Here is a 144,179-nt window from a genome sequence, read left to right as displayed (position 1 = left end):
AGAAATACATAGCGGAAGGGCTTTTAGGCACCAAATTACGCATCTAAGGACCCGCCTGAGGCCCCTTTGTTGAGTCCAGAGGGCAGATCCCACGAAAGCTCAAGGACTTTAGGCATTTAATTACGGCCAGATGAGCAAACAGGGGCCGGCCTTAGGGCCCTTGGTGGGTTCCAGGGGGTAGAGCCCTCGGGAGCTCGTGGAAAAATACTGCCATTTTAGCAATACTTGTAAATCACTGGTATCAAATAAAAAATAACCCATGTTTAAATTGTATGGGGGGGGGGGGTTACTGCCTCCCCCCCCCCCATCAGTACGCCAGTGAAAGAGGCGGAGGTGACGGTAGGGACTTCCCCCATAAAGCTGTATGATAAGTCTTATATGTAAACCCTCACAGGTTTTTGAAGTTTTGTTGCGTTACAAAATTACATTCTTTAGCAAAACTACAGCATAAAAACAAGCAATATACTTTTTTCACGCTTCACTTTTACTTTGCCGATATCTAGTGTGCAGTCCGAAGGGTTGTAAATATTTACTAGGTAAATTTTAGTAAGTACTGAGCAGGAAGGAACTTCTTAAAAGAGCAAGCTGAATATTCATTTTTAGAACACTGATCTATTTCTACAACTTTTAATCTTGTTAACATACAGTGTAAACTGTACATACGTGATACCAACAAAATACATATTTTCTACAATATTTACTTGCCCCTGACTCGCACATTTCGCTTTCAATTGCAGAACGCTCTAGCTGTGTCCAAGAGAATAAATTCTCGGAATGTGGGGCATCTCGCAAAAGACATGGGGAAAAAATGTGTCGTGTGAAAAGCCAGGGAAGGACACAGACACAAAGGCCCGAATTCACAAAGGCCCAAATTCACAAAGGAGGTTTGTAGACAAACATATGTTTATGTGCGTCATAATTATATGACGCGTTTCAGACAAAGGTTTGTCTAAACCTTGGTCTGAAACGCATCGAAACGCGTCATATGAAGCACATAAACCTAGATTTGTCGACAAACCTCCTTTATAAATTCGGGCCAAAACCTCCATGGGTGCGATGTGACCTGTGTGGACGTTGGCTCCACCTATTTTGTGTTTTGCTCAAAAAACTATCCACAAAAAAGGACTATGTATGCCCCTTTTGTGAAGCGACCTATCAATATTAATGTTCAAATATCAGTCCCTTTTTGGATTGCCTTCCTCCCGTCCTCCCCCCCCCCTACATGTGTGCACAATATATATTGATGTGTCAACCTTACGAAAGTGGTGTTTTCATAATGATTATTGACCTCCTTTAAATTTATATTTATATGGAAGACTTAAGAAGACAACTGTTTACAGTCCAACTAAGGGTGTAGAGCATGCCGTGTAGACTAAAATGTGCAATGTTGTTCAATTTCTGAATTCTTTGTTTAAAAAACTTGCTTGCTGTCAATAGTGTATACATTTTTTTTATACATTTCAAACGTCTAGTACGGTTAAAAATAGCACGTAATCATTTCATTATTTGACACGTACTTCACATTGATTTATCTTATCGATAAGCGAAACGATTTGCTTTAGTATCGTATAACAAATAACAGTAATGACAAGTATGGTTTTCCTGAAAATTGCATTATACAATGTATATTCATCGTTATGGAAAATGTTGTATAATATACAACAATGGGCATTAACATTTCCCAGACCAATGATTTAATTACGTTTAATATTGAAGCTGTTGCCCTTTGTATATACATGAACTTGAAATAATAAGTAGCCTTGAAAGTGTCGCAATAAATCATGTGTGAGTGAGCTTGAAGTTTAATGGTGTAGGTTTGTTTGATACTGTATAGCCTTTACTCTGTTTTTAAAGAGATATATCTCCAATCAAATCAAATCAAACTGAGTGATGTTATCTTACAACTAAACAATATCAATCTTCTGTTCTCCTAAATAAGCCTGGGAAACTTGAAAATTGCATTACAATGTGAATTCATTGTCAGTGAAAATGTAATACAATACACAACAATGGGCAAATAACTGTTTCCAGACCAATGATTTAAAAAGAAGAACTTACATTTTATATTGAAACTGTTGCCGTTGTATATACATCAGGCGCGGATCCAGGATTTCTTAGGGGGGGGGGGGGGGGCAAAATTTGAAATTATGCGAGCCAAATATTGGTTCGTAATTGTGACCAGCAGTGACGTAATTGGGGGTGGGTGGGTGCAGGGAGGGGCGAGTTTCCCCTCCATCCGCGAAACGCGGAAGCTTTGACATTTCAATAAATTATTAGAGAAAGAAGACGATTTGTTGTGTCGTTATCCCCTTTTTTTCTTTTCTTCCTCTTTTTTCCTTCCCTGTATCTCCTCTTTTCCTTTTTTCTTTCCCTTTCCTTCCTTCTCTTTTATTTTTTGATTGGGGGGGGGGGGGCAACAGCCTGGGAGGCAAGTCCTTTTGCCCCCCCCCCCCGATCTACTTCTTCCCTCTTTTCTTTTCTTCTTCCTCTTCTTTTTTTTCCTTTCTCTCCTCTTTCCCTTTCCCTTCTTTCCTTCTCTCTCCTTTTTTTTCGGGGGGGGGGGGGCAAGGCCCGCTTGCCCCCCCCCCCCTGGATCCGTGCCTGCTTTGAGCCATAATGCATGGCCGTCCAGAGGATATTTTTATGTTGGGGACCGGGGTAAAATACAATAAATTATTGAACATTTATTGCATTTTCTGTGTTTTTTAAATTTTAGATTATTATAGATTTCTATAGAATTTGTATAAAAAAGTGGCTCACTTTTCTATAAAATCTCTATAAAACATTTCTATAGAATTACGTATAGAAATTCTATAGATTTTTTTTAAATATAATTCTATAGAACTTTTTTTGTAAGGGACTGCAGGGCGAGCATTGTGACTAACTTTAAAGCACCCCCCCCCCCCCATTACGCAGATTTTAGGTCTACGAACTGATTGAACAATTTGCTAAGGATTTCCTTATGCCCGTGTCACACTGTTCCGAAGTTGACATAAGATGGACACACGATGAAGGAAATTTGAACTTCGCACGAAGATATCCCCGACCTTGGTCAACAGCCAACCAACTTGTCAATCAAAGCTATGCGCAGTGGGTTTTTATAAACATGGCTATACTTCGGCCCTACCAGAGATGCTATCGGAAGTACGCCCTCTACTGTTTTTCAGAATCCCTAGGTTCATTGTTCTGCATTTTCATCCGACCGGACTGCGATTTTTTTTCCCAAGCAGGTTTACCTATGAGGGTAAAATCTTGCCTCCTGATTGGTTCAGAGGTATACGCATCATGAATATTTATGACTGAGCTGCAAAGATAATAGTAGTATTCCGCGCGTGACACAAGTCGAAGCTGCTCATAGCTTTGGCTCATATAGCATGCAGCCTATATGCTAGCTAGCTGTGTACGTACGTACGCACACTGCATGCATGCGCGCAGCGCAGTTATTGGTTTAAAGTTGTAACTTTTACATGAGCAATTATGGCGGCGTCTACAACTCTCTGCAATTTTGGTCGCTCTGAAGAAGAGAATACCGATTAAGTACCACAATATTATAGTGAAATTGTAAATCGGCCTATCCCATACGCGAATTTAGTCTATGATGCAGCAGTTTGGTTAGAAAGTGTTTAGATCTAGGCCTATCTTAGGTCTACTTAGCCTAGGTCTAGACCTAGATAAGTAAGTACTTGATTGTCTAGTTAATTGCTGTGTGTATGTATGAATGAGACAGTAACGTTACACGGTCACCTCAGCTTGTCACTGTTTTCGTTATTAATATATTAGGCCTAACTTTCAGCATATGTTCATAATGGAAAAGGGAACAGATGATTAAACTTGAGGGTTATGATGAGATCAAACCACAGAAGTCATACTCGTAAAATGCATGAAATCACCCGCTCTAACTTAGTCTAATAATGGATCTAGACTATAAAGTTATGATACCTCATCAAAGGCTCAATTATGGCTTGGTGCCAGTGATCTGATTAAATTTTGGGATGTGGAAAACTATACAAACCAAACATGCACCAGAACAACCAGGAATGTTCAAACACATAGACACCCCCCCCCCCCCCCCCCCCATTAAAAAAAAAATCCTCTCACACCACAGCTCACATACATTTTGTACACCCTAAATGGCCAGCGAAACTGAAGTCCACGCGCATGTGTAATACATATACTAGGCATTTGCAGCTCAGCCACAGTGCTGCTGTGAGCTCAGCTCATGATTATTCATGATGCGTATACCTCTAAACCAACCAGGAGACAGGATTTAACCCGTACAGGTAACTGTTTGGGAAAGAAAAAAAATCGCAGGCCGGGCTACTCCTTTCGTATAAAATACAATTTTGTCACACCAGTGATTCATTAAAGACACTGACAGGCTCGTACCAGAAAGCTCATGCTCCGTATAATTATATGGGCTGATTTGCCAACACAATAAGGATATAGATTTGGGGGTTTTCAGCGATTGAATAGCATCAATTCTAATCACGGTCACGGTGAACAAGGTTGGACAAGTACTATAAAGGTGAGAATTAAAGGTTTTCAGATTTTTTTTTTAAATAGTTAAACAACTTGTGAAAGAGTATGTATCAGAGGTAATGCCCATTTTTGGTGCATACTGCCTTTATAAAGTTAATTTGTTCATTGTTCGATTATATATGTAATCTATTATTATAATTATATATATATATATTAACACAGCCACGATACACAAATTCTTCTTGTAAGGAGGTTCATTATTTGTTGTGTTTTTGCATATTTTCGAATTTAATACTTTCCTTTAATGTCTACTTTTGCAAAGGAAACCCGCGGATTTTACCATTCTTTACTAGAATAATAACTGAAGTCATAAAGTTTTTTCATTCATTGCGAAGATTAATTCCTCCTCTGGTGTGATGTGACGTAATTTGAGAATTTACGTCGGCCTTATGCCATAAGGGCCATTAAAGGTTTGGCCTCTCTAACAATCAAAAGTTTGGGGTCATTTTTTGTTGATTTTTTTGGATAAATATGTTAAGTTATTAACTTTTACATGAAATGTGTTAAATTTGTTTTTAAATATTCAGAAGTTTTCATGCTATGTGCAAAAAACATGTTAGAGGCGTTTGGGCATATGACTTAAGTGTAGCGTATTTATGCCAGAAGGGCCTTAACCTGCCGCTATCGTACGAGCGCGTAGTGAGCGCCCTTCTGGCATAAATAAATTTTCTTGTTTCGCGACCCCTTTGGTTTGCCAGAAAGCCACTGCTACGGCTACTGGATCACGAAAATTAATAAAACTGATTAACAAAAATGTTAGAAAAAGTATTTTTGATATTTGAATATTTATATTAATATAATGCAGCTTTCGGTGAAGTAATTTTTTAGAGACCATACATTTACTGATTTAGGACACCTTTTTCGTTGTTTATTTTCATTACAGTCTCTTACGTTGACATCTGCGTATTTCATGAGTCGGTCGCATTTCATGCATCCACGTTTGACTTGGATCTTACACAGAATTCATGAGCTAAATTCATGATATATACTTTAAGTAATTATTCTAAGTACATTGTGTCTATTGTAGACTAATCGTGTTTTTAATTGTGTTTCTATTGATATTGATTGCATTAAATAGAAATAACGAAATAATCTGTCATTGATAAAAAAAAAATATATATAAAACAATAAAATTGCCGTGTACTGTAGGTTAAAGCCCTTTTGGCGTAAGGAAAAAGATGGATACGCGTTTAGGGCCTTTTGAAACTCGCAATTATTTTCTAAAATAAATAGAATTTCAACAAGTGAAGCACATCATTTTAAAGAGAATGTTGAAATCGACCAGGTGATGTTTACTCAATAACCCCCAGGCCCTTTTGGCATGAGGCCGACGCAAAAGGCGGCCTCCATGATTGTGCGACTCTTGGCATTTTATCGGGTTTTTAGTCAATTTTTCTACTTTATTCTCATTATGTAGTCCACTCCTTTAAAACCATTAAGCTTGCATAATAATGACATGAATTACTGCACTTAGTTATTAATAAGACGAACAATGAACTCGACAAGTCTCGATCATTATGACGTAATCAGCGTGCAGTGCATATTCATATATGCACTCGCAAACATGAATTATGCATGCATCATAATAAACAAAAATAATATGATACAGCGAAAGAAAAAAAGAGGAAATAAGATATATAGGAAGAGAGAGAAAGAAAGAGGGGGATATATAGAGAGAAAGAGAGACAGAGACAGAGAAAGAGAGAGAGAGAAAAATATCATTGCACTTGAAAGAAAGCATAGCGAGATGCTGGGAGAACAAGAGAAAAGGAACAGACAGTTGAAGACATAGGGCGAGGAGATTAAGGGAGAGGGGAAAGGGTAGAGAGAGAGAGAGAGAGAGGAAATTAATTTGAATTCAATTCACCTCCATTTAATTCAATTCAAATTCTAATTCGATTCAATTCAAAAGACTTTATTTCCACTAAAAAACGAACAAAATACATGTGATATAGTACAGACAGTTAAAAATATACAAATCATGAGCATTACATGTTAATTTAAACAAACTGTGAAATAAAAAAGGAAAAAAGGGGCACTGGAGAAAGCTTGTTTTAGCTTGTTGATTCAGGCGTCCAAATGAATAAAATAATTACACAGATATAATAACATAACATAACATAATAACAGAGTATTGCGCATGGTTTCATCTACCCCTCCCTCCTCACTACCCCCACCCCCTTTTCTCTCTCTCTCTTATGGTAATTTACAATATTATATTTTATTTAAAAATAGGTATTGAAATAAAACAAATTAAAGGGATAATAGATATATTTTAAGATTTTGCTTGAAGGAGTTCAAGTAAACATATTGTGTGACAGAAGATGGAAAAGAGTTCCATACTGTGGGCCCCGTATATCTTATCGATTGTTGCATGTACTGTTTATCAATAATATTCTGTAACTTTAGACTAATTCGAGCATTATATTCATGAATTTTAGAGTCAGTTAGGAACATAGTGGCAAGAGATGACAGTGTATTATCTTTGATACATTTGAAAAGAAACACAACATTTTGATATTTATCTAAGCTATAAATATTGAGGGCATCTAATTGTCTAAAAAAGGGTTTAGACTGGCAAAATAATTAGAGTTTGTATAATATCGTAGAGACGTAGACAACGCTTCTGAAGGTAAGGTAAGGGTTTGAACTTAGAAGAACTTGTATTTTCCTACACGATGTTTCCATATGTCAAATATGAAAGAATGAGTGAATTATAAATCATAAACAATACATTTTCTGGTAAATAATACTTCCGCTTTGACAATAACATGTAGTTTTACCAATATTTGCAGATATCAAGGCAATATGGGATTTCAATGACAGTTTTTCATCTATGAGAATACCTTGCTATAAATTATTGAATATTTCAGACTTTTTCAATAATTGTTTGATCAATATATAATGGTGGAACTTGATTTGTTAATTCTCATTTGTTACACTGAGCTGTTCTAAAAAGTATACATTTGGTTTTGTCTAAATTAAGCGATAGTTTATTTGCCTTTAACCACAGAGATACATTTTTCATGTGTTCATTAAACTGGCCTATCAGTGAGTATAAATTAGTATGGCTTAAGAACAAAGAAGTGTCATCAGCAAACTGTACACATATATAAAAGGAAAAAGGGGGCCCTAAATTTGACCCTTGTGGAATTCCAGATTTAATTAGTCATCTGGTAGAACTGTATCCAAAATCAGTAAATTGGTACCTTTGTGAAAAATAACTCTCAATCCAATTTAACGCAATACCTCTAACACCATAATTAACTAATTTCTTAAAGAGAATGGAAAAATCAACGGTATCAAACGCCTTACTCAGGTCCATAACGACACCAAATATAAACTGTTTTGAATTCAAGGCATTAACAATGATATCGTGAACAGAAACTAAAGCATGGTCAGTAGAAAAATGGGTTCAAGATCCAATTTGATTATAATAAATAAATAATAATAGTGGGTTCTTGTATAGCGCTCATGTTAGTCATGTAATATCATGTAATATAATGTGTTTAGATACACATTTGTATGTTCCATCATAGCCTATTCTCTCCTTGATTTTTGAGAAGCATGACAAAAGAAGTACAGGACGATAATTACCAATAGTGTGCTTATCCCCCTTTTTAAAGATAGGGATAGTGTTGGATACTTTTAGTTGTGAAGGTACTATTCCCATTTAAGGAAAGAGAGAAGGAGAGAGAGAGAGAAAGAGAGGAAGAGGGAAAGAGAGAGAGAGAAAAAGAGAGGGAGAGGGAAAGAGAGAGACAAAAGACGCAGATTAATTTCATTTTGTGTAGGTTTACGTATAATTAATTTTTTCAACGTGTCAACGTTTGCTTTTTTTTTTCGGCAGACTCGCCCTTGGACAATTTTCCTCATCATGAAGATGATTCTGCAACAGGTGTAACCTCCTAATTGTTTTTAAATACAAATATTCTAAAAAGGCCTTGACAACAAATGAAAATAAGAATATAAACAAACAGCCTTATGAATTCTTTTTGACGTTATGTGCCGAGGTAGTGAGGGTGTGTGTGTGTGGGGGGGGGGGGAAGGGATACACTTATTATCTTATATTATTTGTTTAAGTACCATCTTTAGCCACGTTTTATGATCCAATGGAATCTGAATGAACGTAGAATAAAGAATAGAAAGGAATAACAAATATATCCCTAGTCAGCAAAGCACAAAAGCAAATAAAAACCAAATTTTCCGCAGCCCTCGAAATTATGGGCCAACAGGGTTCACATTTTCCGCAGTTACCGGGTGACGAAATAACAACTGGTCCCTATCGGCTCGTCTATACACGAAACCGAGAATTATCGATGTTTTAAAATAACTTAATCATAAATATAATTGATAATTGACACATGTGGCTGATCGTTAACGAAATGGAGTTAAGTCTTTGGTCAACTGTTTGTTGCTACGGCAGGCAGCCAGTGAAAACGAATATGTTTAATCAAATTATGGAAATTCAAGCAATGCTTTAAACAAACAGAACTTTGTTATTCCTGACTCATTTTTCCTGATTGAGGTGTCATTATGAAATGGCAGAAACTGAAATGTCTAGAAATGTGATTTTCTCTTTGAGATTCAGATACCGCCCGCCAAATGACTTGTTGGTACCCTCTCTTCAAATTGTTTTTAATCACTCATGCGAGAAATATGAGGAGGATCTAAGCTTTACAAATAAGTGTCATTTATTAATTATAATTGTGATTAAGTTATGATAAATCATCGATAATTCTCGGTTTCGTTTTTTCTCGGACGCACTACTACATAATATATATATATATATATATATATATATATATATAGGCCTATATAGCTGAAACATGAGCCGTACGTCTAAGTAATGCAAAGTCACTGTGAATATGCGTACTCTACGTAACATGATGTCAACAAGTCGATAAATAGTTTTTAGGTCGACAGCTTTCGATTTTCACTACTTTAGATTTCGCATTTTCAGAGACCTTCTACTCCTCTGACAGGTAGTAAAATCCCATATAATTGATGTTATTGTCGTCTATGGCTCATTAGTTTTCCATTCATATACAATTCATCTATTTCATTTTCTAATGGGATAAGGAGCCAACTGAATAATAACGGCACAATTTGGAAGCAATAATCATTCAGGCTTATCACAACGGACATGTAATTATAATGAGGGCTTCTATTTTATAAACTCCCTTTTACACGACGCATGGTTTTGTCTCATTACGTACAGGACCGTTCTACAGGTTGCCACCACATTATGAAATGTATGTATATATATATATATATATATATACGTACCATCTGGAACCTGTTATCGTTTGTGTTAAATATTCTAAAATTAATTTAGTAGTTGGATCAGAAGTTGATGTTTAACAAAAAGTGTCGCAGATCACTGAGTATAACATGTTATGTACATGCCACCCCCCCCCCTTCTCCCCCACGTTAAGCAGTGAATATTTCTAAAAATACCCCGGCCTCCCCACAAGCTTAATACTTTATATATGAATTCCTTATATATGAATGGCTTTCCCACACAATAGTTCTTCGTATAATGAAATAATAATGGTTTTAATAGTTACAAAGCGTCATATTTCTGACGACTCTAATAATGTGAGCTACATTGATAGACAGTTTCGTGAATGATAACACATCAAAAGGAATATGTAGTAATCGATTGATGTTAGAAGTTAGCGGTGTCGTGGTAAAGTGGATACGTCACTCGACTGTAAATCACATCGTTCGTGGTTCGGGTCCTACTGCGGCACTAATGTCCTTTAGTAGATAATGTTTCTACATTTGCCAGCCTCCACCTAGGTGAATTAAATGGGTACCCGTAGGAAGAAATTACTTGAATGCTTTAGCGCCTGTGGATGAATACCAGTAATACTTCAGAAATTCATAACTTTTCCTATTTTCCTCGATCCATTTCTCTCTCTCTCTCTCTCCCTCTCCCTCCCTTCTCCTCCACTCTCCCACCCCCTCTCCCCCCCCCCTCTCTCTCTCTATCTCTCTCCATGTCTCTTTCTCTCTCTCTCTCTCCCTCCCGCTCCTTGTCTTTCCTTCTCTATTCACCCTGTTTCACTGTAATTTATTGCCTTCATCTGTAGACGTCAATTCTGCTCAAATGGATGTATAAATATAGATTTATAAGGCGCATATTGCTATGTTGGGCAAGCACACATCTAATAATGTGCAAATGTGTCCTGCGTGGCCAATCAACAAAAGTATTTTGCGTTCCTGAAAAAAACGAAACCAAAAATCAAAAGGTTATTGCAACAAATTATGAGCTGTGTTAATAAGATGTTATGCTTTTCATAAAGTAGCAGTAACATGCTTTTATATGATACATTGATCACATTAATCCATAAACGCTTTACTTACCAACATTGTAAGCAATAGACCACGTCAACATCCATTTGTGCCAGATTTTAGATCATACATGAACATGACCTAAAGGAAACAGATTGTTTTGTGCAAAATGAATGCCATCATCATAAAGTAAATGAACAAATTTATCGATGATGAGGGTATTAAAGAAGAATTTTTTTGTGTGAATTGTTATGAACAGTGATTGTCGTTATGGTCTTTATGGTCGTTATTCTCCCACTTAAAAGCATTTTCAAGCGCTTTCAGTTGAGGGAAGTTCTAAATTAGTTTTATCTGTCAAATGCCGTTGGAATTTAACCTTTTCATATTTTTGGCCTGCAAATAGAACATAGTATCTTTAATAGACGTGATAGAGTAATGTGTTTAGTGTAATAATAATATGCCAGTCTCTTCTCACCCCAGACACCTTGTAAATTACATAGATTACACCATTTTCTGTTCATGTAGGATCTGTGGAATTGCCTCTGGTGGAAGAAGGGTGCCCTCAAGCATGGGAGCTATACTAAAGCTAGTTGCAGCCATCGCTGTGGTAGTGATTGGTGCTCAAACAGTCAGAGTATCAGGTAAGATCACCATCCCGATCTTTTATGATTGCGGTCTCCTGCACTTTTCCAACAGAATAGTTCGGATAATACTTTTAATTTATGATAATATGTTATGGAAATAATAAGTTTCGTTATTATATGTACATATATTATGTAAAAAAAAACATTTTGACATGAAGAAATTATTGTTTGTTTATGTTGTATTATACCTTACATTTATATGTTCTTTGTAATTCAGTTATATTGTATTTGGAAAAAATGCAGAAAAAAAAAAATATATATATATATATATACGGAGATATAAATATATTCTTCTTTTTTGGGGGGTCGGGAAAAGAGGGATTTATTGTATGAAGCTCAGTAGCTTTAAATGAATGGTCAATGCGAGTGAGCGAAGTGAGAAAGCTTTTGCTCCGGGAATGTAGAGGCAAAAGCTCTCATCAAAGCATTTATTGTTATAGCGTCTTTTTCAAAATGGTTGCAACGGGCCTTCCAACGGGCTTGTTAGGTCCTGCAAAGGGACACTCCTTCGGCTCTGTCTATCAGAGGCGGCGATCCCGGGGGACGGGGGGGGGGGGGAACACATCCCTCCCTTATTTTTTTTTAGGGGGGATCATCTCTCCCCCCCCCCCCCTCCCCGGAAAGTGTGAAAAAGTAGAGACAAAAAGGAGTAAAGCGAATACTGTCTAAACGCTGCAACAAACTTTTAGGCTCTGGAGTGCCCAAGAGCGCAGCGTTTAGGCTAATACAAATATAAAAATCTTCTAGCTCCCTCGCATAATATCCTTGAAAGTGTACAAGTAAATATTGTAGAAAAGCGAGGTGTGAAACAAATATATTGCTTGTTTTTATACCATAGTTTGGCTAAGGCATGTAATTTGTTAATACAACAAAACTTCAAAAACCTGTGAGGGGGTAGTCACTTCTGTCACCTTCACCACTCTCGTTCACTATGCTTCCTCACACTGGCCATCTTAAGCGTGCAGCAGATAGGCGATTGAGATAGCAATATAACGTTTAAAAACGGCCAAATTTGTTGACGGGGGGAGGGGGCTTTAATAGTAGACGCATTTTACATTTAAAAGAATGGCATTTCTTCAGAACGAAGAAATGATTCCTTAAGTTCTTCGATAACATCACTCAGTCCGATTTGATCCGAGAAATATCTCATTAATGAATCAGTGTCAAAGCTAAGTTAGTCTCAAACAAACCTACACCATTAAAATTGTTCAAATGAGAGAAAATGGGGCTAAGGTAATGACTTCAATGATAGATGTACAATTAAAGATAATCTTGGAGTTTCAAAAACAGACCCTTATTAATGATACAAATTGGGAAAAATGATCTGATCGATTTTTTAAAATCTCCCAACTCTATTATTCCAATTTAATTACATATAAGGTGAAAGAAAATTGTCACAAAGCAATACATTTGCTCTATATACCATTCCAGACATTTAAGTGTTGAAAGATTTTTAAAAGCCTGTTATAGCCTGTCTTATTTTCTTGGAAAATGGTTGGAAAATTCAAAAATGGTGTGGAGAATTTTCTGTTAGAGGGTGTCGCACAGTGAATTTTTCTTGTTTTGTTTGCATGTTAGAGAGTTAGTACATTAGAAGGAATATAATAAGTAACATTTCATACAAAACTTACGCAGTTTTTTCATCAACCTTCATCAATGTTACCGAGTCACTTTAAGCCAGATTGATATTGTTAATTTGTTCGATAACATCATTCAGTTTGATTTGATTGGAGATATATCTCATTTAACAGTGTAAAGGATATATAGTCTCAAACAAACTTACACCATTAAACTTCAAGCTCATTAACACATGATATATTGCGACACTTTCAAGGCTACTTATTATGTCAAGTATATACAAGCGGCAACAGCTTCAATATAAAACGTCAGTTTTTCTCACTTAAATCATTGGTCTGGAAACAATTATTTGCCCATTGTTGTATATTATACAAAATTTTTCATGACGATGAATATACATTGTAATGCAATTTTCAGAAAAAGCATACTTGTCATTTGTTATATTTGGTATATGATACTAAAGCAAATCGTTACGCCTATCGATAGGATAATGTGAAGTACGTGTCAAATAATAAATCATTACGTGCTATTATTAACCGGACTAGACAGTTTAAAATGTATATAACATGTATACTATTGCCAGCAAGTAAGATTTTCAACAAAGAATTCAGAACGCCAAGGGTGGAATAGAACTGTTTCATTCCAAACCCTGGTGTTAAATAACACCAGCTGGTGTTGTCCGATATAGATACCGGGAAAGTGTTACAATTTACACCCATGGTGTTGAATTTAACACCCTCGTTTTTGCAGTGTAATATCATTGTATTTATTGCATTATTGTAGTTGTAAATTGACCCCTTCAGTTAGCCTATGATGCACATTAGTTCCTATAAGTTCCAACATTTGGTAGAAAACGACACGTTGAGTTATAATAATGTAGTTCTATGTGTTAAGACTTTAATACCCCTTTGCAACCTCCTATAGGGTGGACTAGCTTTGATAGAAGGTGTATGGGGGCCCTACGAGGAACATATGGAAACGTTGTATCATCCGCTCAATCTGATTTGCGTGCATAGAACAAATAAGCGTTTTTCCATGAAAAAGTGAAGTTTTCTAAAATGTGCGTTTCTTTCCAGCATTGGGGCGCCCGGAAGTCACTCGGGTAACATTTCGTAAAGTATAATATAAAAAGACCATATGCAAATTTGTTGTACTTTTGTCGGAAAAATTACATTTATCCGGCACAATGTCGTCTCTTTTTGCGTTGGAGAAGAGCAAATAGCGAGTTTCAATCACACTTTGGCCGCTCTCGCAAGCTCTCACTCGTTTCACTGTGGTCAAGAGACTTTGGGGCAAGCGGTTAATGAAAATATTAATCGGTAGCTTTTTTTTGGTATCAAACTTGTTTTGATTGATTGTATAATTTTGTCGGAATAAAGGAAACAAAAAGGCTCGACCAATAACTTATCAGCGGCTGAATTGACCTTTTGACCTTGAATTCCCTGATGCAAGCGCACTAATGACGTCATCTTCGCTAAATCGGTGTCTTTTATCGTAAAATGCGACACTTTCACAATGTTTATACATCTTTTTTTAATTATTAGTAAGATATAACATATTTTTTTCTGATATCATTGAAGCTTTTGGTTTTTTTTAATGAGTAATTTTAAAATAAGAGCCAATTTACTGTTTTATTTTACTGGATCGTACCATTAAAGTCGCAGGGTAGAAAGATGCATTTTCCAACCGTGCCAAAATTAATTTACGTTCCGACATGCTGTTAAATGGGTTCGTGTTGTTAAGAATCCATTGCTTTCTGCTCCAACAAACGTCCACATGCGGAGTCGTTTATCAACTAAATTATTCAAATTTATGGATGCTTCCTAGCTTCCCAGGTGTTTGTGTTGGTGTTGTAGCATTTCATTCACCTGTTATCATTCTTTGTACTCCAATTGCCAGAACGCAAAATGCAACAAGTAAGTCAATAAAAGAGTATGTTCTGCACAATATAAACAAAGTGTGTCCCTATTGTACAATGTAATGTGTCCCCTCATTTTGTAATAGTTAATTTACCTATTCACATAATGGAACTACCTGCCCGATGAAGCCAGTGGCCTGTGACCCCTGAGCACTGAACACCGTGTGGGAGTCAGTTCGTGGTCAAATTCTTTTATGAGACAAATACAAGCAAACGTTTCCATATGGGTCGCCGTGGAACCGCTATACGGCATGGGTATGGCGGGTCTAATCGCTACAGCAAACCTAGAAATGAAAACAATTATAACTCCGCGTTATAATCTCACGGCGACCCTTGCGGCCTGTAAAGATAGGGAAACGCCCTCTGCGGCCGCTTTTGGGGGCGTACGGCCGCCGTATCCTAGCCGTAAAGCAAATGCGACCTAGGCATAGATAATGACGTATATCCACCTACGTACCTCTCCCTCTCTCTGTATTGTTTACCCGTTCTCTTTTACCATCACAGATACTCTGTATGTAACCATGAAATAATACATTTCAGGGGTGGATCTAGCTTATTGCCAGGGGGGGGGGGGGGGGGTTGACCCAGATCCAAGATTTTCCAAAAATTGCGCTGTTTTACTGTTTTACTTTTCTTTTCTTTTTTCTTCTTCTTTTTGCTCCCATTCCCCCACCCCTTTTTTTTTCTTTACTTGGCCGCCCAAGGGTGTGGGGTAGGGGGGGGGGGAGGGAGGGAGGCAAACCGCCGAAACCCCACCCTAGTTCCGTCCCTACATTTATTAAACTAATTTTTGTTAATTAGACAGAATATGAACTCAGTGTACATGTATATGTAAATGAGAATCCAGTAAGAGGATTTCATTATATTGTTTGTAAGTGTACTAGTGCTATATAATTAGTGCAGCCTAAGACCAAAGAGATACTAGATTACTTACTAGTTCTGTGAAGATTGTAAGGAGTTGGAAATATAAAGTTGCTGGAAAAGTTTTCAAGCTCAGTAATTTTCCTGAAAAAGGAAGTTTGGGATTGAAGTGATGCAGATGACTATTGGAAAATACATGAATAGTTTCGGAAGTGTTATGAGTGTTACGACGGTAAATGAGCATTTGGGAACAATGCTGGAAACCAATTTTAGGCGTTGCTCCTTCTGTCTATTGGAATTTATTGGTTGTTCATCAAGAGTATTTTTTTTAAATGTACATTTGTCTATCTATAATTGTTTATTTATTTATTTAAATATTTTTCATTAGCATCTACTTCTATACTTATAAATTCATTTAAGGATGTACTTATCTATCAACGTATTTATCAATTTATTCATTCTTTAACTCACTTTCATTGCAGCATTACATGACAGATGTCCTCATGTGACCGTATCATGTCGTTTAATCACTCTGGAGAGCGGTGAGACTGTACAGTTCATCCCGAAACTCGTGCAACCCGATCAAAAGTGGTCAAAATCCGACCTCCCAGCAGGCTACCTGATTCCTGATGATGTCCGGCGTTATTATTGCACAGAACCAGGTAGTATTTTCATGCAAAATTTCCGAAATAAGGCGGCACAAAAAAGCGGGGGGGGGGGGGTGGGGAGCAGGGAGGCCTCGTTTTTCCGAAGGTTCATAACTGCAAAGTTTCGTACTTCCGAAAAATGAACTTCTCTATATCAGGGGTTCATAATCACAATGGTTGAAAGAGGGTTTATGATTTCGAACATTTGCTGCAATATTCCAGAGGTTCGTTTAATATCCGAATGTTCATAATCTCAAAGGTGTAAAAGGGTTCATTATTCTGAAAATTAAGAAGCCTCGGTATTCGGAAGGTTCATAATTCCGATAAACGATGCACTGTTGTACCTCATTTTCGGAATTACGGATCCTATTTCATTTTCGAATATATGAACTATCGGAATTTCTTTTTGTTATGACACCGATCAGAACTTGTGGATTGCCCTACGGGTTCGTTTTTTCGTGCCATGCCATTTTCAAAAGCTTCTTCTGATCAATTTTTTCAATTTTTTTTTCAACTTTTAAAAATGTATGTTTCACACGATACCTGATGAACAGGAGAGGCATATCAACTCAAACTTAAACTTTCAAATGGACAGTTGACTTGGTAGCCTATATTTGTACTATGAATTCGTTTTATTGAAGAAAACTGAATTAAACATTGTTTCGAACTTACGTTAAATAGTTTATTGAAGGGGCCTTTTGACACCTAAACGCTAGTTGTGTACAGGAAAAAAGGACATTGATTAAGCCTGCCTTAAACCCCACCCCAACGAAAAAAATCTAGTACAGGATGAATAACCACATATAACAAAATTAACTAAATTTAACTAGATTTGAACAAGCCACCATTGATATATCGTTTGAACAACCGGGTAAAAACTTAAATAAGTAAAGGAAAGAATAAATAATAAATAATGATACGTACGGAAATAAATGTCGACCCTAATTGAAATCACGCCCACATTAAGTTCATTCAAATTTTTTGTTGGAGCACATATCATGTCGCATATAAATACAAAACCGCCGACCGAACAACCTGCTTTAATATTTTGAAACTTATGACTAATGCGCACGTAAAAGGCGGTGAATCCATTTCAGTGTGATATAATGATGTATAAATTTAATTTACTGAAGTGTATTTGCTACTTGCACGTCTCTGCGGCGGTAGCTGTTCTACGGGGGGGGGGGAGGGGGGATTCTTGAGGGCTCAATGATGACGTAAAGATAATATTTGTTAACCATATCCATCAGTTCATATGATACCGAAATCAGCATGGAAGGATCACGCATTAATGAGCAGGTAGCTTAATTTGCAATTAGTTAGGAACATATGCCATTTTTGTTTTAGGAAATGAAATAGGCAGTTGAACAAATGCACTTTTGCTATATACGCAATACAACAATTGTGCCTGCTCGGTCCCAGTGTGATTCTTCCTTTAAGAGCATGTGGAAGAGGTGTATTTCCATTTATAATTAATTCCATTAAAAGCCAAATGGACCGAAATGTAGCAGGAAGTCACTTATTTTGGACAATTGGGTTTCGGACACTTTTACTTCAGACTGTCTAAAATCGTTAATGAGTGATTTTGGTTCTGATGTCATATAAACGAAGAGGAAATGAGCTTCCAGTGAAGTACAAGCTATTGAAAAATTACTTGGAATTCTTTAGTAGTCTTCTTTAAAAAAAAAATGCAATTGGATGGGACACGAACCCTCGTGTCCACTGTTACTACCAATATACGTCACTGTTTTGTACATGTATGTATGTATATAATGTATTAGACCTTGGGTTATTCACTTTTCTCATCCAAGTTTTTCCCCCTGTGTTATTTCTGTCACCAGCCTGCCGCTCTAACCCTTGTTTTAATGGAGGCAATTGCGAGGAGACGGACACAGGATTTACTTGTCTCTGCTTAGATGGCTACCGTGGTGAAAGATGTGCAGAAAGTAAGTGAGACAAAGGGAGGTGCATGTTGTTGTTTTATGTATGGGGGTAGGCCGGGAGACCCTTGTACAGCCAGGAAATCTTGATGAGAGCGAGCATGGTAAGGTAAAAGGGGTAGCATGGTAAGATAAAAGGGGTATCATGGTTTTTGTCTCGCCTGCGTAGCAAAAAGCGAGACAAAGACGTTGCTTTTCCAGTGACGGCGACGGCGCGTCAACATCAAACTTAACCTGAATGTTTAATATAGTTTTGAAAGTATAAGTTCTTTTTCAATAAAGGATTAAGAAGTATCCCCATTCATGTGAGGAAATTTCAGGTCACTAAGTGAAGGTCAAAGTTCATTTCCGGTCTGCAAACTTAGACATTGTTGCAGCATCAACATCAAGATTTCGAATATTTAGCATAATTTCTAAAGTATAAATTCCTATTCCATGAAACTGAAACATAAGGGCTATCAAGTATCAACAATCATTTATTTAGTCTTTTAGGTGACAAAGTCAAGGTCAAGTGTCATTTCAGGTCTGCAAACTTAGATTTGTTGTGGCATCAACACCAAGATTTTGAATTTTTAGCATACTAATTTCAAAAGTATTTGTTCAAATTCTAAGAAACATGTACCCAAGGGTTATCAAGTATCTCAAATCAGATGAAACTTGGTCACGAGGTCAAGTTTAAAGGTAATTTGAGGTCAATAGACTTGAATTATGTTTATTCACAACTAAATATGAGAATTGATAAATCAATTTTTGTTCATATTTCATGAAAGTTTTTAATCTTGGTACAAATAATAGTAAACAATTCTTCTGATGATTCTTAGTCGATATTCACTTCAAAATGCTGAGAGTATTCAGAGGATTTCATATTTTGGGGCTTTTTAATTGGCCATCCTGCCTATAAATAATGTTCAAACCTCAATTTGTCACCATATCGAAATGCGTAATGCAGGCGAGACTGCCGAGAGCGTTTCCCTTGTTTGTTGTTAAGGTCTTCATGGAAGGTTTGAGGAGTGTCGGTGAAAAAGAGGCATACGCATAGTTTTTTTGTGAGGGGGTGGGTGCAAACCCTTGTTGAATCCTTGTCTATATACACATGGAGGTTCATGTACTCATGAGCAGGCACGTAGCCACGGGGGGGGGGGGGCACGGTTTTTTAGACCCCTTTTTTTTTTACCTCGATCGATTACATGTATGTGCCCCCCCCCCCCCAAACATCGAACTCTGGCTACGTGCCTGCTCTTGAGGAGAGCGATACAGGATTTACCTGCCTCTGTTTTGTAGGCAATCATGATATACATTGGGGAAAAGTATTGGCTAAGTATACAAAATACGGTCAAACCAGTTTATAATTAAAAGTGGCCACTTCTCTAAAAACATCACCTGTCTACAGTCGCCATGTAAATATGATGTAAATATGACACGGTCAATTTAGCGCCCTACGCAAAACCAATTTGTATATCCAGGTTTGATGGGAGTGCTGAGAAAGTTACATATTTAATACATTTTACCTCTCCGTAAAGTCTTGTTTAAAACTTGTTTTACCGAGTAACTAAATGAGTTCAATTTTCTTTCTTTTTCCCCTCAACATATCTTTCTCATATTGATTGTAAACTCTATAGATGTACCCATCTCCTCGTTAAAGCTTCTTGGTGAAAAGATAAATGAAGGAACACTTTCTTTAGCGTCCCACTCCAGTCCTAACACGTACGTGCTGGTACATCAAGATCTTTGGAACAGGAACTTATCCCAATTGGCATGCCAGTATCTAGGGTTTGAAGGTAAGACATTATCAATATCATCTTTTAATAATGGCCTTTCATTTTTTTCTATTATCAGCTATTCTTTAAAGACCGTCAATACTACTGGGCTAGAAGGGATTAGACCACCCAGCCAGGTCACTGACAGGTGGCTATCTCATCAACTCAGCTCTCAAATAACATAAGAAAAAGAGGATCATTGGGGACCAACAGGCACCGATTGGGGAAGTTTTCTAAATAGAGGGAGCAAGTAGCTACAAGTAGGACAGTGGGGATTTAAATAGCTGATTTCATTTTTCGTTGCAAGTTTGTCCAGGCTTTGCAAAGTATGTGAGCCATTGCCTTCCCCTGGTTCTCTTTTCAGCAATCTTCCCTGATAATATATAAATATTTTTCTCTACATGTTTCCTTTCTGTATGATCATGTTACCAACAAATTGCATTTTCCTCTTTCTTATTGTGTTGATGAATCTTGGTTTTCTAAACACTTCTTCATTTGTTATTTTTTTCATCATGTTATATTCATAATCTTACTTTAGAACCGGGCCTCTGTGGCCCTTGATTTTTTCTCTCAAGCTTTTTGATTATTGTAATCATTTCAATTCTTTCATTTATCTCATGAATACCTTTCGAATCTGATGCTACAATGTACCCAATGTATTTGCAATGTGGACTTGCTTTATTGTTTACATTTATTTTTGATAATACACCCTGTTTTCTTGTTTTGAAATATAATTTTTTAGATAATTTATTTTAAGTTATTATTGATGAATTTACTATTTTTTCTTCAAACACTGGTATTATGATCAGTAGTATATATATATATTCTGGTCGAGTTGGAGATTTTAATTCCATTTTATAGTTGAAATTTTTCCCTCTTCAACCTGAATCCTTCTCTTATCCTTTCCCGTTCTCGAAACGCTTGTTTCGGAAGCCTGTCCAATATGGTGTATGTCTTCACAAAGCAGTTCTTGTGGTACCCGATAAAGTAAATATTGGTGTTGTGGTTTGCATTTATTTTCTTCAAAATAATATTGTGACTACTCTGGTATCCTACTTTTTAATTTAACTTTATTGAAAAAGGAGTATTTGCGACGTTGAGCGGTCCACTGTACGAGTCCTTGTCCGTCGATGCTCCAGCTGAAGCCGAATCAGTGATCTGCCCTCCTAATGCCACAAACATCACAGACTGCTGGTTCAATGAGACTAGAGTGGGACGGATAAACGAGAGTGAAATTATTTCCATTGTGTGTTGCCCCGGTGAGTTATAGTAATAATGATTTTTTTTAAATACTATAATAATGGTAATATAAGATCAATTTAGGGTCAATTTCGTAATTCATTTTATGTTCATTCAATTTTGCGAATTCTGTCATCGCAGCTGTTATTTTTCGTTGAAATTCATTTTTTAGCTTTTAAATTTATAAAACGATCATTCAAAAACATTTTATTTTCATTCGAATTAAAACGTGTTTCTTTTTCGTAACATTTTCATTCAATTTAAAGCGAGACGATTCGCCATTACGTAACAGCGTCTTCCGTACGTGAATTCAAATTCGTTTCTTTGCATACAATTTCACACGTTTTGCAGACGAATTAAACATATAAATCTTACCCAATATGATCATTATACAGTTATTGACTGGCAGGGGGTGTAATATAACATTATTTTGACCGCTGAAGGGAGTTATATTTCCCAAGTGGTTATATTTTCCCGAGGGGAAATATAACTCTCTTCAGGTCCAAAGAATGTTATATACCCCCTGCCAGTCAATAACTGTTATATTAGATAGCTTTATTTATTTATTTTTTTTGTGGGGGGGGGGGGGGGGGGGGGGGGGGGTTCCATATTTTTTTTTGCCCGAATATTTTTTTCTTTTTTTTCGGGGACAATCAAAATTACGGAAAAATAATCTGTCGAGATAGTTCAAAAAAGAAAAAATCTTACACAAAAATTAAATTATAAAAAATTTGGGGGGAAAAAAAAAATCGAAAAAAAACTCTTACCCCAAAAAGCACATTTTGGGAAGAAAAAAAAATACCCCCAAAAACATTTTTTCGGGAAAAAAAAATGTGGAAAAAATAATTTCAAGGGAACAAAAAATTTTCATGAAAAAAATATTGAAAAAAAAAATTTTTTTTGCCCGAATATTTTTTCTTTTTTTTCGGGGACAATCAAAATTATGGAAAAATAATCTGTCGAGATAGTTCAAGAAAGAAAAAATCTGACAACACAAATAAAATTATAAAAAAATTTGGGGGAAAAAAAATCGAAAAAAAATTCTTACCCTAAAAAAGCATATTTTGGGAAGAAAAACAAAACAAAACAAAAAATACCCAAAAAAGCATTTTTCGGGAAAAAAATATATGCAAAAAATAATTTCAAGGGAACAAACAAATTTCATGAAAAAAATATTGAAAAAATAAAATGACCCTCGGTAATGGTGTAATTTGTGTAATTGGTGACAGTCCTCAAGAGGGCGACATGCATTGATTAAAAATATATTCATTTCACCAGCCGGTAAAATATAACCAACCAGGAAAATATAACAATTTGGATCCTCGCAATTTATATCACGTGACGAGCTCTGGGCCAATCACATCTTGGTATCTGTCTAAGCTATCTAGTATAATTATATAGAACCCCGAAAGCTTAGTTCCATGCTAAATCCATTTCAAATTGTATGGGTTAGTAAGCAACAAACATGTTATTTGTCCCCACTATGGGTGTATACCCATTAAATCATCACTATTTAGCAACTCAACGATCATGTGTTCAGTAGATACAACCTAGCCACATCAATATAGAATTAGCATGGGACTAAAGCAAGAGTGTCTTTTTATTAATATGCAATGAATCAAATTTATATAAGTGCATGCAAAGTGTTTTTACAGACTACGAGAATGATTGAAGATAATACAAATGTCATGTTAATGAAACCTACATTATTCAAAAACTGAGCAAAAAAGCTTCTCAAAGACCCCCAACGAAACTAAACTCAATCTACTTTTTGAAATTGAATACCTTTTTTCAAACATGCTTGCTCATTCACGAATTTGAATGACCACCGAGGTACCGTAGCCGGCATTAGACAAATTTGAATGCTCTTTGCACGAAATATACGCTCTTAGTGAACATTTGAATGACCCAATTTAAAAACTGATTGCACGGATAGTAAATTTGAATGACGGATTTTGAATTTGAAGGCTGATTTGACGCTGCGAGTGCGATTTGCGCGAATTCTAATGCTGGAAATATGAACTTCAATGAAAATAGTGTGAAATTGGCCGTGAAAACCTTATTATTTCTGAATTGCAAGTTTGCAACCAAAACTGATGTAATACAGTGTAATTCGATACGAATTTTCAAAAGGAGACTTAAAAGCTTTCTTCTGAATAGTTACTAGGCCATTGTATTCCCCAATCAAATATAATTTGTAGTGTGACTTTATGCAACTTGATTTTTTCTTTGTATAAACATGTATGTATTTATCAATGTTTTGCGTTTAAAAGGGATTTTTTTTTTGTATTACTGAATCAGTTATTGTCATTGTGTTTTTTTCCTCATAAAACAATAATTTATAATAATTATTTTTACAGGGGGCTTATTCACTACAAGCTCTGCTTTCTAGTCGGCCCTCCTTCCCTTTCAATATCATGTTTATTTTGTTAATGTATTGTATTGTGCAAATTGATCTATATGTATATAAATGTGTGAATATGTTAAAGTGTATACCATCATTGTAAATATGAACGATTGAAAGAGGAAAAATAAATGAATTGAATTAAATAAATGAATTGAATTGAAACTTGAGGTTGGATTTGAAATACAAATAGAATTACAAACATATAGATAACAATGTTGAAAATAATGTTCGCAAAGTTAAAGAAACTGTAGAATCTTTTGCATAAGCATATGAAAGGAAATAGAGTAAAATTTCCTGAAATATTATTCAACATTCCTTGACTGGGCATGTGTGGGCACTAATCTGACATATAACATCATAAAGAACTGTACATCAACAAATGCACTTTTTATTTTCGTGAGCCGGAACAAATCGGAAAAGTATCAAATTGCAGATTTTCACTAATTTAAACTGCTATTATACAATATAAGCAAATTATTTTGACGCAGTTAGGCTTTTCTATTTATATTTTATCATCTGTTCGATTTTCCCCATGTTAGTTCAAATAAAAAGTGAGATATAAACGATATTTCGTTGTGAACAAGAACATTACTCAAGCTTTCCAATGATATTGGTGCCTTCGAACCTCGGACATCAAAGGTGACAGCACCCATCTAGATTTTATTGTGCAGCCTTAGAAAACGGCAGCTGCTTATAATAATTTGTTGTCAGTTGGGACTCCATCTCTTAAAACACCTTGGTTATACTAGCTGCGCCAGTAGTCCCGAGGTGCACGCTGCCGCCCCATTATCTGCTATTAAAGCTAGAGGCAATCGCGCAAGGACCGAAACATGAAGAAGTTTTTCGTTGTAAAAAGCGTGAATCCTCTGAAATCTGGTCATTCCAAAAGATCAGCAAATAATAAACCTCGACCAGTAAATATACCGAAAACTAAATTTGTAAAAGGAAACATGTTGGCAAGGAGGCGAATGTATGGGTACCGATTCAATGGAAATTTTAATTTAAAAAGAGCCCCCATCAGTACTAAAAGAGCTCACGGGGGCCCTTTTTGGGGCAGAGCCCCCGTGAAAAAGAAAATTGATATGAGCCCTGCTTATAAATTTTAAGGAGATGTTAGGGAATACTACAAAAACCACACCTACGAAATGTCAACGACGACGGTAAATTCTTGTTACGATATCATAATCTTGTTGCATTTTTTATGACTTGCTATGGGTATGAAATATAATTTTTACTGTCGTGTTTTTTTTTGCACTTCTAGGCCTCTGTCGTTTTACTCTGTAATATGCTTTTATTATTTCTTGACTTTATTTCCTATAGTGAACCCGTGTAATATATCTGGTCAACCACTCGGCCTTGAAAGTGGTGATCTTCCCGATTCTGCTTTATCTACATCATCCTGCTACTTGGAGTCCTATTGCAGCCGTTTTGGCCGCCTGAACTCTGAGGCAGCCTGGATCCCAGAATCTTCCGACAAATCCCCATGGATGCAGGTCCAGTTTGAGTCAAGTTATATCGTAACGGCCATAATGACTCAGGGTATAAATGAGTCTGATCAGTGGGTGAAGTCATACACCCTTTCGTCTAGTTTTGACGACATGACTTGGACTAAGTATTTGAAGGTATACTCTAGAGAAGTTGAGGTAATTGGCAAACTGCGGTTCTTCAATTACATTTTTAAAAAAACAATTAATTAGTGGTCTTTGTATTCAGAGATAAATTTTACCTCGTTGAAACTTCATTAAACTATGGAAATTTGTTGATATTATACAGCTTTGTTATGCCATGGCTAAGAAAAAATCCACAAAAAAAAGTATTTACTACTTAAGAATAAAACTGATTCGATCGTCTTAAAGAAGTTAAATTTAATATAACGATGTTTTCAATAACAAGGTCCCACTGTTATTTTTATATTTAATATTATTATCACTTATTTTTTTAGGCAATAAAGAAAAGACAAATTAAATCAGAAAACAGGAACTCCCATTTCTCATTTAGGCATAATAGGCAGAAGAAAAGCCAAAATAGCGATATACATATATAAGCCTGCGCATATTAAAACAACAGCGGATCATTATCAACCCAATAAGGATTTTCAAAAAAAGAATAAAGATCCTCGAAAATGACACCTTAATTGAGCAAGCCATGTTGATAGGGAGGTTTCGACCACCCCCGAGCGATGGAACTCTGGTCACTCTTCTTCTTTTTACACAATACTGTTCAGGATACTGAGATATGGAGTTGAAAAAATGAGAAAAAAAGAAGAAGAATACAAAATGGCCATGTTATTCGTAATTGGCCCTTCTTGACAACAACGTTTGTAGTCAGCATCGTATTAATTCACAGGCCGCCGTATAGGTTATAGGGATAGTTGAGTTATGTTGCAGAGGGCGCTACACTAAATAATTTTGTTGTGAGATAATGAAAAACTGAGTGTCAAATTTGAAAGAACAAACAGTTTAAATGACAGAATCATCTTTGTTTGATCAAAATCGGTTTAGAGACGGCTAAAATATCCATCAACCAATAAATCAAATCAAATCAAACAAATTACGATTTCTAATACTTGTGTACCACCATAAATATTACATAATTTGAACCAGCCGTTGAAAGCCGTCGCAAAACCAAAATAGCGCCTTTTACGTTGTATTTCAGCCAATACCGATGTTGGCTTTTTTGTTTGCTTTTTCGTGTTGGTTATACGCACGACGAGCCGGCCCGTGTATTGTCATTATTAGTTAATGAATTAATTAACGGTCACCGTATTTCTTTGAAAGTGGAGCTGAATTAGTATTGGCTAAATTTCACACATTTTGGGATCTAAAATTACCTTCATAGCAATTGTAGGTCCTGAAAGGGCACTAGACATGTCATAGATAAGAATAAGAGCAATAACCATGCACTTTGAAGGCACTTGCGATCTGAAAAAACAGAACTCAACTATCCCTTTAATGAACTAACGATTAGCTTCATTACGAATTAGTTTTCTTTGCAATATTACTTAACGTCATTTTCATTAACTATATAGATATTTCCGGGAAATTATGACCGTGGTTATGTGACTCACATGCTTGCTAGGCCGGTAGTTGGACACTCTTTCCGGATCCATCCGAAGACTAAGTACGTTCGCATTACTTTGAGGATGGAACTATATGGGTATGGACCTCTAACCGATGCCGTAGGTAAGTGCAGAGTAGGACTGTTACTTAAAGAGTGTTGGCTCAGTCAGTAGAGCGTCAGTAGAGCGTCTGCCTCACAACCGGGAGGTCGTGGTTTCGATCCCCCGCCGCGTCATACCAAAAGACGTTAAAAGATGGGAGTTGTTGCTACCATGTTTGGCGTTCAACAATGAGGGATAGAGCAACGTCGATCTGGCGCTGCTCAGTGGCTGCCAGCCTCACGATCAATTGGGCAAAAAGAATTTCCGTTTCGGTTTAATAAAAATTTGGAGTGGACTATTGGGCTATTATTATTATTATTATACATATCAATACCATACATACCAATTATAGATTGGTAGGTGCTGAAATAAATGAACACACGATTCATAATAATAATAATAGCTCGTTCTTATATAGCGCTTTTCAGGACCCAATATTATTACCCCGGTCATCGGATTCAGGCTTACCCGCACACAATGTATGCACATTCTCCACTCCCTGTGGAGCATCCCAGCTAGATCAATGTCTTGCCAAAGGACATTAGTGACGCGGTGGTACTTGAACCGCAGACCTTGTGATTGTCCTAGGAGGTAATTTTCTGGGGGGTAATAATCCTCTGGGTGTGATAGTCCTTGGGGGGTAGTTGTCCTCGGGGGGGGGGGGACATTTCCTGAGGGTTGATTTTCCAGGGAGGTAATTATCCTAGAACCGACTCAAAGGCCTAAAGCCATACATCCTGTTAACCCTTTAGGCCTATATGAACTTGTCATTTTATTTCTATTCAAGTACTGCTGACATTTAGAATGGATATGCCTAAAACAAAAAAAAGCATGTGGAAGATGTATGTTGTACTGTGCATATTGCATGTATTGTATACATTATAATAGGGTTTATTGTGAATATCTGTGAGCATGGAAACTTTCAATCCTTATTGCTTCTAAACAAAAAATATTATATCTCTGAAACTTTTATATGTTTTAGTGAACATGTCAGAGATTACATTTCATGAAAAATGTTGTCAAAGTTACGTGATCCACAAGGTCAATTTAAAGGTCAAATCTGAGGTCAAGAGGTCAAAGTACCCCAACATGTACGAATCTTCAAAATGGCGGTAGATTTGGAATCCTTATTGAATACCCTTTCCAACAATACACATTTTGTGAAGATTTACTCATTAGGTCCCGAGATACAAGGGTTCAAAGGTAGGCCCGCCACCCCTTTTTTTGAAAAAATCTCAAAATTTGATGGGCCGTATCTCCAAAACCCCTCACCCGATTGACCTAAAATTTGGGATTTGGTGCTGTGAGATCACAATCAAAAAGTTCACTAAGTTTCATCAAAATCAAAAATGGTCGGGTTAAAACCATTGGGTGATTTGACATGGAATGACCCCCTTGCCTTGCGAGTATTAGTAGGTATTATGTTCTTATAAAAGACCAGTTGGAGAGCTTTGATTGAACTAATAAGTTGTATAGCTTTATTGAGTCTCTATGTCAGTCAGACATCTTTGTAGGCATCTCCTGTACAAGTACTCATTGTTTCATAACATGACCTAGCATGAGTCATGGGTTGCAGGTCATTCTATATTTAGTTATACATGCTAGTATGTATTTGCAGACTCTGTTAAACTACATGTAGCTATCACTACACCTCCCTTCTTTAAAAGAGGTTTACATATATATATATAAAACTTCTTAAACTGTACAGAGTGACAGGGTGGACTACCTGTACACTCCCGACTGTACTAGGGCATTATTCTGTCCCTTAAAGCTGGAGTACTGTCGCTTTCAAAATATATATAACTTATTACGCGACAGTCCATATCTTTCAAGGTTGCGATTCGCGAAACTGGAATTCTCCGTTGAGGTTGAGTGATATCTGTTGATTTCTGTAATCAAAGTGACTGATTAAATCCGGTTATATTTTTAAACTATAACATGCAAATATATATATCATGCTCATGCAATCCTGCAGTTATGTTTTAAAGTCCAAGTTGAACTCTGTAACTATAAACTATTTACAAAACGCGAAAGTCTTTCTCTGTAGTTCGCTTTCATTTATTTACAAGTTCAAGCGATCTGGCGGTTTAATAACTCGTCCGCTTCTGGTTCTGGTTGATGACGTAGTTGAGCTTTCTTCAGATGCTGGTTGCTCTGTAGCTTCTGCAGTGTCATCTAGCTCGAAGTCATCCTGTGTTGGTAGTGGAATAGACTCGGCTTGTTGTTGACGTGGGACTGGCCTGAGGTGACGTCTGTTTCTGCGACGTATCTCTCCTGTTTCTGTCTCGATCTGGTATGATCTGTTTCGATCCTGGACAGACCTGACAATACCACGTTTCGACCAGGTGTTGGTTTTCATGTCTTGGAGTATCACATGATCTCCAGGCTTTAGCTTTGACAAGTCTCGAGCATGTTTGTCGAATCGCTCTTTTTGCTTCACCTTATGATCCTCCTTTCTTCCCCTCACTGATCGAGTATTGACCTGTTGGTTGACAAGTAAACTGTCAAGCATGGGGAGATTCGATCGAAGTCGACGATTGTAGAGGAGTTCTGCCGGAGACTTTCCGCATGCTAGTGGTGAACTGCGATAGACTTGTAGAGCTCTGTGGATATCCTGTCCACTGTGCTGTGACTTCAATATGAGTTTTTTCACAATCTTCACAGCATTCTCTGCGAGGCCATTTGATTGCGGATAATATGGACTCGATGTAGTATGGTGAAAATCCCATTCTTTTGCAAAGCTCTGGAACTCTTGGCTTGCAAATTGAGGACCATTATCCGACATCAGCTCACATGGCGTTCCATGGCGGGCAAATACTGCTTTCATGTGGTTGATCACGGCCTTGCTACTAGTAGAAGTCATAGTACATACTTCAATGAACTGTGAATAGTAGTCGACGATGACCATGTACTCTCTATTGTTCAGCGTGAACAAATCAACAGCAACTTTTTCCCACGGGCGGTTCGGCACGTCATGAGGATGTAGACTTTCAGCTTGCTGTTTTGGTCTGTACATTAGGCATGAAGTACAACTTTGGACCATTTCAGTGATTTCTGTGTTGATTCTGGGCCAATAGATGACTTCTCTAGCACGTTTCTTACACTTCTCGATGCCTAAGTGTCCTTCATGGATTTTGTTTAGCATGAACCTTCTCATAGTAGTGGGAACCACTATTTTGCTGCCTTTGAAGATGATGCCATCTGCTTCAGAGAGTTCACTCCTGATGTTCCAGTATTCCCTGACTCTAACTGGACATTGCTGCTTCGTTTCCGGCCAACCATCTCTGATGATGCCTAGCAGCTCTTGCAGTTGATCATCTTTCTTTGTCTCTTCGAAAATCTGATTTCGTTTGTTCGATGTAACTGGCATGCTCTTGACAATAGCATCTACGTAGACTCTAATATCTTCCTCAGTTTCAGCATTCAACTCAGCCTTTGGATCTACTGCTCTGGACAATGTATCAGCAGTATACATGTACTTTCCAGGCGTGTACGAGACCTTGAGATCATATCTCTGTACCCTGATGAGTAACCTTTGAATGCGTAGGGGACAGTCACCCAGTGACTTTACAAACAGTGGAATAAGTGGCTTGTGATCAGTCTCCACTTCTACTTGTTGTCCATAGATGTATTGATGGAATCTTTCACATGCGTATGTGATTGCCAGCAATTCTTTCTCGATCTGTGCATATCTAGTCTCTGCATCAGTCATTGATCGAGATGCATATGCGATCGGAACCCAATCTTGATCATATTGCTGTAGTAGCACTGCACCAATACCATCCTTTGATGCGTCTGCTGACAGCTTGGTTGGTTTCTTGCAGTCATAGAAATGTAGGACTGGCTCTTGTATCAGAGCTTGTTTCAGCTGATTCCATGCATCCTCTTGTGCATGATCCCATGTCCATACATTCTTTTTGTCTAGTAGATGTCTCAGCGCTGCTGACTTGGTCGACAGATCTGGAATGAACTTCCCTTGGTAATTGATCATACCCAAGAACCGTTGGACATCTTTCCGACATTTCGGTCTCTCAATGTTCAAGATAGCAGACACTTTCTTTGGATCAGGTTGAACTCCTTGATCACTGATCAAGTCACCAATGAATGTGAGCTTCTTGACATTGAACTCGCATTTGTCTTTGTTCAACTTGAGATTCATTTTTCTCACAATGCTGAGAACCTCTCTCAACCTGTCATCATGCTCCTGTTGGGTAGTTCCCCATACAATCACATCATCCATCATTGTGTTAACTCCCGGAATGTGTGCAAACAGTTGGTGCACTATCTTGTGATAGACTTCCGGAGCACTACAAATACCGAAAGGTAGTCTCAAGAACTTGTACCTTCCATATGGCGTGATAAACGTACAAAGTTTGGAGCTTTCGTCATCTAGTTGGATCTGCCAAAAACCACTAGATGCATCTAACTTGCTGAAGTATTTGGCTCCTGCAAAATGTGCAGTTATTTCAGCTCTTGATGGCAATTGATAGTGTTCTCTTTTGATTGCTCGGTTCAGGTCTCTTGGATCTAGACAGACCCTGAGCTGACCATTCTTTTTCATCACCACCACGAGAGAAGAAACCCAATCAGTTGGCTCATCAACTCGTGTGATTACGTCCATTCGTTCCATCTTATCTAACTCGTCTTTGAGTTTATCTTTAAGTGGAAATGGAACTTTGCGACATGCATGCTGAACAGGATGTGCATCCTCTCTCAATGTGATGTGGTGTTTACCAGGAAGACAACCTAGACCTACAAACACATCTTGATAGTCTTGAACTATACACTTTTACCCGTTCCGTGTTCAGTTTGTTTCTCAACATGATACACCCGTTTCACCAGATACAAGTCTTCACTCGTCCGTAATCCTAACAAAGGCTGACGATTTCCAGGAATGACTAGACACGGCACATTAAGTTTGATCCCTTTGTACTCAACTTGTACACAACAACGACCTTTGACCGGGATATCTGTCTCATAATAACCTGTCAACATCACTTTGGCTCTTTGTAGCTTTGGTTTTGGTTTCAATTTGTGAAATACTGTCTCAGGAAGAAGATTCGCCTGAGCACCAGTATCAACCTTGAAGTCAACCGGCTGGTTATTGACTAGTAGATTAACTATCCATTCATCCTTGGAGTCTTTTGATTCAACAGAGCAAATCATGAAACCTTCTGAATCTACCTCCAAGTGCTGCAGTTCATTGACCTTGGCTACTGGGGTTTTACAACATTTAGCAAAATGATTCTGCTTACCGCACTTCTTGCATGTTTGACCTTGTGCAGGACATTTGTCTTTGCTATGTCGGTTTCCGCACCTGCTACATGCATCACTTTTAGTACGACTTTGAGGTTCTGACCGTTTTGACTTTGAACCAGGAAATTTCTTCTTAGTCTTGCTGAAAGAATCTACCGGAATTGAGGCGTTTTCCCCTGCAGAACTCAACGCTTGTGCCTGCGTTCGAGTTTGTTCAGCCGCACGACATACTTGCAACGTTTTAACCAATGTAAGATCATCTTGCCTCAACAAACGTTCTCTTAGACCATCGTCTAAAATACCACAGATAATTCTGTCCTGGATAAGACTCTCTTTCAACATGGAAAACTCACATGACTGAGCACGACTCCGCAATTCTGTTGCGTACTGATCAACACTCTCATGCACTAACTGAGATCTTGTGAAAAATCTATGTCTCTCATACGTTAGATTACGTTTCGGCATGCAATATTCCTCATATTTGTTCAACACTTTCTCAAGCTTCATGCTCTCACCCTCAGCAAATACAAACGTATTATACAATTCCAAGGCAGCATCGCCAATCACGTGTAGAAGCATTGATGTTTGTAACTTTTCATCTTTTTCAGACATTCCTGAGTCAACATTGTATAGAGTGAATTTCTGTTTAAACCTTCTCCAGTTCTCGGAAATATTTCTCTTTAAGTCGAGTGGAGGAGGTTGACTGAGATTTGCCATTTTGTTTCTTTTTGTTTCTTAGCCTAGTGTAGTCACTCACATGAACAGCATAACAATTAGCTTTTTTCTTGTTGTATCTTTGCAACAATTACTTTAAGCTCAACTATTAACTTTCACTGAGTTATTCTGTATGTTCATGTCCCATATATGTCACGCTTACTGCCCGTTATACTGGAACTGGCCCGGCACAGAACTATGCACTCCAATCCATACAACGACAGCGCTATATGGACATAACTACATTCACTGGACATACACTTAGACTCTAAGCCCTCTCATCATCTCTCACATCATAAAGAATTGGATTGAACTGGCCTGATTTCAATGATTCCTCCATATATATACTGTAGGCTGGATCGCTCAGCACAAACACTGGCTGCCTAGTTCTGACACCATATTATGTTCTTATAAAAGACCAGTTGGAGAGCTTTGATTGAACTAATAAGTTGTATAGCTTTATTGAGTCTCTATGTCAGTCAGACATCTTTGTAGGCATCTCCTGTACAAGTACTCATTGTTTCATAACATGACCTAGCTATAGCTATTAGTTATACATGCTAGTCTGTATTTGCAGACTCTGTTAAACTACATGTAGCTATCACTACAGGAAATATAAGAAAATCAGTTACAAGGTCAGTTAGTTGTCTTCGTCTTTTTTTGTGTGTGTGTGTGTGTGTGCAGCGTCGCTGAACCTCGATGCGGAATTTGGTTGCATTCCTGTCCTCGGCGAGGGGCTTGGCGTGGAAGATGGTAGTATACCAAACTCTAGACTGACATCGTCATCGATAAGAACGTCTGGGACAGAAACTCACAAGGGAAGGCTGAATACGGTTGGCGGTGTATGGGCCGCCGACTCTGCAGACAACAATACGTGGGTTAAGGTAATTTGCTCTAGCATGTCTAAATGCGCATTGAGATGATTTCAAAAGATAATTTGTGTACAGCTAGAATACATACAAATCTAACTTCTCTTCGTGATAGGTTGCACCTCGACAAAACTCCTGACAACACAGATGATTATATTATAAGATACAAGGATACATGCTTTTAAAACAAATTAAAAAATGTTTAGGGCTGGTCAGACTCGACCTCACAACGAAAACGAAATTTTCCTCTTGGGGTCCATCCTAAATAAACATTAAAAGGCGTACCTTCAATCGAAAATCCCGCTATCGCTATCATTAAAATCTGACAGGTCTTTCGTTTTGCTCATATTGAAAGCAACAATTGTGTTCAAATCATGGTACATATGTTTATATATATATATACCCAGATAACAATACGGCGTTGGGCCAACGTCGGCCATGGTCGGCAGGGTCGCAGTCGGCAAGCCAACGTTGGCTAATCGTTGGGCCATCGTCGCCATTTTTTTACTGATAAATGGTGGCTATTGGTTGGCTCATTCGACGTTGGGCCAATGTTGGCTGAACGTTGGTCCATTGTCGCCATTTTCACTGATAAATGGTGGCTATTGGTTGGCTATTCGACGTTGGTCCAATGTTGGCTGAACGTTGGTCCATTGTCGCCATTTTCACTGATAAATGGTGGCTATTGGTTGGCTATTCGACGTTGGGCCAATGTTGGCTGAACGTTGGTCCATTGTCGCCATTTTCATTGCTAAATGGTGGCTTTTGGTTGGCTATTCGACGTTGGGCTATTGTTGGTTTAATGTTGGTCCATTGTCGCCATTTTCACTGATAAATGGTGGCTTTGGGTTGGCTATTCGACGTTGGGCCAATGTTGGCTAAATGTTGGTCCATCGTCTCAATTATCACTGATAAATATTGGCTATTGGTTGGCTATTCGACGTTGGGCTAACGTTGGCTCATTGTCGCCATTTTCACTGATAAATGTTGGCTTTTGGTTGGCTATTCGACGTTGGGCCAATGTTGGCTGAACGTTGGTCCATTGTCACCATTTTTACTGATAAATGGTGGCTTTTAGTTGGCTATTCGACGTTGGGCCAATGTTGGCTGAACGTTGGTCCATTGTCGCCATTTTCACTGATTAATGGTGGCTATTGGTTGGCTATTCGACGTTGGGCCAATGTTGGCTGAACGTTGGTCCATTGTCACCATTTTCACTGATAAATGGTGGCTATTGGTTGACTATTCGACGTTAGTCCAATGTTGGCTGAACGTTGGTCCATTGTCGCCATTTTCACTGATAAATGATGGCTATTGGTTGGCTATTCGACGTTGGGCCAATGTTGGCTGAACGTTGGTCTATTGTCGCCATTTTCACTGATAAATGTTGGCTTTTGGTTGGCTATTCGACGTTGGGCTAACGTTGGCTCATTGTCGCCATTTTCACTGATAAATGGTGGCTATTAGTTGGCTATTCGACGTTGGGCCAATGTTGGCTGAACGTTGGTCCATTGTCACTATTTTTACTGATAAATGGTGGCTATTGGTTGGCTATTCGACGTTGGGCTAAAGTTGGCTCAACGTTGGTCCATTGTTGCCATTTTCACTGATAAATGGTGGCTATTGGTTGGCTTTTCGACGTTAGGCCAATGTTGGCTGAACGTTGGTCCATTGTCTCAAATATTACTGATAATTGTTGGCGTTTGGTTGGCTATTCGACGTTAGGCCAATGTGGGCTGAAAGTTGGACCATCGTCTCAATTTTAACTTATAAATGTTGGCTATTGGTTGGCTATTCGGCGTTGGGCCAACGTTGGCTTCATGTTGGTCCATCGTCTCAATTTTTTTTTTAAATGGTGGCTTTGGGTTGGCTATTCGATGTTGGGCTAACGTCGGCTGAACGTTGGTCCATCGTCTCAATTTTAAATTTTAAATGTTGGCTATTGGTTGGCTATTCGGCGTTGGGCCAACGTTGGCTTCATGTTGGTCCATCGTCTCAATTTTTTTTTTAAATGGTGGCTTTGGGTTGGCTATTCGATGTTGGGCTAACGTCGGCTGAACGTTGGTCCATCGTCTCAATTTTAAATTTTAAATGTTGGCTTTTGGCTGGCCATTCGATGTTGGGCCAATGTTGGCTGAACGTTGGTCCATCGTCTCAATTATTACTGATAAATTGTGGCTTCTTAATTGGCTATTCGACGTTTGGCTATTAACGTTGGCTCAATGTTGGTCCATCGTTTCAAATTTTACTGAGAAATGGTGGATTATGTTGGCTAATATACGCGACGTTGGGCCAACCCGGGGGCCAACCTTGGCTTAACGTTGGTCTATATCGTCTCCATCTTTACTGATAAATAGTGCATGTATATATTGGTTGGCTATATGACGTTGGGCCAACGTAGCAAATACGACCTAGTACCGCTACATCCGGGTAAAAAAAATTGCATGCGTGCGCATGCCCATGTGTTCATGCAATACACCAGTTTACAGTTGTATCAGTGCGCATGCGCAGACAGTTGACCTCGGGTCATTGGCCCCAAAATTGGGGCCAATAACCTCTGACCTCTGGTATTTATGCGTAAATTAAAATTGCGCCCATGCAAATGATGATGTGCGCGCACAACGCAGCGCGCAGGCAGTGATGTCATCATTATTTGCATGGGCGCAATCTTAATTTACGCATAAATACATGACTCCTAGGTCATTAGCTTTGTTTAAAATGGCGCACACAACTGTAAACTGGTGTATTGCAACGTACGTCAGCCATATCCTGTCGATTTGTCTGGATCAGTTGCCGGGGAGTACCAACACTGCATGGTAAATGAATGATTTTCTTTCTCTTTCAACGTTATTTTTGTGAGCATGTCGCGTGAAACTGATAAATTGTATAGTGTGAGAACTCCCCGTCACAAAGCGAGGGAAATAGCATGAGAAATTGTTAAAGTAATCATTGATAATTCCCTGTCCAAATGAAAGTGAAAGTGAGTACGAGCTTGTGTACCGCTCGGCGTACGCTTAGCAAGCACACCCGCTGCGTGCAATTGAAGTGTGAGTGATGGCTATGATGGGTATGATGGGGGCCGAAGTGTCGGCATCAGATGCATTGAGTGTTTGCCGTGATAAATGTTAATATGTTCCTGACTTAGAGTTAGACCTAGGTGATGTATTGATGCATCATGTTGCAGCGTCCGTGACAGTGATGATGTTCATCCCAATATGCAATATCGACCATGAATCAAATGATTGTGAATCTGTTGGTGTTACAAGTGTTGAAGGTGCTGATGCATTGTTGGAAAGACCAATTGAATCAAATAGAGCTGAATGGGAAGACGCATCATTTTTTTATGCATATCTAAATGATATTATAGTCTCTGATACTTTCAGATTTAGAAGTAGGTCTATACTATACTCTGTAGTAGCTCAATATATGCTGATGATGATTCAGTTCGAAAAGGAATAAATTACGAGATTGAGCTGTGAATTAAGATATCCCGCTAGTACATGTTTCTAGCCTCCTGAAATCTTACAAGGGTGCCAAGTCTGCCAAAATATGCAAGAACCTTGTATCAACACATTTAGTGGATTGTGAGTGTGATGTGAAAGAGGTAGCTGGTGGGAATTACCCTCATTTTAGCATTTGCAATCATTTAAAGTCGCAATTGGCCAAGAACCCTTAATTTGATCAAATAGTAAATAGGAAAAACTATTGGGGGCGGGGGTAACACTGATCGATCCCATAATTTTCATTCACAATTTTCATTCACAAATTTGATTATTGCTGCATTTTTATTCTCATTTTCAAATTAGTTTTTATTGTTTATGCACATGTATATTAAATTGCTATAATTTGAACCGAAGGTAAATATTCTAATTATTTATTTTTAAAATTCTGACGTTCTTTATTAATACATTCAATTCTATATAGCTCTTCCAAATCCCAATACTTTTTTCTCCCATAATCCCTACAATTCTGAAATTTAAATATTAAATCCTGCATTTCATATCGTCAACTTCACAACAAATTCCAGATTCCTCTACCCGTTCAGATCCAGCTACCCCTACCTCGATCATCCAGAACAGCATCAACAGCACCAAGGACCCCTTCGACATCGACCCCATCAATCTCCAGAACACTGTCGACCCCAACGACCCCATTGACCTCAACATTCAGAAATATGGGTATGTCATTTGGCATTTTATTAATTTTGTATTTAGTTATACATGTAGACAGGATAGCACTTCTTAGTATTCGTTATAGTTGTGCCCTGCACACAAAGTACAAATGTACTGGATTAATGTACGTTTGTGTAGGACATAGCTGCTAACGGATGCTAGAATCTTTTTCCTGATTATATTGAGAAACTGCATTGTGATCACTTACAAAACTATTGAACAACAACAAATCATGAAATACTGCTTATAGCAGTATTTTTTTGGAAACAATTCTGAATGCAGGGTGCCACAAAAAACAAAACACAGTCAATTGATTTGTTTCTTGTATAAGCAACTAACGATATAGCTTTGTGTTTTTGTTTCTACTTTGAAGCCCCTCGAGCTCTCTCAAGTATTGGGAGCTTACATAAATACAAAAAAAAGTATTGGGAGCCACAAATTTTACTTCAATGTTATAATGATGTGAAAGAAAATGCCACTCTTCTTCAAACATTTGTCCTAAAATTAGAAAGAATACAAACTTGCTAAGGATTTTGTGTTGTATGCAGAAAACGCAAATTTTGTATTCTTTCATCCATATTCTACTTCAAACACATTTGTTAGGGCAATATTATATTTGCAGAAGTGTCCAGGTGTTAATGACATCCTCTTTTACATCATACCATTTAAGTGAGATTGTGCCATCTATTCTTTGGCTAATTTTGGGATCCAACACTTAAGAGGGGCATCTCAACACTGAGCAAACAGATACTATAAATTGGTTCTTTCTATTGAAGAATATTACTGCCATTTTACCTCAAATGTATATTTCCTTTGTTAAGAAGAGTGTTTGATGGTACTCTAATTAAACAAGACAAAAATAAAAGAAATCCATTCCTTTCTAATTTCCATACATCTGGGTCATTCGCTCTAAAGTTTGAACGAAGTTATTTTCATGACAAAGTACTTCTATCCATGAAATGTCATCAAAACTAGGGAGGATGTGCCACTCAGGACTACTTCCCTTGAATGCCGTACTATTTGATTAATATCCGTACTATTTCAAGGTGATGTTTCCATGATCTGCTTTTAAATCTTGTTTGGTTTCTTTCTTCTTCTTTTTTTTTTGCCGCAGATGTCGAAGCTGTACCACCACAAGCTAGACAAGATTTTGATTCCGACTAACCCATTCTTTAAAGGTCCATTGCCATAGGAAATTAAAACTTTTATGTCTTGTATCAAGACCCTTTTAAAGCAACATAATAACAATTGTTTCATAAATAAATGCCTCCTTATATTTTTTACAATTTTTTGAAAACCTCTCCAAGTTGCTCGTCTAATGGTGGACCCCGCCCCTTACAATTCTCAGAGTTCCTCGGAATGATTGACCAAAGGATTAGTGATGTTATATCAAGAACGATCTCCGCTTAGGCAAGCTACGGTGCTTGCTAGCCAGCTCTGCAGGCATTATGTTTTGTACACAAACATAAACAATAACTTTTGTTATTAAATAGTGTGCTATGCATCTTTACTTGTTATTTATTGTGGTGAAATTTCACTAATGGCCCAATTTTAAAAAGAGAGCTATACCATGAGTCGAAGAAGGTCGTAATTGATTTGAATGCCTGTATAACGTGTCAACTAAATGCATGCTATAAAGAATTTCAAAGGTAAGAAAAAAATGTTTCATATATCTAAGTGACTGAATGTTTTTCGCACTACCTTCTTCTCAAGTTAAAGAAATATTGAAAGTGGTATATTAGAGTGAAGAAACTTGTGTTTTTCCCTTTACAAGCTCTGCTCTTTCTTACTTCACTTTCAAATTTCCTCTCTTGTTATATAAACATTTAGCGATTGCTTTACTTCACACATTCAAGCAATGTATACTATCCCTCCTAAAAAAACAGTTTGTAGATGTGTTAACAATAGATATGGCGACGAAATGTATCAGCATCTCTGAAATGCTTAAGCATAAAAAATGTTGGCAATTTCTCTGAATTTTATTTTTTATTTTTTATGGAACATTGTTTACATTAATTGCCTAGTTCTTGGTATGCAAATGTTGGACACTTTATTAATTTCTTTATATTTTTGTGCTGTACATATGTAGAGGAATCTTGTCATAAGCAATCGTGTTCGTCTGCCAGAAAGTTTGTTTTGTTTTACTCGGGAAGTTGTGAGGATTGTTTATTATATTCGTACAATGAATTTCAGTATGTTATGTTGTGTTACGTGTAAGCGACAATTCATTTTATAACAACTCCTATCGTCCTAGCATTCATTGATAGTAGGCCTATATTGTGACACATTGAGATACCTTGAACTTGAAACTATGTTTACATCTTTTTCGAATTCAAACGAAAATACAAAAGAAAGATGTACAATAATTGTATTCACATTTACAACAGTTTGTTTATTACACATAAAATAAAGTATGTTTTATCACAAAATCAGTTTATTTTCCTTGTTCTTTTGTTTTGGAGGGAGGGGGGTGTATTCAGAGCAAATTCTAAGAAGCAAGATGGTGAACTTTTCATTAAAATGGGACAAATAAGTTGTTATCAAATTTTGATAGTGATTAAAATGTACAAGATAATAGACATGACGAAATTAAAATAACATGTCCCTCTTGCTTCAATATTGTTATTATACATATCTTCCAGAGGGATCTAAGTCGAGTTCTATAATGAACTTTTCTCAAATTCAGTCTAATTTTGATGAAATTGTTACTATCTTCATTTTGTGGATCTTGCTCTGTTTATTTATTTAATCCAATCTTAAACTACTTGGCTTTTCCTTGTCACGTTGTGATGCATGTGTTTGAATGATTGTACATGTCCGATGTAGTATGATCTTGACGATGTTCTTATGAACGGACGACTGATGTTGGTGTGAATATGTTTTTGAGTTGGTGTTGGTAATGTCAGAAGGATGTTGGCATGAACTGGAAAGGGGAGGTACAACGTCGGCACATGGTGGGATACGGGTTGGCATAACGTTGCTTCTACGTCGGCAAATGGTGGAGAAGAGGTTGGCATAACGTTGGTCTAGCATTGGCACATGGTGGAGGAGGGGTCGGCACTTGGTGGGAAAAGGGTTGGCATTATGTTAGGACAACGTCGGGGAGACGTCGGCACATAGTGTAAAAGGGGTTGGCATTACGTTGGTCCTACGTCAGGGAGACGTCGGCACATGGTGGAAAAGGGGTTGGTATTACGTTTGTCCTATGTCGGCATATGGTGGGATAGGGGTTGACATGACGTTGGTCATACGTCGGGGGGACGTTGGCCCGATGTTGGCTTAATGTCATTTCGTCGCTGTCGAGCCAACGTTGGCCCGCCGGCAAGAAAGCCGTTGGCCCAACATCACATTGGCGACGATGGCGCAACGTAACAGCCCACGACGTCGGCACATATGGTGGGATAGGGGTTGGCATAACGTTGGTCCAATGTCGGAACTACGTCGGCACATGGTGGGATAGGGGTTGGAATAACGTTGGCCCTACGTCGTGGAGACGTCGGCACATGGTTGAAAAGGGGTTGGTATAACGTTGGGCCAATGTCGAGGAGACGTCGGCACATGGTGGGATAAGGGTTGGCATAACGTTTATCCAATGTCGGAACAACGTCGGCACATGGTGGGATAGGGGTTGGCATAACGTTGGTCGTACGTCGGCACATGGTTAAAAAAGGGTTGGGACGACGTTGGTCCAATGTCGGAAAGACGTCGGCATACGGTGGAAAAAAGGTTGGCATAACGTTGGATCAATGTCGGGAGGACATCGGCACATATGGTCGGATAGGGGTCGGCATAACGTTGGCCCGATGTTGGCTTAATGTCATTTTGTCACTGTCGGGCCAACGTTGGCCCGCCGGCAAGAAAGCCGTGGGCCCAACATCATGTTGGCGACGTTGGACCAACGTAACAGCTTACGTTGGCCCCACGTTGGCGTAACGTCGTATTGTTATCTGGGTATATATATAAGCAAGTTTAGTGAAACTGCAATTTCTAACAGTGCTCAACTGTAGGAGCAAATGAGTGTTTTTAACTTCGCCATGATTGTATTATGTATTTAGTTACTGATGAGCCTTCTGGCGAAACAGTCTGTTTAACTCGTACCAATAAAGTGTAACCTTCCGACTCCTATATCTATATATATATATATATATATATATTGCTTGTCCGTAGTATTGTTATCAAATGCAAGATAATTTGCCATCGGATATATTAATATTTTGTCTTCTTTTCATCATTGAAATCGCCAAAAGGTCAATCTTGGCAAAGATACTTTGGTAACTGGTGTTATCACACAGGGATGGAGACATAACAAGCCTTTGTCATTCCAAATCTCCTACTCAAGAGACGATAAAAATTGGACCTTTGCTCTGGAAGAGCATTGTGGGGTACGAAAAGTGAGTGTTATTTTCGCACTTCCAGAAAAGGCAAATTTAGCTTTGGTTAAATCTATCATCTTCCTTGTTTATTCATGTTCATTTAATTACTTGTATACTTAACTAATTTTTAAAAATTTCCTTATTGAAGTTTGCAAGCAATTTGTCAATCATATTTACATACGTTTACACATTTAAAAAAAAGATTTTTTGAAATATGCAAAAACTCTATCGAAATCAATTATTTATGTGCCTTGGATATGATATCTCTAACATTAATCAACATTTTCCATTCTCCACTTAGATGTAAAAGGGTACCTGGAAGTTTCTGGGGTCATAGGAATTGCAGGGCACTTGGGAAGAGCAGAAATGATACTGATGAGCCTTTGATGGTTAATAAAAAAAATTGTAAATCATTATTATTATTGTCATTATTATTATTATTATTATTATCATTATTAGAAATAAACATTATCCATCGCTTTCGTTCTTTTTCAGACATATGCAGGACCTTTTGATACTAACACATATGTGACCATAGTGTTTCCTGAGCCAGTAACCACACAGTACGTCAGGTTTCATCCTATATCTTCTCTTCCGGCTATGAGATTCGAAGTACTTGGTATTAAAACTCGAACCATAACGAGTTATCATTAAATGGATTTATTGTTTTATTTAAAAAAAATTATTCATTTAACGAGTTATTATTAAATTGATTTATTGTTTTATTAAATCTCTTTTATTCATTTAACGAGTTATCATTACACTGATTTATTGTTTTATTAAATCTCTTTTATTCATTTATTTATTTACTTGTTTATTAATTTATCTATTAATTGATCTATATATGAATTAATTCATTTAAAATGAAATATTTATTGTACTATAGCATCTAAATAAAAGGGTGAGTCGATTACAATTCTAAATGATTTGAGAATAGAATAGCGCCGTAGTTGTGTTGTCGTAGGATTAGACGATTACAAGTGATAGCAAGATCTTTAAAGATGAATAATCTAATTTCTTTTTTTCATGGAGATTTTATACCATGTTTGTACCGGGTGTTTACCCAATATTAGCTGTATTTGATAACCGAGAGTAGACTTCGCATTTACTGCTATTTTAATGTTTTGTAATCAATAAACCATATCAAATCATATCAAAACAAACTAGGAGTATATTTGCAGTGTTAGGAAGGTAAAAAATCCCCCTGAAACATTCTGCAAAATGATTGATATATGGTTGACACATCTGACTTGTGGTGTTTCGGTCTACAGCCACTAGAGTGTACAGATATTTTGATAATGCGATATAAATCTGTGTTTCATACTATACCACTTACGACTACTACTACTTATAATAATAATACTAATAATGAATTTATCTAGCGCAGTTTGTACGAGTGGAGAATGTATTCCATAATGTGCGGAATAGTTATTTAATCCGATGACCGGGGTAATAGTAATTGTACGCGCTTTGGTACGTTATATATGGTAAAGCGCTATATAAGAACCAGTTATTATCATAAATGTTATTATTGATTGACATGCCTTATACAAATAAAAGTATGTGTCTAATTATAAAGCAAAGGACATTAGTACTTGTTTTCCGTGTGTCTTAATGTTAATATGCAACTGCTGACAGCTATTCGAATGTTATACTAGCCCAGTATACTGAAAGGACTGCAGTTGACTAATAATTATTCCACTATGCTGAAGATACGGCAGTAGTTGATTGTTGGTTATGTGGAAAGTACTGTTATAGTAGTAGCTTGATGTAATTAATAATAATAATAATAATAATATAGAGTATTTGCAATGCGCCAACTCCACATGACTAATGTGTTCGAGGCGCATGGAGAATTAGCATACACAAGTGTATTTAAAATGATGTTAATTCATCAATGTTTTATAACTGTTTGTATTTCATATACTCAATAAGTTGGGCTTTATTTAATAATTGGTATTACTAAGAGGCGGCCCTCCCGGGGGGCAGGGGGGCACAGTGCCCCCCACTTTTTCAGATACCCCCAAAATGCCCCTTTTTACATAGGAAAAGTGCCCCTTTTATTTTGTAAGAAGTGCCCCTTTTACATAGGAAAGGTGCCCCTTTTACTTTGACAAGTGCCCCTATTACTTAGTAAAAGTGCCCCTTTCCCCTTTTCACCTCTGACGAGTGCCCTTTTTATTTTTGACACGTGCCCCTTTTTCTTCGACATGTTCCCATTTTCCTTTGCAATAAATGTTCATTTTCCATTCTCATGAATCTTGAAATTATCTTGAATAAGTGCCCTTTTTAATCTCTAGTAAGTGCCTCTTTTCAGGTACGAGAAGTGCCCCTTTTCACTTTTAATAAGTGCCCCCTTCACCTCTGATGATTGCCCTATTCAAAACTGAGAGGTGCTCTTTTTACTTTGACAACTTCCCCTTTTTTCCTTTGTAAGAAGTGCCCCTTCTCCTTTTAATAACTACCCATTTTTTAAACTCGGATGAGCGCACCTTTCATCTTAACATGTGCCCCTCTTATTTTCTAATAAGTGCCCCTTTTCATTATGATAAGTGCCCCCATTAAAAAGAGAGAGAGCTCCTTCCCCTTCTCATAACTTCCTCTTTCCCTTTCTAATAAGTGCCCCTTTTCCTTATGATAAGTGCCCCCATTAAAAAGAGAGAGCTCCTTCCCCTTCTCATAACTTCCCCTTCCCCTTCTCATAACTGCCCCTTTTAAACATCTGAACGATGCCCCCTTTTCATTCAACAAATGCACATTTTCCTTTATTATAAGTGCCCCTTTTACATTTTCATAAGTGCCCCTTTTCATATCTGGTCAGTGCCCCTTTGCAACTCTGATAATTCCCCTTTTAATAATGATACGTGCCCCTTTTCCTTTCTAATAAGGGACCTATCCCCTTTTCACCTCTTATAAATGACCCTATTAAAATCTGATGGGTGCCCCTGTTCCGTCCACAAATGCCTATTTCCCATTTTCGTAAACGCCTCCTTTTCATCACTGGTGAGTGCCTCTTTTCAAGTGAAAAAATGCCTCATTTTCACCTCTTATAATTATCCTTTGTACTTATACCCGTGCTCCTTTTCTTTTCTAATAAGTGTCTTATCCCTTTCGATAATTGTCCCCTTTTCATGTAATCATTAAACGTGCCCCTTATTTAAAGCGACTAAGAGCAGTTTCCCCCAAAGTTCGCTCGCTGCGCTCGCTCGCATTTAAAGATTATATAATTATGTTACTTATCAAAGGTCTTTTCAGTCTTCCGTTATGAGAATGTGCTTATAACCCCATCACGATTGACTTTTTTCCTCTTTATAAGATGTAATTTTTCGCACTGCGACCTCACAGATCTTTAATAATTTTCTCGCTCGCTTCGCTCGCTCATAAATGCATATTCAAACATCACACCCAACTGTAAAGTTTGATGCTTAAGCGAAATCTTGTATGATGTATGAAGAGAAACAAATATTGAAATCATCCCTGATAATGTAATCACAATGTAGGGGTATATACCAATGTCTAAAAATTGTATATTTTCGCTTTGAGATTTCCCACAGTAGGTGCCCTTTTTTCCAGAAAGTGCCCTTTTTTTTGGTTCCCCCCCCCCCCCCACTTTGAAAGTCGCTCGGCCGCCCCTGGTATTAATTATTCTATATAATTAAAAGAATTAAACTAACAAGAGAGGAAAAAGGAAAGGAACTATTAAAATGACAATGACTTTTGATTTCATAACTCAGAAATGTGGTTCTGTTAGTTATATGGACTTGGTAATTGAACATTTCATCAGTTTGTGTAGAAACTTTAAGAGCCAAAGTGTAAAGCGTATTAATTTTGTTGGAGTTGGCATTTCCAGTTAAACACAAGTTTAACTAGAAAATGCTATGTTCTATAACCGAACATTTTATATCGACATTTCGGGAATTTCACCCAAACATGAATGTATAAATTAATATGGTAGGTTTGATGGACATTAAAGAGTTGAAAATGATTGCATGAGCAAAAGTCAATTAATGGTTTTAAACAATTGGTAGATGTAAGAGGTTTAGCGCCACCTCTTGTCGGAGACATGAAGGGATACTTTTATTCAGACACAGATGATGAATGATGTGTTGAAATTTAATTGCTATTTAATCTTTTTTATTAGATGTGAATTGAACTAAATTAAATTACACTAAATCATCTTTATTGCCTGAGGTGGTTTCAGTTCAAGATACTGCATAGAATTCGTTATATGAAAGATGCTTTGCTAAGATTTGAATTAGTGTAAAGATAACCTAATACCCCCTAATACATTCTGTAATAACAGTGAAGAAACAATTCTACATATATTTTGTTACTGTATTTATTCAAACGAAATATGATCAAAACTTGAGCATTGACTGTTCTGTAATAATGTACATATTAAGTTTAAAATGAAAATAAATTGTTTGGGTTTAATGGAAGTAACTATGGTGCCCTCAACTGCATTATAATTATAGTAAGGAAAGAAACTTTTGCAGCCAAATGCAAACAGTTATTTGCCAGTTTTTTAACATATAATATTAGTGATAAAGTGTTATCATGATATGGAAAAATATATTATGTAAAACAAATCTGAACAAAAAATTATGAAAAAGTGGTTTCCTTTTACAAACTGTTTCTGATTGTTTGTTTCTCCTAAATTATTTTGCTAAGTAGGCTAAATCTGTGATATTTTAAAAATGAACTGCTATTTGAAACTGATATCTATAAATGTAAGTTCTTATCATATTTTGAATGGCCAAGAATATCATTTTGAAATTCTGCATGTACATATTTCTTCTTGTATACGTATTATGTATGTAAATGATATTATTCAATAAAGAAACCTGGTGGAAGGAAAACAAAATCTGTATTGCCTGACCTGTATAGCATAAAGGCCTGTTCAGATATGGCGCGGTGAAGCGCCGCAAGATTTAGAGCCGTCATGTAAATGAACAGCAACTGCGGGCCGCATAGGACTTGAATGTATTCACTGAGCAATTTGAAGAGCATTACATTTTGCGACGTTATATATACGTGTATTCGTGCATGATTTGGTGAAGTGTAGAATTGGAAACAGACTTGAAACTTGAAATAAATGTTACGTCACGGCTTGACGCTCATGCGGGATCTCGATCTTTGTCAACTTCATAATAAATAGCCTCGATATCTGATAATTGTACGAGATATTCGGCTAGCCTTAAATAAATGTGTCAAAACTCAGATTAAAAACATATTATAACCCCCCCCCCCCCACCCCCTTCCCTCTCTCTCTCTTTATCTAAATCCCTTATCTACATCTCCCCCTCTCATTCTCTCTCCGTCCCTCTCCTCTATCTCGATTTTCCCCCTTTTTTCTCCATCCCTCACCTCTCCCCATCTCTCACTTGCTATCTCTCTAAATCCCTCACATCTAACTTTTTCTCCGCCCCTCTCTTTCATCTCAATTTCTCTCTCTCACTCTCACTCTCTCTCTCTATCTCTCTCTATTTCTCTCCATCGCTTACCTCTCCCTATCTTTCTATGTACCTCTCCTCCCCCTTATAGATTGGTATATGTACAAAGACAATACATCCATAAGTATAATTTATACAATATCGTTATTTTTCATCTACTGCGGGATTCACCAAATAGAGAAAGTTGTTATGATATCAATTTTCACATAATGTTGCATCAAACCTTATTTGACTCTATACACATAGACTAGGTTGACAGAAGTATGGCAAAGCACTGCACGTTCGCAATTTTGTTTTAACAAATTCCTTTCTCTTGTCTTTGAGCGTGGTATGTTTTGTTACTTTTGTACACTGTGACATTCTCATTCACATAATTATGCCAGTCTGGTAACATCAAAGCGTTACTGAAGCTATGAACTTTCTGCCCTAGAATAATGTTTATTGCTCGTGGTCAACTTGCTAACAGTGCATAACCCTAAACCCAATTTCAGCTTCACATGCTGAGGACTTGGTGCGAGTAAACAGTGCAGCGATTAACTGCTACAACTGACCTGAGATGGCGCTAGATTGGATTTTACAGTACTGCTTCTAGTACAGTATGGCTTTACAAAAAAAAAAATCATCCCAACATCTATGGTCAGTATTAGAGCATGAAGCAGGGCAAGCGCCAATGGAGTCGTATTGCAATTGATTAAACATAACATACCACTTCCTGAAAATGCAAAAGCTTGAAATCAAGTTGACTCGGAACACAGTGATTTGCCATACCCTGACTTAGATACATACACATTATACTAAAAAGATATATATTCTTACTAAATTTGTTTTACAAACATGACACTTCATCATTAACATACAATACAATCAGGGGCGTACGCAGGGGGGGGGGGGTGTTTTGGGGGTTCAAACCCCCCCCTTTGGTATTTCAATGTATGTAAACCCCTCTAAAAAAACCTAAACCCCCCCCTTTGGCTTTTTTTTTTTTTTTTTTTAATAAAAAAAAAAAAAAAAAAAATTATACCCACGGCTAACCTAAATAAGGTGACCTTACCCCCCCCCCCCCATACGTAAAAAAATGTCAAATTTTGAAATTTTGAGACCAAAAAAAAAAAAAAGTGTCCGCTTACCCCCCCCCCCCCCCCCCCCCCCCCCCCCCCCCCCCCCCCCCCCCCCCCCCCCCCCCCACTGAGCGACTTTTCGGCCGGCGCGATTTTCAAATTTTCGGGAGCAAAATATTTTAAAACCCCCCCCCTTGAAAAAATCCTGCGTACGCCCCTGAATACAATACAATACATACCATGGTATTCATCCATGGTATAAGAATAGGGACTTTATATAATTCATTAATACTGCCATATATTTCATATTGTAACATTATATGGGCAAATTCGAAAAGTAACGTTGACACCATTATACTATTACAAAAGAAAGCAATGTGTATATGTACTGATTCTTCCTATCGCGACCACACCAATCCCTTCTTTTCAAAACTAAAAACTCTAAAAGCTGATGATATTTATATTTTACAAATAGCACTTTGCATGTTTCGTTTACAAAATGGTCTACTACCTTCATATTTTCCCCCATTGTTTAATTTGAATGAAACCACCCACTCTTACCCTACAAGGCAAACTGAAAAATTCCATTTAAGAAATCCTAAAACCGCATTGGCTCTTAAAAATAAGACACGCCGGCCCAGACATCTGGAACTCTCTGCCCATTGTAATAAGAAACCTTAGGACATTGTATTCATTTAAGAAGGCAGTTAAAACTATGTTATTGTCTAAGTATTGATCATGTCGTGTGTAATTGCACTGTATTCATGTTCGTGTGTACAGTGACTGTATATTCAATAATGATGTGTACTCGTCCATGACCTAGCATCGTTTAGCCATTTTATGAATGAACCTGCATTCAATCAGCAGATGTACGAGATTTATTGTGTTATTACCAACGCTCCTTCTTCTTCTCTGCAAGTCAGTCTTTTCTATTTGTATTTGTTATTGTTGTTGTATCTAAGTTGAGGGCTGCGGGCACGTCAAGCTACTTTGCTTATTTCTGTAGCCCTCCTGCATCTAATGTATGTTAATTATGCATTCAATTTATTTGTTTAAATTCGTTCATTATCTGTATAAAATTATATACACTTAAAATATTGTATCAAACCATATTATGTTCATGAAAATGTATGATGTAAAAAGAAAAAAAAAGATGCAGAAACCAATAAATCAAATCAAATCAAATCAAATAAATCGTCTGTTTGGAACCAGAAGGGTGTTAATGAACTCACAAACTTTAACACAGCGTTAATGCCCTTCTTGCTCCGAAGAGATTAAGTGCTTGTCTGTGAAAGATCAATATGAAATCTCAACAGACGAGCAATCAAATGTCATTTTGTAAAACGGAAACTTGTTATTAACAAGGTCCTGCACCTTTAGGGGTGCAAACCAATGCAACACTAGTAGCACCTTTGTGGGTTCAATCCTGCACCCTTTAAGAGGATGCCAGATTGCACCTTTTAGGAGACATGTTAGTGCCCTTAATGGTTCAATCCTGCTCCATTAGGGGTGGAAACCGATGCAATAGCAGCACTTTTAGCGGTTCAATCCTGCACCCTTTAAAAGGTGCAATCCTGCACTCATACTCGAGGAATACTCGTGATTTTTTCTCGTACACAAACACATATTAAACATGCATGTAGTTTCTTGGTTAGTAATCATTATAATCAATATATCTATTGCTAAAACGTGAATGTAATTGTAACATGATCAGACAAAATAATCTATCGGTTAATGATTGCCGAAGGAAAATACAAATCACAAAAATTTATGTGCATTGTCATTATTTGCTTAACAAATCATGATAAACGTATATTTATGTAAACACGTGTAAAGTTATCATGAATATGCATGTAATATGCAAACTTTTATTTTGCACCTTTTTTTAGGTCGATAGGGTTCATTGTTATGCAAACTCTTATTTTGCACCCTTTTTTTAACCCCTTTTTTCTTAGAGTGAACGTACCGCTGACAGATTCCACGCCCAGAGCTTCGGGGATAGATTTATCGATGTGTCTGGCAGATACTTCACTCGATTATGCTTTGAGTATCAATTTTGTTCCCGCTACTGTCCATAATTTCTGCTTCTTTATCTGATTTGTCTCCAGGTTGTTCATTTAGCGATGTATTTGGGTTCTCTAAGATCCTTTTCCTAGCAAACATTTCTGCTTTTTTCCCTAGAAGTGCGCCATCTTGAGCACCTATATTCATGTATTCATTCATTCTGTTTAGATTAATCATGTAATTTATTGTATAATTGATTGTTGTAAAGCGCATAGAGAATTTATTATTATGCACTATATAAAAATTACTTTATTATTATTATTATTATTATTATTATTATTATTATTATTATTATTATTATTATTATTATTATTTTAAATGGTTTATTTCAAATAAAACTTTCATCGCGGCGTTTAGCCGAATTACACAAGTTTACAAACAAAATTGATAACGCATAGGCCTAATGTAATAAATAACATTGCATAACATGATATATTGAATTTGAAAAACAAATCAGTATAAATACGAGAAATATAGCTTATTGCAACATGATTATTTCCACGTTACTATGACACATGGGAAACGCTTGAGCTACTTAAATTCGGCTGTCTTCGCCGACACCGTGGTCCCATGTAGATGTAATCGTACTATAATACGATGGCTACACGATGGCATATTTGCCAGGGCTTCACGTAGTCGTGTTGCCTTCCAAAGACATTCGGGCAGCTTCTTGTTTCCTACGTATTGTCTTCGTGAGGCGATAAATGCCGATGCTCATACGAAGTAATTACGAAGGTTACACGATTTGACAAGATGCCCTCACGATGGCCTTACGTAGGGCAACATGGACACACGAATAAAACACGAAAATGAACCTTCGCAAGCTCTTCGGGCAATTTTTTGGCACGCCAAAGATTTTGCCATCGCTCACGAAGTTGCTGCCGGAGCCTGAAAAAGCCACCGGCGGTCATAGTTTACGATTGCTTCAGATGCCATCACGAATGGCCTGATGTGTTTACGATCACTATCAGAGCCGAATTTGAAATTTTCCTTCATCGTGTGTCCATCTTATGTCAACTTCGGGACAGTATTCTCCAGTGAGATTCTTGACCCGGATTCTTGATAGTCTCATAGTTAATATTATAGTTAAACAGTTGAACGTCTGGGTATCATGGGCTTAACGGTTGCGAGTCTTTATCAAGTCTGCATGCGTACGATTTGAAACCGATTTGTCTTTTTTTTTTCGATTAAAGGCCACCAATAAACCCGCAATTTTCACCTCTGCCATCTAGTTGGAAATACTGGCTCACTGAGAAGTTACATTTTAGAACTTCCAAATCTGATAATTTTACGATATATTTGTCAATCATAGCTATGCGCAGTGGGTTTTTATAAAAATGGCTATACTTCGCCCCTACCAGAGATGCTATCGGAAGTACACCCTCTAATGTTTATCAGAATCCCTGGGTTCATTGTTCTGTATTTTCATCCGACCGGGCTGCGAATTTTTTTTCTTCACAAACAGGTTTACCTGCCTCCTGATTGGTTCAGAGGTATACGCATCATGAATATTCATGACTGAGCTGCAAAGATAATAGTAGTAGGCCTATTACGTGCATGACACAAGTCGAAGCTGCTCATAGCTTTGGCTCATATTAGCATGCAGCCTATATGCTAGCTAGCTGTGTACGTTCGTACGTACACTGCATGCACTGCATTCATGCGCGCAGCGCAGTTATTGGTTCAAAGTTGTAACTTTTACATGAGCAATTATGGCTGCGTCTCCAACTCTCTGCAATTTTTGTCGCTCTGAAGAAGAGAATACCGATTATTATATATATTATTATTGTGAAATTGTAAATCGGTCCATCCCATACGCGAATTTAGTCTATGAAGCAGCAGTTTGGCTAGAAAGTGTTTACATCTAGGCCTATATCGTAGGTCTACTTAGCCTAGGTCTAGACCTAGATTCAACTAAGTAAGTACTTGATTGTCTATAAAGTAGGCTGTACGCCTACTTGGTAAAAAAAAAAAACCATAGGTCACTCACCTAATGGCCTTGAGGGAAATACGTCCTTCAGGTCCGGAATAGGTGCTTGATAACTGGTTGCTTGACTGTGCTGAAGAGAGTCTCTCCTTCGATGCTCACTTGCTTCACACAGGAAGATCCTAGCATGGAGCTCAGCTGGGCTTTGAAGTGCAGTGCCGCCCTCTAGTAGTGAGGGCGGCACTTGTCGTCTGCTAGCTCTGGCTGCTCTGCTCTGCTGAATTTATGGCCTACTACATCTAGTTAATTGCTGTGTGTATGTATGAGTGAGACATTAGGGACTTTTAGATTCGCACGAAGACAATAGGTCTATGCTACGCTCGACGTCCTTATTAAGCACTGCCTTGAATGGACGTCACACGTATTAGTCCACGCAAATCTAAAAGTCCCTAGTAACGTTACACGGTTACCTCAATTTGTCACTGTTTTCGTTATTAATATATTAGGCCTAACTTTCAGGATATGTTCATTATGGAAAAGGGAACAGATGATTTGGGGGTTATGATGAGATCAAATCACAGGAGTCATACTCGTAAAATGCATGAAATCACCTGCTCTAACTTAGTCTAATAATGGATCTAGACTATAAAGTTATGATACCTCTTCAAAGGCTCAATTATGGCTTGGTGTATGCATAAGGTTGGAGGTGCCAGTGATCTGATTAAATTTTGGGATGTGGAAAACTATACAAACCAAACATGCACCACAACCAGGAATGTTCACAAACACATAGACACCACCCCCCCCCTTCCACCCCCCCTCCCCCCCCCCCCAAAAAAAAAAAAAAAAAAATTAAAAAAAATCACCTTACACCACAGCTCACATACATTTTGTACACCCTAAATGGCTGGGAAACTGATGTCCACTCGCATGTGTAATACATATGTCAGCCACAGTGCTGTTGTGAGCTCATCAGCTCATGAATATTCATGATGTGTATACCTCTGAACCAACCAGGAGACAGGATTTAACCCTCATAGGTAAACTGTTTGGGAAAGAAAAAAATCGCCGGCCGGGCTACTCCTTTCGTATAAAATACAATTTTGTCTCACCAGTGATTCATTAAAGACACTGACAGGTTCGTATCAGAAGGCTCATGTTCCGTATATATGGGTTGATTTGCCAACACAATAAGGCTATAGAACTGGGGGTTTTCAGCGATCGAATAGCAATTCTAATCACGGTCACGGTGAACAAGGTTGGACAAGTACTATAAAGGTGAGAATTAAAGGTTTTCTGATTTGTTTTAAGTAGTTAAACAACTTGTGAAAGAGTATGTATCAGAGGTAATGACAATTTTGCGTGCGTACTGCCTTTATAAAGTGAATGTGTTCATTGTTCGATTATATTATGTAATCTTTTATTATAATTATATATATATATATATATATATATATATATATATATATATATATTAACAGAGCCACGATACGCAAATTCTTCTTGTAAGGAGGTTTATTATTTGTTGTGTTTTTGCATATTTTCGAATTTAATACTTTCCTATAATGTCTACTTTTGCAAAGGAAACCCGCGGATTTTACCATTCTTTACTAGAATAATGATTAAAGTCCTGATAAAGTCTTTTCATTCATGGCGAAGTTTAATTCCTCCTCTGGTGTGATGTGACGTAATTTAAGAATTTACGTCGGCCTTATGCCAAAAGGGCCATTAAAGTTTTGGCCTCTCTAATAATCGAAAGTTTGTGGTATTTTTTTGTTATTAAGTTTTACATGAAATGTGTTAGATTTGTTTTTAAATATTCAGAAGTTTTCATGCTATGTGCAAAAAACACGTTAGGGGCGTTTGGGCATATGGCTTGAATGTAGCGTATTTATGCCAGAAGGGCCTTAACCTGCCGCTATCGTACGAGCGCGTAGTGAGCGCCCTTCTGGCATTAAGAAATTCTTGTTTTGCGACCACTTTGGTTTGCCAGAAAGCTACGGCTACTGGATCACGAAAATTGATAAAACTGATTAACAAAAATGTTAGAAAAATTATTTTTGATATCTGAATATTTGTATTAATATAATGCAGCTTTTGGTTAAGTAATTTTTTAGAGATCGTACATTTACTGATTTAGGACACCTTTTTCGTTGTTTATTTCCATTACAGTCTCATACGTTGACATCTGCGTACTTCATGAGTCGGTCGCATTTCATGCATCCACGTTTGTCTTAGATCTTACTCAGAATTCATGAGCTAATTTCATGATATATACTTTAAGTAATTATTCTAAGTACATTGTGTCTATTGTAGACTAATCGTGTTTTTAATTGTGTTTCTATTGATATTGATTGCATTGAATAGAAATAACGAAATAATCTGTCATTGATAAAAAAAAAAAATAATAAAAAATAAAAAATTGCCGTGTACTATAGGTTAAAGCCCTTTTGGCGTAAGGAAAAGATGGATACGCGTTTAGGGCCTTTTGAAACTCACAATTATTTTCTTAAATAAATAGAATTTCAACAAGTGAAGCACATCATTTTAAAGAAAATGTTGAAATCGACCAGGTGATGTTTACTCAATAACCCCCTAAATCAGGTAGGCCCTTTTGGCATGAGGCCGACGCAAAAGGCGGCCTCCATGATTGTGCGACTCTTGGCATTTTATCGGGTTTTTAGTCAATTTTTCTAGTTTATTTTCATTATGTAGTCCACTCCTTTAAAACCATTAAGCTTGCATAATAATGACATGAATTACTGCACTTAGTTATTAATAAGACGAACAATGAACTCGACAAGTCTCGATCATTATGACGTAATCAGCGTGCAGTGCATATTTATATATGCACTCGCAAACATGAATTATGCATGCATCATAATAAACAAAAATAATATGATACAGCGAAAGAAAAAAAGAGGAAATTAGAGCGATACAAAGAGAGAGAAAGAAAAAAGGGGATATATAGAGAGAAAGAGAGACAGAGACAGAGAAAGAGAGAGAGAGAAAAATATCATTGCACTTGAAAGAAAGCATAGCGAGATGCTGGGAGAACAAGAGTAAAGGAACAGACAGTTGAAGACATAGGGCGAGGAGATTAAGGGAGAGGGGAAAGGGTAGAGAGAGAGAGAGAAAGAGAGAGAGAGGAAATTAATTTGAATTCAATTCACCTCCATTTAATTCAATTCAAATTCTAATTCGATTCAATTCAAAAGACTTTATTTCCACTAAAAAACGAACAAAATACATGTGATATAGTACAGACAGTTAAAAATATACAAATCATGAGCATTACATGTTAATTTAAACAAACTGTGAAATAAAAAAGGAAAAAAGGGGCACTGGAGAAAGCTTGTTTTAGCTTGTTGATTCAGGCGTCCAAATGAATAAAATAATTACACAGATATAATAACAAAACATAACATAATAACAGAGTATTGCGCATGGTTTCATCTACCCCTCCCTCCTCACTACCCCCACCCCCTTTTCTCTCTCTCTCTTATGGTAATTTACAATATTATATTTTATTTAAAAATAGGTATTGAAATAAAACAAATTAAAGGGATAATAGATATATTTTAAGATTTTGCTTGAAGGAGTTCAAGTAAACATATTGTGTGACAGAAGATGGAAAAGAGTTCCATACTGTGGGCCCCGTATATCTTATCGATTGTTGCATGTACTGTTTATCAATAATATTCTGTAACTTTAGACTAATTCGAGCATTATATTCATGAATTTTAGAGTCAGTTAGGAACATAGTGGCAAGAGATGACAGTGTATTATCTTTGATACATTTGAAAAGAAACACAACATTTTGATATTTATCTAAGCTATAAATATTGAGGGCATCTCATTGTCTAAAAAAGGGTTTAGACTGGCAAAATAATTAGAGTTTGTATAATATCGTAGAGACGTAGACAACGCTTCTGAAGGTAAGGTAAGGGTTTGAACTTAGAAGAACTTGTATTTTCCTACACGATGTTTCCATATGTCAAATATGAAAGAATGAGTGAATTATAAATCATAAACAATACATTTTCTGGTAAATAATACTTCCGCTTTGACAATAACATGTAGTTTTACCAATATTTGCAGATATCAAGGCAATATGGGATTTCAATGACAGTTTTTCATCTATGAGAATACCTTGCTATAAATTATTGAATATTTCAGACTTTTTCAATAATTGTTTGATCAATATATAATGGTGGAACTTGATTTGTTAATTCTCATTTGTTACACTGAGCTGTTCTAAAAAGTATACATTTGGTTTTGTCTAAATTAAGCGATAGTTTATTTGCCTTTAACCACAGAGATACATTTTTCATGTGTTCATTAAACTGGCCTATCAGTGAGTATAAATTAGTATGGCTTAAGAACAAAGAAGTGTCATCAGCAAACTGTACACATATATAAAAGGAAAAAGGGGGCCCTAAATTTGACCCTTGTGGAATTCCAGATTTAATTAGTCATCTGGTAGAACTGTATCCAAAATCAGTAAATTGGTACCTTTGTGAAAAATAACTCTCAATCCAATTTAACGCAATACCTCTAACACCATAATTAACTAATTTCTTAAAGAGAATGGAAAAATCAACGGTATCAAACGCCTTACTCAGGTCCATAACGACACCAAATATAAACTGTTTTGAATTCAAGGCATTAACAATGATATCGTGAACAGAAACTAAAGCATGGTCAGTAGAAAAATGGGTTCAAGATCCAATTTGATTATAATAAATAAATAATAATAGTGGGTTCTTGTATAGCGCTCATGTTAGTCATGTAATATCATGTAATATAATGTGTTTAGATACACATTTGTATGTTCCATCATAGCCTATTCTCTCCTTGATTTTTGAGAAGCATGACAAAAGAAGTACAGGACGATAATTACCAATAGTGTGCTTATCCCCCTTTTTAAAGATAGGGATAGTGTTGGATACTTTTAGTTGTGAAGGTACTATTCCCATTTAAGGAAAGAGAGAAGGAGAGAGAGAGAGAAAGAGAGGAAGAGGGAAAGAGAGAGAGAGAGAAAAAGAGAGGGAGAGGGAAAGAGAGAGACAAAAGACGCAGATTAATTTCATTTTGTGTAGGTTTACGTATAATTAATTTTTTCAACGTGTCAACGTTTGCTTTTTTTTTCGGCAGACTCGCCCTTGGACAATTTCCTCATCATGAAGATGATTCTGCAACAGGTGTAACCTCCTAATTGTTTTTAAATACAAATATTCTAAAAAGGCCTTGACAACAAATGAAAATAAGAATATAAACAAACAGCCTTATGAATTCCTTTTAGGTAGTGAGGGTGTGTGTGTGTGTGTGGGGGGGGGGGAAGGGATACACTTATTATCTTATATTATTTGTTTAAGTACCATCTTTAGCCACGTTTTATGATCCAATGGAATCTGAATGAACGTAGAATAAAGAATAGAAAGGAATAACAAATATATCCCTAGTCAGCAAAGCACAAAAGCAAATAAAAACCAAATTTTCCGCAGCCCTCGAAATTATGGGCCAACAGGGTTCACATTTTCCGCAGTTACCGGGTGACGAAATAACAACTGGTCCCTATCGGCTCGTCTATACACGAAACCGAGAATTATCGATGTTTTAAAATAACTTAATCATAAATATAATTGATAATTGACACATGTGGCTGATCGTTAACGAAATGGAGTTAAGTCTTTGGTCAACTGTTTGTTGCTACGGCAGGCAGCCAGTGAAAACGAATATGTTTAATCAAATTATGGAAATTCAAGCAATGCTTTAAACAAACAGAACTTTGTTATTCCTGACTCATTTTTCCTGATTGAGGTGTCATTATGAAATGGCAGAAACTGAAATGTCTAGAAATGTGATTTTCTCTTTGAGATTCAGATACCGCCCGCCAAATGACTTGTTGGTACCCTCTCTTCAAATTCTTTTTAATCACTCATGCGAGAAATATGAGGAGGATCTAAGCTTTACAAATAAGTGTCATTTATTAATTATAATTGTGATTAAGTTATGATAAATCATCGATAATTCTCGGTTTCGTTTTTTCTCGGACGCACTACTACATAATATATATATATATATAGGTCTATATAGCTGAAACATGAGCCGTACGTCTAAGTAATGCAAAGTCACTGTGAATATGCGTACTCTACGTAACATGATGTCAACAAGTCGATAAATAGTTTTTAGGTCGACAGCTTTCGATTTTCACTACTTTAGATTTCGCATTTTCAGAGACCTTCTACTCCTCTGACAGGTAGTAAAATCCCATATAATTGATGTTATTGTCGTCTATGGCTCATTAGTTTTCCATTCATATACAATTCATCTATTTCATTTTCTAATGGGATAAGGAGCCAACTGAATAATAACGGCACAATTTGGAAGCAATAATCATTCAGGCTTATCACAACGGACATGTAATTATAATGAGGGCTTCTATTTTATAAACTCCCTTTTACACGGCGCATGGTTTTGTCTCATTACGTACAGGACCGTTCTACAGGTTGCCACCACATTATGAAATGTATGTATATATATATATATATATACGTACCATCTGGAACCTGTTATCGTTTGTGTTAAATATTCTAAAATTAATTTAGTAGTTGGATCAGAAGTTGATGTTTAACAAAAAGTGTCGCAGATCACTGAGTATAACATGTTGGAACCTGTTCGTTTGTGTTAAATATTCTAAAATTAATTTAGTAGTTGGATCAGAAGTTGATGTTTAACAAAAAGTGTCGCAGATCACTGAGTATAACATGTTATGTACATGCCACCCCCCCCCTTCTCCCCCACGTTAAGCAGTGAATATTTCTAAAAATACCCCGGCCTCCCCACAAGCTTAATACTTTATATATGAATTCCTTATATATGAATGGCTTTCCCACACAATAGTTCTTCGTATAATGAAATAATAATGGTTTTAATAGTTACAAAGCGTCATATTTCTGTACGACTCTAATAATGTGAGCTACATTGATAGACAGTTTCGTGAATGATAACACATCAAAAGGAATATGTAGTAATCGATTGATGTTAGAAGTTAGCGGTGTCGTGGTAAAGTGGATACGTCACTCGACTGTAAATCACATCGTTCGTGGTTCGGGTCCTACTGCGGCACTAATGTCCTTTAGTAGATAATGTTTCTACATTTGCCAGCCTCCACCTAGGTGAATTAAATGGGTACCCGTAGGAAGAAATTACTTGAATGCTTTAGCGCCTGTGGGTACGGATGAATACCAGTAATACTTCAGAAATTCATAACTTTTCCTATTTTCCTCGATCCATTTTTCTCTCTCTCTCTCCCTCTCCCTCCCTTCTCCTCCACTCCCACCCCCTCTATCCCCCCCTCTCTCTCTCTCTCTCTCTCTATCTCTCTCCATGTCTCTCTCTCTCTCTCTCTCTCTCCCTCCCGCTCCTTGTCTTTCCTTCTCTATTCACCCTGTTTCACTGTAATTTATTGCCTTCATCTGTAGACGTCAATTCTGCTCAAATGGATGTATAAATATAGATTTATAAGGCGCATATTGCTATGTTGGGCAAGCACACATCTAATAATGTGCAAATGTGTCCTGCGTGGCCAATCAACAAAAGTATTTTGCGTTCCTGAAAAAAAACGAAACCAAAAATCAAAAGGTTATTGCAACAAATTATGAGCTGTGTTAATAAGATGTTATGCTTTTCATAAAGTAGCAGTAACATGCTTTTATATGATACATTGATCACATTAATCCATAAACGCTTTACTTACCAACATTGTAAGCAATAGACCACGTCAACATCCATTTGTGCCAGATTTTAGATCATATACATGAACATGACCTAAAGGAAACAGATTGTTTTGTGCAAAATGAATGCCATCATCATAAAGTAAATGAACAAATTTATCGATGATGAGGGTATTAAAGAAGAATTTTTTTGTGTGAATTGTTATGAACAGTGATTGTCGTTATGGTCTTTATGGTCGTTATTCTCCCACTTAAAAGCATTTTCAAGCGCTTTCATTTGAGGGAAGTTCTAAATTAGTTTTATCTGTCAAATGCCGTTGGAATTTAACCTTTTCATATTTTTGGCCTGCAAATAGAACATAGTACCTTTAATAGACGTGATAGAGTAATGTGTTTAGTGTAATAATAATATGCCAGTCTCTTCTCACCCCAGACACCTTGTAAATTACATAGATTACACCATTTTCTGTTCATGTAGGATCTGTGGAATTGCCTCTGGTGGAAGAAGGGTGCCCTCAAGCATGGGAGCTATACTAAAGCTAGTTGCAGCCATCGCTGTGGTAGTGATTGGTGCTCAAACAGTCAGAGTATCAGGTAAGATCACCATCCCGATCTTTTATGATTGCGGTCTCCTGCACTTTTCCAACAGAATAGTTCGGATAATACTTTTAATTTATGATAATATGTTATGGAAATAATAAGTTTCGTTATTATATGTACATATATTATGTAAAAAAAAACATTTTGACATGAAGAAATTATTGTTTCTTTATGTTGTATTATACCTTACATTTATATGTTCTTTGTAATTCAGTTATATTGTATTTGGAAAAAATGCAGAAAAAAAAATATATATATATATATATATACGGAGATATAAATATATTCTTCTTTTTTGGGGGGTCGGGAAAAGAGGGATTTATTGTATGAAGCTCAGTAGCTTTAAATGAATGGTCAATGCGAGTGAGCGAAGTGAGAAAGCTTTTGCTCCGGGAATGTAGAGGCAAAAGCTCTCATCAAAGCATTTATTGTTATAGCGTCTTTTTCAAAATGGTTGCAACGGGCCTTCCAACGGGCTTGTTAGGTCCTGCAAAGGGACACTCCTTCGGCTCTGTCTATCAGAGGCGGCGATCCCGGGGGACGGGGGGGGGGGGGAAACACATCCCTCCCTTATTTTTTTTTAGGGGGGATCATCTCTCCCCCCCCCCCCCCCCTCCCCGGAAAGTGTGAAAAAGTAGAGACAAAAAGGAGTAAAGCGAATACTGTCTAAACGCTGCAACAAACTTTTAGGCTCTGGAGTGCCCAAGAGCGCAGCGTTTAGGCTAATACAAATATAAAAATCTTCTAGCTCCCTCGCATAATATCCTTGAAAGTGTACAAGTAAATATTGTAGAAAAGCGAGGTGTGAAACAAATATATTGCTTGTTTTTATACCATAGTTTGGCTAAGGCATGTAATTTGTTAATACAACAAAACTTCAAAAACCTGTGAGGGGGTAGTCACTTCTGTCACCTTCACCACTCTCGTTCACTATGCTTCCTCACACTGGCCATCTTAAGCGTGCAGCAGATAGGCGATTGAGATAGCAATATAACGTTTAAAAACGGCCAAATTTGTTGACGGGGGGAGGGGGCTTTAATAGTAGACGCATTTTACATTTAAAAGAATGGCATTTCTTCAGAACGAAGAAATGATTCCTTAAGTTCTTCGATAACATCACTCAGTCCGATTTGATCCGAGAAATATCTCATTAATGAATCAGTGTCAAAGCTAAGTTAGTCTCAAACAAACCTACACCTTAAAATTGTTCAAATGAGAGAAAATGGGGCTAAGGTAATGACTTCAATGATAGATGTACAATTAAAGATAATCTTGGAGTTTCAAAAACAGACCCTTATTAATGATACAAATTTGGGAAAAATGATCTGATCGATTTTTTAAAATCTCCCAACTCTATTATTCCAATTTAATTACATATAAGGTGAAAGAAAATTGTCACAAAGCAATACATTTGCTCTATATACCATTCCAGACATTTAAGTGTTGAAAGATTTTTAAAAGCCTGTTATAGCCTGTCTTATTTTCTTGGAAAATGGTTGGAAAATTCAAAAATGGTGTGGAGAATTTTCTGTTAGAGGGTGTCGCACAGTGAATTTTTCTTGTTTTGTTTGCATGTTAGAGAGTTAGTACATTAGAAGGAATATAATAAGTAACATTTCATACAAAACTTACGCAGTTTTTTCATCAACCTTCATCAATGTTACCGAGTCACTTTAAGCCAGATTGATATTGTTAATTTGTTCGATAACATCATTCAGTTTGATTTGATTGGAGATATATCTCATTTAACAGTGTAAAGGATTATAGTCTCAAACAAACTTACACCATTAAACTTCAAGCTCATTAACACATGATATATTGCGACACTTTCAAGGCTACTTATTATGTCAAGTATATACAAGCGGCAACAGCTTCAATATAAAACGTCAGTTTTTCTCACTTAAATCATTGGTCTGGAAACAATTATTTGCCCATTGTTGTATATTATACAACATTTTTCATAACGATGAATATACATTGTAATGCAATTTTCAGAAAAAGCATACTTGTCATTTGTTATATTTGTATATGATACTAAAGCAAATCGTTACGCCTATCGATAGGATAATGTGAAGTACGTGTCAAATAATAAATCATTACGTGCTATTATTAACCGGACTAGACAGTTTAAAATGTATATAACATGTATACTATTGCCAGCAAGTAAGATTTTCAACAAAGAATTCAGAACGCCAAGGGTGGAATAGAACTGTTTCATTCCAAACCCTGGTGTTAAATAACACCAGCTGGTGTTGTCCGATATAGATACCGGGAAAGTGTTACAATTTACACCCATGGTGTTGAATTTAACACCCTCGTTTTTGCAGTGTAATATCATTGTATTTATTGCATTATTGTAGTTGTAAATTGACCCCTTCAGTTAGCCTATGATGCACATTAGTTCCTATAAGTTCCAACATTTGGTAGAAAACGACACGTTGAGTTATAATAATGTAGTTCTATGTGTTAAGACTTTAATACCCCTTTGCAACCTCCTATAGGGTGGACTAGCTTTGATAGAAGGTGTATGGGGGCCCCACGAGGAACATATGGAAACGTTGTATCATCCGCTCAATCTGATTTGCGTGCATAGAACAAATAAGCGTTTTTCCATGAAAAAGTGAAGTTTTCTAAAATGTGCGTTTCTTTCCAGCATTGGGGCGCCCGGAAGTCACTCGGGTAACATTTCGTAAAGTATAATATAAAAAGACCATATGCAAATTTGTTGTACTTTTGTCGGAAAAATTACATTTATCCGGCACAATGTCGTCTCTTTTTGCGTTGGAGAAGAGCAAATAGCGAGTTTCAATCACACTTTGGCCGCTCTCGCAAGCTCTCACTCGTTTCACTGTGGTCAAGAGACTTTGGGGCAAGCGGTTAATGAAAATATTAATCGGTAGCTTTTTTTTGGTATCAAACTTGTTTTGATTGATTGTATAATTTTGTCGGAATAAAGAAACAAAAAGGCTCGACCAATAACTTATCAGCGGCTGAATTGACCTTTTGACCTTGAATTCCCTGATGCAAGCGCACTAATGACGTCATCTTCGCTAAATCGGTGTCTTTTATCGTAAAATGCGACACTTTCACAATGTTTATACATCTTTTTTTAATTATTAGTAAGATATAACATATTTTTTTCTGATATCACTGAAGCTTTTGGTTTTTTTTAATGAGTAATTTTAAAATAAGAGCCAATTTACTGTTTTATTTTACTGGATCGTACCATTAAAGTCGCAGGGTAGAAAGATGCATTTTCCAACCGTGCCAAAATTAATTTACGTTCCGACATGCTGTTAAATGGGTTCGTGTTGTTAAGAATCCATTGCTTTCTGCTCCAACAAACGTCCACATGCGGAGTCGTTTATCAACTAAATTATTCAAATTTATGGATGCTTCCTAGCTTCCCAGGTGTTTGTGTTGGTGTTGTAGCATTTCATTCACCTGTTATCATTCTTTGTACTCCAATTGCCAGAACGCAAAATGCAACAAGTAAGTCAATAAAAGAGTATGTTCTGCACAATATAAACAAAGTGTGTCCCTATTGTACAATGTAATGTGTCCCCTCATTTTGTAATAGTTAATTTACCTATTCACATAATGGAACTACCTGCCCGATGAAGCCAGTGGCCTGTGACCCCTGAGCACTGAACACCGTGTGGGAGTCAGTTCGTGGTCAAATTCTTTTATGAGACAAATACAAGCAAACGTTTCCATATGGGTCGCCGTGGAACCGCTATACGGCATGGGTATGGCGGGTCTAATCGCTACAGCAAACCTAGAAATGAAAACAATTATAACTCCGCGTTATAATCTCACGGCGACCCTTGCGGCCTGTAAAGATAGGGAAACGCCCTCTGCGGCCGCTTTTGGGGGCGTACGGCCGCCGTATCCTAGCCGTAAAGCAAATGCGACCTAGGCATAGATAATGACGTATATCCACCTACGTACCTCTCCCTCTCTCTGTATTGTTTACCCGTTCTCTTTTACCATCACAGATACTCTGTATGTAACCATGAAATAATACATTTCAGGGGTGGATCTAGCTTATTGCCAGGGGGGGGGGGGGGGTTGACCCAGATCCAAGATTTTCCAAAAATTGCGCTGTTTTACTGTTTTACTTTTCTTTTCTTTTTTCTTCTTCTTTTTGCTCCCATTCCCCCACCCCTTTTTTTTCTTTACTTGGCCGCCCAAGGGTGTGGGGTAGGGGGGGGGAGGGAGGGAGGCAAACCGCCGAAACCCCACCCTAGTTCCGTCCCTACATTTATTAAACTAATTTTTGTTAATTAGACAGAATATGAACTCAGTGTACATGTATATGTAAATGAGAATCCAGTAAGAGGATTTCATTATATTGTTTGTAAGTGTACTAGTGCTATATAATTAGTGCAGCCTAAGACCAAAGAGATACTAGATTACTTACTAGTTCTGTGAAGATTGTAAGGAGTTGGAAATATAAAGTTGCTGGAAAAGTTTTCAAGCTCAGTAATTTTCCTGAAAAAGGAAGTTTGGGATTGAAGTGATGCAGATGACTATTGGAAAATACATGAATAGTTTCGGAAGTGTTATGAGTGTTACGACGGTAAATGAGCATTTGGGAACAATGCTGGAAACCAATTTTAGGCGTTGCTCCTTCTGTCTATTGGAATTTATTGGTTGTTCATCAAGAGTATTTTTTTTAAATGTACATTTGTCTATCTATAATTGTTTATTTATTTATTTAAATATTTTTCATTAGCATCTACTTCTATACTTATAAATTCATTTAAGGATGTACTTATCTATCAACGTATTTATCAATTTATTCATTCTTTAACTCACTTTCATTGCAGCATTACATGACAGATGTCCTCATGTGACCGTATCATGTCGTTTAATCACTCTGGAGAGCGGTGAGACTGTACAGTTCATCCCGAAACTCGTGCAACCCGATCAAAAGTGGTCAAAATCCGACCTCCCAGCAGGCTACCTGATTCCTGATGATGTCCGGCGTTATTATTGCACAGAACCAGGTAGTATTTTCATGCAAAATTTCCGAAATAAGGCGGCACAAAAAAGCGGGGGGGGGGGGGGTGGGGAGCAGGGAGGCCTCGTTTTTCCGAAGGTTCATAACTGCAAAGTTTCGTACTTCCGAAAAATGAACTTCTCTATATCAGGGGTTCATAATCACAATGGTTGAAAGAGGGTTTATGATTTCGAACATTTGCTGCAATATTCCAGAGGTTCGTTTAATATCCGAATGTTCATAATCTCAAAGGTGTAAAAGGGTTCATTATTCTGAAAATTAAGAAGCCTCGGTATTCGGAAGGTTCATAATTCCGATAAACGATGCACTGTTGTACCTCATTTTCGGAATTACGGATCCTATTTCATTTTCGAATATATGAACTATCGGAATTTCTTTTTGTTATGACACCGATCAGAACTTGTGGATTGCCCTACGGGTTCGTTTTTTCGTGCCATGCCATTTTCAAAAGCTTCTTCTGTTCAATTTTTTCAATTTTTTTTTCAACTTTTAAAAATGTATGTTTCACACGATACCTGATGAACAGGAGAGGCATATCAACTCAAACTTAAACTTTCAAATGGACAGTTGACTTGGTAGCCTATATTTGTACTATGAATTCGTTTTATTGAAGAAAACTGAATTAAACATTGTTTCGAACTTACGTTAAATAGTTTATTGAAGGGGCCTTTTGACACCTAAACGCTAGTTGTGTACAGGAAAAAAGGACATTGATTAAGCCTGCCTTAAACCCCACCCCAACGAAAAAAATCTAGTACAGGATGAATAACCACATATAACAAAATTAACTAAATTTAACTAGATTTGAACAAGCCACCATTGATATATCGTTTGAACAACCGGGTAAAAACTTAAATAAGTAAAGGAAAGAATAAATAATAAATAATGATACGTACGGAAATAAATGTCGACCCTAATTGAAATCACGCCCACATTAAGTTCATTCAAATTTTTTGTTGGAGCACATATCATGTCGCATATAAATACAAAACCGCCGACCGAACAACCTGCTTTAATATTTTGAAACTTATGACTAATGCGCACGTAAAAGGCGGTGAATCCATTTCAGTGTGATATAATGATGTATAAATTTAATTTACTGAAGTGTATTTGCTACTTGCACGTCTCTGCGGCGGTAGCTGTTCTACGGGGGGGGGGGGGGGGGGGGGGGGAGGGGGGATTCTTGAGGGCTCAATGATGACGTAAAGATAATATTTGTTAACCATATCCATCAGTTCATATGATACCGAAATCAGCATGGAAGGATCACGCATTAATGAGCAGGTAGCTTAATTTGCAATTAGTTAGGAACATATGCCATTTTTGTTTTAGGAAATGAAATAGGCAGTTGAACAAATGCACTTTTGCTATATACGCAATACAACAATTGTGCCTGCTCGGTCCCAGTGTGATTCTTCCTTTAAGAGCATGTGGAAGAGGTGTATTTCCATTTATAATTAATTCCATTAAAAGCCAAATGGACCGAAATGTAGCAGGAAGTCACTTATTTTGGACAATTGGGTTTCGGACACTTTTACTTCAGACTGTCTAAAATCGTTAATGAGTGATTTTGGTTCTGATGTCATATAAACGAAGAGGAAATGAGCTTCCAGTGAAGTACAAGCTATTGAAAAATTACTTGGAATTCTTTAGTAGTCTTCTTTAAAAAAAAATTGCAATTGGATGGGACACGAACCCTCGTGTCCACTGTTACTACCAATATACGTCACTGTTTTGTACATGTATGTATGTATATAATGTATTAGACCTTGGGTTATTCACTTTTCTCATCCAAGTTTTTCCCCCTGTGTTATTTCTGTCACCAGCCTGCCGCTCTAACCCTTGTTTTAATGGAGGCAATTGCGAGGAGACGGACACAGGATTTACTTGTCTCTGCTTAGATGGCTACCGTGGTGAAAGATGTGCAGAAAGTAAGTGAGACAAAGGGAGGTGCATGTTGTTGTTTTATGTATGGGGGTAGGCCGGGAGACCCTTGTACAGCCAGGAAATCTTGATGAGAGCGAGCATGGTAAGGTAAAAGGGGTAGCATGGTAAGATAAAAGGGGTATCATGGTTTTTGTCTCGCCTGCGTAGCAAAAAGCGAGACAAAGGCGTTGCTTTTCCAGTGACGGCGACGGCGCGTCAACATCAAACTTAACCTGAATGTTTAATATAGTTTTGAAAGTATAAGTTCTTTTTCAATAAAGGATTAAGAAGTATCCCCATTCATGTGAGGAAATTTCAGGTCACTAAGTGAAGGTCAAAGGTCATTTCCGGTCTGCAAACTTAGACATTGTTGCAGCATCAACATCAAGATTTCGAATATTTAGCATAATTTCTAAAGTATAAATTCCTATTCCATGAAACTGAAACATAAGGGCTATCAAGTATCAACAATCATTTATTTAGTCTTTTAGGTGACAAAGTCAAGGTCAAGTGTCATTTCAGGTCTGCAAACTTAGATTTGTTGTGGCATCAACACCAAGATTTTGAATTTTTAGCATACTAATTTCAAAAGTATTTGTTCAAATTCTAAGAAACATGTACCCAAGGGTTATCAAGTATCTCAAATCAGATGAAACTTGGTCACGAGGTCAAGTTTAAAGGTAATTTGAGGTCAATAGACTTGAATTATGTTTATTCACAACTAAATATGAGAATTGATAAATCAATTTTTGTTCATATTTCATGAAAGTTTTTAATCTTGGTACAAATAATAGTAAACAATTCTTCTGATGATTCTTAGTCGATATTCACTTCAAAATGCTGAGAGTATTCAGAGGATTTCATATTTTGGGGCTTTTTAATTGGCCATCCTGCCTATAAATAATGTTCAAACCTCAATTTGTCACCATATCGAAATGCGTAATGCAGGCGAGACTGCCGAGAGCGTTTCCCTTGTTTGTTGTTAAGGTCTTCATGGAAGGTTTGAGGAGTGTCGGTGAAAAAGAGGCATACGCATAGTTTTTTGTGAGGGGGTGGGTGCAAACCCTTGTTGAATCCTTGTCTATATACACATGGAGGTTCATGTACTCATGAGCAGGCACGTAGCCACGGGGGGGGGGGGCACGGTTTTTTAGACCCCTTTTTTTTTTACCTCGATCGATTACATGTATGTGCCCCCCCCCCCCCCCAAAAAAAAAAAACATCGAACTCTGGCTACGTGCCTGCTCTTGAGGAGAGCGATACAGGATTTACCTGCCTCTGTTTTGAAGGCAATCATGATATACATTGGGGAAAAGTATTGGCTAAGTATACAAAATACGGTCAAACCAGTTTATAATTAAAAGTGGCCACTTCTCTAAAAACATCACCTGTCTACAGTCGCCATGTAAATATGATGTAAATATGACACGGTCAATTTAGCGCCCTACGCAAAACCAATTTGTATATTCAGGTTTGATGGGAGTGCTGAGAAAGTTACATATTTAATACATTTTACCTCTCCGTAAAGTCTTGTTTAAAACTTGTTTTACCGAGTAACTAAATGAGTTCAATTTTCTTTCTTTTTCCCCTCAACATATCTTTCTCATATTGATTGTAAACTCTATAGATGTACCCATCTCCTCGTTAAAGCTTCTTGGTGAAAAGATAAATGAAGGAACACTTTCTTTAGCGTCCCACTCCAGTCCTAACACGTACGTGCTGGTACATCAAGATCTTTGGAACAGGAACTTATCCCAATTGGCATGCCAGTATCTAGGGTTTGAAGGTAAGACATTATCAATATCATCTTTTAATAATGGCCTTTCATTTTTTTCTATTATCAGCTATTCTTTAAAGACCGTCAATACTACTGGGCTAGAAGGGATTAGACCACCCAGCCAGGTCACTGACAGGTGGCTATCTCATCAACTCAGCTCTCAAATAACATAAGAAAAAGAGGATCATTGGGGACCAACAGGCACCGATTGGGGAAGTTTTCTAAATAGAGGGAGCAAGTAGCTACAAGTAGGACAGTGGGGATTTAAATAGCTGATTTCATTTTTCGTTGCAAGTTTGTCCAGGCTTTGCAAAGTATGTGAGCCATTGCCTTCCCCTGGTTCTCTTTTCAGCAATCTTCCCTGATAATATATAAATATTTTTCTCTACATGTTTCCTTTCTGTATGATCATGTTACCAACAAATTGCATTTTCCTCTTTCTTATTGTGTTGATGAATCTTGGTTTTCTAAACACTTCTTCATTTGTTATTTTTTTCATCATGTTATATTCATAATCTTACTTTAGAACCGGGCCTCTGTGGCCCTTGATTTTTTCTCTCAAGCTTTTTGATTATTGTAATCATTTCAATTCTTTCATTTATCTCATGAATACCTTTCGAATCTGATGCTACAATGTACCCAATGTATTTGCAATGTGGACTTGCTTTATTGTTTACATTTATTTTTGATAATACACCCTGTTTTCTTGTTTTGAAATATAATTTTTTAGATAATTTATTTTAAGTTATTATTGATGAATTTACTATTTTTTCTTCAAACACTGGTATTATGATCAGTAGTATATATATATATATTCTGGTCGAGTTGGAGATTTTAATTCCATTTTATAGTTGAAATTTTTCCCTCTTCAACCTGAATCCTTCTCTTATCCTTTCCCGTTCTCGAAACGCTTGTTTCGGAAGCCTGTCCAATATGGTGTATGTCTTCACAAAGCAGTTCTTGTGGTACCCGATAAAGTAAATATTGGTGTTGTGGTTTGCATTTATTTTCTTCAAAATAATATTGTGACTACTCTGGTATCCTACTTTTTAATTTAACTTTATTGAAAAAGGAGTATTTGCGACGTTGAGCGGTCCACTGTACGAGTCCTTGTCCGTCGATGCTCCAGCTGAAGCCGAATCAGTGATCTGCCCTCCTAATGCCACAAACATCACAGACTGCTGGTTCAATGAGACTAGAGTGGGACGGATAAACGAGAGTGAAATTATTTCCATTGTGTGTTGCCCCGGTGAGTTATAGTAATAATGATTTTTTTTAAATACTATAATAATGGTAATATAAGATCAATTTAGGATCAATTTCGTAATTCATTTTATGTTCATTCAATTTTGCGAATTCTGTCATCGCAGCTGTTATTTTTCGTTGAAATTCATTTTTTAGCTTTTAAATTTATAAAACGATCATTCAAAAACATTTTATTTTCATTCGAATTAAAACGTGTTTCTTTTTCGTAACATTTTCATTCAATTTAAAGCGAGACGATTCGCCATTACGTAACAGCGTCTTCCGTACGTGAATTCAAATTCGTTTCTTTGCATACAATTTCACACGTTTTGCAGACGAATTAAACATATAAATCTTACCCAATATGATCATTATACAGTTATTGACTGGCAGGGGGTGTAATATAACATTATTTTGACCGCTGAAGGGAGTTATATTTCCCAAGTGGTTATATTTTCCCGAGGGGAAATATAACTCTCTTCAGGTCCAAAGAATGTTATATACCCCCTGCCAGTCAATAACTGTTATATTAGATAGCTTTATTTATTTATTTTTTTTGTGGGGGGGGGGGGGGGGGGGGGGGGGGGGGGGGGTTCCATATTTTTTTTGCCCGAATATTTTTTTCTTTTTTTTCGGGGACAATCAAAATTACGGAAAAACAATCTGTCGAGATAGTTCAAAAAAGAAAAAATCTTACACAAAAATTAAATTATAAAAAATTTGGGGGGAAAAAAAAAATCGAAAAAAAACTCTTACCCCAAAAAGCACATTTTGGGAAGAAGAAAAAAATACCCCCAAAAACATTTTTTCGGGAAAAAAAAATGTGGAAAAAATAATTTCAAGGGAACAAAAAATTTTCATGAAAAAAATATTGAAATTTTTTTTTTTTTTGCCCGAATATTTTTTCTTTTTTTTCGGGGACAATCAAAATTATGGAAAAATAATCTGTCGAGATAGTTCAAGAAAGAAAAAATCTGACAACACAAATAAAATTATAAAAAAATTTGGGGGAAAAAAAATCGAAAAAAAATTCTTACCCTAAAAAAGCATATTTTGGGAAGAAAAACAAAACAAAACAAAAAATACCCAAAAAAGCATTTTTCGGGAAAAAAATATATGCAAAAAATAATTTCAAGGGAACAAACAAATTTCATGAAAAAAATATTGAAAAAATAAAATGACCCTCGGTAATGGTGTAATTTGTGTAATTGGTGACAGTCCTCAAGAGGGCGACATGCATTGATTAAAAATATATTCATTTCACCAGCCGGTAAAATATAACCAACCAGGAAAATATAACAATTTGGATCCTCGCAATTTATATCACGTGACGAGCTCTGGGCCAATCACATCTTGGTATCTGTCTAAGCTATCTAGTATAATTATATAGAACCCCGAAAGCTTAGTTCCATGCTAAATCCATTTCAAATTGTATGGGTTAGTAAGCAACAAACATGTTATTTGTCCCCACTATGGGTGTATACCCATTAAATCATCACTATTTAGCAACTCAACGATCATGTGTTCAGTAGATACAACCTAGCCACATCAATATAGAATTAGCATGGGACTAAAGCAAGAGTGTCTATTTAACAACATACAAGAAGTACAGGAATATGTTAACTACAATAATCAGAAACTCAAAGAGAAATTACTATAGTAGGATATTCCTTGAAAATAAGGGTGATACTAGCAAAACATGGAAGACTGTAAACGAGATTTTAAGTGGTGGAAACAATTCGTTTAAGCCAACAGTGGTGGATAAATTGTGTGTGAATGATACTGGTACTAATGAAACCCTGTGTAATGAACAAGATATTGCAAATGCATTTAATGACTTCTTTGTTAATGTTGGTCCAAATTTGGCGAATGCCATACCAAACACAAATCGTAATACAGAGAAAGTTTTAGACGATGGTGTAGACAAATCTTTCTTCTGGAAACCAGTTACTGAGACTGAGGTTAACAACCATTTAATAGCCTTGAATGTAAAGAAAGCTAGTGGGTATGATAATATGCCAATCAAGCTGATAAAAGATGCTGTGCACTATGTAACTTCTCCCCTTACATTTATTTTCAATCTGTCTTTCACCTCTGGTAAATTCCCAGATGCCTTTAAAATAGCAAAAGTGACACCTGTTTATAAGAAAGGACCTAAAGATGAAGCAGGAAATTATAGACCTATTTCAGTATTACCTGTTCTTGGGAAGGTTTTTGAAAAAATTGTAAATAATAGGCTTCTTGACTTTCTTGAAAAAAATCATGTATTATATGAGCACCAGTATGGCTTCCGTAAAAAATACAGTACAAAATTGTCAATGATAAATTTAGTTAACACTTTGAGGAATTCAATGGATGAGGGAAGAATCACACTTGGGATATTTGTAGACTTTAAGAAAGCATTTGATACAATTAATCATGATATTTTATACAGCAAACTTTCACACTATGGAATACGAGGAATAGCATTACAGTGGTTTAAGGACTATTTTTATAGAAGATTTCAATTTGTACAGTACGGAAATGTAACATCTCCCATGCTGCCTTTAACATGTGGTGTACCGCAAGGCTCTGTCCTAGGCCCAACGCTTTTCCTACTTTATATTAATGATATGCCATTTGCTACACGTTACTTTAACTTTCGACTCTTTGCGGATGACTCAAACTTATTCCATACATTTCCTGAAGGGCAAAAAGAAATTGATATGACTGAAGTGAACACAAATCTTCAAATTGTTTCAGACTGGTGTAATGCTAATAAACTGACAATTAATTTACAAAAGACGAGTTATATGCTAATAAGAAACCAGAGACGGCAGATTAATGTTCAAGGGCAACTGGCTATATCAGAAGCTGAAATAATAGAAGTTGATTCTTCGCTCTTTGTTGGGATAAAGATTGATAAACACTTGACTTGGAAACCCCACATACAAATGGTTAATAAATGCATCAGACAAAAAGTAGGAATCCTCTTCCGCTTACGGCATTTTGTGCCTAGAAATATCCTAGTGTTGTTGTATAAAACCTTTATTCAACCTCATATATCATACGGAATTGAAGTGTGGGGGAGCACTTACAAGTCTCACTTAAATTGCATACTGTATACACAGAAGATGGCCATACGGACAATCACATTTAGCCATTTTATGAGTCGTTCAGCACCATTGTTTTACGAATTGAAAATCTTAGATATTAACAAGTTCTATGAGTTGTCTCTATGTACATTTATGTATGACCTAGTACATAATAATTTACCTCACTGTTTGACGGATTATTGTGATAAAATTGAGCATAGATACAATACAAGAAAAAGAGAAAAGGGCCATCTACGTATACCACTGTATAAAACAACACAAGGCAAATTTTCAGTAACTTGTGTAGGAACCCGATTATGGAATGAACTTCCCGATGAAATCAAAAACAAAGGGTCTAGAAACACTTTTCGTAAACATCTCAACGATTACTTGATGAATAAGTGATTGAATTATGCAAGTACACATGTATATATTGTAAATAATCTCCATATTACATTTTTGTTGTTTTTTTTTGTCAAAAAAATGCAATTTTTTGTATAAATAATCTGTAGATACATGTATCTATGACTTTTTAACCTGGTATATCCTCTTCATAATTATATTTGGAGTGTAGAAATTGTGCTACGGTATTACTCAACATGTATACTTCTACTGTCAAGTTTTATTTTTTTGATAATGATATATTTATTTTTGCCAAGTGTGTGCTAAGAACAGGGGCCAGACTCGACTAGCACATGTGCTATTATTTGGCTCCTTTTCATCACCTTCTATATTCTATGAGAAAAGACATATGTCTAGCATATCAATACTTTGTTAGGTTTTTCTTTAATATGATCTATAATATTCATTTATGAACATGTACCATTCACGATGTATTCAAATGTTTAATCACTGATGTTATTGATGATGAATAAATCAAATCAAATCAAATCAAATCAAATCAAATATGCAATGAATCAAATTTATATAAGTGCATGCAAAGTGTTTTTACAGACTACGAGAATGATTGAAGATAATACAAATGTCATGTTAATGAAACCTACATTATTCAAAAACTGAGCAAAAAAGCTTCTCAAAGACCCCCAACGAAACTAAACTCAATCTACTTTTTGAAATTGAATACCTTTTTTCAAACATGCTTGCTCATTCACGAATTTGAATGACCACCGAGGTACCGTAGCCGGCATTAGACAAATTTGAATGCTCTTTGCACGAAATATACGCTCTTAGTGAACATTTGAATGACCCAATTTAAAAACTGATTGCACGGATAGTAAATTTGAATGACGGATTTTGAATTTGAAGGCTGATTTGACGCTGCGAGTGCGATTTGCGCGAATTCTAATGCTGGAAATATGAACTTCAATGAAATAGTGTGAAATTGGCCGTGAAAACCTTATTATTTCTGTATTGCAAGTTTGCAACCAAAACTGATGTAATACAGTGTAATTCGATACGAATTTTCAAAAGGAGACTTAAAAGCTTTCTTCTGAATAGTTACTAGGCTATTGCATTCCCCAATCAAATATAATTTGTAGTGTGACTTTATGCAACTTGATTTTTTCTTTGTATAAACATGTATGTATTTATCAATGTTTTGCGTTTAAAAGGGATTTTTTTTTTTTGTATTACTGAATCAGTTATTGTCATTGTTGTGTTTTTTTCCTCATAAAACAATAATTTATAATAATTATTTTTACAGGGGGCTTATTCACTACAAGCTCTGCTTTCTAGTCGGCCCTCCTTCCCTTTCAATATCATGTTTATTTTTTTAATGTATTGTATTGTGCAAATTGATCTATATGTATATAAATGTGTGAATATGTTAAAGTGTATACCATCATTGTAAATATGAACGATTGAAAGAGGAAAAATAAATGAATTGAATTAAATAAATGAATTGAATTGAAACTTGAGGTTGGATTTGAAATACAAATAGAATTACAAACATATAGATAACAATGTTGAAAATAATGTTCGCAAAGTTAAAGAAACTGTAGAATCTTTTGCATAAGCATATGAAAGGAAATAGAGTAAAATTTCCTGAAATATTATTCAACATTCCTTGACTGGGCATGTGTGGGCACTAATCTGACATATAACATCATAAAGAACTGTACATCAACAAATGCACTTTTTATTTTCGTGAGCCGGAACAAATCGGAAAAGTATCAAATTGCAGATTTTCACTAATTTAAACTGCTATTATACAATATAAGCAAATTATTTTGACGCAGTTAGGCTTTTCTATTTATATTTTATCATCTGTTCGATTTTCCCCATGTTAGTTCAAATAAAAAGTGAGATATAAACGATATTTCGTTGTGAACAAGAACATTACTCAAGCTTTCCAATGATATTGGTGCCTTCGAACCTCGGACATCAAAGGTGACAGCATCCATCTAGATTTTATTGTGCAGCCTTAGAAAACGGCAGCTGCTTATAATAATTTGTTGTCAGTTGAGTTTGAGTTTGAGTTTGAGTTTGAGTTTGAAGTTTATTATCCAAAACAAAAAGTACATCAATATAACAATCAAATGTGAATGATTAATTAACATTGAAAGGATAAATGGGACCAGAAAATAGCATTTAATGCTAATCGTGTCTAGTACCACTAACACACAAAAAGTATCACAGCAATAAATGAGAATGTAATGAATAAATATGAATAACTATTGAATTCATACCTAAGCTACAAACTATTCTACATCTAGGGTAAATGTGTTCTGTGCTTATTTACAAAGCTTTGGTATTTTACACTAAATAAAAGATGAAGAATTATATAACAAAACATTTACAAAAAGGCAAGAGCCTTGGTTCTAAGTTATAAACAACTATTCTATTAACATTTGTGATATAAGAGTTCTACGAAAGCAAGACACTGATGCTTTCTCCCTTACAGAAAGGGGTAGATCATTCCAATAGCATGTGCCTCTGAATGACATTGAAAATTTACCTTGCGTTGTCCTTACTTTAGGCACACTTAACTTCTTACTTTCTCTTTGTCTAGTTTCATAGTTGTGCTCTATGAAACAGCAATACTGAATTAGAGACTGTGGCAATTTATCATTCAATAATTGATACATAAAAACACAAACAGATAATTTATGGAGTTGATACACATTCAATAATTTTAGCTCCTGGAATATCGGTTGTGAATGAGTCCTAATTGGACTAAACGTTATAACTCTTAGTGCCATCTTTTGGCTTAATAATAAACACTTCATGTTCATTTCATAATTACTTCCCCAAACCTCAATTCCGTAGGTCATATGCGGTTGGATTAACGTCTTATACAGTAACAACAAAACACGCCTTGGCACAAACTGTCTTAATCTATATAAAACACCAACCCTTTTCCTAATAAACTTATTAACCCTTTGGATATGAGGTTTCCACGTCAAGTGTTGATCTATATAAATTCCTACAAATGATGCAACATCAACCTGGGTTATTTCAGTCTCTGCTATTTTTAGCACCCCTTGAGTCACTACTGATTGCCTACTCCCTCTTATTAACAAATAATTAGTCTTTAATAGATTGACTGTAAGCTTATTCACCTTACACCATATGGTCACCTTATCAAGATGCATATTAACTATATTATCCATATCAATTGAATTCTGTCTCGGTGGAAACGTATGAAACAAGTTAGAATCATCGGCAAAAAGTCTAAAATTAAAATAATTTGTTGAGTTTGGTAAATCGTTTATATACAACAAAAACAGTGTAGGTCCCAACACAGAACCCTGAGGAACACCACATGTTATTATCTGCTTCAATGAGCTATGTCCATCATAGTTCACAAACTGAAATCTATTACAAAGATAATCTTTAAACCACTGGAGAGGAAGGCCCCTTATTCCATAATGTTCTAATTTTCCAGCCAATATTGCGTGATCAATTGTATCAAAAGCTTTCTGGAAATCTAGGAATACACCTAGTGTTACACTGCCCTTATCCAGTGATTTAAGCACATCATTAACCAAATTAATTAAAGACAACTTAGTACTATAATGTTTACGAAAGCCATACTGGTGCTTATACAAGACATCATTTCTTTCAAAATAATCAAGTAGCCTCTTGTTCACTAATTTCTCAAATATTTTGGCCAAAAGAGGCAAAACTGAAATAGGTCTGTAATTGCCTGGGACATTTTTATCTCCCTTTTTAAAAATTGGTGTAACTTTGACTCCATCTCTTAAAACACCTTGGTTATACTAGCTGCGCCAGTAGTCCCGAGGTGCACGCTGCCGCCCCATTATCTGCTATTAAAGCTAGAGGCAATCGCGCAAGGACCGAAACATGAAGAAGTTTTTCGTTGTAAAAAGCGTGAATCCTCTGAAATCTGGTCATTCCAAAAGATCAGCAAATAATAAACCTCGACCAGTAAATATACCGAAAACTAAATTTGTAAAAGGAAACATGTTGGCAAGGAGGCGAATGTATGGGTACCGATTCAATGGAAATTTTAATTTAAAAAGAGCCCCCATCAGTACTAAAAGAGCTCACGGGGGCCCTTTTTGGGGCAGAGCCCCCGTGAAAAAGAAAATTGATATGAGCCCTGCTTATAAATTTTAAGGAGATGTTAGGGAATACTACAAAAACCACACCTACGAAATGTCAACGACGACGGTAAATTCTTGTTACGATATCATAATCTTGTTGCATTTTTTATGACTTGCTATGGGTATGAAATATAATTGTTACTGTCGTGTTTTTTTTTGCACTTCTAGGCCTCTGTCGTTTTACTCTGTAATATGCTTTTATTATTTCTTGACTTTATTTCCTATAGTGAACCCGTGTAATATATCTGGTCAACCACTCGGCCTTGAAAGTGGTGATCTTCCCGATTCTGCTTTATCTACATCATCCTGCTACTTGGAGTCCTATTGCAGCCGTTTTGGCCGCCTGAACTCTGAGGCAGCCTGGATCCCAGAATCTTCCGACAAATCCCCATGGATGCAGGTCCAGTTTGAGTCAAGTTATATCGTAACGGCCATAACGACTCAGGGTATAAATGAGTCTGATCAGTGGGTGAAGTCATACACCCTTTCGTCTAGTTTTGACGACATGACTTGGACTAAGTATTTGAACGTATACTCTAGAGAAGTTGAGGTAATTGGCAAACTGCGGTTCTTCAATTACATTTTTAAAAAAACAATTAATTAGTGGTCTTTGTATTCAGAGATAAATTTTACCTCGTTGAAACTTCATTAAACTATGGAAATTTGTTGATATTATACAGCTTTGTTATGCCATGGCTAAGAAAAAACCCACAAAAAAAAGTATTTACTACTTAAGAATAAAACTGATTCGATCGTCTTAAAGAAGTTAAATTTAATATAACGATGTTTTCAATAACAAGGTCCCACTGTTATTTTTATATTTAATATTATTATCACTTATTTTTTTAGGCAATAAAGAAAAGACAAATGAAATCAGAAAACAGGAACTCCCATTTCTCATTTAGGCATAATAGGCAGAAGAAAAGCCAAAATAGCGATATACATATATAAGCCTGCGCATATTAAAACAACAGCGGATCATTATCAACCCAATAAGGATTTTCAAAAAAAGAATAAAGACTCTCGAAAATGACACCTTAATTGAGCAAGCCATGTTGATAGGGAGGTTTCGACCACCCCCGAGCGATGGAACTCTGGTCACTCTTCTTCTTTTTACACAATACTGTTCAGGATACTGAGATATGGAGTTGAAAAAATGAGAAAAAAAGAAGAAGAATACAAAATGGCCATGTTATTCGTAATTGGCCCTTCTTGACAACAACGTTTGTAGTCAGCATCGTATTAATTCACAGGCCGCCGTATAGGTTATAGGGATAGTTGAGTTATGTTGCAGAGGGCGCTACACTAAATAATTTTGTTGTGAGATAATGAAAAACTGAGTGTCAAATTTGAAAGAACAAACAGTTTAAATGACAGAATCATCTTTGTTTGATCAAAATCGGTTTAGAGACGGCTAAAATATCCATCAACCAATAAATCAAATCAAATCAAACAAATTACGATTTCTAATACTTGTGTACCACCATAAGTATTACATAATTTGAACCAGCCGTTGAAAGCCGTCGCAAAACCAAAATAGCGCCTTTTACGTTGTATTTCAGCCAATGCCGATGTTGGCTTTTTTGTTTGCTTTTTCGTGTTGGTTATACGCACGACGAGCCGGCCCGTGTATTGTCATTATTAGTTAATGAATTAATTAACGGTCACCGTATTTCTTTGAAAGTGGAGCTGAATTGGTATTGGCTAAATTTCACACATTTTGGGATCTAAAATTACCTTCATAGCAATTGTAGGTCCTGAAAGGGCACTAGACATGTCATAGATAAGAATAACAGCAATAACCATGCACTTTGAAGGCATTTGCGATCTGAAAAAACAGAACTCAACTATCCCTTTAATGAACTAACGATTATCTTCATTACGAATTAGTTTTCTTTGCAATATTACTTAACGTCATTTTCATTAACTATATAGATATTTCCGGGAAATTATGACCGTGGTTATGTGACTCACATGCTTGCTAGGCCGGTAGTTGGACACTCTTTCCGGATCCATCCGAAGACTAAGTACGTTCGCCTTACTTTGAGGATGGAACTATATGGGTATGGACCTCTAACCGATGCCGTAGGTAAGTGCAGAGTAGGACTGTTACTTAAAGAGTGTTGGCTCAGTCAGTAGAGCGTCAGTAGAGCGTCTGCCTCACAACCGGGAGGTCGTGGGTTCGAACCCCCGCCGCGTCATACCAAAAGACGTTAAAAGATGGGAGTTGTTGCTACCATGTTTGGCGTTCAACAATAAGGGATAGAGCAACGTCCATCTGGCGCTGCTCAGTGGCTGCCGGGCTCACGATCAATTGGGCAAAAAGAATTTCCGTTTCGGTTTAATAAAAATTTGGAGTGGACTATTGGGCTATTATTATTATTATTATTATACATACCAATACCATACATACCAATTATAGATTGGTAGGTGCTGATATAAATGAACACACGATTCATAATAATAATAATAATAATAGCTCGTTCTTATATAGCGCTTTTCAGGACCCAATATTATTACCCCGGTCATCGGATTCAGGCTTACCCGCACACAATGTATGCACATTCTCCACTCCCTGTGGAGCATCCCAGCTAGATCAATGTCTTGCCAAAGGACATTAGTGCCGCGGTGAGACTTGAACCGCAGATCTTGCGATCCACAGTACGGTGACATATCCACTCGTCCACGACACCTGTACGAGCTTTCACTCTCTTTGTGTGTCAGTGTGGTAGAAAATTATAGTAGAATTGTCCCCTGAACTGCATTGCTCTTTAAAATGCTCACATCATTCTACAAGAAATAGTCAAGCCTTGAAAACTCTAGACGAAACACTTGACTCGTGTGCAGTCCTGTTTACCCATTTCTTTGTGTAATGCATGTGAACTTAAACAATGTTGGATCTCCCTTTTTTTAGATTTTGATCATTCCAAACCCCAGAGTATATATATCATTGGTTTTGTTCTTCAAGGCCAACCGTTCACAATTGCCTCCGGAAATGTTGAATCTCCTTTTTTTAGATTTTGATCATTCCAAACCCCAGAGTATATATATCATTGATTTTGTTCTTCAAGGCCAACCGTTCACAATTGCCTCCGGAAAGCTTCTGTCATGATGTTATGGCCAGTTCTTGACAAAATTTGTCAAGACACAATAATGCAGTGGTTATCCCAGGGAATATGACACCATTTTTGTGTTGGTCGATAACGGGTGTTATCAATCACACACATAAGTGAGTGCACGATTAAGACCGATGCTCTATCATGTTCAGCAGAACCGCCCTAACGCGCACTACGCGTCATACTAAAATACGTTAAAAGATGGGAGTTGTTGCTACCTTGTTTGGCGTTCAACAATAAGGGATAGAGCAACGTCCATCTGGCGCTGCTCAGTGCATGGCTGCCGGGCTCACGATCAATTGGGCAAAAAGAATTTCCGTTTCGGTTTAATAAAATTTTGAGTGGACTATTAGGCTATTATTATTATTATTATTATTATTATTATTACACCATCCTCCTGCGATCCGATTTTCGAAGAAATGGTAATTATATAAGTGGTGGAAATCTAAACAAACATCATCTTCCCAATTTAGGTTCTGAATGATGTTAAGAATAGTATCCACTGGAATCTTAATGCATTTAATTCTTCTAGTCATAATAAACACCCAATCGGCTTCAAATCGTTGATAATCGCACTACTGGCCTGACGTCACTACGAGTCAGAGCCGGTTTAGCTTGTCCTTCCTCAAGAAAGTTTCAAATCCCTTAAAAATTAGATTAGATAATTCATAAGACTATTCGGACCCTCGATCAATAAGATTTAGTATTTGTACGAATGTTCCTATCAAATTTTGTTGCAAATACTTCCAAAATAGGTTCGTAGTCAGATCGTATGTAGCGTGCGATGGGTTTAACTCAAAAATCTCCCTCACCCAAATCCTCTCCGAGAGCGGAGGCAAGCTCAAGACATTTCCAGGTGGGCCATCGAATTTCGCTGCATGCGACATGTTTCACTGTGTCAGTTGGTTGGTAGTGGCACCTTATCCGGTGTAATCGAATAATACCGAGAGGGTATATTCTATTCTCGACCTCATCCATTAGTGGGCCCCTCGTGTTGCGGTCCGGTTTCATTTCCTTAAGATTTCAACAAATACGGTGATAATTTTGATCACATTACGTCAAGCGCGTAAGCAAAGATTAATTTAAACTAATCGGCAATTGCCGAAAGGTACTGCCCTTAAGATAATTTGCTCTAGCATGTCTAAATGCACGTTGAGATGATATCAAAAGATAATTTGTGTACAGCTAGAATGCATAAAAATCTAACTTCTCTTCGAGATAGGCTGCACCTTGACAGAACTCCTGACAACTCAAATGATTATATTATAAGATACAAGGATACATGCTATTAAAAAAAGGGGGGGGGGGCTGGTCAGACTCGACCTACAACGAAAACGAAATGTTCCTCTTGAGGTCCATTCTAAATAAACATTAAAAGGCGTAGCTTCAATCGAAGTCCCGCTATCACTATCATTCAAATCTGACCAGCTATTTCGTTTTGCTCATACCGAAAGCAACAATTGTGTTCAAATGGTACATATTGCTTATATATATATATATATATATATATATATATATATATTGCTTGTCCTTACTATTGTTATCAAATTATTATTATTATTATTATTATTTATTCGGCAAAACAAAGTGTATACAGAGGATTACATAGAAGAACAAATCATACAAAACAAAGGATGAAAATCATCGTGATTCCCATGAGCATTTACACGTTGCCAGGAATGGGGCAGGCAAACTAAATCACCGAAACCGTGAAGGTCCCCCATTCCGACTTGCAGTACTCATGGGAGATCCCTACATAAATACATTGTAACAAGTAACAAGAGTATGCAAGATAATCTGCCATCGGATATATTAATATTTTGTCTTCTTGTCATCATAAAAATCACCAAAAGGTCGAGCTCAACGAGGATACTTCGGTAACTGGTGTTATCACACAGGGAGTGCCCATATATACAAACAAGGTTACGTCATTCCAAATCTCCTACTCAAGAGACGATACAAATTGGACCTTTGCTCTGGAAGAGCATTGTGGGGTACGAAAAGTGAGTGTTATTTTCGCACTTCCAGAAAAGGCAAATTTAGCTTTGGTTAAATCTATCATCTTCCTTGTTTATTCATGTTCATTTAATTACTTGTATACTTAACTAATTTTTAAAAATTTCCTTATTGAAGTTTGCAAGCAATTTGTCAATCATATTTACATACGTTTACACATTTAAAAAAAAGATTTTTTGAAATATGCAAAAACTCTATCGAAATCAATTATTTATGTGCCTTGGATATGATATCTCTAACATTAATCAACATTTTCCATTCTCCACTTAGATGTAAAAGGGTACCTGGAAGTTTCCGGGGGTCATAGGAATTGCAGGGCACTTGGGAAGAGCAGAAATGATACTGATGAGCCTTTGATGGTTAATAAAAAAAATTGTAAATCATTATTATTATTGTCATTATTATTATTATTATTATTATCATTATTAGAAATAAACATTATCCATCGCTTTCGTTCTTTTTCAGACATATGCAGGACCTTTTGATACTAACACATATGTGACCATAGTGTTTCCTGAGCCAGTAACCACACAGTACGTCAGGTTTCATCCTATATCTTCTCTTCCGGCTATGAGATTCGAAGTACTTGGTATTAAAACTCGAACCATAACGAGTTATCATTAAATGGATTTATTGTTTTATTTAAAAAAAATTATTCATTTAACGAGTTATTATTAAATTGATTTATTGTTTTATTAAATCTCTTTTATTCATTTAACGAGTTATCATTAAACTGATTTATTGTTTTATTAAATCTCTTTTATTCATTTATTTATTTACTTGTTTATTAATTTATCTATTAATTGATCTATATATGAATTAATTCATTTAAAATGAAATATTTATTGTACTATAGCATCTAAATAAAAGGGTGAGTCGATTACAATTCTAAATGATTTGAGAATAGAATAGCGCCGTAGTTGTGTTGTCGTAGGATTACACGATTACAAGTGATAGCAAGATCTTTAAAGATGAATAATCTAATTTCTTTTTTTCATGGAGATTTTATACCATGTTTGTACCGGGTGTTTACCCAATATTAGCTGTATTTGATAACCGAGAGTAGACTTCGCATTTACTGCTATTTTAATGTTTTGTAATCAATAAACCATATCAAATCATATCAAAACAAACTAGGAGTATATTTGCAGTGTTAGGAAGGTAAAAAATCCCCCTGAAACATTCTGCAAAATGATTGATATATGGTTGACACATCTGACTTGTGGTGTTTCGGTCTACAGCCACTAGAGTGTACAGATATTTTGATAATGCGATATAAATCTGTGTTTCATACTATACTACTTACGACTACTACTACTTATAATAATAATACTAATAATGAATTTATCTAGCGCAGTTTGTACGAGTGGAGAATGTATTCCATAATGTGCGGAATAGTTATTTAATCCGATGACCGGGGTAATAGTAATTGTACGCGCTTTGGTACGTTATATATGGTAAAGCGCTATATAAGAACCAGTTATTATCATAAATGTTATTATTGATTGACATGCCTTATACAAATAAAAGTATGTGTCTAATTATAAAGCAAAGGACATTAGTACTTGTTTTCCGTGTGTCTTAATGTTAATATGCAACTGCTGACAGCTATTCGAATGTTATACTAGCCCAGTATACTGAAAGGACTGCAGTTGACTAATAATTATTCGACTATGCTGAAGATACGGCAGTAGTTGATTGTTGGTTATGTGGAAAGTACTGTAATAGTAGTAGCTTAGTGTAATTAATAATAATAATAATAATAATATAGAGTATTTGCAATGCGCCAACTCCACATGACTAATGTGTTCAAGGCGCATGGAGAATTAGCATACACAAGTGTATTTAAAATGATGTTAATTCATCATTGTTTTATAACTGTTTGTATTTCATATACTCAATAAGTTGGGCTTTATTTAATAATTGGTATTACTTATTCTATATAATTAAAAGAATTAAACTAACAAGAGAGGAAAAAGGAAAGGAACTATTAAAATGGTATATATGAGGTTGAGACAATGAATTTTGATTTCATAACTCAGAAATGTGGTTCTGTTAGTTATATGGACTTGGTAATTGAACATTTCATCAGTTTGTGTAGAAACTTTTAGAGCCAAAGTGTAAAGCGTATTAATTTTGTTGGAGTTGGCATTTCCAGTTAAACACAAGTTTAACTAGAAAATGCTATGTTCTATAACCGAACATTTTATATCGACATTTCGGGAATTTCACCCAAACATGAATCTATAAATTAATATGGTAGGTTTGATGGACATTAAAGAGTTGAAAATGATTGCATGAGCAAAAGTCAATTAATGGTTTTAAACAATTGGTAGATGTAAGAGGTTTAGCGCCACCTCTTGTCGGAGACATGAAGGGATACGTTTATTCAGACACAGATGATGTATGGTGTGTTGAAATTTAATTGCTATTTTATCTTTTTAATCAGATGTGAATTGAACTAAATTAAATTAAACTAAATCATCTTTATTGCCTGAGGTGGTTTCAGTTCAAGATACTGCATAGAATTCGTTATATGAAAGATGCTTTGCTAAGATTTAAATTAGTGTAAAGATAACCTAATACCCCCTAATACATTCTGTAATAACAGTGAAGAAACAATTCTACATATATTTTGTTACTGTATTTATTCAAACGAAATATAATAAAAACTTGAGAATTGACATGTTCCGTAATAATGTACATATTAAGTTTAAAATGAAAATAAATTGTTTGGGTTTAATGGAAGTAACTACGGTGCCCTCAACTGCATTATAATTATAGTAAGGAAAGAAACTTTTGCAGCCAAATGCAAACAGTTATTTGCCAGTTTTTTAACATTTAATAATAGCGATAAAGTGTTATCATGATATGGAAAAGTATATTATGTAAAACAAATCTGAAAAAAAAATTATGAAAAAGTGGTTTCCTTTTACAAACTGTTTCTGATTGTTTGTTTCCTCTAAATTATTTTGCTAAGTAGGCTAAATCTGTGATATTTTAAAAATGAACTGCAATTTGAAACTGATATCTATAAATGTAAGTTCTTATCATATTTTGAATGGCCAAGAATATCATTTTGAAATTCTGCATGTACATATTTCTTCTTGTATACGTATTATGTATGTGAATGATATTATTCAATAAAGAAACCCGGTGGAAGAAAAACAAAATTTGTATTGCCTGACCTGTATAGCATAAAGGCCTGTTCAGATATGGCGCGGTGAAGCGCCGCAAGATTTAGAGCCGTCATGTAAATGAACGGCAACTGCGGGCCGCATAGGACTTGAATGTATTCACTGAGCAATTTGAAGAGCATTACATTTTGCGACGTTATATATACGTGTATTCGTGCGTGATTTGGTGAAGTGTAGAATTGGAAACAGACTTGAAATAAATGTTACGTCACGGCTTGACGCTCATGCGGGATCTCGATCTTTGTCAACATCATAATAAATAGCCTCGATATCTGATAATTGTACGAGATATTCGGCTAGCCTTAAATAAATGTGTCAAAACTTAGATTAAAAACATATTATAACCCCCCCCCCCTTTCTCTCTCTCTCTCTCTCTTTATCTGAATCCCTTATCTACATCTCCCCCTCTCATTCTCTCTCCGTCCCTCTCCTCTATCTCGATTTTCCCCTTTTTTCTCCATCCCTCACCTCTCCCCATCTCTCACTTGCTATCTCTCTAAATCCCTCACATCTAACTTTTTCTCCGCCCCTCTCTTCATCTCAATTTCTCTCTCTCACTCTCATTCTCTCTCTCTCTCTCACTCTCTCTCTCTCTGTTCTTTTTGTCCTTTTTTCCCGTTTAAAAGGCTTGAAACCCACTAAGATTCCAACTATGTATAATTCGACCCACACTCTTGTCCAAGTTTCATGTGCTCTAGTAAGAGAAGGGCTAAATAAGCTTGTTCCAGGAATATACGGAAAACATAGATGTGGTCGGTATAACCATGGAGTTACTAGCCTGGGCTCTGTTTCACAAAACTTGATATCAACAACAAGTTACAAACTACTGTTATAAGCTACTGAAATCATGGCATCTGATTGGCTGAGAGCAAATTTGTCATAGAAATTTAGCATTTGTTATTGATAACAAGTTTTATGAAACAGGCCCCTGGTATAGCCCTGGTATAACCAGGAAGATACAACCAGAGCCCATCATCCAACAAATTGGGTTTGCCCTCATTATGTACAAGTATCCGTAACAAAACTGGCCTACGAATAGTAGTCTTTGCAAACACCGACAAAGATATTTACCCCCAATCTATTTAGCTTTTAAAAGAATGATAGTATAGCAATAAACCAAGAAAATCGAGACCAAGACTAGGAGAATTCTACAATTTATTACAATACTCATGGCTCATTGTAATCGATTTAAGGCCAGTCAATTCCAAGCGTTAAGGAATGACATTTCCTAAGAATGTTTAAATTTGAATAAAGAATATTACATACATTTTAATCGAAATCTACAAATTAATTATATGATATATTGACTAATAATTATGAGGTACTTTTACAACATTTGGGTTTCATATCAATTATTCATGGGTTTATGAAATATTGAATTTTATATTGTTGATACGAAATGGCATATACACAGTATCAAATATTTTGGTAAATCCATAACAAATCTTTCTAACATTCATTACTTTGTGAATTTGATGAATGGTGATATAGTTAGTAACCATTATCATTAATTATTTTGTAGATCTTTATGAAACTGTCGGCAATATTTGTTTTTTCTCAATTGAAATTATCTGCGAATGGCATTTCGGAACTCTTGGAATTGGTCATAACACAGAATGATAAGATGACAATATCAATGATTTAGTTTGGAAAACGCGACTTGGTTCGGCTGGTAAGACGAATAAGTTAATGCACATACAAAAACAGTATTGGTAATTCCTTTTCTTATACAGTATAAGAGTGAATTCCAAAAAATAACTTTCGAATATTTCACGCTATAGGTACATATCATATCAAACTATAGGTTTATCCAATCAAAAAATAGAATTGTATAAGAAATCAGCATCAGTGGGGACCCCCATGGAAATAGGCTCTCGAGCTTTCGTGGGCTGTCCTGTTCAAGCTGACTTATTTTTTTATCTGTTATTATTGTATATTGCTGTATGTTGGAAGCTTGTCGAATAAAAAAAAATCAATCAATCAGCAGATTTGTTATCTTTCTTTTTAGGTCAAATTGCATTTTATTCCGTCAATGAAAACATCACATATAAATGTAGTAAGCTTCAATGAAGAAATTGAAATTGGATTTTGTAATACTATAAACACCAGGCATAAAATTATGTTTATCCAAACAAGGGTTAGAATTGTTTAAAGCCAGCAACAGATTTTTTTTTCTTCTTCTCTTTAGGTTAATTTGCATTCTATTTCGCGTCAATCAAAATATCACAGTAAGCTTCTAAGAACATGTTTAGTCAGACAGAAAATTTAGAATTGAATATGCAGTAAACAATGACCGAATTCTGTTCTGTCCGTCAACCAAAACATTTATTTTAAATATTTGCTGTAAGTTTCCATCAACAACCCATGCAGTCCTAGAGTCATCGAGCAAGGTTTTGTATATGGATGTGTTAATCTATGTGATATTATATTCTCATTTCGGCCGGAACTCTCGGCTGATTCAACTGATCTTGCCATCGTAGAATTGGTCTTCAGAGTTCAGTTTTATCTGCATTGATAAAATATGGAGATGGGGTACGGTGAGAAAAGAGGAAGGGAGAGGCAGTGAGAGAAAAGGAGAGAAAGGGAGAGCAGAGAGGGCGAGAGAGGGGACAAGGAAAATAAAAAAAGATACAGAAAACAGAGAGGGGTAGAATAGAGAGAGCGACAAAGAAAGAAAGAGAGACGGATTAAAGGAGAGGGGGAAATAAGTAAATAGAAGTATTGTTAAAATAATTTCATAGAAATCTCTCGGGCGATTTGGTTATGATGCAGATTTCCCAGAACATAGTTATTCAAACTGAATAGAATAAAAGGATGTCGAAGTAAGGTATCCTACTTTTATTTACATATTGTTCTTGTTCCCCTTTCGCTGAATCGTGTTTAAAGTTTAGATGTTCCAAATTTACATTTAAAGCAATTAAGATTTAAACAAGCTAAAGAGTCGGTTAAAGTGATAGTTGAGTTCTGTTGCAGAGGGCGCTACACAAAATATTTTTTTGGGTGAGATAATGAAAAACTAAGTGTCAAATTTGAAAGAACATAATATTTAAATGACAAAATCATCTTTGTTTGATCAAAATCGGTTCAGAGACGGCTGAAATGTAACGATTTATAATGCTTGTGTACCACCACAAATATTAGATATTTTGAAAAATTTGAAAAACCGTTGAACACCGTTGAAAAAAAAATGAAATAACGCCTTTTACGTCGTAATTCAGCCAATGCCGATGTTGGCTTGTTTGTTGGCATTTTCGTGTTGCTTGTATTACCAACAATCAGCCGGCTCATGTATTGTTATTTTTAATTAAATAATTAATTAACGGTCACCATGTTTTTTTTTAAAGTGGAGCTGAATTGGTATGGTCATATTGGCTAAATTTCACACATTTTGGGGTCTAAAATTACCTTCTTAGCAAATTTAGGTTCTAAAAGGGCACTATAAATGTCATAGATAAGAATAAGAGCAATAACCATGCACTTTGAAGGCATTTGCGGCCTGAAAACAGAACTCAACTATCCCTTTAAAAAGCAATACGGATAGATAACTTAAATCAAATATAATATGTAGTAAATTATGTAAATAAATATATTTGTAGATATTTATACACTGTCGCTCATATAGTTGGAATATTTTTGTTTTACTCCAATTTATGGAATTATTTTAAAAATAATTTATTCCTAATAGATCTAGATAATAGTATACATTCTCAGATTTTATTGAATAATAATTTTACAATGTGTTTTTTGCGTGACTGCTAAAGGATGTGTATGCTAATATGCTTATCAACTAGGGGACCTACGTCATTAAGTCATAAATGACAGTAATGAGGATTAGTGCCCCACAAAAAATATAGCACATGGACATGGTTTTGATCCTGGGGCCTCACAGTTACCAGGCCATTGCTTTGTCACTGATCCATGACTGTACGCAGGGGGGGGGGGGCTAGGGTAGGGGGCAGTTTCCATAAATAAAAATAAAAAAAATAAAAAATTATCAATCATTCATTGTATTTTACATCGGTCCCCAACATAAAAAAAATCCTCTGTGTGCCCATGCCTTGAGCCATAATGCATGGCCGTCCAGAGGGTTTTTGGAAGGCGCACGTGGTCATTGCAATCATGTTCCCTGCCTCTTGAAAATTATACACAATTAATTTGAATCGTTAAAATAATGAAACGGATACAAAATATTAAATGGATAATGATTTTTATGAGAAGGAAAACTAACACGAAGACGAAGAAAGTGAGGAGAAAGAAGAAGACTGAGAAGAAGAAGAAGACGAAGACGAAGAAGAAGAAGAAGAAGAAGAAGAAGAAGAAGAAGAAGAAGAAGAAGATGAAGAACAAGAGGAGGAAGAGGAAGAAGAATAGGACAAGAAGAAGAGGACAAGAAGAAAGAAAGAAGAAATACATATCTAAAAAATTCTTTCAGAGAGATGATCTTACATTTACAGAGGACATTTGGTTTCCAAGATCCATCGATGCAGAAAGCCTTGGGACCTCCTAGCCTGACCATTCCTGGTTCGTCTACGCATTCAATCACCTCGCCGTGACCATGCTTAAACATTTGCCCATCAATCAACGTATTCGATGGGGCTGTGCAGTTGGCTGAAGGGGTACCAAACACATGTATAACGTTAATTACGAATCCATAATTTAACATTTTGTAATGCGAGTTTGTCTGTATATAGTACGGTACAAGTGCATGTACTATATCTGTAAACCCATATATTAATTATACTTTTGCGAATTTTGAAAGTGGTTCATACTCTTGAAAGTTTCAGGCAGCGACATCATTGATTCACAATGGGCACAACATGGACTTTTTTAAATTTGTGAAATATACTATGCCGATTATAATTGCGATTTGTATCAATCTGGTTTAACAGTACATGATTGTTCTTGTAATAAAAATTAAACCATACAGGGGTTTACTGTGGGAAGAGAAATAATGATAATAATAAGAAGAAAAAGTAGAAGAAGAAAGAAGATGAAGAAGGAGAAGAAGAAGAACAAGAACAAGAACAAGAAGAAGAAGAAGAAGAAGTAGAAGAAGAAGAAGAAGAAAAAGAAGAAAAAGTAGAAGAAGAAGAAGAAGAAGAAAAAAGAAGAAGAAGAAGTAGTAGAAGAAGAAGGAGGAGGAGGAGGAGGAAGAGGAGAAGAAGAAGAAGAAGAAGAAGAGGAAGAAGAGAAAAAGAAGAAGAAGAAAAAAAAGAAGATGATGGAAGAAAAAAAGGAAAAAAGGAAGGTAGTGAAGAGGAAACTCGAGGAGTAGACCTAAACCCACCAATTGATCTACCAATTCGGGGGAAACAAACAAAAACAACACAATACACAAACAAACAAAACAGCTAAATTGTCCTCCTTACCCCTACACGTTGGGGAATCCCCTCCAAAGTTGGTTGACCACGCCCCATTCCGGCAGCTTGCCTTCCAAGGCCCATCCACGAAGAGACCCCCTGCACAAGAGAACCTTACCGTATCCGTGTGATCGTAGTACGACTCGTCAGATGAACCCGTGAAGTCAGAGGTCACGATCACATCCGAGTCCGAAAACGAAGGCACTTCGCATTTATCTGATTAGGAAGAGAGGGAGAGAGAGAGAGAGAGAGAGAGAGAGAGAGAGAGAGAGAGAGAGAAAGAGAGATCTGCTTTCACAGACTATTGGCTATTTATCGTGGGGGGGGGGGGGGTAGTAAGCACTACATTTTTTCTTCTTTCATTTACTTTTTTGTTGTTGGGGAGGGGGCAGCCCAAGGGGGTAGATCCGCCCCTGCTCTCTGCCCCCTCCCTTTGTTCAACACAATTCTGGATACGCCCCTTGCTTCACATCTACCATAGCCACTGAGTAGGAGGGGGCTAGGTTTCCATTCTCTTGATGAATTTACAGTAAGAATACTCCGGCCCAAAGGGCTTGGTTTCCAAATCACACAGTCATGAAAATAATAATCCTGAAGTTCACCTCATACGTCAGCTGTCACCCTCCCCTTACTTTCTACAAAGTTATGGATACGCCCCTGTCACACACTTACCATAGCAATTAAGTAGGCGGGGACTAGGTTCCCATTCTTTTGATGAATTACAGTAAGAGTACCCCGACCCAAAGGGCGTGGTTTCCCAATCACACAGTCATGAAAATAATAATCCTGAAGTTCACCTCATACGTCAGCTGTCACCCTCCCCTTACTTTCTACAAAGTTATGGATACGCCCTGCCACACACTTACCATAGCAATTAAGTAGGAGGGGACTAGGTTCCCATTCTTTTGATGAATTACAGTAAGAGTACCCCGGCCCAAAGGGCGTGGTCTCTCCACCCCCTCCCCTTCTTCTACACAATCTGGATACGCCCCTGCCATACACTTACCATAGCAATTAAGTAGGAGGGGACTAGGTTCCCATTCTTTTGATGAATTACAGTAAGAGTACTCCGGCCCAAAGGGCGTGGTTTCCCCTTCGCATGATAGTACAATCATGGAGTTTTCATCATACGTCGATTCTTCCGGTGCATACATCACATTGGTCGGCACTGTCGGGGGCAGGCAACCTGAGAAATAGAGGGGAAGAGGGAGAGAGAGAGAGAGAGAGAGAGAGGGGGGGGGGGGTGGTAGAAAGAGAGGGGGAGGGGGTATTAAATGAGACATTCATCATAAAATATCGACACACTCAATTTCACTTCCAACGACACGCTTAATGAATTTTTATTTTAAAAATCAAAACATGAAATCCAGGGTTTTTTCCTTCTTTTTCCTTACTTACGTTTTTAAATATCTTTTTTATCGATTGATTTATTTTCTTATTATTTACTTATTTATTTACTTACTTATGCATTTATTGACGTATTTGCACATTTATGTTTTTACATAATTTTATAGGCCTATTTGTTTATTTATTTATTTGGACTATTCATTCATTTATATATTTATTGATTTATTTCATTAAGAAATGTATTTATCTATCTATTTCTTTATCTAATCGATGTATTTTTCTTTTGTCTTAAATAATTTTATCTTATGTGATTGAGCAATGACGGTAGTGAATCATTTTTACCACTACTCGTGCACTCAACATCCGGGCTCCAGGAACCATCGTCACAAATTGCTTCTATTGTGAAGTCACCAGTGGATAGCTGATAGCCTGTGTCACACGCAAACGTCGTTGTGCTCGTGTGTTCGTATGTACCCGTTCCGTTCGAGCTTTCGGGGGCCAAGCAACCATCTGCAAACATTAGAAAAAATGATTATTTTTATCATACTTTCCGAATGCTTTCAATCAGTAAGTGTGCACATTTGTTTATAATTTCACCTATTCTAAAGTCCTAATACCTTTTTTAATGACATATTTACTTGTATGTTTCACAAAACTTGTCATCAGTGACAAATTACAGTTTTTGTTATAAGCTACTGAAATCCTTGCTTCTGATTGGTTATCGACAGATTTGTCACTAATTTTTGTCATTTGTCATTGAAAAAAGGCTTTATGAAACGGGTCCCTCATCTCACTAGCGTCTATGAAGGAGGGGCCAGGGGACAATTCAACCCTCCTGACAGATTTCAGATCAAAAATAAGAATAAAATGTATTCACCTTTATATAATATTAGTTATAGTAGGTATAGCACACCAAAAATAAGTACAACAAACACATGTTATTTGATGATTGCAAAGGATCAAGCTTCATGAAAGCTTCAAAAAACAAAAAACAGAATTGAAATCGGTCAATGCGTTGTGATTTTATACCATTTTTTTGGTATCGCAAAATTACCGAAAAACCTGCCAGAAATGGTCAAATTGGCAGAATTCGACAAAGTTGACAACTTAATTCATCACTTTCTCGGACACAAATAAAATAAATTAAATTATCAGACACTAAAATATCATCTTTGTGGTAAAAAATACAAAAAAGAAAATTCATATATCTATTACCGTTTTGAAAACAGAAGCAAACAAAATAAGTCATTTTTGCCATTTTTGCGAATCTGCAGATATGAACAAGTTGTGAAAATAACTAAGTCCGTCTAATTTATATGCGCATATGTAATCAAATCAAAACCGAACATGATACATCAATGAAACCTATGTATATCCGCCAGGTATGGAAATATAATTTTTTTGAAGAAAAAAAAAATTATGAATATTCATCAAATATGCAAATTAGGCAATTTCAGCTAATTATATATATATATATATATATATATATAGGAAAGTCAAACTGTTCATTTTGTTGGCATTTTTTAAAGACATATATTTATAGATCATATTTACACCAAATATTAACATTAAATTCCAAATATTTTTTCAATACCAATAAAATATGGCGATGGAAATTACTTGGATCACCGTTACAGCTATTTCCTCATATGTTTCACAAATTATTCAGAAAAACCGAAAAAATGATAAGAATTTGCAGACTTTCAGCTACATCACAGTATAGTTTCTTTAAAAAAAAAAAAAAAAAAAAAAAAATCAGATTTGAGGATTTATGACGATTTTCCTAGAAACCATTCAATTCAACAGGCCATAACATTCCACAGGGACTGAATTTCAGAAAAAAACAAAATTTGGTGACCTCAATACAGTTGTGGCTATCTTGAGTGTAAACAACAAATTGATTAAATGAGTGAAACATATGAGGATATTGCATTTATGTAGGGGAGTTTTATACATTGAAGTGCATTTTCACCACGCAGAATAACAGTCAATGGGCGATCAGCGGGCCATGTCACACAAGGCTGAAAAGACAATATTCTAATTAATAATTTAACATATTTTCCACATGCCTATAACAATGAAACTACACAGAATTGTAGTTAAAGGTATGCTCGAAAGATATGTGAAATAAATTTTTTTAAATATTGTTTAATTTTTTTAAAATAAATTTACGAAAATTGCTATTTGTACCAACTGACTGCTGTTGTGTGTGTGTATGTGCATGGGGCAGACTGTGTGCACAGGTAGTGTGATCACCCTAGTTATAGGTCAAAAAGTGTGCGATTGCATATAATTATGGAAAACGAAATAAAGTTAGATTGGATACATTTTTTGTTTTTGTTTGCAAAATAAGTGATTTGGGGCGATTCATTGGGAAAGGCACGGTGATGAAAAATCACATAATAATATATGCACCTTTGTATACTTATAAGTCAATAAGCTTGCGGTTGTAAAAAATGATAGAAAAATATAAATATTAATAAGTAATTATGAGTGTATCACTGGAGTGGCACATTAAAGATAAATTAATGATATACAGGTGTACCTTATATAATGCGCATTCCATGAATAGGCTTGCATATTAATGCTCACTAAAATATTGATAAATAGCTTATAATTTTACTTTCACATAATGCCTGGTTTAAAGCAACACTGTACTACTTGTGGCTACTTGCTCCCTCTATGTAAAAAAAACTTCCCCAATCGGTACCTGTTGGTCCCCCATGATCCTCTTTTTCTTATGTTAATCGAGAGCTGAGTTAATGAGATAGCCACCTGTCAGTTACCTCGCTGTGTGGTCTAATCCCTTCCTGAACTAGGAGAGCCGGCCTTTAAAAGTAGTAACATAAAGATGATTACCAAATCTTTTGATGATAATCATACCTCGCGGAGATCCTATGCAAAGACTTGTCTTCAGTTACAACCCCCCCCCCCCCTTTTTTTTTTAGACTCCATTCCTCAAAATGTAATACGTGTTTTTCTTATCGGACTATATGGATGGTTTGTTGGTTTGTTTCACCAGACTGCCAAGAAAGCAGGTGATCGTGCAGGTTTAAGTCCTCTCCGAGGGACTTAATAATGAGGATTAATGCATTTCCAAAGGGTACTAAATAGCGCATCATCTGGGGTTGGAACCCGGGACCTCCCAGTTATGTACGAGACCACTGCTCTACCACTGAGCCATCGCGTCTTCTAGACTGAATAGCAATGGGGTGAGGTATTTTGCCCCCTCCCTGAAACAAAGGTCTAGATGCACCTCTGTCTCCACTTATCTCACTGGCGTACTAATGGGGGGGGGGGGCTTGGGGCAATACAAATATTGCCCCCCCCCCAATAAAATCTAAACGTGTTTTTTTCTTTTTCTTATTTGATACCAGTCTACAAATGTTGCTGAAATGAAATGATTTTCCGGGCGAGGGGCAGGGGGAGGGGTTCTCACATTTTTTTTCTTTCAAGGCCCCCCCCCCCCTAAAAAAAAAGGTTTTGCCTATTACGCCACCGACTTACCTAGACATGATGGGTTGGTTTCTATGATCCACGTAGCATTAGTCCCACAGGTACCCTCGAATGAACCGGTTAGGGTACCGGAGGTACACGAAAAGGTGACCTTCTCGCCAATCGAGTAGGTCGTCTCCTCTGGTTCCACTATGACGTCAGAATCGACTTTGGGCAACGAGCAGGATGCTGCGGGTCAAGTGAAAAAGCTCTGTCTCATATCTTAATTCTAAAAATGTTTTGGATCATAAATGTACAAACTCCAGAATAAAAGAAACTGTTCGAGTTAGTTCAGGACCTCAGCACCTCCAGTATGATATAACATTTCCCATTAGGCAATAATCAACAGCACTCAGTCTCTCAGGCTCTCTCAATACTCATTACATTCAAAAGAATAATTTGTTTGTGTGTGGGTGCGTGTGTGTGCGTCCGATTGATCGTGTGTGCGAGTGTCTTACTTTGTTTTCGTTTTCGCTTTATTATTTTGTTTTCGTTTTTTCTAAAAAAAAATTTCGTTTGTTATTTTTTCCCCCTGCGTTGTTGTTTTTTGGTCTTAATTGTTCTCGCCATGCTTTTGTATTTGTTTTCTTTCGTTGTCTTTATGTGTCTCTTTGTTTTCGTTTTGGTTGCTTATTACTGTCAGAGAAATTTGAGACCGCAGGTCAAAAATATACTTTCCTTGTTTCTCTCTTGTTATGGGCTAGCTAGAGATAAGTTCTAATGGAGTTTAACTTACCCTGGCATTCCACTAGTGACGGGTCGGGATCCCATCCCGTGCTGGGGTAACAGTAACTGTATGACGCCCCCGATTGTGTGTAACCATCATCACATGATATCTCAAGATAATAGTAATCATAGTAGCTGTCCAACTCGGCACTGAGCACCACATTGTCACCTGTCGATGGCCTCGTACAAGCTGACAATAACAACAAGAACAACGACAAACAAACAAACAAATAAACAAAGACAAACATAAAGAAGCAAGAAGAACAAATAATAATGCTCATAATATTGACACATCACATATACAAATCGAGATGTTAATAAAAACCAAAAATGAAAAGGAAAGATATCTGAACGGACTAGGAAATATGCCAGATATTAATAAAAGTCACAAAGCAATTCTTAAAAGGTCCCAAAACATGTAAAGACACGAATCAAGTTTACTTTTGTAGGTTGAAATCCATTTAGATGTAATGTGATTCCTTGAGAATAAAAGCAATCTACTATGTGCATTTATGCATACGAAATATAATCTTGATAAAGAATATATATAAATTTTAAAAATCAAATCATAAAAAATGGAAAGGGGGAAGTGCGAGTAATATGAGCCTTATATGAGATGACGCAAAATTTAATTGGCGGTATAGTAGTGGGAAGGTTTTGTAAATTGATAAGAATAACCGTTATCGATGTTTGTATTAATGCATCTCCCTGTGGTCATTTTTTTGCTTAATATTTTATCTCCTTAAACAGGCCCATCCGCTACTTTATCAATGGCTTTAGTGCATGCTGTCCAGTGTCCCGTCAAAGAGGCCCAGTCAAATCAAAATGGTGCCATATAGTATTTTAAAGACACTGTCGCTCGGTCCTCAGATTAACGTGTATGTTCTGGTATCACAAAACCACCAAAAGATCGTCTGATATGTTTTTTGGTTCATGTCTAAATCTAAAAGAGGTGATTCTTAGCTCTGAAGTGATATAAAATCGAAACAGTTGAACGTTCCTAACCGAAGTAAAAAAAAAAAAAAAAAAAAATCGAAAAAAGGTCCATTCTTATAGAGTTACTTTAGAGAAAATGGCATCTAAAGTCTGTAGTCTATCTACGGGTCTATCTAAGCACTGTTACTCACAAAGTGTAATGTGACAAGGTAATGTGTCTTCTATCAATTTATTCTTGAACTTGGTACATCAATTAAAGATTCCCTGTTCTTTACTTTGACCAAGTATCAACGCAAGGGCTTAATCGGTTTCAAAATTATAGGGGATCGAAAAGAGACCAGTAGACAGGGTCAACATTTAAATTACCTATTCAAGAGCTCATTCGGTTTTGACGTTATGGGGAATCCACACAAAAAAGGAACCAGAAGACAGGGTCAAATGTCAAATTATAAATATTCAAGAAATTAAAGATCGGACAAACATAGGTCTACAAAAACTGTCAATAATACCACATTTAGATAATTTCGTGCTTCAAGATTTGAGGGGGGAAAAAATGCTAAAAAGTATAAAAACTTACCTTGAAAGGTTTCCGGTACAAATGTCACTACTAGCAACGGGATAAAAACCAAACTTTCCCACATCTTTCTCTCCGGAAATTAAAATAATTGTTTCGAGTTAAACGAACGAAGCCTCGATCTAACAAATTGATAGATAACTGCAAATTGTCCAGAAATACGACCATCCAATCATTTGTGTGTATCTCCGTAATCTACATGTAAGTTTATTCCACAACGTATATTTCAAGTGCAAAATGACATCTGGCGGAGAAAGCCTATATGAATCATTTTTTCGTTACTTTTAGTAAAAGACAGGTAATTGGCGCCACGTTTATTCACCCGGTTTTGACAGACGGTCGCTTTTTATTTTCCGTGGTGCATCCAACGAATAGTCCAAAATCGTCCAAACTATAATCGTAGCATTTCAGCCCCGCTATCCGCATTCCAGTAAATGAATGATATACATTGCACAATTTAACGGGAAAGATCCTGAAGACATTTGTTTACCTAAACGGGCATGTCCGTATTTGTATGGCAAGATCTTTATCAAGTCTCAAAGCTTAATTTCTTATTAAATAACAAAGATTTGTAGGCAGACCACAATGGAGGCGACAATGTGTGCATAAAGATTGGTCAATTATTAGCTTTTAATCCAAATAGTGTGGTTCATTACGTGCAGCACATTTGTGATGAAGGGGTTTGGGAAGAAAATATATAAAAACTAATTCCCTGTTTTTCTCTTTTTTTCTTGTCCAGTAAACAGAGAAATTGTATGCCCGGTCCACGATGGAATGGGGAGGGGGGGGGGGGGGGGGGTTCAGGGGGGGGGGGGGGGGGGGGGGGGGGGGGGGTAGCAATTTCTTTCGATACTATTTTCCCCTCATCAAATGATTCCAGGCATTCTCTCTCTCTCTCTCTCTCTCTCCGATTTGAGGTGGATGGTAGGGGAAACAAAACAAAATCCCAAACTTTTCCCCCCAACACTATCATCATAATTATTATCGTCGTCATCATCTTCGCTATCATCATCATTTTCATCCTCCCTCATCTATTACTTCTCATTGTATTTCATCCCGATTAATGTTTTTAGTGTGTAATTTATTGTAGGTTATCTTAGATAAAAAGAATAATTATAATGACCCACAATTATCTATACACGTATCACTGCATCTCATAAGTATGGTTGATGTTAGGGGTTTTTCCTACTAATACTGAAAAGAAGATGTATTCTAGACTTCCTAAAATTCTTTTCAATCGATGTTTTAGCATTAATCATTGCTAGGTTGGACAAACACTCCTCTGATCGTTCAGATTTAGCATGATATTTCGCACCTACCACATAATTATGATTAAAACATTCAACAACAAAAATGATGCGTTTTGGAAGTAGTAAGGAGGGGCCGGCCGGATGTGAAATAAACTACTTATCTTTCGTATTCAAGAGAGAGAACGTAGTTCCAGTGTTTGAATTATATCATTTCTACCCACAATCTATACATACGAGTGAATGCGTGAATTTTGATCAGTCGTGCAAAAACAAGTGAATAACAAAACTCGAGCCCTCCCCCCCCCCCCCCCCCCTCCCCATGGCTGTAGTAAATCATGTTGATAATCCCTATTTATTAACTGAATTAACGTTAAAATTAAAGGAAGAAGTTTGACAGGTATTGTATCATATTTCAATCACCTTTTTTATTGATAGAAAGTACTACAAATTTGTTAAGCACATGTACATAATGTATACAGACCATGCACTACCGCATATTCTAAAACAATAAAAAGGCACATATTTTATTAAAATATATGATTCTTAAAACCAAAAATCCTTTTACACTTTACTAACTTATAAAATTTGCTGGGATTTATGTTTTCTAAATTTTCAAAATATACGATTCTTAAAACCACAAATCTTTTTTATGCTTTACTAACTTATAATATTGCTGGGATTTATGTTTTCTAAATCTTATATGTCAGATTAATAGTTTCATATATTTTCTCAATACATTTAGTCACAAAATATAACTACACTGTACTTCATGTAACCATGTATAAAAAGAAAGTACATTTAGATGCGTACAGAGACAGTGTTCAACATGTTTTAGCAGACTCGCAAGCATGAATTATTTGCCTATACTTATGAAGCCACAAGAAGGTATAAATTAAACAAGCAATGGACAATTCTTTTTATTCAAACAAGTGACTTTGAAAGGCAGTTTAGTGAGTATCATTGGGAAATATCTGCCAAGATATTGCAACTTTGCACAATAACACTGGAAGTTCACATGATAGTCCATAAACATTGAGTTTAAGTGTTAAGCTTAATGACTTGACAGGCCTTACGTCATTAAAACAAACTTTGACAGACAGCTACCTTAGGAAAAAGGGCTGTATCTCTAAACTGTTAGAAATGGCACTTCTTGGACATCCCACAAAATCATGTGCAATAGAATGTGTTTCTATGGGATGTCCACACAAATTAAAGTTATGATTTTGAGAAACTGGCCCCATCTGCACAAAATTGTCCGCTTGAGCAATTCCATATTGTCTATTTGGAGCCAGAAGGGCATTAACTTCTAAACTTTTACAAAGAGTTAATGCCCCTCTAGCTCCGAAACAGACATATGGAATTAAAGGTAAAGACCAGTATTGGAAACGCCCCAATTTCAAAAAATGAAATGGAAGCTCTCATTACCAATCATGTGAAAGAATATGTTTTGACTAATACATGATGCTAAAAAAAATTGCCGCGAAACCGCCTACTAATTCATATATTTGGTAAATTTGTTTCTCTCATGGTTTGTGAGAGATATAGGGTAGTCCCATATACATCTTTCTGTGTATAGTACTTGTAACTTTACGAAGAGTGGGCAAAATTTCTTATCATTTTGATGTTTCCATAATCTTGCAGATGCTAGCTAGATGCTAGATGATCAACCTTTTCTGATCGATTCCACAACGTTTCTTTCACAATGCAATCGCTTGACCATAACTGGTCTTTACCTTTAACAGATTTGGGACAAATTCAAATTCAAATATCCTAATTTGTCGTAGGGAATTATATACATGCAATTTTAAACAAACCTCTTTTAGATTGACAAGTAATCAAGCTTTCTCATACCAACAGTGTACAGCTAACATCCAATTAGGATATTTTCTGTGATGGAACAGAGGCCTTGGTACACTATCAAACAAATACAATATAACAGTCAGGGTCAACTCATTGTAAGAACTTCATGTAGTATGAGAATTGTAAGCAATTGCACTCTTCTTTTCCGATTTCTTTATACCATGTTTATTTCAACAATATACACCTCTTGTGTTGGGCCCTCTCTCTATCCAGGAATCACATGTGTTTTCCTTTTCCAATTTTCTTTGTACAAAAATTCTTCTCGTGTGTAAAATAGGATCAAATGGACAACTCACAAGTTCATGGAAAAAAAATTATGCACAAGTAGCACTCCTCTCTCTCTCTCTCTCTCTCCTTCTCTCTCTCTCTCTCTTTCTTTCTTTCTTTCTTTCTTCTCTTTCTCTTTCTTTCTTTCTTTCTTTCTTTTTTTCTTTCTTTCTCCCTCCCTCCCTCTCCCTCTCCCTCTCTCTCTCTCTCTCTCTCTCTCTCTCTATATATATATACACACCTTCTTAACTTTAATCAAACATTACATGCACTGAGAGGCTGCTGTTCAAATTATGGATTCTCTGTGGTGCGTGCAAAATAGTCACTGGCAATCACGGAAGATCCATCATTTTAGCAGTTCCTCAAGAAAAATAGTGCATCGTATATTTGATTCTTATTGCTAATACAAAATGATAAACTGAAAAATGTTAACTATAAAGAAATACAACTGAAAGTAAATATCAACTCACAACTTTGACCAAAAGAAAGAAAAAAAATACACAAAACATTTGCCACAGTGGCTGTGGTGATGATATCCATATCGTGATAGGCCTGTCAATAGCTTCATAAGGGTATATCCAGGATATACCAAGAATTAAGTCATGCAATATCCATTTTTTCTTCATGGTGGAAGTATTTCATGTCACGCAAGCCAATCCTTGCACTGAAATTTTATGATGGAGGAATTCGGCATACAAAATATGTTCTTATGAATCACTGCATTTCAGAGTATAATTGCAAAGTGCATTTCGCGCTTTGTTTTCAGCCAAGTGTACCCACTATCACCAGAAAAGACATGTACTTTACAGGAAACTAGGCAAGGTACTTAAATATTAATCCAACCTTTAGCAAGCATTCATGATATAAAAAAATAGAGATCAAATCAAACAAGTAATATTTCAGATACTTTCAGGGGGGAGTTTGAGGGGGGGGGGGGGGGCAAAGTGCAGCACATTTGTTTTAAATGTGCTGTGCTGTTGGCCACAGGCGGATCCATAATTTTGTAAAAGGGGGCACAGTATTCTGAAATTTGGGAAATGTAAAAAAAAAAAAATTAATAACCCCCCCCCCCCCCCCCCTCACAGGAAAAAAATAAAAATTAGTGCTCCTTAGTTTTTGAGTATGGGCAAATAACAGGCAAGTCAGGAATGTTATGCTGAAGCACTGAAACTTGATGCAAATTAGAAATCATTACCAGATTTAAACCCCCCCCCCCCCCCAACTAAAAAAAAAAAAAAAAAAAAAATGAGCTGTTGTACTTTGTGATAAAAAAAGGAATAAGGGTCTTGACAGGTTACTCCCAGCTGTCCCAAGTATTGTTGTGTAGCGCTGGGTTCGCCCTTGAGTCGGGGTCTGGGTAGTTGACCGGGACCGCACCCTTCTGGTAGGCGTAAAGTCGGTCTAGAAGGAACTGAAGAACATCGCCTTGCTCGTCGGAGAGGTCGAATACCTCGTAGGGGTCGTCCGCGATGTTGAAGAGCCAAACGCACTTGCCCTTGGGTACAATAGGTACAACAGGTTCCAGTCCCGATTCGGGAGGGGGGATCCAGCTGCCTACACCTGTGAAAGAATATTGATAATAAGGGCGCAATATACAAATGGTTAATGCCAGAGAGTTCACTATATGATATATCTGCACTCCAGTTGAAGTTGCCAAAATCTATCATGTGTAGTTCAAAGTTCGGTTTTTCTTTAAAGGCATCGTTTAACACTGTTAAATCTGAGATCCACGGCCCTAAATGTTATCAGTGTCTGTGATATGGTGAAATATTGAAGCCCTAAAAAAATTGCGCTTCAAAACGATCACGAAGTGCCTCAAAAAAGTAAAAATCTTTGAGTGACCGATTTTACCATACTCGTTTTCCCCAATAGACTGTAGTGTTATGAAAAATGTTAGAAAAAAGCAAAATTTGATTTCGATTTCCAGTCATAGATATCTTGATAATCAGACAGGTGATCTGCTTGTACAATTCATGGGGTCCCTGACTGATCTCAAGGTTTATAATTAACATTGCAGCATGAGCTAAATCCATGATTTTGTTTCAGAATCTGAGACAAATGTAAGGAGGTCGTTGGTGGCGGGCTTTAGAACCGTGACCTTCACCCCGTTCCCACCCCGCTTATAGGTAAGCAAGGCTTAGTTTTTATGTGTGTTTAAATTGTTATATTTGATAATATTGTTACTATGTTTTGTTCATATCCTGGTTTAAACGAATTAGTATTATTATAAGGCTTACAAATATGTTCAAAGAACATGATATTTGTTAACAGAAAGGTGTAATTTAAGGTGATATTGTTGTTACGTAATGCTCAGAGGGTGTGACTTCTTAATGTACAAGTGGATTACACGTAGAGGAAATGGATGCGTAGGCTATGCCTGTACGGGTGGAATGCATTTGTGTGTACGGTCAATTGGGCCTTGGAGTGTGACTGTTGTAGTCGGGAACTTGGGCGCTAATGACTATGTGTTAGGTTTTGGTGTAGAGAAACCTGATTAACGAAGAATTATGATCTTTTAAGTTTGATTAATTATGTTAGGAATTTGTATTTGATCCAGCTTATACACTTTGGGCATTTGCATTGTCTTAAATAAGTTAAAGTTATTGTTATTAACGATTCAAATGTTTTAGTGTAGTGAACACTGTTTACCTTTTGTTGTCATAATGCTGAAAGATGTGTCGTTGTTTATTCTTGTAATTGATAACTGTTTATCATTACTTGACCCCGTTCCCACCCCGCTTATAGCGGTGTGTCCTTTACAGAATAAAGAGCACCAACTCTACTCCTCAGGCTGCCATTGTCATCTGTATTGTTCGAGGTCTACCCCCACTCATTCCGGCTACCCGTCCCAATCTACCACCCCCTTACAACTGGCGACGAGGATGGGATATCGTCGACGACGCTACGCTATTATTCTGAAGACAAACATGATCCAATGTAAGACTGAAAAATGTCAATGTCATGTTTTTACATAAATAACTGCTTTCTAGATGTATTTTCTAGATGTTATTAGTACTGTACTCGATCCTAGGTATCGATTAGTTTTTGCCTTACTCATTTGTAAATGCTTGAGATATTAGTTGTTTACTAACTATTTTGATATATCTACTACTGAACTCGATCCTAGGTATCGATTAGTTTTTGCCCTACTCATTTGTAAATGCTTGAGATATTAGTTGTTTAGTAACTATTTTGATATATCTACTATTAAACTCGATCCTAGGTATCGATTAGTTTCTGCCCTACTCATTTGTAAATGCTTGAGATATTAGTTGTTTAGTAACTATTCTGATATATCTACTAATCTCATATTGCTAAAATGGGTTTGTATGTAAGAATCGGGGATGACGGGAAATCCTTCAAATTCCCCCTTGTAGAAGAGGGGGGCCCCCTATCACTTGAAGCATTACAGTCAAGATATCCCTCTGCCAAAGGTTTGGTTTATAAAGATGTTAATGAAGAAGAGGTGATACTGCCCGCAGTTGGCGGGTTCATCCGGCCCCTTGGGCAGTGGATAGTGACATTATATCACCCTCTCTTCGCAGAAGAGAAAACTGGTAGTGACGAGACGGTTCAAAGCTTGAAAGAGCTTCTATTGAGGCCCCCGCCTCAACTTATGTTGGCGCCGGAGAAAAGATTACCAATCTTCGACGGGGCAGGGGATGTGCAAGAGTTTGTGACGGCAATTGAGGATGCATTCAAACATTACAATGTTCCTTCGACGCGACAAGCCACCTTCCTTTTAGAGTATCTTAGAGGAGGGCTGAAGGACGAGGCCAAGGCCATTATCAAAGGTGGTGGCAATGTCGAGGAGATGGTCGACTTCCTCAAGTCATCATACGCAGAAGTGATACCTGTAGGTGAACTGCAACGCCGATTTCTTGAACGGAGGCAGGGGACAAGAGAATCTGTTCGTGAATATGCTGTCGACCTAGAAAGGAAGTTCCTGAGCTTGACATCAAGAAGCCCCTACCTGTATGCAAAACCTGACGCTTTGATTGCAGAACAATTCGTTGAGGGCCTTGAGGACACATTCTTGCGCAACACCTTAAGAGATATGTATGAGGTGAAAGACGAGATGACCTTTAGGGAACTGCGAGAGCTCGCAATAAAACGCGAGCGCAGAGAGGAAGCACGACCAAGAGCAGGAGCTTCTAGTGCAGCACATCTGTCTTCGATTAAAGGTCAATCCACATCCCTGGACAATGGAGTCCTTGAAGCAGTAAGGGCCATGACTAATGAAGTAATAGGGGCAGTAAGGGAGATGATGCAGTTTAATCGCCCTCGGGGCAGCTTGCAGGTGAAACCAACCTCTTCGGGGCCTACGCAGAGGGGTCCTTGCTTTAATTGTGGTGCCTTTGGACACTTCGCAAGAGAGTGCCCCCAACAGAAACGCAGGAGGAGCACCAACTCAATGTATCCTGAAAGTGCTCCTCCGTTGAGGAATGAAGCAAGTCCATATCCACCCGGCAATTATAGAGAAGAGCGTCCTTTATACCCAATAGGACCTCTAATGTCTGGGCCGTACATGGTAGAAGGTCAGTATCCCACTTATCCAGAACAACAGATTCCTCTTCAGACCTCTCTCAGATCTAATCAAATGGAAGGACCACTTCCTGGGCCATCGGAGAGAGGTGCCCCTCCGCATATGGGACCACCTAATCGAATGGAAGGATCGCTTCCTGGGCCAGGGATGAAAGGTGCTCCTCCGCCTACGGGACCACCCCGCAGCCAAGACCCCAGCTTTGCATCTGGAGGGGGGCAAGATAATAGGCAGTGGAAACAGGAACACGGCAAAGTGGTTGGCAATGTTTCCAAAGTGAGTGCAACGGCAGTGGACGGTGAGGAAAGAGGATTCCTATCCAGGGCGGTTGGAGAGTGCTATTCAGTGGAAGTGGAATTCGGTACGGTTCAGGTTCCCTGTCTCCTTGATCCAGGATCACAAGTGACAACGGTAGGAGAATCCTTCTTCAACCAACACCTCAGGCCAGCAGGCTTTACGTTGAGGGATATCCCTTCTTCCTTCACATTGGTCTCTGCTGGTTATCAGGCTATCCCATATGTAGGATATTTTGATACTGATGTATCTGCTCTCGGACATTGCATGTCTTCAAGAATAGTACTTGTGCTTGCCGAAGTAGAGGCCAAGCGAAGGGGCCAGAGCCTAATGGGAATACTAGGGATGAATGTTCTACATGAATGCTGGAACCAATTGATAAGGGGCGAGAAAGATCATTTCTTGACAAGAATGCCGTGGCCAACCACGGATACAGCTTGGCAAAAGGCCCTTCAGGCCGTCGACGAACAGATGCAGTTGACTCAGAAGGAGGGTGTTATCGGTAAAGCTTTTGTGAAGCCCGAGTCATGCTTCGTAATATCAGCTCGTCAAGCAGTGGTGCTTGAAGTTCAGAGTCCAACAGGGCCTCGCAAAGAACCATATGAACTCCTTCTAGAAGCTGAGCGAAATGATACCATACCATCTGGTTTGACCATCCAGTCTTGTATTGTGCGTGTTGAGGAGGGGAAATTTCCGGTCATGGTGTCCAATGATAATGAGGAGGATATAGTGATCCCCAAGAAGCTCCAGATAGGTACTTTGTATAATGCCACTGTAGTAGGAGGAACAGAGCCGGGGACAGATCCACCCGGAGGAACTGGAGCTGCACCAGTACATGTTGATGTTGATTGGTCTTCACTCGGTAAAAGACAGTCCCAGGCGCTGGAGGACCTCTTAGAGAGACATCGTGAGGTGTTTTCAGCACATGACCAGGATTTTGGTTATACTGACAAGGTAATTCATCGGATCGAGACCGGGGATGCCGTCCCATTCAAAGAGAGACATAGGCCCCTTCCTCCGACTCAGTACCAGGCGGTACGAGATCATATCCATGACCTGATACATAAGGGAGTTGTTCGGGAGAGTCAGAGTCCATGGGCCTCGCCCGTAGTGATAGTCAGAAAGAAAGACTCAAGCATCAGGTTGTGTGTGGATTATCGTCACTTGAATTGCCTTACACGTCGAGATTCCTTCCCACTCCCCAGGATAGAGGAATCACTCCAAGCTTTAGGGGGAGCCCAGTTCTTCACAGTGCTGGACTTGACCAGTGGCTATTATCAGGTAGCTATGCACTCGGGTGATATTGAAAAGACTGCATTTTCCGTGCCCTTCGGACTCTTTGAGTACACACGACTCCCATTTGGGTTGACGAATGCCCCTGCGACCTTTCAGAGACTCATGCAAAGATGTCTTGGAGACATGTGCTATACAAGTGTACTACTATACATAGATGACATAATTGTATTCTCCCCTGACTTTGATACTCACCTACAGAAGCTTGATGAAGTATTCTCTAGATTGAAGAGCTACGGGTTGAAACTGAAGCCTTCGAAATGCCACATCCTGCAGAAAGAAGTCCAGTATCTTGGGCATAGAGTGTCATCAGCCGGAGTAGCAGTTGACCCAGAGAAGGTTTCCACAGTAAAGGAATGGCAGGAACCAGAGACTGTCAAAGAGGTTAGAGCGTTCTTAGGGTTCACTGGGTTTTTTAGGAGATTCATGGAAGGATATGCCACCACGGCCGGCCCTCTGTTCAATCTACTCAAGGCTGACCCAGATAGAAAGGGGAAAGGCAGGAAGAGAGCAGTTCCTGGTTCTAAGAAGGTAGTATTGGATGAAGAAGCTAGAACAGCTTTCCGAAAGCTGATAGAGTGTCTCACAAATGCACCTATTCTAGCATATGCAGACTTCACAAAAACTTTTCAGGTAGAGACAGATGCTAGTGCAACAGGACTTGGGGCCATACTCACTCAATCTGATGAGACCGGTAACCATCATGTGATAGCCTACGCCTCCAGGACTCTACGGCCTGCAGAGCGTAGTGGACGGTACAGTGCCTTTAAACTCGAGCTTCTTGCGATAAAGTGGGCTGTAACAGAGGCCTTCAGAGACTATCTCCTCAGCCAGCCATGTAGCATTGTGACTGACCACCAACCACTTCTGTTTCTGGATAAGGCTAACTTGGGAAACACTGAACTGAGATGGGTGCAGAGGCTGAGCTCCTTTGACTATGAGATACAATACCGACCAGGGAAACACAACCAAGCACCGGATGTGTTATCTCGCCGAGACAACCCTACTGCTGGTCTTGGCCCTGATGTCGTGACTAGCAGCACCATACAGGCCACCTTTGACCTGCATTCTCCCGGAGCTGAGATCCCCATTGCCCTAAGCAGTCAGATTGGTGTGTGTCGCCTGGGTGGAACAAGTTGCCTACCTGGATATACCAATGAGATGTTGAAGAGGTACCAAGAAAGCGACAGTGACGTGAGACAAGTTAGGGAGTTAGTAGATAGAGGCACAAGACCAACACGTGAAGAAAGAGGTCGCTGTTCAACCTTAGCATTACTCATCCTCCGGAGCTGGAAGAGGCTTAGCATGAAGGATGGAGTTCTTGTTCGGGAAGTCCAATCCACGATAGATGGACAAAAACACTTGCAGGTAGTCATACCCACAGATCTGCAAGAGGAGGTCCTTATCAGGTTTCATGACGAGGCAGGACACTTTGGAGCCAGACGTGTGTATAAACTGCTGGTAGACAGGTATTTCTGGCACGGTATGGAGGTGTCAGTCAAGAACTGGTGTCAGAAGTGTCGGCGCTGCGCCACAAGTAAACCACCTATCCACCAGCCTCGTCCTCCATTCTCATCGATCGAGGCCACTGCTCCAATGGAAATAGTTGCCATGGATTTCACCGTTCTAGAAGCGTCGGATGATGGATACGAGAACTTGCTCATCTTTACTGATGTTTTCACTAAGTATGCCTGGGCTGTCACAACTCGTGACCAACGTGCCTCAACAGTGGCCAAGGCTTTGGTAAAACATGTAATTACTCCTTATGGGTGTCCGCTGAGAATCCATTCCGATCAAGGCCAGTGTTTTGAGGCCAAGCTCATTGCAGAACTTTGTCAGATGTATGGTATTCGACGTAGCCACACCACTCCTTATCACCCTGCTGGAAATGGGCAGTGTGAACGCATGAATAGGACCCTGCATAACATGCTAGCCTCCCTGCCACCCAAAAAGAAGTGTAAGTGGACTTACTACCTCCCTTCCCTGGTGTTTGCTTACAATAACACCATTCATTCTAGTACAGGTGTCGAGCCATTCTTTCTCATGTTCGGCAGGAATGCTAGATTTCCACAAAGCTTCGTTCAAAGTGGGGAAGGAGCTCAGAGAGGCAAGAAGGGAGTCAAGTCATATATTTCAGAGCACCAGTCACAGTTACGAATGGCTAGAGACATTGCAACGAAGAACGCTAAGGCTGCGGTGGAGGCACGTAAAGCACTCCAGGCCCGGAAGGTTTTTGAGAAGCCTCTTGGAGTAGGCCAGTATGTTCTTGTCCGACGACATGGATTCAGGGGCCGATCAAAGATAGCCGATTACTGGGAGGAAGAACCTTTTATGGTGGTAAAGCGGCCCTTTCCAGATCGCCCAGTCTACGTAGTAAGGAGCCATTTGGGCAAGGAGAAGGTCTTACACAGGACACAGTTGAAACACTGCCCCTGGCTACCAGGGGGAGATGTAGACAAACAGTTAACAGAAGATGAAACTGAATCAGAAAGCCGAACACCTGTTGGTTATGTCCTACGCTACCGCCAACGTCCAGTTCAAACTGAATCTTCCAGGAGCCTTTCGGGAGGCACTAGTAGCTCTGGGAATTCCTCCTCTGGACCCCCGGGTAATGAAGATGAAGGCACTTGTGAGTCTGAAGTCGGTGTCTCTCATGTCGCTAGTCCTTGTCCCAGTAACAATGGGAGTGAATTGGAAACTGCACCAGTGGTGGCACAGACCGCCAATCCTTTGTCTCCAAAGGAACAACGGCTGGAGCAAAGGAGGTACCCTAGAAGAGCTACGCGTGGTGTACCACCCCAGAGGTATATAAACTACACTTAGCAGAGATTAATTTGACCAGGCATCGATCGCATTGAACTCTTCAACCTAAATGACGAGGAAAAGGAGTGTTGTTTATTTATCTTTATTCAAGAAAGTATATATATAACATAATAATAAAGATGTGACATAAAACCCAGGACAGAGATTTGTATTATATTAGATGCATCTCATGCAGGGATAAACAATTACAATATATAATAACAAAACGGAAAAGAGAACATCATAATGTCAGTGTTTTAAATGAAAACATTAATAATTCCTAACAAAATAACAAAAACAAAAATAATAATTATTTTTTAGTTAGCAATTAATGCCTCATAATATATTAACATACCGTGGTTATATTTATTAATTTTTTCTTAATAAGTAATCAACCACGGGAACCTATCTCCATAGAGAGAGAGAGAGAGAGGGTTGAAGAGAGAAAGAGGGAGAGGGAGAGAAAGAGGTCTCGGTATTGCAAGTCGTACAAGGTAGTTAAACCACTTACACTCCCAAGTAATGTTGTGATTGCCAGGTGCGTTCCGACCGGCTGAAAAAAATAACATACGATTTAAACAGTACGGTTTTCAAGATTTCATTTCTCAGTCGTGGATACCTTACTTTGCATTTACATGTTTTCAACATATCTATAAGTTTTTTGTTGTTGTCAGGAGTTATCGAACCTCGGGAACCTATCTCTACACACAGTAATTTGGGAGTCCAGCCGGCTTCTGAGATATCATGTATTAGTCCGGCGTACTTGTCAAGCTTTCTTTGGTGGGCCTGTTGAATGTTGGTTTCAAATGGAATTGTCAACTCAAATACTAGTATTTCCTTTTTTCTAACATTAATGAATTTGGTGTGCAACCTGGATTGTAGATGACTTTTTGGTCCAGTTTTACTCTCTGGCCATCTGTTGATCTAGGGCATGAACTACCATTTCGTCGCCTTTAACTTTAGATCTACTGTAGGAAAGGCAATGACATGGTTGGTAGAGTTCAGAGATAGTGGGAATATTAAGCCCCCTTGGGGCATGAACTACAGCAATATTGGCACCACACCGGGGGATGCCCATCCACTTTTAATGTATTTGTCTAGAAGTGTATCTAGTTGTCCAAGGTGGGTTGCATGAAGGTCATGTACAGTTAACATATCTCTCATAGAGGAGAGAGCATAATCATTAAGGATTTTTAGCTTATACTCGTTTTTTATGTTTACACTATCTATATTCGTGAGGGAACTATCAACCTTATCACGGATGAAATCATATGTTTTTGAAGTTTTCATTTTGAAAGTAATGTGAGATCCTAGAAATTTAATAGGATTATTTTGTATAGATGCAATTTGTTCCCTAGCTAAGGAAAAATCAATAACTGTTGGTTTACCGTCTGAAATTGATAAGGAACGACACTTCTTAGCTTTGACTGCTAAGCCCATATTACTGAGAAGTTTATTTACTTTTTGAACAAGTTTTTGATGATACCTTTTATTTTCAGTTAATGAGGAAAAGGAGATACCTAATGCCTAGATTACTCATAATATATTGTATTATATTATATTGTATTGTAGTATGGTATTATAATATATTTTTGGTGATTATGTTTGTGTTCGGTTTCGCCTCTACACAATCATTTTGTATACTTAAGACACGAGTGAAAGTCCTGAGTATGGAAAAGACCTTTAATTGTGACTATATAAACAACCAAAAATATACCTATACATGCATGTATTTTTCGAAAGGTAACGTGATAATTTGTTTTTACATACTATAAAGATGTTGTTTCCATCTTTATTTGACCTCCCCCCCCCCCCCCCCCCCAAAAAAAAAGGGGGGGCGGGAAGAGGTAGGCTTAATCTGAATATATTTCTGATTTATCCTTTATTATTTTAGAAGTACCGGTAACTTTTGCAAGACTAGTGAATTTGACAGTAGGAGCTATGACTGATGTATCATTTACGTATCGTATACCTTTGCGAGACTGTAGTGATTTTGACAGTATGAGCTATTTTTTTGACTACCGGTAATGTGTTATGCAAGTGTCGTATACAGATTTGATATCCATCTAATGCAAGCTGCTAAACAATTTTAAGTTAAATGTTGTGACAAGGGAGGCATATATTTTATGTATGTATTACTTGTCTTTCTTTGTTATTGTTGTTACCTAGAATAAGTCGAATGCTATTATGATGTATCATTTCCTTGCTTTGATTAGAAAACTATCATACGGAGTCTCTCCCATTCTTAGCCGATTCATATTTCTATATTTTGTTATGAAAAAAAAAAAAAAAAAAAAAAAAAAAAAAGAAGAAGAAAAAAAGTTGGTGATAAAGAAATGAAACGAAAGAAGCAACCATGCCAATTAGGACAATATCTATTTTATAAAGTACCTCCCAGATTGTTTGAGGTAGTATAGAAATGTATGTTCTATGGAGATTGTTTCTATTGATTGATTTTATAGATATTGTTAATAATACATGTAATTGATGTTGAGAAATGGTTTTTGTTGCATTATGAGTCATCAAGGGACGATGACTATTTAAAGTGGGGAAGGATGTAAGGAGGTCGTTGGTGGCGGGCTTTAGAACCGTGACCTTCACCCCGTTCCCACCCCGCTTATAGGTAAGCAAGGTTTAGTTTTTATGTGTGTTTAAATTGTTATATTTGATAATATTGTTACTATGTTTTGTTCATATCCTGGTTTAAACGAATTAGTATTATTATAAGGCTTACAAATATGTTCAAAGAACATGATATTTGTTAACAGAAAGGTGTAACTTAAGGCGATATTGTTGTTACGTAATGCTCAGAGGGTGTGACTTCTTAATGTACAAGTGGATTACACGTAGAGGAAATGGATGCGTAGGCTATGCCTGTACGGGTGGAATGCATTTGTGTGTACGGTCAATTGGGCCTTGGAGTGTGACTGTTGTAGTCGGGAACTTGGGCGCTAATGACTATGTGTTAGGTTTTGGTGTAGAGAAACCTGATTAACGAAGAATTATGATCTTTTAAGTTTGATTAATTATGTTAGGAATTTGTATTTGATCCAGCTTATACACTTTGGGCATTTGCATTGTCTTAAATAAGTTAAAGTTATTGTTATTAACGATTCAAATGTTTTAGTGTAGTGAACACTGTTTACCTTTTGTTGTCATAATGCTGAAAGATGTGTCGTTGTTTATTCTTGTAATTGATAACTGTTTATCATTACTTGACCCCGTTCCCACCCCGCTTATAGCGGTGTGTCCTTTACAGAATAAAGAGCACCAACTCTACTCCTCAGGCTGCCATTGTCATCTGTATTGTTCGAGGTCTACCCCCACTCATTCCGGCTACCCGTCCCAATCTACCACCCCCTTACACAAAGTTACCCAATCCCTTTAACTAAGTATTAAAGTAAGAAAAAAAATTAAATATGAATTCTCACTATGAATAAAGGCCCAAAAGTGGAACAATACAATATGTTTTATCACATCCTTACCTGGGTTTCCGGTGATGAGTTTCCAGTCTTTATATCGTATGGCTGCCCGTATGGAAACGTTGAACGCTGAGGGAAATGTGAAGTTACAGGTCGAGGTATCATAGTTTGAGGAAGGGCTGGTCATAGACGGTGGGGCTAGGCGACCGTCTTGCAAGGGCGGGGCTCCCTCTGGGTCGATGTTGTGAAGGAGCTCGATTCTGGGTGAAGGCACACCTTGGCTGTATTAAGGTGAAGGAAAAAAAAATATATATATCTTATCACAAAATACCAATGGAGAATCATAGATGATTCTTTTGAAGTACAAGTGAATAATGAAGGATTAGATTTATCAAAAGATAAAATTGGCAACTCTTGAGCTTGGGAGAAACAGAGGAAGAGAAAATGGGTCATTATTAAAAATATGACAAGGAATACCTGAATTTTGTTTTACCAAACATGTGTGTGTCCCTTATACCCATTTCCGTGGGCAATCTTTGCGATCTTACCGAGTCAAGTTCTTTTCATTTTGATAATTCTAAAACTTCACAGCACATCAATTCTTATGTACTGCATAAACCTGGCTAAAGATAAAACTGGCAACTCTTTAGCTTGGGAGAAACAGAGGAAGAAAAAATGGGTCATCTGGCAGGGGCGGGGCTTCACAAATGTTGGGAAGGAGCTCGAATCTAGGTGATGGCTCACCTCGGTGTGTGAAAAAGAGAGAAGAGAAGTATTATCCAAAAGGTAAGTCAAGAATGAAGGGTAAAAATGCAAATTTTGGAAAGATGAAGGATGATGTTTCACATGAGATGAAACTGAAAATACACACGTTAGGGAAGAAAAAGAAAGAGAGAGGAAGAGAGGTAAGTTATGATAGGGACAGATAGAAAGGGAAAGAGGGTGATAAGTGATGACAAAAAGAGACGTAAAGATAGATAGACATATAGATAAATATATAACAGACAGATAGATAGATAGACATATAGATAAATATATAACAGACAGATAGATAGATAGATACATGTAGATACCGGTAGGCAGGTAGATAGATACACAGGCAGATAGATAGATAGATTATAGATGGATAGACAGATAGATAAATATATAACAGACAGATAGATAGATAGATACATGTAGATACCGGTAGGCAGGTAGATAGATACACAGGCAGATAGATAGATAGATGGATAGACAGATACACAGGCAGATAGATAGATAGATGGATAGATAGATACACAGGCAGATAGATAGATAGATAGATGGATAGACAGATACACAGGCAGATAGATAGATAGATGGATAGACAGATACACAGGCAGATAGATAGATAGATGGATAGATAGATACACAGGCAGATAGATAGATAGATGGATAGATAGATACACAGGCAGATAGATAGATAGATGGATAGATAGATACACAGGCAGATAGATAGATAGATGGATAGACAGATACACAGGCAGATAGATAGATAGATGGATAGACAGATACACAGGCAGATAGATAGATAGATGGATAGATAGATACACAGGCAGATAGATAGATAGATGGATAGACAGATACACAGGCAGATAGATAGATAGATGGATAGACAGATACACAGGCAGATAGATAGATAGATGGATAGATAGATACACAGGCAGATAGATAGATAGATGGATAGACAGATACACAGGCAGATAGATAGATAGATGGATAGACAGATACACAGGCAGATAGATAGATAGATGGATAGATAGATACACAGGCAGATAGATAGATAGATGGATAGATAGATACACAGGCAGATAGATAGATAGATGGATAGACAGATACACAGGCAGATAGATAGATAGATGGATAGATAGATACACAGGCAGATAGATAGATAGATGGATAGATAGATACACAGGCAGATAGATAGATAGATGGATAGATAGATACACAGGCAGATAGATAGATAGATGGATAGACAGATACACAGGCAGATAGATAGATAGATGGATAGACAGATACACAGGCAGATAGATAGATAGATGGATAGATAGATACACAGGCAGATAGATAGATAGATGGATAGACAGATACACAGGCAGATAGATAGATAGATGGATAGACAGATACACAGGCAGATAGATAGATAGATGGATAGATAGATACACAGGCAGATAGATAGATAGATGGATAGACAGATACACAGGCAGATAGATAGATAGATGGATAGACAGATACACAGATACTGTAGATACATGTAGGACAAAGAGGATAGAGGATGAGAAAGAGAGAGTGAGAGTAAAGAGTGATGACAAGTAGAGAGATAGATTTAATAAGGGAAGAAAGTGGGAAGAAAGAGAGGGCAAGAGCAGGGCTAGATGAACTAAAGACAAATAACAGATAGAAATGGGAAAGAAATTAAGAAGAATGAACAGAATTAAAAATGGATAATACAGATTTTAAAAATAACCTTAAAGCCCCACTGCACTAGCTTTGCCAGGAGGGATTAGACCTCCCTGCATGTTCACTGACAGGTGGTTATCTCATCAAATCAGCTCTCAATTAACATAAGAAAAAGAGGATCATGGGGGACCAATGGTCACCGATTAGGCATTGTTTGCTATATAGAGGGCGCAAGTAGCTATAAGTAGTGCAGAGGGGCTTTAAAAAAAAGAATAAGAGCATTTCTTCTCTATACCTGATTGTGTCCCACACGTTGTAGCCATCTAGTTTGGTTCCATTAAGGTTCCAGCCAGCTATGCCTTCAACTAGAGTTGGATACCAGTCACTCACATGAATAAGCTCCCTGTTGACCGTGCCCTGAACTTCAGCAGGCAGTAAGGGACTGGTTACAAAGCCTACGCCATGGGTACCACCTTCCCAGAGTGATCCCTTCCAGCCACGCAAGGGCCAGTTGTTTCCCCCATCAAGGATCTGACCACCATTATCTACAAAGAGGAGAGGGGCAGGAAATAAGAAAGGACCAATCACCATCACCCCCCCCCCCCCATCATTTGTGTACAGCTAGCAAGTACATATAAAATCAACATTTTTTTTACAGGAAAGATTTCAAAATTTGAAGGGTGAACTTCAAGCCACACTAGGGCTAGTTATTGCCTCATTGTAGATCCAAATCAATCGCAAGTCCTCCCAATCAATCGCAAGTTTGCAGTTTCCTATTTTTATGTACATAGTTGCGATTAAGTTGCAATTGATATCAACTCTTTGTAAGACGGGGCCCAGACCAACATTATACATAGGGAGGGGAGCAAAAATAGATTGAAACAGATATGTAACTAAACAAAAGGTAGTCCATTTTTCACGTAGTCGTGACAACAGCACAAGTAAAGTAAAAATCTTCATCTTACCTGTGGAGAAAATGAAAACCGTGTTACTCCACAAGCCTTCTTTCTTCAGAGTATCCGTGATGTTTCCCACTGCCTCGTCCATGCATGTTGTCATTCCAGCGTAGATCTGGCGGTTCTTGTCTGCGATGAACATGTAGGGCTCCCTGTAACTATCCGGAACCTCCAAGGGGCCATGAACAGCTTGGAAAGGCACGTACAAAAACAGAGGCTGTGAAAAGAGATAATGATGAGCTGTATGAAAAGGACCTTCAGTGTTCAATGCACGTGAAGTATTATAGTCCTACCTATCTTCTTTAAAGGTAATACAAAGTTTTGGGAAATTTTGAAAATTGGATGGATAGTGAATCTTTACAATTTTGATATATTTGGATGCCCCTGTGGATGTATTATAAGCACTAAAAAAATAGCCCCTAAAACACTTCTGTTTTCGAGAAAAATTGAATATAAAAATTTACTGGTGCTCCCGGTAAATTTTTGTTAAATTTCAAATGGCACCTATGGCCATACAATGGTAGCTGCGACCATGAAAATCTCAGAATATGTAGTTGTGATATATAGTTTCCAAACGGGAATAGCTAATCGGTCGATTTTAGTCAAGAAACATGGTTTCATAGCTAAATTGATATATTGACCTTGAGAGGGAGCTATACAACATAAAGAGTTTATTATTTATAATTTCATAACTTTAGACTCGATTTCAACCGCGACAACGATCAATGAATATCGTAGGAACGCATATGCTTCCCATATGTTAATTTGAACCAAATTCATGACCCCATACCAAAACTTTGTAATACCTTTAATACATGGTAAATGTGACATACATGTAGTTGAGTGGTTAAAAGCCCCACTGCACTACTTGTAGCTACTTGCGCCCTCTATATGGCAAACAATGCCTAAGTGGTACCCGTTGGTCCACCATGATCCCCTTTTTCTTATGTTAATTAAGAGCTGATTTGATGGAATAACCCACCTGTCAGTGACCTAGCTGGGAGATCTAATCCCTCCTGGCCAAACTATTGCAGATAGGCTTTAAGCACTTGACTTGAAATGCAAAGGTCGTGGGTTTGATCCTCAACAAGTCATTAATCTACATTTGCCACACCCTACCCATGAGAGAAATGGTGACCTGGTAGGATGGCAAATATGTCTTTAAGTTAGTAATTGCCATGTGCACTCATGGCGACTATAATTATGTAAGGAATATTCCCCAGGAAGTGGAGATGGTGCACATAATGCGTTGTGTGTGAATGTATCAGATGACAAGGGTAATAATATATATGTAAAGTGCTGATAGACAGTACTTCGTATTAAGCGCCATATAAATCCAGATTATTATTCTAAGGCACCTACATGTTAGATGAAGTAACACTACAAGTTTCTTCTTAATTTAACAATACATCGACACAATACTTGTAATTCATCTAATTATCATTTACCTCAAGTCAGAACTTTGATTTCCAATAGCTCAATATTTGTAAAAGTATTTCTCTATGCTTGGAACAATCTCCCTCCTGCACTAAAAATCAGCCAATCACATGCATAATACTTTTAAATGCCATTATAAATCCAATCTTTTAAGTTTGTATTCATGTTTGTTTGTTATTCAGAGCAAAATCATCCAAAGTTTGAATCCATTTCTAATGCATGACATTGCATCACTCATGAATAGCAATGGTTTAATTGTAAATAATCATTAAATTCTCTAAATTGGCAATGCAGCATGATATTTATAATCACTGTTTATTTTGTTTCAATTTTGTTTCAATTTGGAAATATGAAAAAACGTTAGTATACATTTCTATTTTTATATACTACATGTGTGCGCATGTAGGAGCGGAAATAAGAACACTTGATGCCAAGTTAACCCATTGCTTACTGGAACCTGGTGGTCTCTGTGTTACATGTAAGTCTATGGGAATTAGATAATTCAGTAGTCAACTGGTTAAGGAGGAAAAGCTGATTTAGTTAGTCCTTAATACATTTAGAAGACAGAACTACTGTGCGTTAAGAAGAACAAACCTTCTGTTTGTCATGTTGCTCTATGACCTGCTGTGCACGTTGCGCAAAGACGTGGGTGGAGTAGATGCTGCTGTAGTTTGAAGCCGGCTCCAGATCATCCCTGAAGTCAAGACCATGCCAATGTTCACTGTTGAAGACATAACCACGGCTGTGTGTGACGTAGTCCTCACTACCGGCAAGATAACCTAAAGCAAGACGACGAATGTTTAAACACACGATTTGATGATTATCATTCTTTCCATGTGACATATTTAATTAAATTCAATTGAATTCAATTTATTTTCCATCTTTAAAAAAGAACAAACATAACACAGTATTGACACATTGTATTAAATAATAATATAAACATAAAAATGGAGGGATATACCCTTAATAAGCAGGGCCCTGGTATACAATATAAAATTTACAACTTTGTTAGAGAAATTTCTAAAGATTTGAGAGAATTATAAAACATTTCAATTCAATTCAATAAATGTTAGTATGTTAACATGCAAATATAGAAGTAAAAATAAATATTATTATTGGGAGATAAAATGCTATTTAGGATTGAATAAATCAGCTTTGTCTCCTTAAATTGGTACCAATTATTCTTCTTGTCCACTCCTACATGTACCTACCGGGTAGTTCATCAAAAATGTTGGGAGATAAAATCCATTACAGCTTAAAGCTGAATTTGCAGAAATTTACCTATTTCAAAGATTGAAAACATGGGGTGTAAGGAAGTAATGCCTGTGTCACAGACTCTCAGGCGGGAATCTCTGGCAGCGCATCGGGTTGTTCATGTTTAGTTGTAGTCTTATTTCACAGAGGCAAACTGCAGAATTTCTTTATGATCAGTAATTTACAGTGCAAGCAAAACTGAATAAAAAATGGCTAGAGGACATTACCGGTACATTAATATACCACTCAAAATGGTGTCATTTATGTATTATTTTTTTTATCCAGAAAGTCAACACCGCCAAACGGAGTGCCGATCTAAGAGTCAGAAAGAGCTTAATCGTCTATGACTGACCTAGGAAAGATTTGAAACCTCGATTAGTCGGCCAGCAAGCCTTCTTGTAAAAACCTAGATGCCATTTCCCTGTGATATGTGAATCGTATCCCGCCTGGGTGAGTTTGTCTGCCAGGGTGGGGTCACCAAGAGGAAGACAGTTGGGTTGAGGGGGCCAGATGATGCCATGCTGCAGACCGGTGTGAATCTGCAAGAGAATAAACAAATTTTTATGGAGCTCGCTCATTTCAATCAACTAGCAGTAGCGGCTGCCGTGCCGGCTGAATTGCAAAATAAAATACCTTGTGTTGTGTCTTTTGTGGTTCTAATGAGATGAGAAGTGCACGAGCAAGCTGCCGTTGTTGGTTGCCGCTATATGACTATATCAGTCAATGTTGACACAACTAAATCTAAGTTTTATTTGATTGATTAAAAAAACATTGGAAATTAAAATAGACTTTTCTCTAATCTCTTCTATTAATTGTTGTCTCTTCATTCTCTTCCTTCTTCTTCTTATCATTATAATATTATCATTTATATTTGACAAGAGTCGGTTATCAAAGAACTCCTCTCAATATGATTATGCCAGATGGTTGTTATATTTCTGTCTACTATATTTAATAGGCAACATTTTAATTTCAAATCTTTTCAGAATTCATACAACTTTCATCGTTTTTCAAGACACAAACAGAAACAGTGAAACACAGACAAATATAGGGTCTATACGAAGTATATTACATGTTCATAACTTCATATTCATAAATTTATTCTAACCTTCGTTTTATCAAATGTTTACTTATAGGGGATTTCCTTTGTAGCATATAGGACGCTTAAAAACTTTGAAGTTACCTGATATTTGCCACTCATAAGCTGACTTCTCGTTGGTGTGCAGATCGGTTGCACGTAATAATTTTCGAGCTTGACTCCAGCACTGGCGAGCGCGTCCAAATTTGGTGTTTTTATGATGTCGTTATTGTGGTAGCCTATGTCATGAAATCCATAATCATCCGCTAGGATAAACACGATATTTGGAGGTAAGGCATGCAACGTGGAAAAGTTCGAAAATGTAAGGAAGGCTAAGCAAAACAAAAAGAAATCCATCCTGAATTTCACATAAATATCACCGCCCACCGCGACGACTCCAACACTATCATGCCACTGGTCTGGGCGCTTGGGTCACATGACAGGGCTATAGGTAGCCTTTATTTCAAACAAAAATAATAATTTCATGAATAAAAGTTTGTCATTTTATAATATTTTGAGGAATTTATGAACCGAAAAGTGTAAATTGCAAACTAAAATTAAGAAATTAATAACATTTTGTCATAAATTCTTAAATCATTCTGATTTGGGGCATCTAGATATACCGTGTGTAATACATGCGTCTTTACATAAAGCTAAAAACTGGTCACGTGCATTGATCTAGGGTGTGTCAGGTGATCCTAATGTTTATGTTCATTCAATGTGGTAAGCATTGTCTCTCTTTATCACTGTGGAAAACAAACAGCCGATGCTGTCTGTAACTTATATAAAAAATAAAAACCCAATACACAAATGAAATAACGAAACACACAAACGATTGTATTATCGGATGAACACATAATTTTATAAGCGGTTTCAAAGCTGATTTTGTTTGCGTGAAATAAGAAGAGTGAGAATGACTTTCTCTCGATCCTCTCTCTCTTTCTTTCTTTAATATTTTCTTCCCATTCCTCTCGCTCTCTATCGTTCTCTCTAGCCCTCGAAAATCTTGAATGGATTTAATTTATGTTATTATTTCTATAAACTGCATGATTCAGGACGTCCTGGGCCCCGTTGAATATGACTCAGAATGTTACTTCCATGGAAACCTTGATATGATATGTTGAGTGACGCATGCGCGTAGACAGTGAGGGGGGGGGGGAGGGGTCGCCCCCCCCCCCAAAAAAGGGGGGAGGGAGGGAGAGAGAGAGAGAGAGAGAGAGAGAAAAAAAAAGAAAAGAAAAAGTAATTGCACGTAGGAAGAAAAAGGAGCAGACAAAGAAGTATTTTTGAAAATTCAGACAAGGATTAAGAGTCGAGAACGGTACAACGAATCGTCTTAATTCTTTCTCTAATAGTTTAATGAAACGTCAAAGGTTCCGCGCTTCGCGCAGAAGGGGGGGGGGGACTGAATTCAGACAAGGATTAAGAGTCGAGAACGGTAGGCCTACAACGAATCTCCTTCTTTCACTAGAGTTTAAAGGGGCACGTTCCCGTCAGTGTAGTTATATCGGAACATGCCATCTGCGTAAGAGTCGTATTCTGTTCAAGTCAATAGGCAGCTATAGCACCGTCCGCCAGCGCGTACGTATTTTGAACGCCCTCTGGAATAAGGGGAACATGCCCCTTTAATGAAACGGCAAAGCTTTCGCGCTTTCCTCCTCCCTCCACCCACCCCCTAGCTAAAAGCGTGCTTCACCCGCTCTGCAAGTGATAATACCGCCCCCTAAAATAAAATCCTAGCTATGCGCCTGGAGCAGGGGCGTACGCGGGGGGGGGGGGGGGTTCAAACCCCCCCCTTTCGTATTTTTATGTGTGTAAACCCCCCTAAAAAAACTAAGACCCCCCCCCCCTTTTTTTTTTTAAATAAAAAAAAAAAAAAAAAGTTATGCCCACGGCTAACGTAAAGTGACCTAACCCCTCCCCCCCCCCCCAACGAATTTTTTTTTCAAATTTTCAAATTTCGAGACCAAAAAAAAAAAAAAAGTTGTCCGCTTACCCCCCCCCCCCCCCCCCCCCCCCCCCCAATATATATATATATATATAATCATGCAGTGTTTCGCGGAAAGACAGAATCCCATGTGGATTAGATTTCCACTCGATAGGTGTCGTGGTCGAGTGGATACATCGACGGACTAGTCTTGAGGTTCGCGGTTCGAGTCCCGCCGCGGCACTAATGTCTTTTGGCAAGCCATTGATCTACATTTGCCACACTCAACCCAGGTGATGTAAATGGGTACCTGGCAGGAATTGATTCCTTGAAATGCTAGAGCGCCGTAGTCGCTGCCTTGCTAAAGCCAGGGTAATAATCGGGGCAGCGCCAGGAGCGTCACAACGTGACGGACATGTGCGCTATATAAGAAGCCACCATTATTATTATTTTAGCTATATGGAATTTATTCCCAACTGTCCCAAATGCCGCCGTGTCCGGCTGGGTTCGCCTTTGTGTCTATATCGGGGTAGAGGACCGGGCTAGCGCCAGACTGGTAAGACTCCAACCTCTCCAGAAGAAAGTTCACTATCGCAGGTTCTTGGTTCGACAGATCGTGGAACTCCCTGGGATCGCGCGTGATGTTAAACAACCAGACGGATTTCCCCGGCAGGATCTCAGAGGCGACTGACTGCTCGCTGGATTCTGCTGGCGAGTACCATCCATTATTGATACCTGAAATGAGAGAAAATATTAGCAAAATTTATTGAAGTCAAAGTTTTGATCTAAATACAAACCATGAAATAATTCAGTTGGAACGTGTGATAAATGGTAATGGTATTGCATTTTTGTTGGGGGAGGGGGGGGGGGGGACTCGGGAGGAGGGGGAGGGGGCAGAGGTAATTGGTAAAGGCAAAGTAGGATGTCGAAGGGAAAATCTGCCAACGGAAATAGAGAATACAAGTATGCGGCCTTGTGTAACAAAAATCATGTTGGTGTTGGTATATTATACCCTTGGTTTTATGCGCCCCAAGCACTATAACGCACCGTGGAAGTCTATCAAATTTTGCCCTGATATCAGGATACTAATGGAATGATAAAGATTAAGTACCAATTCATTATTATATTCATTTGGTACTTAAGCATATTTTCTGTATTTATTTTACGTTACACGACTGCAATGCACACAACCTTGAACAGATTGTTTAACAAAATATATAAATAAATAAATGAATTTACTTTGATATCCGGTGACGATTTTCCAATCCTTGTATCGCAGTGCAGCATACGTCCTAGTAGAGAAAGAGTTATGAGCCGCTGCGATAGAATCATTGGGCCATGTCGAGGGAGGGGTGATGAGAGGGTCGATGTTATGCAGCAGTTCAACCCTTGCAGAAGGTTTTCCACTTCTGTAGATTGGTGTAGAGAGAACATAATGAAGCCAAAATCGACATCATAAATAAAATATTATGTTTTATGCGATCTACTGCTGATGGCAGCCATTTTGAATCGGAACAATAAAGTGTGTGCAGCGTTACCATATAAAACGAGAGTGAAATACGACCAGTGGCGTAAACATTGGTTCCTGGAGCAAACGTCTTACTCTAGGCCTATATTGGTGAACAAACGTTGAAAAAGTGTAATGGACGGGGTCTTGATTCATCTTCTTCTCATGTTCTCTTCATTCGTCAGGGGCGAGAGCGGGAAGTGTGCTTGAAACCGCTTTACATCTCCGTTCAGCGCTAATCAATGTTACAAGTACTAGGAACTTGGAGTAAATTTGGGATAGGATACATAATATTAACTACGATCAATGTTTAAATAGCTTTATCGTGAAAACAGGAGACCGCTCATTCCAAAGCCTTTCATTTCGTAAACGCAATTGTTCATGTCTGAATGAGCGTGTTTTTCCCGTTGATATAGCCATCAAATCTTATATTGCCATTTCGAGTTAAGAACAACTTAATTTGTTCAATTAAGGTCAACATTATGAACGGCTAAAGTTTTTTCACCTTAAGGTTTCCCAGATGTTGTATCCATCTAGTTTTGTACCGCTCAGCGTCCATCCAGCGACACCCTCTATTAGAGTTGGGTACCAGTCGCTTATGTCGATCAATTCTCGACTGACTGTACCTTTCATTCTCTCAGAAAGGAGTGGACTGGTCACAAAGCCTACAGCGCGGACACCTCCTTCCCATAAGGTGGTCTTGGACCCGCGTAGGGGCCAGTTGCTGGCACCCTGATCGATGTTGCCACCATTGTCTGAGAGGAAAAGAAAAAGATAGGCCTATACAGTCATGTACTACTTTTAAAAATAGCAATAGTTCATCTACACAGAGATTTTCGAAAAAATGAAAGGGAATAGTTTGGGACCAAAGACACTGCCTTGTGGAATTCCCGAAGGAAGATGAAACCAAGGAGAAGTGGAGTCCTGTGCGGAAAAGAACACAGTTGAAAAGACATTGCTATAAGACTCAAAACACGGGGCAGCGCCAGGAGCGTCACAACGTGACGGACATGTGCGCTATATAGGAAGCCACCATTATTATTATTGTCATTAAAACACGGGTGCATTGCAAGATATCGGTATGAAGGCAAGACTCATCCATTACAAGAGGATGATGGATGTCCTTCAATAGCGAGAGAAGTTCCTTAGAAATGACCACCATACCTAATATAGCCACGCAGGCAGCTCATTCGCCGGAGAGACTTACCAGATGAAAATACCAATACGGTATCGTCCCACAGCCCTTGCTTCTTCAGCTTCTTTGTGATGTTGCCTACTGCTTCATCCATACAGTATGTCATTCCCGCATAGATTCGTCTCTTTTCATCCTGGATTGAAGACTCGAATGGCTGGAGGTAGCTTTCTGGAACTTGCAGTGGGGTATGTACGGCTTGAAACGATACGTACAAGAACAGAGGCTGTATCGTAGACAAGTAAACCGTGATAAAAAAAGCATTAGAAATAAGTTTTATATATAGAAAATTTAAATTATAAAACCTATTATGCGGAATGATTCATGTGAAACAAAGTGACTCTTTTCTTTCGGCACAGGCAAAAATGTAGTGTGCAGCGCGATCTTACCCCGCTTTTTCCTTCAGCCACCACTCCTCTCTTCTACTATGATTGTGTAACTTTTGTTTATTTTTTTTGAAATAAAACCTCTATTAATTTGCACGTTTTATTGGCACGTTAACAGATTCTATTATCATCACATCATATAACCAATTGCAGAGGAGCTAGCCCGTGTTCTCCCCCTTTTTGAAACCCGATTGGCATATTTTGAGTACACACAAAAACGCCCGTTTTTATGTAATTTTGGAGCATTGTGCCAAACCCCCTCTGAAATGTATAAATCCTGTATTTACCCCTACAATTATTACCTTGTCCTTGTCATGTTTTTCAATGATATTTTCTACCCGCTCTGCAATAACATGTGTCGAGTAGATCCCTGAATATGCATTCGTTGATTGTAGACCATCCCTGAAATCGAGCCCCTCCCACGGCCATGTTGAAGGGTAGGGTCCACCACCACCCTCTTCCGTGTGCAGGAAATGATCCCCCTTTCCTAGCAATATACCTGACAGGAAACCAAAAAGGTAACAACATTAATATTTACATTTTAATGGACACACGCTAAGTCATGTTGTAAATAGAGCTTACTTCAATCTTAACTGTCGTGAATTGAAAGGAAACACAACTTGATAGCAAACTACTCTATATACAGCAAAGCAGAAAAAGGGTGGACATATGAAATTGTGAATGAAATTGGAGAACAAATGAGAAAGCTGTTTAATAATAATAATAATAAAAGTGTAAACTTAAAGAGCGCACACGTCGTCCAGGGACGCTCATGGCGTTATATAGCTCAGCAACAGCTCCCTTTTAATACATACTTATTTTATAATAGAGTTACACTATCAGAAACTCCAAAACAATTTTGCAACATTTTGTTACACCCATTTCAATCCTCAGCTCTAACCGGTGGGACCCGATTTATTTTTTGAAAAGTTGTAATCACCAAAATGACCAAAAAAAAAGGATGCCTCAGGAGGGTCTTTTATCTATAGAGGGCCTATAATAATACGTGGACCTAATATCGGACATAATCGGCCTATAATGTGTGTATATACATTAGGCCTTAACAAAATATATGTTGTATTGCCCTTTGCGACCGACCCAAAAATCTTGAAATCTACGGTCGGCTTTTTAAAAAAACCGTTTTTTTTTCAAAACTGTTTTTTAGAAGAAAAAAATGTACTAATGCATTCAAAGCTTAGAAGTATCAGCCCAAAGAGGGGAAAAAAAAAAAAAAAAAACGACCGACCGACCGACCCATGTTTTGGCACATAAAGGGTAATACATCTTTTTTCTTAAAGGCCTTATTACAAAATCAGGGTATATAACCTATAATCGTATTCTTTTCGATCTATTTTTATACCGAGAAATGAGTCGAAGCCTCTGTTCGTCGGCCAGCACTCTTTCTTGTAGAAGCCAAGATGCCACTTCCCTGCCATGTGAGTGGCGTAGCCAGCTTCCTTCAGCTTCTGGGGGAGGGTCGGAAGGTCGAGGGGTAAACAGTTGGGTTGAGGAGGCCAAATAATGGAATGCTGGAGCCCCGTATGAATCTGTGTTGATGTAAAATAGACCGGTTTAATTACTGACATAATATTCACATTTATGGATGTTTCTTTCCTGCATGGGGGCCTATAGTGATGAGTTATTCCATTACCCCCGTAATTAATGAATAAACTACAATACTTGGAATCCAATCTGCATACATTCCTTGTTGCTATTCCGGGCAATCCTCGGGCAAGCGTTTAGGTTGTCAGAAACAACATTTGTTTGAAAAAGTATATCAATAACATCTGAATATAATATTAGTAAACCGGTGTATTGCATAGCAAATTATCATTATAGTTCTTTCTTCAACGGTTTAAAAGTTAGGTGTTTCTGTAAAATTTTGCTTCCGAAAGTTACAACGCCAATCAGGTGAAACTCTTCAGTGAGATGATAATCATGTTTGATAGAAGCAGGGGCAGGTTCAGGGTTCTGTTAAGGGGGCGGGGGGCACATTTCAGAAACATTTTCTGACAAGCGGGGAAGAAATGATAACACAACTTTATAGGCGCTCTATAGAAAGGGGCACTTTAAAAACAAATAATTTTGTGTACTATACGGTATGCTTAAAAAGAGGAATTTTTGAAAAAGTGTATATAAGCCAATGGTCATCTCCATCTCCAATCAATTTATTTTACTTTTGATAATAAAGTATTGAAAGAGTAACTTGTATTTGACCTTAGTTCATTTCTAACTTGGATTTCTATCATCACAACAGTCATGTACATCAGACAGAAAATACGACTGCCATCTAAGAGTTGTATAAAAGCAAAATTAACAAACACACAAAGAAAGAAACTACCTGGTTTATGCCGGGGGGAGGGGGGTGGTACTCAGATTTGTTTGGACGGGATGTACCGCTCAATCCTCGAAACCCCTTCCCTTTTAAATTGATCATTTGGCAGATTTTTCTCGAAATATAGGCCATTTTCCACAATAATTATTATTGTCGAGTGTTCGCCATGCAAACACCCGACAATTTTGGAAATTTTGGAAAACGGACCCATGAAGTTTAATGATATTATTTGTTAAAAAAATGGGACCCATGGCATTAGAGCGGCACATCCCCATATTATGTCTCAATAAAACTTGTGACCCCGCCCCCCCCCCCCGGGGGGGGGGGGGGAGGGGTTATGAAGGTCCTTAACATTTAAACAAACAAAAAGAAAATTAATAAAACACCTCTTCCCGAGGAAAAAGTACTATTGATGCAATCCGTCAAGCTGTCTTCGGCACCCAGAAAGGCATACTGAGTTAAGGTGCCACATAAAAAAGTATTTTATTTAGTCTACTCTGTTTTCAACTCAAATGCACGTATATATAGCTTGATCGCCTTTTGCTATAATTGAAACCCTATATAGCTATAATTATAACCCCTCCCCCCCCCCCCCCCCCCCAATGAATCAGAGATCATGTTTCCTGTCTTAACTCCAACAGTTTTAGCGGTACGTACATTTTAAGACTTTTAAAAAACTTAATCGGATATACATTATATAAAAATTATATAAAATAAAATAATGACCTGATATTTTCCGCTCATCAGCTGTGCCCGTGACGGAGTACATATTGGTTGAACATAGTAATTATCCAACTTGATCCCCTCAGCAGCGAGATAGTCTAGGTTTGGAGTCCTCATTGCTGGATTCCTGTAGCCGATGTCATTGAAACCGTAATCGTCTGCCAATATGAACACGATATGTGGTGGTCGACGCGGGTTCCGTGAAGGCTGAAACCCGACTCCGGCGGCTCCTCCCGATAACGCCGAGACCACTGGTGCCACTCTCCAAAAATATCGTTCGAAAGCAAGATATATTATTAACAGGGCCGCACTTGAGAGCAGGAGAACGAACGAACGAGTCCGAATAATGGACGCCATTTTCCTCTCATTTTACACGGTTGTTACACCTGCTGTTCACTTAATCTCCAATGCAGAATTACATACTTCCATGATATTACGATTGTTTTATTCGGATATTACACGGCACGCAGTCTCGATGCAGCCTATATAGATGAATTCGGAGCTAACACGTGGCATGTGTATTGATCGGAGATTGCAATTTCAGATCACAATTAGTCGGATATTTTGAGGCTGGACGATCAAGCGCTATAAATAAAGAGCGTGAAAAGTTATTGAATACGGGCCCAACATGATTGGACAGGCGCCTAGCCTGCGTCTGTTGACATTGAACTTGTATAGCGGTCGTGTGACGGTGTGAGTAAAAAAAAAAAAGTTTACACACTGAAAATGTCATCAATTTAAAAAGTCAGCAATGAACGAAAGGTTATCACAAATGTTTTGAAAGAGTGTTATATCCCGAATCGTTTGGTTAATGTGTGTTTGGTATGTGATTGTGTTCACGCTTGGATGAACAAGAGAGGCATTGTCTTGCGAGAGTGCAAAAATCGACTTGCGCAAAAAAGTATCAATAAAGCCTGAGAGAATGGAAACATATCAAATGAGATGCTTTGCATTTGCTTTTTGCAGAAACAAAGTCACACACACACTTTGATATTTGATATGTATGTGGCATGATTAATTTTGTTACTGATGTTATTTGGATCCGCAAAGACCGAATTATAGTACCCAAATCCCCATTGTTAGATTTCAAACATCACATAATTATGTATACTTTGGCGCAAGTCGTTTTTTGCTTAAACAATGTCTCCTGTTCATCTAAGCGTGAACACATACCGCACACAAATGATACCAAATGATTTGGGATAAATACTCTTTCATAAGATGTATAACCGTATTTACTGTTCATAGATGATTTTTAAAATAATTAGCAATTTTCTAGGACTTTTTGTTGCCTCATATATAGTATAGTAGTAGTAGTAGTATAGAGTAGTAGAAATAGTATTTGTTCACCGTAAGGTATAATAAAAACAAAAACATGAAACATATAAAGAAAGCTTATATAAAATACATACGAATTGATAGCTCTGCTCAGCAATCAATGAACAACATAATATTGCTGGTTTTAAGAGGGTTCCAAAGCTACGATATAAAAAATCAAAATAAAAATTATATACAAACAGTACAATGCAATGAATTTAAACGGTATTAAAGAAATAAAAAGGAAATAGGCAATACAGAAAACGTGTTAACTGTCCCCCGCCCAACCCCCCCAACCCCTATACATATGGCACATGCATCATGCACTCCAGTGGTGGATCCAGAAGAGGCAAACTAATTTAACGAGACTCAATTATACGTCTAAGATTTTAAGTTAATTAGTAAGGAGGGATATTTGTTGGCCCATATCACTAAAAATGACTTATTTTAGGAAGAAAAAAGAAGTAGGCCTACATGTATTTTGAAAATACACGTATGTCTATGGCGGCGATCCGGGGGAGGGGCCCGGGCACGTTCCCCCTCAATTTCTTTAGGGAGGATATCGCCCCCCCCCCCCGGAAAAGTGCACAAATTATAACAAAAGGTGTATAAATACTTTAAAGCGTTAATAACAAATGCAAAACACACACATGCACGTTCATTCACACAAAAAACAAACACTAAATATACACGTCAATAACCTTTGGGTTGCAGGTCATAACATTGTTTACCACACAACATGAGCACCATTGTCAGCATCAAGGTTTCATAACAATTACGTAAACGCCGGGCGTAAACGATGGGACGTTCGGGGAATTCCCTATCCTAGTCTCCACGAATAGGAATTAACACATTATTATGTTGGCCAATTGACATGTATAGGAAATTACGCTTCCCTGGACAACGCAAATTTAAATGGTTAAGACCTTAAGACCTACATAAAGTACAGAATGTAGTTTTTCGTGGACATGTATAGGGTCTATATTTCATCTTATTTGTATATAAACACATAGAACACATTCTCCTCAAGGGAGTTTAAGAAGATGGTCAAATAAAAGCGCAGCATAACTTCATAAGCATGATAAGCTAGCTAGCTGCGCTGCATGCACTGAGAGTGCAGTGCTAGTGGCAACGTTGGAGACGAACGTACAAAAAGAATAAAGGATCTAGAGCGCGCGCAACATCTGCAGATATCTCGACTTTCTTGGAATCGTCGGTGCATAAAAGCTGATAAACTAAAAGCTATTTAGCTAGCTATTCATGATCGTGTAGATGAATTATTTGTAACATTAGACAAAGTACGGCCATACCGTCTGCGCACAGCCGAAAGACCAGAGATTTTCTAATCATCTTCAGCTAGCTTTTCACCGGAGCTTTTCATCACACAGCAGCCTGCTGCTGCGTCCGCCGTGACCGTGCCGCAGTAGTAAGGCACAATACGCTAGACGTACCGTATAGTTTTCTCCGCCCATATAGCGGAATTCGGAAGGCCGAAGGAGCACTCCATTCGAATTCAAGATCCAGCAGCAAGCACTGACTTTAGTCACTGAGGTAAGCTCCGTTCCGGTCCATGTGGGCGTTGAGCGTACATCATTTTTTAGAAACGTTTCATTCCTTTGTCTATTTGCGGGTATATCGCCGGTGTGCAAAGTTCACTCCGTAAAATCCAGGCTTAGCTAGGCTATACTACAGCTATACGCACCGCGTACCGGTACGGTAGTACACATGCAATTCGCAAGAGTGAATAGTGAAATCATGTGGCTACAAATAGAATGAAAATTGCCAGTCATTGACATTTTTGCCATAGTCGGATCAATCTATCTAGATATGTTGCCAGAATTTTCGCCTCTTGACTTCAATTCAGGTAGGCCTTACACTAGCAGTCAGTAGCAGTCTAATCATTAGATCTACATCGTATCTGCAGATAAAGCTCTTTCTTGGTTACATGTATAGAGGTCTACCTAATAAAGGACAGAAAAATCTGTTTGTTGGACTCTATAATTGAGGACTTTTTTTAACCTCAAATGACACTGTTTTGTGTACCGGTATTGTGATTTCTTCCAAATTCAGGTTCCCGCACAGGCACAGCACAGCTAGGACTGAGGATTCAGAATTACTACTGATCATAATTACGTAAAGCATCCAAGACATTTTCATTCTTTATTTAGTTTCATTTAGTGAAGCAGTAGGTTTTCTTTTCTTTTTATTTATTAGAATGATTAGACTACAAGCAATGACTTAAACATAAAAGGCAAGTTCACTTCAAAAATAATTTACTTTCAATAGAACAATATTAGCTAGAGTACAAAAATCAGAAAAACCAACCAAAAAGTTTCAGCGAAATCGGATAACTGAAAGTGGTAAATTTGTAATGGCATGAAAAACTTGAAAATCACAAGACAAATTGGCAACTCAATTATGAGTCTGTGATGGCATATAACCTGGGCAAAATGGGAAAATCAAATTTTTTCGTGATAAAAAGGGAAATTTACTGGGATAAAAATATAACGAAGCAATTGATAAATAGTGAGGCAACGACGTCACAAACTGATGACCAAATCAGAAAGTTGTGCAGTGATTTTCTAAATTCCATAGTTTTTCATTCTTTAAAAAAATAATCATAAATTCCTTATTAGTAATTCGATTTTAATAATTTTGTTTGGCTCTGTATCTCTTGTTTTTTTGCATCTATTATTAGTATTAAAAGTATATTATTTTTGGAGTGGACTTGGGCTTTAAAGCAGATTTTGTTAAATCCTTTTAAATGCTGATTGCTAATTTGATTTCATTTTTGTTCTCCAGTTCAGCAGAAACAGACACTTCAAGCAGAGGCAGAGCTACTGTAATTGTCATTTATCAGAGAAGTGATCAGCAGTTACTTTCTCAACTTCTGACTCAGGACAATTCGCAATGTCTTCAAGACTGCTGTGCAACACATTCTTACAGCAGTTGGTACGCCATGAACGGCATTCCAACCAAACATCCTCCCTATTTAGGATTCTGAGCAGGAGTGCACGTACATCTTCAATGGGAAAATCGAACAGTGCTCTGATGATGGCGGGGCTGTGTCTCAGTGGCGGGCTGGCGCTGGGAGCTGCAACATACAGGAACAAACTCCACAAAATGTTTTCTTTGGTCCTCGTTGGAGACAATTTTGTGCCTTCGCAGCTGATTTTAAAGGTAAATTTAATGAACCATGCTTCTCATATAAAGAAGAAGAGGGGGAAGAAAAAGGAGGAGAAGAAGAAGAAGAGAAGAAGAGAAGAAATAAAAAAGAATAGAAGAAATAAAAAAGAAGAGGAGGGAAAGAACAAGAAGATGAGGAAGGAAGTTTAAGAATTGAAAGAGAGCTAAGTAAGGTTTTATTTGCCAAAACTATTTTTGTGAGAGTATATAGACTTGAAGTACATGACTGTATATACTATGAAGGTATAATGCTCCTGTTTTATAACAAGAAAAACATTGTGCTATTTTCACCATTTTCTCTCCATGGCTCCATGACACAAAGAAATCAAAATTATAATACAGCTCTCTGTTTGATTTTTATTAAGAAATTGTTATCGTTTAAACTTTAAAACCAAATTGTTTGCCGTGGTACAGAGATCCCTTTGTGCACAGGCAATTAATCCAAAGAGTACGTCTGAACGAGACCTTCCTGGCTGGACTCCGAGGACAAGGGAGCTCTACAAGGAGTACCAAGCCCAGCTCCTCCAGTGTTCTAAGGGATGGACTGAGATGCTGAATTCGGTGGACAGAGAGAGGAACGTGACGGGCTTCACGCTGAATCACCCAGAAGTCGGTGCGACGTTCGAGTACGTCATGTTCTTCAACGAGGAGGAGAAGAAGAGCATAACTATAGTGCAGTTTGGAGAGAAGGTCCAGGGACCTCCAGGGTTAGTTTGGTCAACACTTTAAAGGGAAAGTCCACCCTGAAATTAAGTTAGTTTTAATAGGAGTAGAAAAATGAGAGAAACAAGTCAGTGAAAGTTTGAGCAAATTCCGATTAAAAATAAGGAAGTTAGGATTTTTGAAGTTGTGATCAATCAAACACAAATTGGCAACTCTATGACGTATCATGCGAGCTCAACTTCCATTTGCTCAGTACTAAAAAAATCTAAAATTTTCATTTTTCCTCGATAAAAATTTCAACCATACATGCACCCTAAATATAATAATTGCAAATATGTTTCTATACTCCCCCTGCAAGGAACAAATATATATTCCGTCATCAATAACGAAGAAAACATGATTTTATGGAATATTATGCACAAAGCAAATGAAGGAGAGCTCGTATAATAAGTCACAGAGTTGCCAATTTGTATTTGATTGATCACAACTTCAATAATTCATAACTTTCTTATTTTCATTCAGAATTTGCTCAAACTTTCACTCACCTGATTTTCTTATTATTCTGCCTCTATCGAAACAAACTTATTTTGGGGGTGGACTTTCCCTTTAAAGCTAAAGACCAGTTCTGGTCATGCGATTGCATTGCGACAGAAACATTGTGAAATCGATCAGAAAAGGTTGATCATCTAGCATAGATGTACTGCAAGGTTCTGGAATCATCAAAATGATAAGAAATATTCTTTCACATGATTGGTAATAAGAGCTTGCATTTCATTTTTTGAAAATCGGGCGTTTCCAATACTGGTCTTTACCTTCAATTGCTTTCTTACCCTCTTTGCATGTACTGGGGGGCGTTTCACAAAACTTGTCATCAGTGACAAATGACAGTTTTTGTTATAAGCTACTGAAATCCTTGCTTCTGATTGGTTGTCAGCAGATTTGTCACTGATTTTTGTCATTGGTCATTGAAAAAAAGCTTTGTGAAACGGGTACCTGGTGTTCATTTGCCACACATGCATTTTTGCAGAATGCATGAAGTGCCGATTGAGGGAAGGATTGCTTCGTGTCACACCATTGGCTTTGCAAACTTATCAATTTCCAGTCCTAATTATCACCATGACAACCCGGCCTTTTAACACCAATATAGATATAGTTGAATAATCCTTTAAAGGTATTGTTTAACACTGTCTTACAAATCTGAGATGCATGGCCCTAACTTATCAGTGTCTGTGATATGGTGTAATATTGAAGCCCTACACTAAAATTGCGCTTCAAAATGATCATGAAGTGCCTCATACCATACTCATTTTCCCCAGTAGACTGAAGTGTTATAAAAAACGTTGTGAGAAAGGTTTTTGAAATTTTGAATTCCAATCATAAATATCTTAATAATCAGACAGGCGATAGGCTTGTAAAATTCATTGGATTCCTGACTGACCTAAAGGTTTACAATTATGATTGCATTATGAGCTAAATCCAGGATTTTGTTTTAGAATCTGAGACAAAGATACCCAATCCCATAGGTACTAAGTCCCATTTGCAGGCCAAAACAATGAAAAGGTTAAATTCCTACAGCATTTGAAAGATAATACTAATTTAGAACTTCCCTCAAAACATAAGTGCTTGAAAATGTCTTTAAGTGGGAAAATAATGACCATTATAATTGTCGAACGACTTGAGTAATTACAATAATTTTAGTAATAGTCTGATTTTCAGACCCTTGTACCGAAGGCTTGTACGTTTTGTGCTGCGCAAAGATTCAATCAGTTTAATTTTGGCCATTACAAGAATTGGGTTATTGATGTAGACAAATGCTCATGTACCCTTTACATTATCATTTTGATGATTCCAGAACCTTGCAGTACACACCAATACTTATATGCTGATCAACCTTTTCTGATCGATTCCACAAAGTTTCTTTCACAATGCAATCGCATGATCATTACTGGTCTTTATCTTTAACCCTATTAAGAAGGCCTGGTTAAAGATAAAGACCAGTAATGGTCATGCGATTGCATTGTGAAAGAAACATTGTGGAATCGATCAGAAAAGATTGATCATCTAGCATATAAGTATTGGTGTATACTGCAAGGTTCTGGAATAATCAAAATGATAATAAATTTGGCCCAGTCTTGGTAAAGTTACAAGCACTGTACACAGAAAGATGTATATGAGAGTACGCGTCACGTTCGCGACACGTGCGTTATATCCATCAGGTCCAAATAGATCAAATAATGTACAAAATATGTCAATTAGTAGGCGGTTTCTCAGCAAAATTAGTATGATCACGTATTAGTCAAAACATATTCTTTCACATGATTGGTAATAAGAGCTTCCATTTAATTTTTTGAGAGGGGGCGTTTCCAAAACTGGTCTTTACCTTTAAATATGTTTGGTGTAACAGCTGGAAACGGGCAGATTCCTCCCCCTTTCCCCCCCCCCCCCCCCAATGTTTGTAATGGATTTTGTAATCATCTCTGTATTTTAAATATGTTTATATTGCTTAATATTGTGAGGGGGGATATTCAAAGGTATGATCTCTGGCTAGTGTAACAGGTGGCAACTTTCAATCTTCGTTGCAATAGGGGGCCAACTTTTCCCTCTATGTGGATCTGTCTTTGAGTGTATATATGGCAGTCTTGTTTCTTCTCATTTTTCATTTGATAGGCATGTTCACGGAGGAGCTATTGCTACAGTTGGTGATGCATGCGCTGGGGTACTCATCTTTAACGGACTTGATATAAAGTGCGTCACTGCTAATCTCAGCGTCAACTATAAAAAGTATGTGAAGTATCTTTGAATAAAGCCTTGAGAAAAACTTATATCAATAAATAAATAATGAACAGAAAATCAAAACAGCATCTTACCTCTTATGCAAAGAGCTTTTATTGTTTGATTAATCATCAAGTATCCATGGAGATTATCATACAAGATGGTGCTTTGAAAAATTCAAGAAAATTCCATTTCTTTGAAATTTGAATGATTAAAACTTAAAAGTGCTGCTTCTTCTCAGACCTACCCCTGGAGCCAATTGCTAAAATTTCTATGATAGATTCGATCTCAGCCAATCAGATGCCATGATTTCAGTAGCTTATAACAGTAGCTTGTAACTTGTTATTGATATCAAGTTTTATATACCTCACTTAAGAAATCCAGCCGTCTGATTGGTCGAAATTGCATTCATAAACTTTAACTATTTCTGTAAAATTCCCAGTAACCATGGCTAAAACAGTTCTAAATAAATCCAAAATCCTTATTAATGACCAATTTGGTTTTCGTAAAGATTTCAGTACTTCACTTAGTATATTGAATCTTACTGATTACATTTTACAAGAATTAAACAGTGGTAATTTTTGTTGTGGTGTATTTATGGATTTATCCAAGGCTTTTGATACCATCGATCACCACATTCTCTTGAAAAAATTGAATTACTATGGTATTCGTGGTATACCGCTTCAATGGTTTCAAAGTTATTTATTAAGTCGTAAACAGTATGTGGTGGTCGATGGTGTCGAATCCAATCTCATGAATATTGATATCGGTGTCCCTCAGGGTTCAGTTTTGGGGCCACTTTTGTTTATTTTATATGTAAATGACATTGTTAATTCATCAAAATTATTGAAGTTTTCTCTCTTTGCGGATGACACTGCTGTTGTGTTCCCCCATGCTAACATATCTCAATTGATTTTCACTGTGAATTCAGAATTGTGTATTTTAAATAATTGGTTCAAATGTAATAAATTGCAACTTAATTTTGAAAAAACTAAATATGTAATTTTCCATCCTAGGAAGAGAAAGGTATTAAGTGACATTGAATTTGTAAAAATTGATGATATTGCTATTGAAAGAAAAGATTGCATTGACTTCTTAGGAGTAACCATCCAAGAAAATTTAAATTGGAAAAAACATATTGATCGTGTCTGTAATAAATTGCTCAAATGTATTGGTGTATTTTATAGACTTAAGGATTTTTTACCCCTCAGAATATTATTTAATATTTATTATGCAATATTACTTCCTCATCTGAACTATTGTACTATAATTTGGGGCAATACTTTCAAATCAAACTTATCAAAATTGTTTATTTTACAAAAGAAAGCAGTTCGTCTGTTGACCAACTCTCATTATATGACTCCAAGCGCGCCACTTTTTGTTAAATATAAAATTATGCCTCTTTTCGAACTGATAAGATTTAATACCTGGATTTTTATGTATAAATATAATAAAGGCGCCCTTCCAGAAGTTTTTTCTAACAAGTTTTTTCTAACATGTTTCAAACAAACTCAAAATTCCACACCCATTTAACTAGACAACATCAAGATTTACATAAACCCTTCTCTAGATTCAATTATGTTCGCAATTCAATTAGATTCACAGGGGTGTATGAATGGAATTTGTTAAGTAGTAACATTACAAATAGCACAACACTATCCAGATTTAAAGTATTGTGTAAGTTACGTTTATTCAGTTCTTTAAATAATCTTGATCTCTCTTCGTAGCTCTTTATCTTGTATTTTTCCTTCCTCTTATATCTTTGCTCCATTCTGTCGTGTGTTTGTGTGTGTGTGTGTGTGTGTGTGCTTGCTTGCTTGTTATGCATGCGTGTGCATTTAGATTTATATTAATGTTATAATGTACTTGTATATAGGGTCCCGACTACAAGCAGTCTTGCTTCTCAGGGACCCTGACCATTATTACTTTTGTTTGTTTTTGTTATTTGATATCATTCTTCTATTGTATTGTTGTTTTGTATATTTTGTTGTTTTAAATGGTCAATAAACGAAGGGACTTCCTTCATATTCAACTAAAAAAAAAAAAAAAAACCATGATTACCGGGAAAATAGTTCAGTCTCCATGGTTACCCCATAGGTTTACATGTTAAAAAATGGTCTGAGCGATCGAGGATACCGTACGTGTGCGAAGAATTGGTCGGTAATTTCAATACAATTGAATCTCAATCGATTTTACCGACAATTTTATCTTGCATTGTTGACATGAAGACGAAAATAAACTTCCAAAAACAAAAAAACAACATCTGCCGATAGATCTTGATCTAAGTTCGTGCCAATATGCATTGCAAAAGTAAAAGTAAAAGAAGGGCCCGTTTAATGGAGCAGCGGCGAAGCATCCAGCACGCGAAGCCGTTTTCTATCCATTTTAATGTATATATTAGAGAAAACTGCTAGATATGGTGACAGAGCGCGATGGCTGAGCGGTTTAAGGCGCTGAATTTAGTTACATCACCTTTTGTACGCAAGAGATCAAATCCCATCTTCGACAAAAAAAAATTATTTTTTATTATTTAGTCTATTTTTTTTTGGCATATAAAAGTATTAATGACTGCTTTAATATTCGAGAAATAGTTGTTTTTATACACTCTCGGGAAGGTTACAATTGGGCTATTGCCCTCGGCACGCCTCGGGTAATAGCACAATTCTAACCTTCCCTTGAGCGTATAAAAACAACCATTTCTCTCAAAGCAGTCATTAATACTATATTATGAAACAGGGCCCAGCTTTCACTGTGGCAAGACATGTCTAATACGCTTCAGGCTTGTCAATCACCAGTGGGTTTTGCACAGAATGAGTAAAGCTTTTGTAAGGACGTTCTGCAGTTAGGCCTTTAAAACAAAAAAATTGTTTTGCCCTTTGTGACCGACCTCAAAATCTTGAAATGTACGGCCAGCTTTTTTAAAAAGGTTTTTTTTTTTACCGCTTTTTAGAATTTGTTCTTTTTAAAGCATTCAAAACTGAGAAATATCAGCCTAAAGGAGGTGTGAAAAAAAAAGTTATATAAAAAAAAAGACCGACCCACCCATGTTTTGGCACCTAAAGGGCAATACAACATCTTTTATGTTCATGCGCACCTTTGCTATGCAGGGCCAGCTGATTATGTAGGCATAATGCCTTGACTTTGCGGGATTGTGCTTAGTAAATGCATGATAAACTGGCCCTGCGCAGGTTGCACACAAACATTACTACAGAACATCCTTAAAGTCTTCAATTGGGAACATACATGTATCTTATTTATTGGTATGTTTATGTTGTGTACATGTATCTCATTAAATTAAATTGAAATGATATTTGCTTTTTTTTTCTCCTGCAGGCCTTTACCAGTTAATTCCACCATCATCATAGAGACAGTGGTTGATAAGATTGAAGGTGTGAAGTACTACACAACAAGCATCTTTAAGAGTCCAGACGGAAGTATAATCTACGATACCGTCACAACTCTTTTCATAGATATATCCAAATATTTGATAAAGAAGGGATCGTTATCTAAAAGTAGTGCCCCTTAACTGAAATCCAAGGGTTTCACTGCAAATAACTGTCGTAAGTCTAGATCATTTTCCTCTATTGCTCCTCGCCTGTGAAATTCCCTCCCATCATCTATTCGTGAAATTGACAACCTGGACCACTTCAAAGCTTCACTCAAAACTCACATCTTCCTTCAGACATTTAAATGCTAATTTTATTGGAGGAGCTCGCGCCTTTGAATGTTTTTTGAAACAGAATGCTGTTCATCATCATCATCATGGAGAAGTCAATGCTCAAGGGGAGTGTTTCACAAAGACTAAGGCCGACTTTAAGTTGGACTTAACTATGGCAGGCCGGCCATGCCACAAGTTCCTCTAACCAGTTGTAATCACTATACATATGGGCTCTTCAAATTGGCTTAAATTGCAATTTCACTGTGACATGATGTAGGACAACTTTCCCATTTGGTTCAAAACACCGACAAAATTACTAAAATGTCAATTTTTCAAAATGTGGGAACAAGATGGTCTTGTAACGTACTGTTCGTGATATATTTTGAGTATTGCCCCAAAGGAGAAGCGCTTAATAGAAGAAAATCAGAAATTAATGATATTTATTGTTACATGACTTGTGGGAGAGTTGTCCATGACTATATCACAATCTACTGACCTAATTACCAATTTGAGATTCACATAGATTTGGTAATCTCATATTTCAAGCAATTTTAACTGCCTTATATGATTGTTGGTCCAATTTAGTCCAAACTTTTGCAATTCCATTTCTCTTACTTTTCTGCTTTCATACAAATGAACTGGTAACAAAGGTTGGATCTGTTCCATATACATGTAGGGGTTGTGTATTTAATTAATGCAATGAATTGATCATTTTTAGGGTGCGTGTGTGATTTAATATCTCGTTATGCGAAAGCGAAAGAGGAATTTGTAATTTTTATTAAATGGGAGAGGACCTCCCAAGATGAATCTCAGGCTTGCCAATTTGTGTTCAACGAATACAATTTTTACAATTCTTAGATTTGTTGTTCTTTTACTACCGGTATCGATAACTTTTCTTACTCTAAAATTGTTATTTGATTTTGCAAAGAAATTTTTAAAAAGATGACATTTTTGTGAGCTCTCTCATTCTGTTTATCAGTCTGGAAGAAAATATCAGTAGAAACGTCCCCTGAAGATAAAATGCCCTGATCAAAATTTATGACAAGAAATACTTGGAACTTTAATGCCACATGTTTATTGTGTGTAGTCCCATACATGCATTTATGTGGGCATTATTGAGTCAGTCTCTTACCATTTTGATGATTCCAAAAAATTCTTGGTATATCAGATTTGAAGGAAAAAAAAAATAGAATACACAGATTCAGGCCAGATACAACAATGCTCTTTATAAGGAGATTCCATTGTACCTGCACTAGATATCAATTTCATTGTCAGGTACCCTCGTATAATTCATCTTAGAGTATTCAAGAAGATCCAAATAATCTGTTCTGTTTATTTGTTATTGTAGGTTTGTTGGTATCTTTTTAATCGTGACATTTTAAGAAACTCAACATATTTATTCACATTGTTTGAACGTCAACCATATTAGAAATATAAATTGTCTATACAAATATTTATCAAAATATAGGTATCGATGCCATTCCTCAAATTGTTTTATCCTTGAGCATTATTTAAAGTGTCCTATTTATTCTGACTTACTGAATATATTGAATATCTATGAACTTTTCATTGACTTTGTCATTTCTGTTCTCAGAGTACCTAAATACATGTATGGATAAAGAGGGAGAGAGACAGTGAAGTGTGTGTGAGAGAGGGAGAGAAAAGGAGAGAGACAGTGAAGTGTGTGTGTGAGAGAGGAAGAGAAAAGGAGAGGGGGATAAATGAAGAGAGAGAGAGGAAGAGAAAAGGAGAGGGGGAGATGAATGAAGAAAGGGAGAGGAAGAGAAAAGGAGAGGGGGAGATGAATAGAGAGAGAGAGAGGAAGAGAAAAGGAGAGGGGATGAATGAAGAAAAGGAGAAGGGGAGATGAATAGAGAGAGAGAGGAAGAGAAAAGGAGAGGGGATGAATGAAGAAAGGGAGAGGAAGAGAAAAAGAGAGGGGGAGATGAATAGAGAGAGAGAGAGAGAGGAAGAGAAAAGGAGAGGGGATGAATGAAGAAAGGGAGAGGAAGAGAAAAGGAGAGGGGGAGATGAATAGAGAGAGAGAAAGAGAAAAGGAGAGGGGATGAATGAAGAAAAGGAG

At 37.3% G+C, this 144,179-nt stretch overlaps 8 protein-coding genes across 15 annotated transcripts; 5 read left to right on the top strand and 3 right to left on the bottom strand.

The window, feature by feature from the left end:
* The first annotated feature begins 11,368 nt into the window (after positions 1 to 11,368).
* LOC115924840 (EGF-like repeat and discoidin I-like domain-containing protein 3) lies at positions 11,369 to 26,062 on the top strand. The gene is made up of 7 exons (XM_030987721.1): positions 11,369 to 11,480; positions 16,323 to 16,502; positions 18,329 to 18,433; positions 20,047 to 20,205; positions 21,267 to 21,443; positions 25,151 to 25,369; positions 26,055 to 26,062. Exons 1-7 carry the CDS (start codon positions 11,408 to 11,410, stop codon positions 26,060 to 26,062), a joined length of 921 nt encoding a protein of 306 aa, XP_030843581.1. The 5' UTR covers positions 11,369 to 11,407.
* Positions 26,063 to 26,614: 552 nt separating this feature from the next.
* Positions 26,615 to 43,109, top strand: LOC105444686 (lactadherin-like). Its single transcript, XM_030986743.1, has 4 exons — positions 26,615 to 27,012; positions 33,645 to 33,844; positions 42,249 to 42,392; positions 42,870 to 43,109. The coding sequence occupies exons 1-4, from the start codon at positions 26,898 to 26,900 to the stop codon at positions 43,026 to 43,028; spliced, it is 618 nt and encodes a 205-aa protein (XP_030842603.1). The 5' UTR covers positions 26,615 to 26,897; the 3' UTR covers positions 43,029 to 43,109.
* Positions 43,110 to 61,097: 17,988 nt separating this feature from the next.
* Positions 61,098 to 82,841, top strand: LOC105440389 (lactadherin-like). Its single transcript, XM_030987720.1, has 8 exons — positions 61,098 to 61,209; positions 66,048 to 66,227; positions 68,068 to 68,172; positions 69,795 to 69,953; positions 71,017 to 71,193; positions 79,020 to 79,342; positions 80,728 to 80,819; positions 82,664 to 82,841. Exons 1-8 carry the CDS (start codon positions 61,137 to 61,139, stop codon positions 82,839 to 82,841), a joined length of 1,287 nt encoding a protein of 428 aa, XP_030843580.1. The 5' UTR covers positions 61,098 to 61,136.
* A 5,418-nt stretch (positions 82,842 to 88,259) lies between these two features.
* On the bottom strand, positions 88,260 to 99,834 carry LOC584476 (complement factor H). The gene is made up of 8 exons (XM_784335.5): positions 99,563 to 99,834; positions 98,060 to 98,239; positions 97,336 to 97,512; positions 94,171 to 94,338; positions 93,488 to 93,667; positions 92,491 to 92,697; positions 91,568 to 91,729; positions 88,260 to 89,627 (listed from the first exon to the last, which is right to left on the bottom strand). Exons 1-8 carry the CDS (start codon positions 99,624 to 99,626, stop codon positions 89,611 to 89,613), a joined length of 1,155 nt encoding a protein of 384 aa, XP_789428.3. The 5' UTR covers positions 99,627 to 99,834; the 3' UTR covers positions 88,260 to 89,610.
* A 3,287-nt stretch (positions 99,835 to 103,121) lies between these two features.
* Positions 103,122 to 122,851, bottom strand: LOC100891337 (arylsulfatase B). The gene is made up of 7 exons (XM_030986742.1): positions 122,536 to 122,851; positions 121,708 to 121,894; positions 120,696 to 120,880; positions 118,674 to 118,881; positions 118,004 to 118,253; positions 115,354 to 115,571; positions 103,122 to 104,496 (listed from the first exon to the last, which is right to left on the bottom strand). Exons 1-7 carry the CDS (start codon positions 122,785 to 122,787, stop codon positions 104,231 to 104,233), a joined length of 1,566 nt encoding a protein of 521 aa, XP_030842602.1. The 5' UTR covers positions 122,788 to 122,851; the 3' UTR covers positions 103,122 to 104,230.
* Positions 104,993 to 115,147, top strand: LOC115924494. Its single transcript, XM_030986741.1, has one exon. The coding sequence runs from the start codon at positions 106,256 to 106,258 to the stop codon at positions 111,887 to 111,889; it is 5,634 nt and encodes a 1,877-aa protein (XP_030842601.1). The 5' UTR covers positions 104,993 to 106,255; the 3' UTR covers positions 111,890 to 115,147.
* A 1,899-nt stretch (positions 122,852 to 124,750) lies between the features above and the next one.
* On the bottom strand, positions 124,751 to 133,307 carry LOC586205 (arylsulfatase B). 2 transcript variants are annotated; one of them, XM_011679249.2, is made up of 8 exons: positions 133,269 to 133,307; positions 130,504 to 131,085; positions 128,803 to 128,989; positions 127,745 to 127,941; positions 127,072 to 127,282; positions 126,370 to 126,619; positions 125,597 to 125,766; positions 124,751 to 125,092 (listed from the first exon to the last, which is right to left on the bottom strand). In XM_011679249.2, exons 2-8 carry the CDS (start codon positions 130,855 to 130,857, stop codon positions 124,824 to 124,826), a joined length of 1,638 nt encoding a protein of 545 aa, XP_011677551.2. In that variant the 5' UTR covers positions 130,858 to 131,085; positions 133,269 to 133,307; the 3' UTR covers positions 124,751 to 124,823. The 2 variants fall into 2 exon arrangements, with proteins under 2 accessions (XP_011677551.2, XP_791089.2); XM_785996.4 differs by having other exon boundaries at positions 133,128 to 133,284.
* On the top strand, positions 133,306 to 142,170 carry LOC753049 (acyl-coenzyme A thioesterase THEM4). 7 transcript variants are annotated; one of them, XM_030986738.1, is made up of 6 exons: positions 133,306 to 133,368; positions 133,888 to 133,950; positions 134,625 to 134,997; positions 135,418 to 135,710; positions 138,334 to 138,447; positions 141,772 to 142,170. In XM_030986738.1, the coding sequence occupies exons 3-6, from the start codon at positions 134,728 to 134,730 to the stop codon at positions 141,962 to 141,964; spliced, it is 870 nt and encodes a 289-aa protein (XP_030842598.1). In that variant the 5' UTR covers positions 133,306 to 133,368; positions 133,888 to 133,950; positions 134,625 to 134,727; the 3' UTR covers positions 141,965 to 142,170. The 7 variants fall into 7 exon arrangements, with proteins under 7 accessions (XP_030842598.1, XP_011677547.2, XP_011677546.2 ...); XM_011679245.2 differs by having other exon boundaries at positions 134,620 to 134,997; XM_011679247.2 differs by lacking the exon at positions 133,306 to 133,368 and adding an exon at positions 133,516 to 133,681 and having other exon boundaries at positions 134,620 to 134,997.
* The last annotated feature ends 2,009 nt before the right edge of the window (positions 142,171 to 144,179 follow it).

This window comes from Strongylocentrotus purpuratus, unplaced genomic scaffold (assembly GCF_000002235.5).
Source record: "Strongylocentrotus purpuratus isolate Spur 01 unplaced genomic scaffold, Spur_5.0 spur5_scaffold_16, whole genome shotgun sequence".
Taxonomy (NCBI): Eukaryota; Metazoa; Echinodermata; class Echinoidea; order Camarodonta; family Strongylocentrotidae; genus Strongylocentrotus; species Strongylocentrotus purpuratus.
The sequence above is the reverse complement of the archived record's forward strand: the minus strand, read 5'-3'. Positions and strand labels throughout refer to the sequence as shown.

Bases quoted from the DNA above. Each gene is read 5' to 3' on its own strand.
- LOC115924840 (XM_030987721.1), top strand. From the start codon at position 11,408: ATGGGAGCTATACTAAAGCTAGTTGCAGCCATCGCTGTGGTAGTGATT. The intron at 20,206-21,266 runs GTAAGACATTAT...TTATTGAAAAAG, and splicing joins CCAGTATCTAGGGTTTGAAG to GAGTATTTGCGACGTTGAGC. The intron at 21,444-25,150 runs GTGAGTTATAGT...TATTTCCTATAG, and splicing joins TTCCATTGTGTGTTGCCCCG to TGAACCCGTGTAATATATCT.
- LOC105444686 (XM_030986743.1), top strand. From the start codon at position 26,898: ATGCTTGCTAGGCCGGTAGTTGGACACTCTTTCCGGATCCATCCGAAG. The intron at 27,013-33,644 runs GTAAGTGCAGAG...GTGTGTGTGCAG, and splicing joins ACCTCTAACCGATGCCGTAG to CGTCGCTGAACCTCGATGCG. The intron at 33,845-42,248 runs GTAATTTGCTCT...AATCGCCAAAAG, and splicing joins ACAACAATACGTGGGTTAAG to GTCAATCTTGGCAAAGATAC.
- LOC105440389 (XM_030987720.1), top strand. From the start codon at position 61,137: ATGGGAGCTATACTAAAGCTAGTTGCAGCCATCGCTGTGGTAGTGATT. The intron at 66,228-68,067 runs GTAGTATTTTCA...TTCTGTCACCAG, and splicing joins TTATTATTGCACAGAACCAG to CCTGCCGCTCTAACCCTTGT. The intron at 80,820-82,663 runs GTACGTTCGCCT...CTTCCAAAATAG, and splicing joins CGGATCCATCCGAAGACTAA to GTTCGTAGTCAGATCGTATG.
- LOC584476 (XM_784335.5), bottom strand. From the start codon at position 99,626: ATGTGGGAAAGTTTGGTTTTTATCCCGTTGCTAGTAGTGACATTTGTA. The intron at 98,240-99,562 runs GTAAGTTTTTAT...TGTTATTGTCAG, and splicing joins TGTACCGGAAACCTTTCAAG to CTTGTACGAGGCCATCGACA. The intron at 92,698-93,487 runs GTAAGTGTATGG...CTTCCTAATCAG, and splicing joins CCTCCTACTTAATTGCTATG to ATAAATGCGAAGTGCCTTCG.
- LOC115924494 (XM_030986741.1), top strand. From the start codon at position 106,256: ATGGGTTTGTATGTAAGAATCGGGGATGACGGGAAATCCTTCAAATTC.
- LOC100891337 (XM_030986742.1), bottom strand. From the start codon at position 122,787: ATGGATTTCTTTTTGTTTTGCTTAGCCTTCCTTACATTTTCGAACTTT. The intron at 121,895-122,535 runs GTAACTTCAAAG...ATTCTCTTGCAG, and splicing joins TTATGAGTGGCAAATATCAG to ATTCACACCGGTCTGCAGCA. The intron at 120,881-121,707 runs GTCAGTCATAGA...GTCTTGCTTTAG, and splicing joins AGGTTTCAAATCTTTCCTAG to GTTATCTTGCCGGTAGTGAG.
- LOC586205 (XM_011679249.2), bottom strand. From the start codon at position 130,857: ATGGCGTCCATTATTCGGACTCGTTCGTTCGTTCTCCTGCTCTCAAGT. The intron at 126,620-127,071 runs GTAAGTCTCTCC...TTTTCCTCTCAG, and splicing joins CGTATTGGTATTTTCATCTG to ACAATGGTGGCAACATCGAT. The intron at 125,767-126,369 runs GTGAAAAAACTT...ACCAATCTACAG, and splicing joins AACATCTGGGAAACCTTAAG to AAGTGGAAAACCTTCTGCAA.
- LOC753049 (XM_011679244.2), top strand. From the start codon at position 134,728: ATGTCTTCAAGACTGCTGTGCAACACATTCTTACAGCAGTTGGTACGC. The intron at 134,998-135,417 runs GTAAATTTAATG...GCCGTGGTACAG, and splicing joins CTTCGCAGCTGATTTTAAAG to AGATCCCTTTGTGCACAGGC. The intron at 138,448-141,771 runs GTATGTGAAGTA...TTTCTCCTGCAG, and splicing joins CTCAGCGTCAACTATAAAAA to GCCTTTACCAGTTAATTCCA.